This window comes from Acomys minous (genome assembly GCF_964271855.1).
Source record: "Acomys minous genome assembly, chromosome: 20".
NCBI classification, from domain to species: domain Eukaryota; kingdom Metazoa; phylum Chordata; class Mammalia; order Rodentia; family Muridae; genus Acomys; species Acomys minous.
This window is the reverse complement of record NC_140502.1, coordinates 7,833,563-7,977,741: the sequence shown is the minus strand read 5'-3', so window position 1 is coordinate 7,977,741 and position 144,179 is coordinate 7,833,563. Positions and strand designations below refer to the sequence as shown.

The following is a 144,179-nucleotide window of genomic DNA, read 5'->3' as shown; positions in this document are numbered from 1 at the left end:
ACATCACACAGCTTTGTAATCTTACTTGAAGTAAAACAATGATCCTTAGGGCCAGGAGACTCCTCCACAGAATAATTTTTTTGTCTAAATAATGGATTTCTGAACTTCCCATGCTGCTTATGGTACGTCCATTTGAGACTAAAACTATTACAACATCCCCCTTTGATTTCAGAGTTGAGTACAAGTTGCACTTCTCATTTTCAGAAATTTATATGTGTGGTTACTTACATCTATGGATATGTCTGCCTGCGATAAAATATACCTGACTTAAACTCTAACACACAAGATTGTTTCTATTTAGCAGGACAGAAGAAACTCAAACAGACTTGTCTGACACTATGTCTTAATCTTGCACCTTTGCCAATGCCTAGAAACATATTTCAGAGGCACCATAACAATCAATGTGTGTACAAAAACACATTCACGACAATGAGCAGGTCCAGTTGGACACACACACACACACACACACACACACACACACACACACACACACACACTCAGGAAACAGGTAAACATGGTAAGTTACAAGAGAATACAAATACTGAAGGTCAGATAAAATAATCTGAGACAGATGAACATATTTCTAAAGTAGAGAGTAGGCCCCAATTCTTTTTTTTTAATTTTTCAATTTTTTTTGTAGGCTCCAATTCTAATTCTGACATTCCTGCTCCCAAATCATCATCAGAAGAAACAGACATTATTTCTCACCCCAGCTTCGCACAAGGAAACCGCTAGTCACGAATTTCAGTGGCATTATCCATTTTAACAGGAACATAGCTAGACTACTAGAATTCCCTCAAATACTCAACCTTCTATTATATAATCTTTTTGTTTCCTGTAGAGCTAACTTTGAAAACATCCAAATTTTAAAGTGCTACAGGCGTGCCAGAGAATATGGGGGAAAAGAAAAATGAATAAAACCCCAAATTTTTCTCGTCCCTTGAAAGTTCCTGGAGAGTCACTAAGAAGACAGCAGTACACAAAGATCTAGGAATGGAAGAGAGGAAGTAGCTTAATGGGGCATAGAGTTGGAATAATGACCTTTGAAGCTGTACTTTCCCCAGGGCATGTGAATGCCAAACGTTGGAAAGGAGTAAATGGATAAAGGACTTACTCGACCATAAAATCTCTGTTAAATTTAATCATCTTCCAGTCGGTTGTTTTGTTGAGTGGGTAGACAGCAAAAGCGGGGAAAAATCCAGCAACCACCACGTCTCCTTTACCGTTTAAACGGTAATCTATTCTGACTAAGCACTCGCTGCTGCTGTAGTAGCACACGAGAATTGGGAGTTGCAGAACGCAAGAGATAAAAATCCAAGAGAACAGCATGTTAACAAAGTATCTGCCCACCGTGTGAGCACGGTAAGGTGAGCTCTGCGGTGTCCAGCACATATATGCAAGGCTCATGTGTGTGCATGTTTGTTTATGGGTTTATTGGTGAATGAAGTCATCTCTTGAATCACCATCACCAGTTCTTTCTGACATGCTGTTCACCCCCTGTGGAATTGTCCAACACTTTCTTCCCACAGGCTTTGAATCTGAGGCCCTGTATTCAGAATAACAAAATTTATGGATTAAAAATATTTGTTTTTAGGCTCTTCTTCAGCCACCGGCCGTATGATTTCATCCAAGACCACAGAGACCTAATCCCAAGACAGGAAATCCTTAGTGGATTTGGTCACAAATATGAAGCAAGAAAATACTCTTTCAAAAACCATTTATGATGATACAAACACACTACACTGGATGATGCCATTGTAGGGAAAAGGGCCAAAAAAAAAAAAAAAAACCAAACCAAACCAAACCAAACCAAACCAAAACAAAACGGCCCACACCAGGCCTGACCAAGACGCGGTGCAGACACCATGCACTGTAGAAGTGGAGACTATCAATCCTGGTTTTGATGATCTGAGTCTCTGAGTTGTAGAATGTTCCTTCTTTTTCAGATATATGTATGAACGCCAATATTATGTCTATGCCTTACTCTAAACAGTTTGTGCCTCTTTCTGATGAACCCTACGCTTCTGCTGAATTGATTTTCAAATGTTTAACTTCATGTCACTGCAGAAATCAGGCTTCCTGTTTCAACCTGAACTGACTTTCTGTAATATTCTTTTATCCACCATGAATCGCTGAATTGGCATTTTGTCATGATACCCCTTAGTTCTAGGGGTCCACCCACTAATTATTCATATCTGAGAACACAGTGTCATTCAGAAATACAACACTGTAGAAATATATCCAGGTTTCCCTCTCCACTAACACTGAGTAAAGCTGCCTGGGGAGAAGGGCTCTGTTCCTAAAGGCACAGGGATGAGTTAAGTCAGCGACTAACTGTGTGAGCCACTGTAGGCATATGTTAGCACAAAGGTACCCAAGGGTAGAAACTATTGTGTAATAATGGCTTCTTTTTGATAGTAATGAATCAATATTACTGTGCTTGGGTGCAGGGGAATGTCACTATCCTTTCTGCTCTAATCTAGCTTAACAGTCCTGGGTGCAGAACATCCTTCTCTCACCCTAACTCTACTTCTGGGGACTCCATGGGTTGAATAGGATGACACCGCCCTTAACATTTGCTGTCCTGGGTTTTTTGTCTTTCCGTATGAAGTTGAGAATTGATCTTTCAATGTCTTTAGAAAATTGCGTAGGTATTTTGATAGGGTTGCTTTGAATCTGTAAATTGCTTTTGGTAAGATGGCCATTTTTACTATGTAATCTTTTTTTTTTTGTTAATCTTTGCCGTTCTTACTGAGGTAAAAGAAATTATGAAATTTCTTTTTATTTGCATTTCCATACAGCTAAGGATGGTGATCCTGTTGAGAGATTTCTGAGGCATTTCTTTCTTCTTTTGCAACTCTATGGACAGGTCCCTGACCTACTGTTTTTGAGCTGGTCATTTATTATTTTGATTCTTTGAGTTCTCTCAAAAGGATCATCATCCTTAGCTACTCCCCATAAGCTTATGGGCGCCATTTTCTTTCAAACCATCACTGTATCTGTTAAATATATTGACATATGATGTCAATTAAGTCTGATGCTTCTGTTTCTTTCCTGTCCAAGGACGTGTTTATTGGAGAAAGTTGGGGTACTGAAGTGACTCATTCTTAGTGAATTGTTGTTAATCTGTGTCTTTAATTCAAGTAGCAGACTTATTATTGAGTTCCCTTGAGTTTGATGCATATACGTTCCTGATAGTGATGTCTTCCTGGTTGACTCTTCCTTTGGTTAGAATGAGCTGTCCCCATTTTCTCTTCTGATTAGTTATAGCTAGAGGCCCTTTTTATCAGATACTTGTCTGCTGATTCTGACTTGCTTCCTGGTCCCATTTTATTGGAGTTCCTTTGTCTATTCTTTTACTCCATGGCTATGCCTATCTTTAAAACTAAGATGTTTTTCAAACAGAAAAGGGATAGATAAATTTGATTTTTGATTTGTTAAGTCTGTTGATTAGACAACTAAGGCTATTGATATTTATAGTTATTAAAACATTTATGTTAATTGTGGCCATTCTGTGGTTGGTTTTTGGTCTGTGTTTTTGTATGTGTCTCAGTGGTGTTTTGTTTTACTAGTTATGACTGCTCATATATTTCCAGGCTTCTATTCTCCTTGTTTTACACAGTACCAAATAATCCCACCCATATTTTCTTTAGGTTTGTATAATTTTTAAAATGCTTTTTATATTGAGGAAAGTTTTTGTATATTAACATCACAGCAGTTAGTTTTACTGAGTATATTATTGTCACCCGTCTGTTAGTCTTTTAAGACTTGGCATGTACTACTCCAGGCGTTTCTGGCTATCATAGTTTCCATTGAGAAATCAGCTTATTTTGATGACTTTTCCTTGACATATGACTTTAGATTTTTCCCTTACAGATTTTAATATACTTTGTTTGTTATGTATATTTGGTGTTTTAAGTACAATATGCTGCAGACTTTCTCTTTTCTGATCTTGTCTATTTGGTGTTGTCAGTGCTTTGTATGTGTATCAGTTTGTGTTTCCTACTTTGGTGACATTTTATTCTATGACTTTGTAGAAGATTTATTGTATGCCTTTGACTTCAGATTCCTTTCCTTCATGTATGCCTGCAATCTGAATATTTTGTTTTTGGATTTTTCTTTTTATTGTTTGTCTAGGTGTCCCATATTTCCTGTTTGCATAATTTATTTATTTATTTATTTATTTTTTAGATTTCTTTCTTACTTGGTTTCAGTCTTCTGGTTTGTCTTCTGGGAATGATTTTTTTCTCCTGCTTGACTCACTGTATTTGTAACACTTTCTAAACTAGTCCATGTAACAATAACTAGTCCACCGACCAGTCCAGCTGGTCAGTTATTGGGGGGCCAAGGGGGGTCGCAACCTGTATTTAAAGAAATGGGCGAGAGAGACGTAGAGCTCAAGCGAACAGTTGCTTGTCAAGAGCCGTTTATTGAAGGTAATGGCAGGCTTTTTAAAACCTGCTTTAGTGAGGGCGGGGGTACGCAAGGAGAGTAGTGGAAAAGTACAAAATCTTCTGGGTTGAGCCCCGGGAACATTTGCAAGGGGAGGGGTCTTCCAGGTGAGACAAAGCAGGATGTCTCTGTGGTTATCTTAGGATCAGATCGCTGTCTTCTCAGGACTAAGCCGGATGCCTTGCATACCTAATGAGTGGCCCAGCAGGATGTTGGCTGCAAATACTGAATGGGTGGGGGTCGGCCTCAGGCCTTTTGGTCCCTGGCATCTTCACCCCTTTTGTTTATTTTGGCCTGAGGGAGACCTTACAGCCCAGCGAATGACTTTTAGGAGGTCACCAGTCATTGTTACAGGATGGCGGTATATTTAAGAATCACTATTGTCCAAGTGTTTCAGGACAACAGTTATTCTGGACCGGCCAAATTCCCAAGGAAAGGGGGCCTCGCGATGGCCTGAGCCTGCCAGAGGATCGATGCTCAATCTTACCACGCCTATGGTCTGTCCTCCCACCAAGGACCGACCGACGTCTGATAACTGAGACTTATTCGATCGCTCCGTCTCTGACTTACCAGGCACTATCGCGGGTCAGGTCAAGGTGGGCTCAGGCCAAAAGATATAGGGGAGGGCTTGCACAGGTTTACCAAAGGCACTGAGGGCACAACCAGGCTCGCCATCCAGCATTCTGCATCCTCGGGAACTGCAAAGGCCGCCCATAGGAACTGCAAAGGCCGCCCATAGTTAACTGACTGAGGCGTAGGTGAAATCTCCTGGATGGAAATAGAAGTCTCATTTGAGTCCTCAGTCTCCAGGCTGCGGTAGTGAACCTGGATATTCTTGGTGGCAGCTTCAACCTGACTTTTAACAAACCCTGTAAGACGGTTTAAAGTCCATGGGTCAAAGGATAATAGAAGGAGAACACCAACGAGGGGCCCGAGCAGGGTGGGGAGAAGAGTAGTAAGCCAGGGGGAGGCAAGGTTAGGGTTGGGGAAATTCCCCCTTCCAGAAAATTTAAAAATGAGTCGGGGTCATGAATAGTAAAACGGGGAAGAAGAATAACAAGGACACACCAGTCTTTGGAGGAAAGGAAGGTAGGGGCATAGACGATCGAGGTTAAACCAGAGGAACAAGCAAAATGGGTGTTATTTGGCGCGGGAATGTAGGGGAGGGAGAGGTAGGGAATGACAGTCTGGGCGTGAACGCCGCTGAGGGGAAGAGGAGGGAGCATATGGGGACCCAGGAGGCAAGTTCCTATGCCGGAAACGGACTGGAGGGTAATGCGATTGTCGGGAGCTAAGCCGGTGAGGGTGGGGTAACATTAGTAAAGAGCAAGGTGGAAAGAAGAGCAATACCCTCATAAAAGGGCGGGGAGGGGGAGAAACACATCCAACATTCAGGAAATGACAAGGAGGAGTCATTTTTCAAGGCCCATATGGAGGCATTTGCCAACTGGAGAATAACATCAGCCGAACTGGGGGGGGCCCACGGGGAGGGTAGGTCGGAAGGGAGGGGGTGAAATGGACCGAAGGAGGACGTCCGAGGGGGTAGGCGGGGAGGGAGGCATGGGGGTGGCGGGTTTAGGCGGGGGACCAGGAGCAGGAACGGGAACAGGATGATGGAAAATATGATTAGGCCTAACCACTGCAGTGCCCTTATTGGGTACCTTTTTCAGGAGGTGTAACCTGAACGTAAGTCCAAAATCGTACTCTGATTTATAAACACGGAGGCCCCATTTAAATCCACGACCCGTCCAACTGGCACGTTTACCGGGCTCAGTGAAGCGAATGGTCAGGGGGTTGCACCAGCCATTGGTGACTGAATGAGCTGCATTGCAAAGGTCTTTAACGGCCTCACCATAGGGCTGAGGATGAACCCAGGAATCAACAATGATGTAGTCCCAAGAAGAGGATGGCTTCCAGTACGTGTCGCCAGTGGTCTCACACCCCCAAGAGGCACAGTAAAAATCTTGGGCCCCACCACAGCGGTGGTTATCAGGATGGGGCCGATGAGAGGGTCCCGGGCAAACATAGAGTCCTCCGGCCCAAGCAATCCCATCCTGGTGTAAGGTTTTGTGGAGCATGATGCGCTCCAGGTCATTACGGCAGCCGGGGCTGGGACCACCAACCGAGCGAGAGAAAGGGGGCATCTCCTCGGGAGCCTTAGGCCAAAAAATGTCTTCCACGCCCCAAGAAGAGGGGCCTCCCAGGGCCAGGGCACAGAGGTCAACCTGTAAATCGGGCCACTGGGGGTTAATGCCCTGAGAGGAGGAGGAATTAACAATATCTCCCGCTTGGTTAATAATGACCCAGGTAAAATTATAGATTGTATAAGGCTGAGGTTGGCGCAGGAATGCGGCGAGAATCACTTCAGGAAGGCAGAGGCAAAGGAGCGACGCGGTGAGTAGCAACATGATGAATCGGCGGTATCTTTTTTATCCTAAAAAAGAGCACAATTACATCTTTTCCTCAGGGGAGTTCCCTGGGAGAGGGGGGTTAAAAGGTTTGATTAGGCGCTCAGGTAACCAGCGCGCATTTTGTTCTTTTTGATCATAAATGCAGGCATGACCTTTGCCCCAAATAAGGACTGGGTCGGGTCCATGCCATCGGTGGGTCAGTGGATCCTTCCACAGAGCCTTGGCATAGGTGGAGGAGGTGGAAGAGTGCCAAAGGCGATCGGCCGCCGAATGGCCAAGATCATCCTTTTGTAGAAAATTTAGGACGAACAATGTATGATTGAGAAGCAGGCGAGGCCCTGCTGTAGAGGGATATAGGATTCCTTTGGAAAACTGTAATTTATTAAGCATTGTTTTAAGTGTCTGGTGGGCCCTCTCGACAATTCCTTGTCCTTGGGGATTGTAAGGTATCCCCGTAACATGTTTAATCTGTAGTTGGGCACAAAAGGACTTGAAGGCAGAGCTTGTATACCCAGGGCCGTTATCAGTCTTTAAGGTAAAGGGTTTGGGGGCAACAGTAAGGCAATACAAAACATGATCAATAACATCTCTAGTAGCCTCTCCAGCGTGCGGAGAGGCGCAAATAAATCCACTAAAAGTATCTATAGACACATGAATATACTTAAGTTTCTTAAAAGAGGAGAAATGAGTAACATCCATTTGCCAGACCTGTCCAGGCATGAGGCCACAAGGGTTGACTCCCGTATGTGGCTCGGGAAGAAAGGTGACACATGCCTGGCATTCTTTAACAATAGCCTGGGCTTGTTCCCGAGTGATGGAGAACATGTGGCGAAGGCTTTGGGAATTAAGGTGGTGGAGGGCGTGAGCCTCCCTGGCCATAGCAACGGGGTCGCTGGCGGATGGAACGGCCAGCCCTGAAAGCAGGGGGCGCGTGGCTGAGTCCACCTGGGCATTAAGTGTAGTCAGAGGCCCTGGCAGGGTAGAGTGAGCGCGAATATGACCAACGAAAAAAGGCTGAGAGCGCAAAAGAATAAGCTGTTGGATACGGGAGAAGAGAGGGGAGGCATTAGTAGCAGGCTTAATACGAGGAACCGTCTCGAGGAGTGGAACAGAGGACGAGACATAGGCACTATCAGTATATAGATTAAAGGGAGTATGGGGAAGCAATGTAAAGGCGTGTGCGACAGCTTCCAGCTCAACAAGCTGAGCAGAGGTATGGTGGGTTTGTTTTTGCAGGATAGCTCCGTCCACAGAGAGGGCAGCAACCCCGGTAGAGGAGCCATCAGTAAAAACCAGGGAAGCTTGGGGGAGGGGTCTGGAGCGGGTGACTCTCGGGAAGATGACAGGTTGTCGCTGCAGGAATTGAATTAGTTTATCTGGGGGATAATGATTATCTAATAGGCCGCAAAAAGAAATACAGGAGACCGCCCAATCATCTGAATTTTGAAAAAGCCACCTTATTTGTGTGGCCGAGTAAGGCGTGATAATAGAGTGAGGGTCCCTTCCGAAGAGCCTGGTGGCCGCTTCCTGCCCCTGCCGAATGAGAGACGCAACCAGAGTAGGATAAGTAGGAAGGACCTGAGTGGAGGAGGAGGAGAGATGAAGCCAAAAAAGAGGGGCCCGTTGCCAGAGCAGTCCTGTGGGGGCAAAGAGGGAAGGAAAAATTATGAGCGCGAAAGGCTGGGTAGGGTCAGGAGCCGTTCCACCACCTTTCTGTTCTCCCTCCGAACCTGAGGAGTCATGCTCACTATCAGAATCTACAAGGGCCGCGGATGACTGGGAGGGTGTAGGGGCAGGTGGCTCTCCCGAAGCAGCGCCTGAATCAGTGGCCTCAGTTTTCGCCTCAGTTTTCGCCCCGCTCAGGGCGGGATGGCTCTGGGAACGGGTAAAATAAACAGGGCTGTGGAGGAAAGGCGCGTTGTTAAAAGTGAAAGCCGTTGTTGAAGTTGAAGAATCTTCGTCGCATGGGAGATCTGGTGTTGGAGATGGGCCTCCGTCTGGCAAAAGCAGTTTGGGAGGGAACAAGGTGGCGGGAGCCGGGAGGCAGGGTAGGGCTTAGTAAGGGGAGGGGGAAGAGTGAGCAAGGTAGAGGAGGGAAAGGTTGGCGCCGCGCGGAGGAGGCCATCATCGGAATGATATCGAGCAGCCTCCTCCTCAAGGGTGGCAGCAGCATCTGGATCCAAGGGCTCATCTGGGGCCTGAGAAAGGAAAATGGCGGAATGGCGGGAGGCGCGTGAAGGGGCGAACAGGAGAGGTTGGCGGACCGGACCGGACAGAGGGTGTCCTTTTTGGGGGAAAAACAGGGGCACAAAGTGGTGAATACCCGCGTTCCATAGCGGAAATGGGGTCCTCATAGGTGGGAGGAAGCGACGGATAAAGACAGCGGGGGGAAGGGGAAGGCTTGGACGCAGGCGCAGGGGAAAGATTTTTTAAGGGCTCCGAGGATGTAGGAGGAACAGAATCGGGGGGCATGTCAATGAACGTAAGAGAGGAACCCTGCAGAGAGGAACAGGAAGGAACACGAGAAGGAGGGAGAGATTCGCGCAGGCAGAGTTCAGCCACGGAGAGGAGCTGCCTCTGTCCGCTTTCGTTTTCGCTGGACTCAATTATGTCCCGTATAAGGCCCCAATAAGAAAAAATACTGTTCGACACCGCTGTATTACCATCTTTTTTAATAAGTGCATTAAGCTCACGCCCCACCTTTTGCCACTTTTCAGAATGAATAGTAGGTCCATCAATCATGAACCAGGGACAGGTCTGGTCAATAAAAACAAAAAACTCAATCAAATGTTTCTTTTTTACCCTAATACCCCTCTCTCTGAGTACGTCCTTTAAGCCTCTTATGAACTTTGCTTCCTTGGACAGCGAATGGCCCATTCTTGAGATATGCGAACGGATGACTCACCTAATGACGAAGCCGGCCGGGCAAACTCGGCTGGTCATGAAAACTCCTGTGGACCGGTCCCTTAATCCGTTCGGGAAGAAACCCGCACCTCGAGTCCCACGTCGGGCGCCAGATAAACTAGTCCATGTAACGATAACTAGTCCACCGACCAGTCCAGCTGGTCAGTTATTGGGGGGCCGAGGGGGGTCGCAACCTGTATTTAAAGAAATGGGCGAGAGAGACGTAGAGCTCAAGCGAACAGTTGCTTGTCAAGAGCCGTTTATTGAAGGTAATGGCAGGCTTTTTAAAACCTGCTTTAGTGAGGGCGGGGGTACGCAAGGAGAGTAGTGGAAAAGTACAAAATCTTCTGGGTTGAGCCCCGGGAACATTTGCAAGGGGAGGGGTCTTCCAGGTGAGACAAAGCAGGATGTCTCTGTGGTTATCTTAGGATCAGATCGCTGTCTTCTCAGGACTAAGCCGGATGCCTTGCATACCTAATGAGTGGCCCAGCAGGATGTTGGCTGCAAATACTGAATGGGTGGGGGTCGGCCTCAGGCCTTTTGGTCCCTGGCAACTTTCCTTTGAGTATTCTAGTTGGCCTGTCAGCTTTTCAATTCAACCTTCATTACAGACTGAGTCCTCTTCAGTGTTTTTACTTTCTGATTGAAAAGTAAGTATCAAATATAATCCTTCACTTGGAATGATTCACTCATATTTAAATACAATTAGATTTTCATTTGGAAATTGAACCTTTGAGTTATCTTTGTCCATACAAATAGCTCATTTGAAAATACCCTTTATACAGCACAGAAATAAATGCCATTGGAAATTTCAGTAAAACACATTAGAAAGTTGATAATTGAACTTGTGTGACACAAACACTAACTCTTGCATGCTAAACATAAACAGAATCAATTAATTGAGCTACCAGAGTGGCCTAGTAGTATAAAGTGCTTGCTGCGCTTTGAAACAACAGTCAGAAATCCACAAAGTAAAAATGTGTAGAGTATCCACATGGTAAATTATGCAATTATACTTAGTAAAATTACTGAAAGAGAAATGTAAGTAGTAACTGTGATTAAAGTGTAGGAGAAGAAACAGCTTAGACATAAAAAGAAGTCACATATTTCTTAAAGAACTGCACAGATGAGCTACTAGGAAACTTCTCTATTTCTGTTCTCAAGCACTATCAACTATATATGACACAAATGTAACTTAGTCAACTGACAAGGGAAGAAGGAGTCACCACTATTAGTGATACTCTGTCTTCTCAAACATAAAATTACAACCTAAGCATTCTTTCTTTGTGCAAAAACATATTTTGACCAGTTATACTAGCAGAACACTAGCATCTTACTGAGAATGAGGAACATCTAGAAATTGCAGTAAGATTTGTTTGTGCCAATATTACATGTTTGTAAAATAGAACGTAAAGAGTAAACCATACTGGAAATCTTTATGATATCATTTTAATAAAATAGGGAAAATATTAAATTGGAATATATGATTTTTTTGTTTCTCTTTATGGGAAGAATAATTTCTCCTGTCTCCTTTTAGTCACTTCATATGATCTGAAAAACAAACATCAGAAACACTCCTTCATTCTGAATGATTCACTCAGATTTAAATGTAATTAATTTTCCACTTAGAATTTTACCTTTGTGTTATCTTTGTCTACAAAATAGCCCCTTTTAGAATGCCCTTTATTACTACACAGAAAATTGCCATAGAAAATTTCAGTACCACACAATAGGAATTTGAGACTAGAATTTGTGTGACTCAAACACTAACTTATGAATGCTAAACATTAGAAATCCAGTTACTTGAACTCAGAGTAGCCTAGTAGTATAAAGTGATGTTCTTAAAAACAACTATCAGAAATCCATAAAGACAAAATGTATACAGTAACCACATGGTAAAATAAGCAATGATACTTAGTAAAATTACTGAAAGAGAAACATAATTGACAAATGTGATACAAGTATCAGAAAATGAACAACTTAGACTTAAAAATAAAGACAAATAATTCTTTTTTCTTTTTACTATTATTATTATTATCATTATTATTATTATTATTATTATTATTATTATTATTATTATTATTAATTCATTCATTCATATTACATCTCAAATATTATCCCATACCTTGTATCCTCACATTCCTCCCTCGCAATTTCATGCTATTTTCCTCTCCTATAACTATGATTGAGGGGGACCTCCTCCCCCTTTATGTGATCATGGGGTATAAAGGCTAATCAAGGTAGCCTGCTATCCTTCCCCTGAATACCACCGATCATTCCCATCATGAGGAAATGGTCAAATATGAGGCACCAGAGTTCAAGTGAAAGTCAGTCCCCACTCATCACTCATCTGTGAAAAAAAGTCCTGTCCATTGGCAAGAACTGGGTAAGGGTTCGATGGTTACTGCATGTATTTTCCTTGGTTGGCACCATTGTTTGAGCAGAAACCCTGGGCCCAGATCTGTCCATCATAATGTACATAATTCTTAAATAATTGAAGAGATGAGCTACTACAAAACTCCTCTAATCATGTTCTCAAGTACTGTCAACTACCTACACATGCTACAAATGTAACCCAGTCAGATGACAAGGAAATTAAGTGGTCGCCACAATTAGAGATAGCCTCAATTTTCAAACATAAAATTTATAGTCTAAGCATTCCCTCTTTTTGCTAAATAAAAAAGGAAGAAAATGAAGAAATGGGCTTTCTAATACTTAAAAGCCAATAGTTGTGCATGTATACAAGTTAAGATGGAGATATAAGGACATAGTTAACGTTCACATTGGACAGAAATCCTACTTACGTTTATGATGCAGGATCAAAAGTCATATAGAGTGACCACATCCAGATAATTTTAGAGAGTAATTGAACATGTATGTGGAAGCTTTCTGTACCTAGGTGTACTCCAAATAGGAGGTGCACACACACAGGAACTGATAGTTACACACTGACAGAAACACACTCTATGGCCATTTAATTTTACCTTCTCAGGAGGAAACATATTGAAATAACATGGGGTATCATTTGATAATAAAGCACTGGGTACTGTGCAATGGAAACTGTCAAAAACAGGGCTAATCTTTATGATCATGGTACAGATTGTTTGTCCACTCAACTTCTGTCCTTGAAATCAGGAGGCTAACTGGAAGAAACATAATAGTTTATTGACCACTTTAAATTCATAAAATAGCATTGAGTTTATAAAAGAATTTGGTGTTCTTTCTTTGTGTGCACATTGGAGGAAAAAGACAATATTCAAAGCATTGTTCTGTTTCTCATCTTCAGACCTCTCCAGAAATACTTGTGAGGAAATCTATAAGAAAATTTAAAAACCACTTACAGCATATCAGGAGTGTTGCTAATATAGTCTTCCTCCACAGACCATTGCACTACATAAAGGAAGAAAATACACGCGTCCCTTAACTCTCTGTCCTTTTCTTCATTCTTCATTCTCCAAAAGCACATGGAAGGAGTGAAACTCGTCATGAGAACTGGAGTGTTCAGAAGCAAGTAGAAGAAAATCAAAGTGAACATCTTTGTCCTACTATAAGCCTCGGTGTTGTGGATTGTGAAGTGTCATGCATATCAGCCTAACAAATGGACACCCATATATTTATATCTTCTTTTATTTTTCTGGACAAGGAAAAGTTTATTTGCACATTCATGATTCCTTTTTTCCCTTAGGCCCTTCCTCATTCCTGGAGGAATCTTCTCTGGGACTTGTCATCTGAGGTCCATTGTCCATGTGGTAAACACGAGTTGATAAATATATTTGATAATAGTTCTGTCTGTGCTTCCATGACATCATTCAAGTTTATGGATATTAAAATCCCTGAGCAGAGGCTGTTTAGTGAATGTTTGGTTTCAGTACTATCTTATATATCTGTTTATCTGAACACCAAAAGAAACTATGTCAATTGATATTTTTTAGATTATGCACAGTGAAATATAAATTTTGATTCAGATTGGGCATATAAAGTGGTTCATGACTACATGGTGAGCATTGTATCACCAAGTCTATAAGACCCAAAGGTAGCCACTTCTCTGGGCCATCTGAGATCTTCAGAGCATACACACTGTGAAATATGTCACAGCAGTGAAAAATAAAGAATATCTACCCAAAGCCTACTCTTGCAGGTTTAGAGAATCAATAATCAGGTGAAATCCAGAAATTTCTTGAGTCCTGTTGTACCAAAACCATTCAGCTCCTCACAAAATAACAGCTCATGAACACTACAAATGTTGATTTTTAAGACTTCAACTATATCCAAAGAAACTCATTAGCTTTTTGTATCATTTCAAATATTATATGAGACTTACCCCTCAACCAACACTTACATTACAAGTAATAAACTATGTTAAACATTTGAGTTCTAACACATGATCTCCATCCTAGAGCCTCAGTTCCCACAGATCAATAAAATGTGATAGCCCATTTTTGTACTTCACCTTTGCTTTTCACTATTCTTTTATACTCATTTCTATTCAAGTAATATCTGTAAGGAACTCTTGTGCTGAGTATCTTAGAAGCAAATAATAACTGGGAAACACCTGTGGTTTTAATCTGTAAATTCTTCCTACAGAAATTGCAGAGTAATCTATTCTTCATTGCAGTGTAGAATCTGCATTGCCAGTATAAGCACATACTGATATTTTCTTCCCACTAGCTTCACAAGATATTCGATCCCTAATTCATGTAAGCCTTTGCACTTCTCAAATAATGCCTGACCTAATTTTTTGTGTAAAGAGGTGTGTCTGTGTCACACATTCACACAAACACACACACACACAGACATCAACAATTACTCCTACACACATAGATACAAGACATACACTGTTAAACTAGAGTCTATGAAATTTTCTAAGTCTGCATGTTTAGCTTATCATAATGACCTTCTGTTCCATTCGAAATTCCTGCTAATGATATCATTATTTTTTCCAGGTTGAGGTCAAACCATTATTTACGTATAGGCCACCATGTGCTTTGCCTCTGAATTCAAATAGGTCTAAGAGAAGTATGGACTCAGTAATTGTATTTATTTAGTTTCATCTTTGCTCTGTGGTTTCAGTCATTCATGAAGCATATACAAGCTAAACTTAAACATCTGTCTGTTTTATCATTTAGATAAAAATAACATTCTATATATTTAAAATATAAGAGATAATGTATATTTAATTTTATTTAAGTAATTCATTCAGATTACATCTCAGTTGTTATTCCCTCGCTTGTATCTTCCCATTCCTTCCTCCCTCACTCTTTCACCATGTTCTCTTCCACTAGGCATGGGACAGAAGGGAACTTCCTCACCTACCATATGAATATGGCCTATCATGTCTCATCTGGATAGCCTACTTACCTTTCTCCGTGTGCCACCAGGCCTCCCTACCAAGGAGAAATGCTCAAACATGGGGTACCAGAGTTCATGTCAGAGTCATTCCCACTCTCCACTCAACTGTGGAGAATGTGCTGTCAATTGACTATATCTGAATGGGGAGCCTATGTTTATCGCCTACATCCTCTTTGCTTCGTACAGAAGTTTGAGAAGACCACAATACGTCTAAACCTCCCATCCTTGATGGTCTTCTTGTAGGGTTTCTAGACCCTTTGTGTCCTAATATTTCCCCATTCTCCAAGGCCCCTAGCCCCTGGGGTCAAAATAGGAATTCTCAGCATCTGTCCCAATCTCCTGCTGAATGAAGACTCTCAGACGACATCCCTGTGGGGCTAGTGTCCAGTTATGAATGAGTGAGTATATACCATGTGTATCGTTCTGGGTCTGGGTTAACTCACTCAGGAGGATCATTTCAAGTTCCATCCAATTGCAGGCAAATTTCTAGTTTTCCTCATTTTTAATTCCTGAGTAGTATTCCACAGTGTAAATGTACCACAGTCTCTTCATCCATTTTTCGACTGAGGGACATCAAGGTTCTTTCCAGAATCTGGTGTTATGAAGAAGGCTGCTATGAACAAGGTTAAGCAAATATCCTTGTGTGGTGGAGGATATTTTGGGTGTGTTCTGAAGAGTGTACTAGCTAGGTCTTGAGATATCCCTATTCCCAGTTTTCTGAGAAAGTGACAGATTGGTCAGATGGATTTTCAAAAAGGTTGTACAAGTTTGCACTCCTACAGCAATGAAGGACTATTCTCCTTTCTCCACATGCTCAGCAACATGTGCTGTCACTTGAGTTTTTGATCTTAGCCATTCTGATAGATGTAAGATGGAATGTCAGAGTCATTTGAGTTTCATCTCTCTGATGACTAAAGACATTGAGCATTTCTTTAAGTATTTCCTAGGAATTGTATATTCTTCTGGTGAGAATTCTCTGTTTAGCTCTGTACCCCATAACTTAACGGAATTATTTGCTTTGGTGGTATTTAGTTTTTTGAGGCCTTTATATATTTTGGATATTAGATCTTTGTCAGATTTATAGTAGGTGAAGAATTTTTCCCAACCTGTAGGCTGTTGCTTTTTTCTATTGACAGGGTCTTCTGTGTTACAGAAGCTTCTCAACTTCACAAGGTCGTATTTATTAATTGTTGACCTTAAGTTCTGAGCTATAGGGTTTCTATTCAGGAAGTTGTCTCCTGTGCCAATGGGTTCAAGGCTCTTCCCCGCTTTTTCTTCTAAACAATTTAGTGTATCTGGTTTTATGTCGAGGTCTTTATTCCATTTGGACTTGAGTTTTGTACATGATTATAAATATGAGTCCAATTGCATTGTTCTTCATGTAGACATCCAGTTAGACAAGCACCATTTGTTGAAGATACTATCCCTTTTTCATTGAATAGATTTCACTTCTTTGTCAAAAACAAGTGACAATATATGTGTGGATTCATTTATGGGTCTTTGATTCGATTCTGTTGATCAACCAGCCTATAGTTATCCCAACACCATACTGTTTTAATTACTGTTACTATATAGTACTGTTTGAATTTGTTTTTGCCATGGAATATCTTGTTTTCTCCACCAATGCTTATTGAAAGTTTCACTGGGTATAGTACTCTGGCCTGGCATCTGTAGTCTTTTATGGTTTGTAGGATCTCTGCCCAGGCACTTCTGGCTTTTATGGTATTGCCTGAGAAGTCGGCTATAATTCTGATAGGTTTGCCATTTGGCCTTTTTCCTTTGCTGCCAATAAAATCTTTCATTGTTCTATACATTTGTGTTTTGATTATTAAGTGATGGGAATAGTATATTTTTGGTCTATTCTATTTGGTGCTCTGTAGGACTCTTTTATGTTTATATGCATCCCTTCCTTTAACGTGAGAATATTTTCTTGTATGAATTTCCTGAAGTTATTTTCTGGCCTTGAAGCAGGGATTCTTCTTTTTTCCTCAATTCCTAGATACTTAGATTTCATCATTTCATGGTGTCCTTGATTTTTTGGATGGCTTGTGTCAGGAATTTTTGGGACATAATATTTTCTTTGATGGTTGCATCAAATTCTTCTATTGTAACTTCTGCACCTAAGATTCTTTACTCCATCTCTTGAATTTTGTTAGGGAAGCATACCTCTGCATTTTCTGTTTTCTTAAATAATTTCTTTTATTCCCAGCTTTCTTCTGTCTGTACTTTTATCATTTTTTCCATTTACATTTTCAAGTCTTGAACTGTTTTATTGATTTTTATTATCTGATGGTTCATATTTTCCTGAATTTCTTCTACTGATTCGTTCCTTCCACTGTATAGGCTTCTGTCATGGCCTCCCTAAGGTCCTCAATTTGTTTGTCCACATCTTCCTCTATTTCTTTAGGGATTATGTTTGTTTCCTCCATTATCATCTTCATTACTTAGGATTTGATGTCATTTCTTGTGCTTCAGTTGTGTTTGAAGTCCCAGGGTTTAATTATTTGGGATAATTTTGTTCTGGAGATGTCATGTGTTTTTGGTTTTGTTGTTTGTGTTTTTATGCTGGTCTTTAGCTGTCTTGCTGTTTCTGATGTTAGGATGTAGTTTTGATGTCCTTCACTGGTCATTGGGAGTACTTCATTGGGGAGTGTCTATAGAGCTAGATCCTTCAACTGTGGGGATCAAGGTATCCTTCAGTGACTTGTTTTCAGCTCCAGGGGACTTTGCTTCACACACTGGGCTCCTGCCTGGGCCAATAGAGGCTGGTGATGGTGCTCTGCTGCCCAAGGTTCAGTCTGAGATAATGAAGGTAATATCTGCTTTTGGCTGGGTTTGGAGATCTTGTACTTGGCCACAGGGGCTCTAGGATCTCGGATTAGTATGCCACAGAGTGCAGAGCTCTTAGCTGTCTTATGATTTTGCCCGTTCTTTCTTGAGCCTGCCTCTTCTTGCTCCAGCCCTAGCCTTGGGACCTAGGTTCAATCTGCCAGAGAGTGTGGAAGCTGTCCACTGGCATGAACTTCTTCCTGCCCATTCTTTCTCCAGCCATGGGACCTAGATTCAGTTCAGCAGAAAGAGGGGGAGTCATGTCCTAGCAGAGAATCTGTCCGTAGCCATCTGGGCCCCTATGTGTGCTCTGAGTTCCTCTTTGAACTGACAGGGTGATCTAAAATCAGATCTGTCCCATATACTCACTGTGATCCCTTCTGGGCTAGCTGATACTAAGGTTACAGTGTAACCCACAGTTTAGTCAGAGAGAGTGCAGGTACCACCCAGGTGTCTGTGCTGGGCTTTAAAGACACAGGAATGCACATGTGTTGTCTGGGGTCTGATTCACACATTCGACTGGGTTCTCCCTTAGGCCATCAGATCTAAAAGCTGGTGTTTCATCACCCATAGTTCAGTCCTAGATACACAGTCCAAGATGTAGAGCACAGCTACAGCTGAGAGTCTCGTATGCAGCCAGTCTCTGGAGACTGAGCACCCATCCTCCCGGGACTAGTTGGTTGGCCTGAGGCCAGACCCACGTGTGCTTTGCACCATGTCCATATCTCTCACCTAGGAATCTCCAGGTCTTGTGGTCTCTAGCTCCCATCTTATCTCTAGGCTCAATCCTGCCTCTCAAATACAGTGAATAATTGGTACTGCCATATTTGATCTCCCCAGGGGATAATATATTTAATGAAACTTTTAAGATTCTAAAAATGTATTACAAATAACAAATGAATATGCTATGAATATGATATGAAGGTAAAAATCACAAAATGTTGGATGTTATTTTTTATTCATTTTATCATCTGTTGTGATCCATTAAATTTTATTACATGTATTGTTTATTCTGAATAATGCTTAAATAAACACGGCAGACAAGTATTTATGTTCAGTGCTAACATATTAAAATAAAAAATGTTCCATGAGAGGCTTAATGGAGCAGAACTTACTCCTACATTTGCCAAATAAAGTAGCTGTATCCTGCTTACCACACTGGAGTCCTCAGTTTCAATTCATACTAGCAACTCCCCTACTCTCACTAACCTATTTGGTCATTTTTATTTTTTAATAATTTGCTTAGAATATATCCGGAACATTGTGTCTTCCTTTCTACCTTCCTGCTCCCCCTCTCTCTTTTACCCTCTTCCCTTCCCCTAGACCTGTGACAGAAAGATAACTCTTTCACACACCCTAACATCATAGCCTATCAGGTCTCATCAAGATAACCTGCTTCCCCTTATTCTAAGTGCCACCATGCTTCCCCAACAAGAGGAAGTGCTCAAATTAGGGGCACCAGAGTTCATGTCAGAGGCTGTCCCCACTCTCACCACAACCATGGAGAATGAGCTGTCCATTAGATATATCTGATAAGAGTGTCTAGATTTCTTACATGCGTTGACCTTGCTTGGTCCAGCAGTTTGAGCAGCAGCCCACTCCCTGATTGTCTAGACCTGCAAGCATTGCAGTCTTCTTGTGTGGTTCCTAGACTCTCTGGATGCTTCTATCTCTCCATTCTTCCACACCACTCTCACCTGGAGTTCACTAGAAAGTCCCACCATCTAATTCGATCCCCTGTGAATGGGCACTCTCAGAGGATATCCATGTCAGGCTAATATTCATTTATGAGTTAATATATGCTATGCATATCTTTTGAGTCTGAGTTATCTCACTCAAGATAATAATTTGTAGTTTCAGCCGGGCGTGGTGGCACACACCTTTAATCCCAGCACTCGGGAGGCAAAGGCAGGCGGATCACTGTGAGTTCGAGGCCAGCCTGGTCTACAAAGGGAGTCCAGGACAGCTAAGGCTACACAGAGAAACCCTGTCTCAAAAAAATAATTTGTAGTTTCACCTACTTGCTTACTAATTTCTATTTTTCCTTTCTTTTTAATAAGTGACTATTATTACATTTTATAAATGGACCACAGTTTCTTTTTCCATTCTTTAAATGAAGGACATCTAGGGAGTTTCAAGATTCTGGCTATTATGATTAAGGGTGCCATCAACATACTTGACCAAATTTCCTTGTTGTGTGGTGGACCATCTTTTGGATATTTGCCAAGAAATGTCCTAGGTGGGTCTTGAAGTAGCATTACTCCTAACTTTCTGAGAAAGTGCCAGATTGATTTCTAAAGCAGGTGCACAAGTTTGCACTCCCACACACAGTGGAAGTGTATTCCTCCTCTTTCTACACATCCTCACCACCGTGCAATGTCACTTGAATTTTTGAACTTAGCCATTCTGATGAACGTAAGTTGGAATCTCAGAACCATTTTGATTTGCATTTCTATAATGACTAAGGAGGTTGAGCATTTCCTTAAGTGTTTTTCAGCCATTCAATATTCCTCTGTTGAGAATTCTCTTTTAAGATCTGACCCTCATTTCTTAATTATGTTGCTTCTATTGGTGATGTTGAATTTCTTGAGTTCTTTGTAAATCTTGGATATTATTTGTGAGGTGTAGGATTGGTGGCGATCTTTTCCTAGAATGTAGGCTCTTGTTTTGTTCTGTTGACAATGCCTTTTGCCTTACAGAAGATTTTCAAATTCATGATGTCCCATTTATTAATTGTGACCTTAGAGCCTGACCTATTTGTGTCATCTCAGGAAGTTTTCCCCTGTGACAATAGATTAAGGCACTTTCAAAATTTTTCTTCTAACAGATTTAGTGTGTTTGTTTTTAATGTTGAGGTTTTTAATATACTGGGCCTTTGGTTTTCTGCAGGGTGATAAATATGGACCTTTTTGCATTTTAAATGTATAGACATGCAGTTATAGCAGCACCATTTGTTGAAGACCCTATGTATTTTCCATTGCATGGATTTTGCTTCTCTGTAAAAACTCAAGTGTCCATAGGTGTGAGGATTTATTTCAGGGTCTTTGATTTGATTCCATTGATGAACCAGCATATTTCTTTTCCAGTACCATGGTGTTTTTTATTACTGTTGTTGTATAGCACAGCTTGAGATCTGGGGTAGAGATTCCTTCACAAGATATTTTATTGGAAAGGATTGTTTTAGCTACTCTTGGTTTTCTGTTTTTCCATATGAATTTGAGAATTGATCTTTCAAGGTCTGTAAAATATTCTATAGCTGTTTTGATGGGAATTGCATTGAATCTATTGATTTCTTTTGGTAACATGGCCAGTTTTACTATGTTGATTCTTCTCATCCATTGACAAGGACAATCTTTCCATCTTCTAATATCTTCTTCTATTACTTTTAGAGATTTGAAGTTTTAAGGTTGTTTTGCAAGGGTTCACATGTCTTACATGATCCAGCCTTGTTTTAGTAGGATATCTTCATTCTGATGAATCTGTATTTCCCTGGGTTTTGTGGAGTATATTCCTATGCTATTCATTAACCATCTAGTTTGCCCTGGTTGTGGCACACTTGAAGATCCGTGGTAGTCCTTGGTGGCTGATGCTTCTGCAATTGTACGTAGAATTGGGCCCTGGGAATTGGCATGATGTGCTGCTGGTAGTTAATCCCTGTTGGGTACTTCCAAGGAAGTCCCTGATAGCTGCCACCTCTGGGATTGCAGGCAGACCTGGGACCCTGAAGGCAGTACATGGAAGTTGAGAGGTAGATCTCACAGTTGCTGGCAATCTCCTATGAATACTGCTTCTGGAGGTGCAGACATAGCTGCGGCCATGGAAATCATGCAAAGAGGACACAGGGAAGTCCTCATCTCTTCTGATAGACCCCAATGACTGATGTCTCAGCAATTGCAGATAGAGCTGGCGATTGGGGACTGGCATGCAAAGATCAAGGACATGCCTCACTACTGCTGGTAGTCCACAATGGCTGTCACATCTGGAACTGAAGGCAGAGTGGTCATGAGATTGCCTAAGTCGGCCACCTTTGGAATACAAATGTTTGGAACTAGAAAAGATCATTCAGTATGAGGTAACCTAGGCCCAGAAAGACAGATATGGTATAAAGTCATAAGCATAATTAGCCATATAGTTCATGATAACCATACTACAATTCATAGACTGTGGACTGGTGGGGAGATATGAGATCAGATCCACACTCTCACATCCCACTGGTCCCATTGACACTGATGCTATTACTGTGTGACTCACACATCAGTCAGAGAGGGAGGGGGAGGACGCAGGTGAGGCAAACACATTCGGCTGCTTTGGGCTTTGTATTTTGTGCCGGTATGGTTGCCAGCACCTGGAACTTTCTGTGGATTCATGGGTGGGTGTGAGGTCAGATCCACCTGTTTTCCTGAGATTCCTCTAGGGGACCATTTCTGGAGTTCGGCGCTTTAGCATGCACAGTTCAGTCCCACATACCAAGTCCATATTATAGAGCACAGCTGCAGATCGTCAGAGCAGGTGCACACCCAGACTCTAGGGACTGTCTCCTTGCCCTCCGGGGGCCAGTTGGAAGACCAGAGGCCAGACCCACCTGTGCTCCGCACTTTGTGGACCCATTTCACCGAAGACTCTTCAGCACTTATGGGTCTGTGGGCTCCATCTTGCAGTGCTTGGGATCACCATCTTGGATCTTCCTGAAAAGCAGCTTGCTTTCGCAGACTTTTTAAAATATTATCCTACAATGTTTTTAAGACTACATGTTTTCAGTTATATATGTCAATTTGTGTATACATGTTTGTTTGTTTTTGTTTGTGTGTGTTTTCTTTTTTTGTTTTATTTTGGTTTGGTTTCTGAGACAATTTTTCTCTGTGTAGTCTTGGATGTCGTGGACTCACTTTGTAGACCAGGATAGCCTCAACCTCTCAGAGATCCACCTGCCTTTGCCTCCCAACTACTGGGATAAAGGTGTGTGCCACCATTCCTGGCTGTGTGTGAATTTTCATATCTTGTTTTGTACACAGGTGAGCTCATGTAACCATATAAGCCAGAAGAGGACATCTTATTCTTTGGAGCTATTGTAACATAGTGTTGATAACATAATTTTTTCAAGGCTGAGCAATGAATCAGGCCATATTACAGAGCTAGGTATGTTATTAACTGCGAAGGCTAAGACACAAAGCCATCTTCTTTCGTATTCTTTATGTTTGTAAAACCATCACTCTTCTAAGTTTAAATCTTTGACTTCCTTGGATAACATCAATATTCCCTTACCTTCCCCTTATAAGGAATATAATTGGTTTACCTTCATGTGCAAACATGAGTTCACACTCCCACAAACTTCCTCAAATTTTTAATCACCATTCCACTGGCATCAAGGTCATTCACCCAAAGACTATAAAGTTTGATTTGAGTTTGAATGTTTTTACTCTAAAGAAGAAAAGAACATTTGCACTCAGCACTATGCCCCAAGAGTTATAAATTGTGAAATAAGTATCAGGGCAAGATAATATGGAAAATATAACTCTAGTAGCCATCATACTGCTATGCAACATCATTACAGGAAACAGTGAGCATCATAGTAAGTAGAGACAGATCATGTTCTACAGCCCAATATTTAGTGGTTATATACCAAATTTATATTTCTCAGTTAGATTTCATTTACCAGTCAGACTACGCACAGACCAAGAATCAGTCCCTGGACAGATCCAACCCCTGACATTATTAATGATACTCTGCTGTGCTTGTAGACAGAAGCCTAACTGTGTTGTCCTCTGAGAGGCTCTGCTAAACACAGGTTGAAAACAAATGCTGAGACTCACAGCCAAACATTCGGTGATAATGGGGAGTCTTGTGGAACAGTGGTAGGAAGGAGAAATGGACTTGAAGTGACAGGAGCTCCGCAAAAAGACCAAAAGTACCAGCCATCCAGGGCACAGAGAGGCTTGCTGAGACTGAGGAAACAACCAAGGACAATGAATGAACTGGACATGTGCCAACTACATATATGTAGATGATGGACAGATCAGGCTTCATGTGGCTCCTCTAGGAAGAAGTACAGGGACTGTTACTGATATGGATTGTGATGCCAGAGTTTTGATCACTAATCTGAGGCATAACAGAGAGGGGATGGAGAAAGGGAGAAAGGGTAGGACTGGAAGGAGAGTAAGGATAGAATCGATAATCACGATAAAAGTTGGATAAATAAATTAATTTAACACAAAATATTCATGATATACCAACTTATGAATATGATTTCTCCCTGATCTTTTGAAGAGAATTTTTGTCTGGCCTTAATAATATTATGTAGCACTTGGGAAGAAAGATGCATCCCAGCATGCCTGCACTGGAAGACAAGATGGAAAAAATCTCCACAGCCACCATGACCTTGCCCTTGGTGCTGTGGTAGACAGGGAGGAAAGTAATCCAAACAGTGCAAAACACCAGCATGCTGAATGTCAGGAACTTGGCTTCATTGAATGTGTCAGGCAGGTTCCTGGCCAAGAAAGCTACAGTGAAGCTTCCCAGGGCCAAGAAGCCTAAGTATCCTAGGACACAGTAAAATGCTATAACAGAACCCTTGTGACAGACAATAATAATGTGGCCATGCTCAGAGTGTGCATCAGTATTAACAGAGGGAGGAGAAGCTCCTAGCCAGATTGAACAGAGAATAATTTGGATGAGTGTACAGAGAGGAATGATGTAGTTAAGTGTTCCTGAAACCAGAATGAACCTTATCCTTCTTCCACGAGCTGTGACTTTGAAGGCCAGAACCACGGTGACTGTTTTGGCCAACACACTGGAAATAGCCACAGTGAATACAATTCCAAATGTTATTTGCTGCAGGATGCAGGAGACTGAGTTTGGAAGGCCAATGAAGAGCAAGGAACAGAGGAAACAGAACATGAGTGACACGAGTAAGATGTAGCTGAGAGCACGGTTATTGGCCTTCACAATGGCTGTGTCATTGTGCTTCAAAAATACCCCAAGAACCAGAGCTGTGAAGGCAGAGAAGCACAAGGCCATTAAGGCCAGAGCCATCCCCAAGGGGTCTTCATAGCTTAGAAAGATCACAGCTTTGTGGATGCAGTGATTCTGCTCTGTGTTGGCATACTGGTCCTCTGGACACTTCACACACTGATCCATGTCTGAATGAGAAAGGACAGATTCGTTAGTGCAGCTTCAGCAGTTTATGGACAAGACGTTTCAGTAAGTCTCTTGAAGATGATTTGCAATACCTCCATTTTATTGCTGATAATATAATTGAAGGACATTGCTGTATAGCAAAGCTTATATTTATTAATTCTTTTCTTCTCTGACAACAAAACCAAACCGTCATTTGTCTATTTAACTCTGTTGATGAGAACATTTACCATATTTTCATAAAGCATAGATTTCTTACATTATTTGGAATGCTGTCATGAGATGACTTATCTGATAAATTCATAAAATCAAAAATTAACCACAGAATGGTTGAGTGTGTTTTAAAATCACCAACCCCATACATTCATTACCTCATAAGTTCTTTTACTGTTTAATTAATGCTATTTTTAAGGGAGATAGAGACTGGCTTCTACTTGGGCAAGACCTCTCATAGTTTTTCTTGTTCCAAGTTACCAACCTGAAGTTATTGATATAAAAGAAGTAGTAAAAGAAATTATCAGGGTTATGGGTGTGTGTGTGTATATGTGTGTGTTTCCATATGAAAGAAACAGGTGAGCTCATAAATTTGAAAATAATTTGATTTATATGGAAGAAGTAGGAATGTGAGTGTGAAAAGTAAAATTTATATAAATGTAGTATTAGTGATTGAAAAATGTACAAAGTAATTAATATATCCTTATATATGTTGTCATCGACTGTGTAAAGAATTCTTCACTCTAGTTTATGAAAAGCACTAGGTGTCTACTGAAGATCGATACCTCTACAAACTGAGCACTACAAAGCCCTTCATCTTGATCCCATCTTTGTGGGAAATATCCTGCACATTCCTACTTCCCTAATTCCAATCTGTATGACACACTGACTCTGAATATATGCTAGGATAAAATATATATTGATAAACATCATGACCAAAATGAAGTAAGTTCCATTAAGCAAGAGTTGTGGCCCAGATTTTATTTATGTGTAGAACAAAATACCGCATTCACAATATGATTTTCCAAAATGGCATCCTCAGGAAACTTGATAGCAATTGTGTTGATTCAATTGATAATTCAGAGACTTATTGTGTGCTTCCAGATTTAAAAATCTTTTTATGTAAAACAATTGATTTCTGGACAACTATAATTTGTTAATTTGCCCTGAGTTGGCTTAACAATGAAGAGAAAGTTCTGCTCCTTCATTAAACCTGTGTTCACTTCCAGAACCCATTTGAGGTGTTTAACAAATGCTTGAAAGTATAAGTATACCTTTCTTAGTTTCCTCTCATCTGCATCTGCTGTTGAGAACATATACCCTCCCAACTCACACATAACATTAATAAAGAAATAATAAAATTTTGTAGTTATTGATGTAACTACCCCTAATTATTGTTATTTTTATATTTAAGACAATTTTATTACAGTCTGTTTCATACTTTTGCAGTATATTGGAATGCATAAATGTCAGAAGCCATTTTCTAGGAGTCTTTTGACTCATTTTGCTATAAGAGGAGTCCTGGGGATGAAGTACAGTCATCATTCTTAGTGGCAAAAGATTTAAACGTTGAGCCATCTCACTGTCCAGAAGTATGTTTTTAAAACTTACATTTCATTACAGAGTATGAAGGCATAGGGTAAGAGAAACTATTCATTGGCCATTTGCATTTAGCCAAGCATAAATATATAATCATTTGATTAAAGGGGCTCTGTAGGTAGCAATAAAACTTTAATATTTGTGACTAATTGTTTTCAATACAAAACCACTCTACTTTATTCTTTCATGAAATCAATTGGGTGCTGTATATAAAATATTTTTATAAGACCTTTTATATTTTGTAGCTTATGTGTGAACACTTACCCCTACTTTACTAGAAACAAATGACCTCAGACACTTGAAAATGGGCTTCTAGATATTATATGAATTCTCTCTATTACGTATCAGTTTCTGATAATTTTATAGCTACTTTTTTTTTTACCTCTATGTTAATTTTCCTAAGGATACAGATATGGTTTCCCCTCCCCAATACCCAGTCCAGGCAATCTTTTGCCCTATCTGTTCTGCATGGTGCTATGAACATACATGGTGTGCATAGATATATATAGGGAGACATACAGATGTTCAAAAAGAATATGTGCATATTTGAAAGATTAATGACTGGAATGTTTCCTACATGTAGTTTAAGAGATTAATCACTAGGAAAGATCTTGTGTAGAATTGCTCACACTGCAGTTTGATTATGAAAATTGTTTCTTTGAGAAAATGTCATATGACATAAATTTTCAATGGATCAAAACGTAGGTGTAAGCATAAGGTGTTGTTAATCTTTCTACTCCTATAAAGACTAATGGAGGAAATTGTATATTTTATTTTTGCAGTTGCTTTTTAGACTCCCTCAGCATTGTGTGTGTGTGTGTGTGTGTGTGTGTGTGTGTGTGTGTGTGTGTGTGTGTGTGTAGAGGATTACCATTGCGAAGGCTTTACCACAGCAGCACACACTCACTTGTTCCATTAGAAATTTCATTTTCTGGGCAGTGGATACAATTAAAGCAGCAGGCTGACATTCCCTCCTGCCTGAATTGTCTGAATCCAGGACCACAATCAGCACTGCACACAGAGGGTAGCATCTGAGAAAGTAATATACATGCTAATATCAGGAGTTTTTATCTACTTCTGCCATAACTATATTGTATTAGCATGTGAATATATCAATAAGATTATTTTATACACAGAAACTGAGGGACCACATTTCACTTAGCACTTTGTATAATGCCAAACATATGAATCTATTTAAGCAAATGGATGAAAAGTTGAGATTATTACCAAATCTTAGCAATCCAAGAAAAGAGAACTTTTAGTTTACTTTGTGCAAACAGGACAGAAATTGTAACCTGGTTTTCTAGTTAATTTTCATTGAGTTGAAACAAAGAACAGTAAAATGACAGGATTAGGGGAATCTTAATTGAGGAAGGCTCTCTAAAAGACTAGCCTCTTTTCATATTTGTGAGGCATTTTATTAATTGGTATGCATTGGAGGAATGCCTAGTTTACTATTGAAAATACTGTCCCTAGGCAAGTATGCATGAGAAATCAAATAGAGCAAGCCAGTAAGCAATACTCCTTCAGGGTCTATGCTCTAGTTTCAGTCTTCAAATTCCTTCCTTATCTTCCCTTGACTGTAATCAATGAGCCAAATCAATCATTTTTCCTCATTTTGACATGGTTAATGCTTAATCACAGCAATGGTTTAACAAGTTATGAGTAAAGCAAATCTGAAACGGGTGAACTATCTACTCAAATCTCAGACAACAAACATATCCTCCAATAAATTAAGACTGCAAATATGACAAACTGAGTGTAAAGATAGTGAGAATGTGTGAAAATACAGACCCTGATGTATTGCTAGTGACAAAGTGCTGAGTTGATGTGTAGGAAGCTAGAATTTGGATTGTCTCCTGAAATGATAAGAGTTTACAAAGCCTGTGGGTACTGGGAGAACCTGAGTACAACTTAGTTTGTGTAAAGTTAGTGAATGATTTCTTAAGTTAAAAGAAAAACGTATTTGCATTAGACTGAACCTGATGATGGGACTGTATATGCTGCATCAGAAATTTGCAGATTCTTACAGGCTCACTTTGAATCCTTAATTCAGTATTAAGGTCTATGTGAAAACCACACTGTCGCTCATGGACAGTCTAATCTCATTTTCTCCCCAGACACAGTTAACTAAAGCTCTTCCTTTGGAAGAGAAAAGGGTCTTGCTATGTATCACTGGGATACCTCAACTCTCTATGTAGAACAGGGAACATTTCCTTCTCTCTTTTTGCATATATTTTTGTGAGGACCACAATTGAGCCATGCTAAATTCAGCCATGTTAGAAATTCTGTTCTTAGGCTGCAGTCTATGACTTTTGAGTTGTTGACCCTTGCTCAAGGAGGTCTTGTGTTCTAGGCTATCTTTGGATTATCTACCTTTGCAAGAAAGAAGGAAGTCCTTACAGGGAACTACCCAGAGGATTAAGCAAGTTCTTACAGGGAGCTATTCAGGAGATTGTGTTCTTGCCTGGGGGCTAGGGAAAGTGGGATCCTATTGACCTTGCTATATAAAGTCTTACTCCTCAGCATTAAAGAGGGTCTTGATCAGAAATTTCCAGATTTGTCTCAATTTTCTTGCATCTCTCTTCCCATTTTCAATCCCCACTCCCTCTTTCAGGTGAACCCTGGTTCGATTCATTCCATGGGCCAGGACATAGTTTCACATTTATTTTGGTACTTGGTAAGATTCTAATGACAATTTTGAAGAAGAGTGGAGACAGTGCATATTGCTCTTCAAATTCTGTTCAATTTGTTAAGGCTCTTCAATATCTTTTTCAAAGGTTCTCCATAAGTGACAAAATCACTATAAAGTAATAAGAATGGTACCTCAAGATTATTGCTTATTTTATAGAGATAATATTTATGAATCTTCAAACATCATTTTATGTTCATATTAAAAACAAAACAGGTTCTAAAAAATGAAAAACTGTATTCATTGCATGATTAAATTCATTAAGGAATTAATAATAATGTCACATCAAAATAGCAAAAAAAATAATATGGGAGGCTAGAAATAGGTTCCTTATGTCACAGTTTATTTCATATCACTAAGTTACAAGAAGGCATAAATGCAAATTAGTACAGTTATGTCAAACTTACCTGTCTACTTCCTGAGGCCCACTCTAGCATGTCTTCAGAAAAATGGAGCTGTTGTCCATGTGGAAAATAGAGGCTAAACTTTCCTATCTTCACCTTAAGTCCAACACCATTGGGGGAATTCCTAATGTGATAGATGTCACACTCTTTCTGGTTCATATTCAGTTTGTCACCAACAGGATTAGTGAAGTGGCTCTTTCTCAGCAAGGAGTGTATCTGAAAGACAGGAAGAATTCTACACTCAATAAACCCTTCCTTGATGAGAGAAAACATTCTGATTTCATCTGAAAGACAATTTGTTAAAGGTGTCTGGATGGAAATCTTAATGAGAGTGAAATGATATATTAACTTATCATAACATTTGCTGAATTTAATTATCTTAAAGGAACTTAAAAAACAAAAGCTTAGACATACATGTATTCATCAAAGATGTACAACACACAAATACATGCATACAAAGACCTACATCCATACATAGATGCACACTTAATATATCAACACACATTTACTTAGACACACATCAACATAATGACCAAACAGAGATGAACATATGGACACAAACACACACACATACAGAAATGCACAGAACACATACAAAGGCACACACATATATGCACAGACATATAAACACAAAAAGACACGATGGAATACAAACACCTACACAGATATATTGACTCATACACAGATTCATCCTCACAACATTCAAAGACAGACAGACAGACAGACAGACAGACACACACACAGCAACACAGATATACATATGTGCAATCGAGTACACAGAAACATGCAAAACATAGAGTGAGGAACATGCAGACACATGCACTGACATATACCCTCAAAAAATACACAAAGACTAAAATAAACAGGCACTAACATAAAGTCCAATTTATGTTCACTTTTACAGACAATCACAAAGAGCCAGTTGGCCAGAAACACAGACATGCATGCACATACACACACATATATATGTGGGTATATATCTCTGTGTGTGTATACATATATACATATATATACACATATATATGTGTGTATGTATGTTTCTGTATACCAATGTACAGTGACAAACATACATTCAAGCCCAGGAACATACATGTATGTACTGAACTGATTCACAGCAGTATTTTCTGTATAATTACACTCAGTCTGTGAGGAAGGTCCTCAGAGACTAAAGTTTAGACAGAATCAATTTTTAAAACTTGAAAAATGCATCCTAGTACTTATTACCACAAATTTTACAGTTAATGAAAGAAACACTCATCATCTCATCATTTATCACATAAATGAGGAAGTTCGAATTATGTCTACAGCATTAGAAAAGGTTTGATTATATGGATTATTTGTATATCTATTAAAAATGCACTGATTTTCATTAATAGTGTCTCCCACTTCACTGCCTTTATATTGGAGATATATACAAAACTCTAGACTTACTTTGTCAGGATCAAACAGTTTAGAATCATAGTTTTGGGGGGAATATTTCCTAGTCCATTTCCACTCAATTGGGAGTTCTGAGTGATTCCTAAAACTGTATTATTTACACAATAATCATCCAAGAAGAAACACTACCTTCAAGCACTGATAATCTGGTTCTTTCCGCTTGTCAAATAGATGATTGTTTACCAGGTGAGGAAACATATCAGGAATGACATGGGCCACAAAATACACAGCATTGTATATTTCATAATTGCTATCACTAAAGGCCATGTCAAAAGTCTGTGCCATTAGCCATTCCGATGAGGCATTGGATGAGCAGTTCTTCATTGTCTTACAGTTAGTTGCTGAGGCTTCGCAGTGAAAATCCATCCACTCCTGGCTTGCCAGATATTTATCTGAGTATTTGAGAGGGTTCACTGTCTGCACAAAATTTTTAAAACCAGAAATCTTACCATGATAATGTGCAAAAGCAAGAATCCCATGGAAGAAGTCAAGTGTGGAGTCTCCCTTTCCTGTAGTAACGTCCCACTGAGATGTGGTGATCCATATTTTCTGTATCCCTTCAGATTCCCAACTTCTAAAACTCAAAGCTAGAGTACTGTCTGAGTTGCCATAAATGATAACAACATTTGTGGACGATGTCACGATTTGGTTGTAATACACTTCAGCTCTTGACATGTATAACTGCATATTGACAGGGATTACACTCATGAAGGCAAAGCAGATTGTATTTTTTTCCATCTCTCTTCTCAAATATGAGAGAAATTGGATGCCCTGATCATTGTCTGAGATGGCTAGACCGACCCAGTTCCAGCTGTAGTAAAGTAAGAAGGAGACCATGGCCAAGGCAAGTGATGTATCCTCATGGGCCATCTGATGCAGGCAGGGGAATTGTACATGGTCATTCAGGAGAGGATGAAAAGTGCCATAAGTAAGGTAAAGTACCTAGGCCACAGGGAGGAGCATGAGGTAGGATGCCTTCCTAAGAACTTGTAAACATGTTCCTATCTGTAATAGTTCTATAAATCCCCCTTATCTGTTACTTCTCCTCTCATATCTATTTCATACAAATAAATATAGGATCCCCATCAAGTCTCTGAATAAATCCATTTAACTGCATACATTGAAAAAAGGCCAGTAAGACCAGTCTCCTACTTGCACCCTTCTTAACACCTTGTTAATGCGACCACAGAGACATAATTTCATTAATTTTCACCACACAGACATCTCACCTTATCATATTTGAAGCTGGAATAAAACGTGTGAAATATCATAGATGTTTCCCAGTTTGGTCCTGTAAGCACTATTGTAGCTTTTACCTCATGGCCACAGTCATAATTAGGAAAACTGTTATGACTTTCTTGAAAAAACTGAAGGATATTATATAGTTCTGATCTGGTTAGACATTGTAGAGAATTAAATATTAAAGACGTATTTGGTAGAAGACCAGGGTTTCTGTTGACTTCATCCATTGAGAAAGCCAAGGCCAGAGCAAACTTTTGGTTTTCATCTTCTGTTCTATAAAAGGATAAAATATTTATTATAGATAAAGGTCTACACAGGATCATTTGAAATCAATACAATGGCTATGCAGTGCTTGATTAAGTTGTCCCCCACCTCTAAAGTTTGAAGCAGACATTCATTGTAATGAGGATGGGATGACATAAGATGCTGGATTGTTGGAAAAATCTATATATTTTTATGTGAGTTCATTTCACCAAAATAAGCATTTTCCAAAGAAGGCATTATGCACCTGTGGTTGTTGAGTGCTTGTGCAGAAGGTAAAAATAAGGCAACACTTTGTTCAAACTTCAAATCTGATCATGTATTCATTTTTTAATTATTCAGAAATGTCAAAAATACACATGATGTGTGACTCCCTGAGTTTCTCATATTTCCTTATGAAATTAACTGAATTGGCTGGGGTAGTGGATGAATGACTGATGAATGAATGGACAGAGTGTTTCTCCAGCCACATTTGGCTCCTGTACTAAAAATTCATTATAATTAGTGGCCATACGTTAAACATATTTCCACACATCCATCTTCATATTTTTCTTAACACTGTAGATTACTTTTAAAGGCAGAATATTTTTTAATAATTTCACACATCACAAATGCATTTTTAAAAAGATGTATGTTTGACTTTTGAAATCAATCAATCCCCTTCTCAGAAAATTCAACATCCAACAGTAAAATACCTGGGGATAACCCATGGACACTTGCTCAACTATGGTCATATCAGCTTTATTCATAACAGCCAGAATCCAACATATATATATATATATATATATATATATATATATATATATATATATCTCAAACAAAGAATGGATAATAAAACTGTGCTTCATTCACAAAATGATATACTACTTAGATACTAAAACCAAGAAATTCACAAAATTTACAGTTTAGTAGTTGTAACTAGAAAAGATCATCCTGAGTGGTAATCCGACCATGAAAGACATACATGGTATGTACTAATTTAGCCATATAGTACAGGATAAACTTATTAGAGTTCACAGACTCAAAGAAAATAAGTAAGAAGGAGGAGCCAAGAGAGAACGATTAATTCTTAATCAGAAGCAGAAATGGAATAGATAGCCAAAAAAGTTGAAGATAGGGTTCAAGGTAGGAGAGGGAGCATAGAGAGAAATGAAGGTGGATGTCAGACTTGGGGCTGCTGTTGCAGGAGGACAGAGGGCCTCATGGGAAGAAAGAAACTGGATGTAGACATCTGTCTGTCAAGATGGAGAACTAAGACAAGGTAGGTTCTGGGATAACATGGAGGGTGACTCCAGCTGAGATTCCTAGTAGAGGGTCATGGGACTTATTGGACATCCTCTAACTAGATAGAACTCTGAGTTGAGGGAGGAGGACAGCAATCTACACACAATAACTTTGATGCAAATTTTCCCCCCTACAAGACATGCAGTGATAAATATGAAGCAGAGAATGAGGGAATGTCCATCCAATGCCGAGTTAAAACTGAGACACAGCCATCAGTGAATCAAAACTGATGCTGATAATCACAGCTAAATGTTGGCCAAAGTGTTGGGAGTATTGTGGAAAAGCAAGGGAGAGGAAGGATATAAGGACCAAGGAGTGACATGTGCTCCACAAGAAAAATAAGAGTGTCAACTCATGAAAGAAACAAAATGTCTTGTGGAGACTGACTCACCAACCAAGCGCCATGCATAGACTGGACCTAAGACCCATAAACAGATGTAGCAAATGAGCATCTCAGGCTTCATGTACCTCCCCTAGTATGGGTACTCTGGGCTGCATCTAACCTGAACTCTGTTGCCTGTTTTCTAGCTCTTTCCCCTGGTGGAGCTTCGTTGTCCGGCCACAGGGGAAGAGGACACATTCAGTCCTGATGTGATTGATTAGTTGGGATAGGTTGGTAGTGCAGCTCCCCTCTCTGAAGAATAGAAATAGATATAAAGTGCAGGGAGGGAGAATGGTAGCAAGCGTGGAGGAGGTAGGAGGCTATGATTGGAGGTAAAATAAATGAATAGATATATTAATTAAAAGATGTATGTGTGTATGAATCCCTGAGAATTAACATTAGTAATGCTCATTTATGCCATAGTAATGTAACTGATCCCACAATTTTGAATGAGGTTTTGCTCTAGCCTACATCTTCAGTTCCACAGGAATAAACCTTCTCCAGACATGCATGCACAGATTAAGTGTAGACACATATATCCCAGGATCATTCACTTACTTTATTTCTAAAATAAGCATATGTGATTCACATTTGAAAAATAGTGCCTTTTCTCTTATCATAAACATATTTTGACCATACTTCCAGTTACACTATCAGAACACTAGCAACCAACTGAGAATTAGATACATCTGAAAATTACAGAAATATTTCTTTGTGCCAACATTATATGTTTTTAAAATAAAATTTAAAGAGTAAAGAATATGATGAATCTTTCTGCTATCCTTTTAATAAAGTTGGGCAAAAATTAATTTTGAATATAAGATCCTTTTTGTTTCTCTTTATGGGAAGAATAATTTCTCCTGACTTTTCCTAGTAATTTTATATCATCTGAAGAACAAACATCAGACACAACCCCTCATTCTTAATGATTCATTCAGATTTAAATATAATTAGTTTTCCATTATGAAATTGTTCCTTTGTGGTATCATTGTCTACAAAGTAGCCCATTCTAGAATAACCTTTATTACCACACAGAAAATTGATATTGAAATTTTCAATGGCACACAATAAGATTTTGAGACTAGAATTTGTGTGACTCAAATACTAGCTCATGCATGTTAAACATAAGAAACACCAGTTACTGAAGCTGTCAGAGTAGACTAGTAGTATAAAGTTCTGTGCTTGAAAAGAACTGACAGAAACTCATAAATCCACAATGTGTACAGTAACCACATGGCAAAATATGCAACTGTACTTAGTAAACTAATGAAAGAGAAACATAAGTGGCAAGTGTGATAAAACTGTCAGAAAATAAGCAAGTTAGACATGAAAAGAAGACATATAATTTTTAAATAAATAAGAGATGAACTGCTGGGAAACTCCTCTAATCTAATTTTCAGCCACTGTCAACTGGACATGCTACAAATGCAATTCAGTCTAGTGACAAGGAATGTAAATTGTCACAACTAGTAGTGATAGCCTCACTTTTCAAGCATAAAATATACAGGCTAAACATTCCTTCTTAATGTTAAAGAGAGAGTAAAGAACTGGGATTTATAATACATAAAAGTCAGTGGTTCCATATGTATACAAGTTATGATGGTAATATAAGGGCTAGTTTAAGTTCACATTAGACAGAAATGCTAGTTACACTCTTGATGCAGGTTCAGAAGTCATAGTGTTACCACATCCAGAGAATTTCAGAGAGGAACTGAACATCTGTGTGAAAGCTCTCTGTACCTAGGGGGAGTCTAAACATTAGAGGCCCCAGCACATGTACTGGTAGCTATAAACTGACAGAAAAGTTATCTGTACCTTCTCAGAGTGAAATTTATGTAAATAGTATGGGATAATTTTTATAATAAAGCACTGAATATTGTGCTTTGGAAACTGTTAACAGGGGAGTTAATCCTGGAGATCACGGTAAAGATTCCTGTGCTCACTAAGTGTCTAGCCTTGAAATCAGGAAGCTAACTGGAAGAAACATAAAATACTCTATTTACTAATTTAAAGTCATAAAATAGCATCTAGTTTATAACAGATTTCAGAGTTGTTTAATGGTGAACACATTGGAAGAACAAGACAGAGCATTCAAAGCATTGTTCGTGTCTCATCTTTACACCCCCCTGAAATATGTGAGAGGAAATCTACATAAAAAAATACAACAACACTTACAGCATATTCAGAATTTTGCTAAAATAGTCTTCTTTCACAGGCCCTTGCATTGCGTGAAGAGCGATGACACAAGCTGTCATAAAGTTTCCATCCTCTTTTACATTCTGCCTCATTCTCCAAAAGCACCTGGAAGGAATGGAACTGGCCATGAGAACAACAATGTTCAGAAGCAAGGATAACAAAGACAAAGTGAACATCTTTGTCCTACTGTAAACCTGTGTATTATGGATTGTGAAGTGTCATGCATATCAGCCTATCACATGGACACCCATGTGTACCTACCCTCTTTTATATTTCTGGACAGTGGAAAGTCTACTTGCACATTCATGATTCCTTTTCTCCCCAAGGCCCTTTCTTGTTCTGGGAGGAATCTTCCCTGCGGCTTGTCATCTGAGGTCCACAGTCCATGTGATAAACATGAGTTGATAAATACATATCACAATAGTTCTGTCTCTGGTTCCATGACATCATTCATGTTTGCAGCAGTAAGATCCCTAGGCAGAGGCCCTTTTATTAAAATTTGGTATCAGACCTATATTAAAAATATGTTTGTTCTTTCAGTATCTTCAAAATATTTAGTAGGTATTCTGATAGGGATTGCATTGAATCTGTAAATTGCTCTTGGTAAGATGGCCATTTTTACTATGTTGATTCTTCCAATCCACGAACAAGGTAGATCCCGCCATCTTCTGATGTCATTTTCAATCTCTTTCTTCAGAGGTTTAAAGTTTTTTTTTCAAATAAATCCTTCACTTGCTTGGTTAGGGTTATTCCTAGATATTTTATATTGCTTGTGGCTATCGTGAAGGGAGTAATTTTTCTAATTTCTTCCTCTGCCTGTTTGTCATTTGTATATAGGAAAGCTACTGACTTTTTTGAGTTTATTTTGTATCCTGCCAATTTGCTGAAGGTGTTTATCAGCTGTAGGAGTTCTCTGGTGGAATTTTGGGGGTCACTTATATACACTATCATATCATCTGCAAATAGGGATAATTTTACTTCTTCCTTTCCCATTTGGATCCCCTTGATCTCCTTTTGATGTCTTACTGCTCTGGCTAGAACTTCAAGAACTATATTAAAGAGATATGGGGAAAGTGGGCAGCCTTGTCTGGTCCCTGATTTTAGAGGGATTTCCTTGAGTATCTCTCCATTTAATTTAATGTTGGGTATTGGTTTGCTGTATATAGCCTTTATTGTGTTTAGAAAAGTGCCTTGTATTCCCAATCTCTCCAGAACTTTAAACATAAATGGGTGTTGGATTTTGTCAAATGCTTTTTCTGCATCTAAAGAGATGATCATATTGTTTTTCTCTTTCAGTTGTTTCATATGGAGAAACAAAAAGCCCAGAATAGCAAAATCAATCCTATACAATAAAAGATCCGCTGGAGGAATCTCCATACCTGATCTCAAGTTGTACTATAGAGCAACAGTAATTAAAACAGCATGGTACTGGCACAGCAATAGGCTAGTGGATCAATGGAATCGAACTGAAGACCCAGAGATGAATCCACACACATTTGCTCACCTGATTTTCGACAAAGAAGCCAAATCCATTCAGTGGAAAAACGACAGCATCTTCAACAAATGGTGCTGGTCTAACTGGATGTCTACATGTAGAAAAATGAAATTAGACCCATATTTGTCACCATGCACAAAACTCAAGTCCAAGTGGATTAAAGACCTCAACCTAAAACCACAGACATTAACCCAGTTAGAGGAAAAAGTGGGGAAGAGTCTGGAACTCATAGGCACAGGAGACAACTTCCTGAACAGAACACCAACAGCCCAGGCCTTAACATCAACAATTAATAAATGGGACCTCATGAGGCTGAGAAGCTTCTGTAAGGAAGGTGACACTGTCAACAGAACAAAGCGACAGCCTACAGACTGGGAAAAGATCTTCACCGACTCTTCATCTGACAAAGGTCTAATATCCAAAATATATAAAGAACTTAAGAAATTAAACACCACCAAACCAAATAACCGAATTGAGAAATGGGGCGCAGAGCTAAACAGAGAATTCTCAACAGAGGAATATCAAATGGCTGAGAAACACTTAAAGAAATGCTCGACCTCCTTAGTCATCAGAGAAATACAAATCAAAACGACACTGAGATTCCATCTTACACCCATCAGAATGGCTAAGATCAATAACTCAACTGACACCTCATGCTGGCGAGGGTGTGGAGAAAGAGGAACACTCCTGCATTGCTGGTGGGAATGCAAACTAGTACAACCACTTTGGAAAGCTATCTGGTGCTATCTCAGAAAAATGGGAATAGGGCTTCCTCAAGACCCAGCTATTCCACTCCTTGGAATATACCCAGAGGATGTACTACTACACAACAGGGACATATGCTCAACCATGTTCATAGCTGCCTTATTCATAATAGCCAGAACTTGGAAACAACCTACGTGTCCCTCTATAGAAGAATGGATAAAGAAACTGTGGTACATTTACACTATGGAATACTACTCAGCTATTAAAAACAAGGAATTTCCAAAATTTGTGGACAAATGGATTGAACTAGAAATTGTCATAATGAGTGAGTTCACACAGAAGCAAAAAGAGCTAAATGGTATATACTCACTTATATCGAGACACTAGTCCAAGGTGTACGTCCCCATGAAAAACTGTACCTACCAGAATAGTGGGTAAGATGGGAGGACATCCTATTGAAACTTTAGGTGTGAGAAGCCTGGGAGAAAGAGGAAATAGAAGGATCCAGTGGGTCCTGGAAAACTACAGGCGAGTCTGGGCCCTGGGGCCCTCCGCAAACTGTGGCAACAGCCAAGGAAAAAATAGGCAGTAAAAACCTTGAACCCCTACCCGGACTAGCCGATGGACATTCTCCACTGTTGAGTGGAGAAGGAGATCTAACTTTCACACAAACTCTGGTGCCCCATATTTGAACATGTCCCTTGGACGGAGATGCCTGGTGGCACTCAGAGGAAAGATAATAGGTCACCAAGGAGAGACTTGATACCGTATGAGCATATTCAGGGGGAGGAGGTCCCCCTCAGACACAGACTTAGGGGAGGGGAGGGGAGTAGGGGGGAAGTGGGAGGAAGGGAGGAATGGGAGGATACATGGGATGGGCTAACAACTGAGATGTAATATATATAAATTAATAAAAATGTATTAAAAAAAACAATAAAAATATGTTTGTGTGAATACCACTAAAAACTATGTCACTAGATGTTTTTTTATATGATTCACAGTGAAACGTAAGTTATTGATTCAGGAGTGACACACTCTTGAGTCATGCTGTATCCAAAAATCATTCACCGGCTCACAAAATGGCAGATAATTTGCATGTTAAATATTGATCTTTAAATGTTAAACAAGATCTAGAAAGAATTTCAGATGTTTTGTATCATTTCAAGTATTAAATAAGATGTATCACTCCATTAACACCTACAATATTAATGAGAAACTAAGATAAATATTTGAGTTCAAACACATGATCTCCACCCTAGAACCTCAGTTCTCACAGATCAATAACCTTTGGTGACCCATTTCTTGAATTTCATCTTTAATTTTCAACATTGAATTTGGTCTTTTATATTCAAGTAATGTCTGTAAAGAATTCTTATACTGAGTATATTCGAAGTGAATAAGAATTAGCAAACAATCATGAATTTCATTGTAAATTCTTCCTATACCATTTTCCTGTTTATTTGAATAATATTCTTGGTTATACCCAAGAATCTGTATTTCCAGTGTGATGATGTTATTTTCTTCCCATCGACATCACTCGACATTCCATCCTTAATTCCTCTATGTCTTGGCAGTTCTGAAACAATACTTGTCCTACTTTATTTGTGTAAAAATGCATATGTCACACATGCACACCAACAAATACTTATACACATAGACTATTGAAAGTATAGTCGAAGAAACCTCTGAATTTCCCAAGTTTTACTGTGTAGCTTAACATGATGACAACACTTGCTGACAGTGATATTATTTTTCCAGGTTGAGCACAACCCCATCATTTATAGAGAGACCACCATGTACTTTTCATATGAATTCAAATAGGTGTAGAAAATATGGACCCAGTACTTGTATTTGTTCAGTTTTATCTTTGATTTTTTATTTCAGTCTTTTATGAATTAAATAGCAAATTTTTTGCATTTACATTAGTTAATTAAAAATAATGTGTATATTTATATCTTATATAGATATTTAATTAGCCTTTCAAAATTCTAAGAATGCATTGCAAGTAGAAAAATGACTATGTACATATGAAGGTAAAATCACACAAATTTGGATGACATGTCTTATTTATTTGCCCATCAGTTAAAAGGCATTAAATTTGATATCATATCTTGTATATTCTGAAATAAACATCACAGACAAGTGTCTTTCTGCTATGCTTACTTGCATACATACATAATTCATAAGAGGTTTGATATAGCAAAAATTATTCCTACATTTGCCAAATGAAGTAGATGTATCCTGTTTACCGCACTGGAGCCCTCAGTTGCAACTCACACTGCAAACATTTAAGGGAACTTTCACAGTTCCTCTATTTTCATTAACTTATTTGGTCATTATTTGTCTATCCATTCTCATCATGATGAGGGACACCCCTCCTGACTATTGTTTCATATTTTTATATCTAAACTAACATAATTTGAAGTTTTGTCAAATTAGATAAAAGTTAAAAATGTAATTCTGGATATGAGAAAATATGCACTAGGAGGTATGGAGTGATGACCCAGTCATTAAGAGCAGAGACTTCCTTACAGAGATCTAGGATTCTATCCCAAGTATCCATATAGAGCCTATAATCATTTATAAATTCAGTTCTAGAGGATTTGCTTACCTATTCAAAACTCTGTTCACTCAAAAGCAGAAGATAAATAAATTCTTTTTAACACAGAAGTATGTGTTAATATCTATTTAAAGCTATCAAAAGCTTTTATTTATGTTTTCTCACAGAGTCATTTTTAACAAAATTAATATAAAAACACAAAACAAAATATGTCACATCAAAGATGGACAAGGCAAAATAACAGAAGGATAAACACCCAAGAGAAGGCACAAGAATCAGATGTACACCCATTCACACACACACACAAAGACATACACACAGGTATTTTAACCCATATTAACCTGAAAGCTACACTATATGTGCAAATGATCTCGATTCAGACTATGTAGGACCTGTGATTTCAGCTTAAGCCTTTTTGAGTGCCTATGAGATTTGCTCAGTTGATTTAGAGGCCTTATGAAGGATATGGATTTTTGTTGATAGCTCTTTCAAGTTCTATAATTGAATTTTCTAGTCCAAGATTCATTACTCCATCTCCTGAATTCTCTTAGAGAACCTTGCCTCTATGCTACTTGTTTTCTTATCTAAGTTCTCTTGTTCCTGCCTTTCTTCTGTCTGTGCTTTTATGGTTGTTTCCATTATCATCTTCGGATCTTGAACTCATTTATTGGTTTCCTTCATCTGATTGTTTGCACTTTCCTGAACTTCTTCCAGTGCCTCTCAATGGGTTTCTTTAAGGTCTTCAAACTTTTTGGCAGCATCTTCCTGCATTTGTTTATGTGTTTTATTCATTTTCTCCATTATCATCTTCATTACTAAGGATTTGTGGTTATTTTATTGTGTTTCAATTGTATTTGAGATGTCAGGGTTGATTTCTTTGAGATAGCTATTATCTGGAGATGCCATATTGTTTTGGGATTTGTTATTTATATTTTTACACTGGACTTTAGTCATCTTGATGTCTCTGACATTGAGAGGTAGTTTCTTTTTTCCTTCTCTGGATCAGGCAGGTGAGCTGATTGCAGCTCCAGTGGATGTTACTACACCCCAAGATTACCCACTGGTTCGGAAGAGACTGGTGCCGTTGCTCTATACCCTAAGGATCTGTTTGAGGTAGTATAGATAAAGGTAATTAACCTACCTTTGGCTGGGATTTGAAAACTCTGCCCTCAGCCACTGGGTCTTTGGGAACCAAGGCTCAATGTACCTAGAGGTTTGGAACCCCTGCTGGCTTGTAATGGTTGGCTAGGATTTTGCATGATCCATCCAGGCCATGGGGCCTAGGTTGATTCCTGCTTGAGAGAGCATGTACTGCCCTCTGGCTTGTGGTAGTTAGCTGGGCTTCCACCAGATCCCTTCATGCTGGTCCATTCCCATCTGGGTGTGCACAGGCAATCCTGCTATATTGTGGCAGCTGGTCAGGCTCCACCATAGCTTGCAGGAATGGGTCCCTGGGTTGCTGCAGGTGGCTACGTTCAGACCCTTACTAGAGCATGGGAGGCCCTGCTGAACTGTGTTGGCTAGCTAGGCATTTGCAGGATCTCTTCAGGCCAGACAAGTTCTGCCAAACTGAGAAGAAACTGATGGGATGGATGGCTTGACTTTTGCATGCTCCATTCAGACCAGGGCTCCATAGAAGATTCAAGCTGAGTGTGTGGCTATGAAGCTGTAGCTTGGGTGCATGTCCACAGCCACATGGGCCCTCCTGTGGGCCCATTGTCCCTCTGTAGATGGGAAAAGATATCTGAGATCAGGTCTATCCCATATCCACACTCTCAAGTCTCCCTGTGCCCACTGGTTCTGATACTATTGTGTGTTCTAAACATCAGTCATAGAGGGAGAGAAAGGGTACAGATGAGGTAGGCACTCTCAGCTGCTTTTGGGCTTTGGATTTTGTGCCTGTGTGATCACCAGCACCTGGGGCTTTCTGTGAACTTATGGCTAGGTCTGATGTCAGGTGCACCTGTTTTCCTGAGATTTCCCTGGGCAAGCAGATCTGGAGGTCAGCACTTCACCAGCCACCCTTCAGTCTCAGATACCAAGGCCATGCTATAGAGCATGACTGCAGATCACCAGAGTAGGTACAGGTTCAGATTCTGGGGAATGGAATCCTGTCCTCCCTTGGCCTCTTGGAGGAAATGAGGTCAGACACACCTGTGGTCCAGACATTGTGGATCCATTTGACCTAAAGCTCTTCAGTTCTTGTGGTCTGTAGATCCAAGAAGGGTCCCTACTCTCCATCAGGCAGTGTTTGGCACCAACATTTTTGATCTTCCTGAAAAGCAGTATCCTTATGCAGAGTGTCTAAAGTATCCTCCTATAATATTCTTAGAGATTATACATATACATATATACATACATACACACACACACACACACACACACACACATATATATATATATATATATGTCAGTGTGTATGTGCATGTGTGTCTGTGTGTGTTTGTGTGTGTGTATGTTCATGTCTTGTTTTGTGCAGAGGTGAGTCCAGGTAATCATATAAGCCAGAAGAGGACATCTTATGCTTTGGAGCTATTCTATCATAGGGTTAATAACATAATTTTCAGGGTTGAGCAGTGAATCAGGCCTTATGAAAAAGCAGGAGATACAAAAGATTAGACACAAATCCTTATTCTTTAGTATGCTTTATGTTTATCAAACCATCACTCTTCCAAGTTTAAATCATCTACTTCCTTGGATTACATCAAGATTCCCTTACCATCCCCCTTAAGGAGGAAAATTGTTTTACCTTCATGCACAAACATGAGTTCACTCTCCCACAAACTTCCTAAATTTTTTAATCACCATTCCATTGGCATCAAAGTCATTCACCCAGATATTAAAAGAAGTTTGATTTTGTTTTGAACACTTTTTATTCTAAAGAACAAAAGAATATTTACACTGTACACTATGTCCCAATTGTTATAAATTGTGAAATAAGTAGATCAGTGCAAGATTATATGGACAACATAGACAACTCTAATAGGCATGATACTGCTATGCATCATCATTAGAGGAAGCAGTGAGCATCATTCTAAGAAGAGACAGATCATGCACTGTAGCCTAATATTTGGTGGTTATATACTAACTTTGTATTTGTGAGTTAGAATTCATTTACCAGTCAGACTACCTGGCACAAACCAAGACACAGGCCATGGACAGAGCCAACCACTGAGATTATTAATGATACTCTCCTATGCTTGTATACAGAAGCCTAACTGTGTTGTCCTCTGAGAGGCTCTGCCAAACACAGGTTGAAAACAAATGCTGAGACTCATATCCAAACATTGAGTGGTAATAGGACGTCTTGTAGAACAATGGGGAGGAAGGAGAAAGAGACTTTGAAGTGGCACAAGCTCCACAAAAAGACCAAAAGAGCCCGCTAACCAAGGCACTTAGTGGCTTGCTGAGACTGAGGCAGCAACCAAGTACCATGCATTACTGGACCTATGCCTCCTACACAGATGTAGATGATGGGCAGCTCAGGTTTCATGTGTGTCCTCTAGTAAGAAGTATAGGGTGAGTTGCTGACATGTATTGTGATACCAGATTTTTGTCTACTTCCTCCTTGTCGGACTATCTGTCTAGGCCCCAGGGGAAGAGGACATGTTATGTCCTGATGCAACTTGGAGAGGTGGGGTGCATAAGAAGGGGGTCTCCACTAATCTGAGGCATAGGGGAGAGGGGATGGAGAAAGGGAGGGAGGATGGGACTGGAAGGAGAGAAAGGATGGGATCTACAATCAGGATGTAAATTGAGTAAACAAATTAATTGAGCACAAAGTATTCATGAAATATGACTTTAGGGATATGATTTCTCCCTGATCTTTGGAAGAGAATTTTTGTCTGGCCTCAATAAAATGATGTAGCACTTGGGAACAAAGATGCATCCCAGCATCCCTGCACTGGAAGCCATGATGGAAAAAATCTCCACAGCCACCATGACCTTGCTCTTGGTGCTATGGTAGACAGGGAGGAAAGTGATCCACACAGTGCAAAACACCAGCATGCTGAATGTCAGGAACTTGGCTTCATTGAATGTGTCAGGCAGGTTCCTGGCCAAGAAAGCCAAAATGAAGCTTCCCAGGGCCAGGAAGCCTAAGTATCCTAGGACACAGTAAAATGCTATAACAGAACCCTTGTGGCAGACAATAATAATCTGGCCATGCTCAGAGTGTGCATCAGTTTTAACAGAGGGAGGAGAAGCTCCTAGCCAGATTGAACAGAGAATAATTTGGATGAGTGTACAGAGAGGAATGATGTAGTTAAGTGTTCCTGAAATCAGAATGAACCTCATCCTTCTTCCACGAGCTGTGACTTTGAAGGCCAGAACCACTGTGATTGTTTTGGCCAACACACTGGAAATAGCCACAGTGAATACAGTTCCAAATGTGATTTGCTGCAGGATACAGGAGACTGAGTTTGGACGGCCAATGAAGAGCAAGGAACAGAGGGAACAGAACATGAGTGATACGAGTAAGATGTAGCTGAGAGCACGGTTATTGGCATTCACAATGGCCGTGTCATTGTGCTTCAAAAATACCCCAAGAACCAGAGCTGTGAAGGCAGAGAAGCCCAAGGCAAGTAAGGCCAGAGCCATCCCCAAGGGGTCTTCAAAGCTCAGAAAGATCACAGCTTTGTGGATGCAATGATTCTGCTCTGTGTTGGCATACTGGTCCTCTGGGCACTTCACACACTGATCCATGTCTGAATGAGAAAGGAAAGATTTGTTTGTGCAGCTTCAGCAGTTTATTGACAATATATTTCAATAAGTCTGTTGTGAAAGCTTTGCAATGCCCCCATTTTATTGCTGATAATATAATTGAAGGACATTGCTGTACACCAATGATTCTATTTATTAATTCTTATTATTTATATTAGTGTGTCCAAATAAATGTATCAGATGTGCTGAAAAATTTAGTAATCATTTGGAAGAAGTAGGAATGTAAGTATGAGAAGTACAGTTTACCGGTATATAAATGTAATATAAAGGATTTAAAACTGTAGAAAATTGAAAATTATGATTAATATGTCCTTACTTATGTTCTAATCTGGCAGTATTGAGAAAAAATTCCTGAGTCTTGATCATGAGAAGCACTAGCTCTATCACTGAAGGTAGAAACCTCTCTACAGACTGAGCACTACAAAGCCCTTCATCTTGACTCCACCTTCATGGGAAGCATCCAGCACATTCCTACTTCCCTCATTTCAATCTCTTGAGACCCAGACTTTGTGACTATACTCTGAGGTTAATATATATATTGATAAGAAGCATGGGAAAAGTAAAATAAAAACCCACATACAAAAATGACCTAGATTTTTTTTTGTTTTTTGTTTTTTGTTTTGTTTTGTTTTGTTGGTTTTTTTCAGGTCAAGGTTTCTCTGTGTAGCCTTCACTGTCCTGGACTCGCTTTGTAGACCAGGCTGGCCTTGAACTCACAGAGATCCACCTGCCTCTGCCTCCCGAGTGCTGGGATTAAAGGCATGTGCCACCATGCCCAGCAAATGTTCTCACCAAAAAAAATCCTGAGTTCAGTTCCCAGAACCTGTGTGAGGTGTTTCACAACAGCTGCAAATTAATTGTAGAGGTACTAGTTGCCTCTCACCTACATCTGCCCTTATGTACACACACCAACACATCACACACACACACACACACACACACACACCTATAAATAATATTAACATTTTCTGTTTTGATGTAATTACCATTAGTTCTTATTCAGTTTTACATTTAAAACAATTTTATTACAGTTTGTTTAATAATTATGGATGTCATTTGAGCGCATAGATTTCAGAAGCTATTTCTGAGAGTTCTTTGCCTCCTCTTCCTCTATGGGTCCTGAGGATGAACTCCAGCTATCAGTCTTAGAGGCAAATGATTTAAATGTTGAGCCATGCTATTGGCCAGAAATGTCTTTTAAGAACTTAATTTCATTGCATAGTATGACAGGCAAATGTGGAAAAACTATTCATTGTCCATTTCTATCTAGCCAAATAAATATATAATCATTTTACTAAACTGGCTTTGTAGGTTGCAATAAAATGTTACTGTTTGTGACTAATTGTTTTCAGTACAAAAGCATTCTAATCTATTCTTTCATGAAATTATTAATTGGACTCTATTTATAAAATATTTGACATAAGACACCATGAACAATTATCCTCACACTCCTAGAAAAAATTACATCAGACATTTGAAAATGGGTGCGGGAATAACAATTGGGATATAATCAGAATAAATTAAAATAAAGAAGGGGGTAAAATAAAATGGGCCTCTACAAATCACACAAATTCGGTCTCATACTAAGCAGTTTCCGATAATTTTGCAAGTAATTTTTTATCTCTACACTAATTTTTCTAAGCATACAGACTTGCTTACTAACACCTCCATTACACAGTCCGTCAGATCTGGTGACATATTCTGTCCTCTGTTAGATTCTGTGCATATGCAGTGTACATAAACATATGTAGGGACACATATATGCATGCAAAAGAATAAATACACAGATTAAAACTTTGGGACTGGAATCTGTTATACGTTTAGTTATATGAGAAATTAATAACAAGGACAGATCTCACACAGAATGTGTTCACACTACAGTTAGATTTTGTTTCTTAGAGAAAATACGATGTGGCAGAAATTGAATCAAAATATACATCTAGGCAAAACGGTTTTTTTCTTGTTATGACATTGTTAGTGTTTGCATTCCTATGACTGATAACAGAGAAAAAGTTATATTTTATTTTTGAGGTTGCTTTTTAGACTCCTTCAGCATCCTTTTGTTGGTTGAGAGGATTATCAATGTAAAGTTACCACAGCAGCAAACACTCACTTGTTCCATTAGAAATTTCATTTTCCAGGCAGTGGATACAAATAAAACAGCAGGCTGACATTCCCTCCTGCCTGAATTTTCTGAATCCAGGACGACAGTCAGCACTACATACAGAGGTCACCATCTGAGGAAATAAAATTCATATTAAGTTTTACCTACTCCATTCATAGCAATATTATATTAGGATGTTGAGATATCAATAAGCTTATTTTATATACAGAAGCTGAGGTACCACATGTCAGTTAGCACTTTATATAATGCCAAACTTGTGAATATATTAAAACAAGTTGATGAAAAGTGGAGTTCTTTACCAAATTTTAGACACTGTGGAAACAGAATTTTAGTGTACTTTGTGCAGACACTACAGAGCTTGCTACCTGGTCTTCTTGTTGATTTACATCAAGCTGACACAAAGTCCAGTAAATAGATAGGGAACATGGAATGAACCTTTCCTGAGAAATTCTCCCTATCAGAATAGCCTGTCTTTCTAACACTAATGCATTTTACTACTTGGTATTCATTGTAGGCATGCCCAGTCTACTAAAGGGAATGCTCTTGCTAAGCAAGCATGTGTGAGAAATGACACAGGGCTCAAGGGCCTGTGCTTAATTTCAGTGTCCAAGGTCTTTCCTTGTCTTCCCTTGTCTATAACCCATGAGCCAAAGCAACCATTCCTCCTCACTTTGTCCTTGGCCAACGTTTAATCAAAGCAATGACTTAGCAAGATAGGACTAAAACACATCTAAAATGGGAAATATCTCAATTCTAAATTGTTATCCCATCCCTTGCATCCTAACGCTCCTCCATCCCTCTCACTTTCACCCTAGTGTCCTCCCCTATGTCTGTGATTGAGGGGGACCTTCTGCCCCTCTATAAGATCATAGAGTATCAAGTGTCTTTTTGAAATCCTGTTATCCTTCCTCTGAGTACCACCAGGCCTCCCCATCAAAGAAACCAGATTAAATTGGGGCACTAGAGTTCATGTAAAACTTAGTCCCTGCTCTACACTCCACTGTGGAAAATGCCCTGTCGATTCTCTAGATCTAGGATGGGCTTTGATGATTACTGCACATATTGTCCTTGCTTGGTGCCATAGTTTGAGCCGAACCCTGGGGCCCAGATCGGCCCATCATAATGTTTTTCTTGTAGGTTTCTAGGGCCCTCTGGATACTTCTATTTCTCCATTCTCCCATATTTCTCTCACCTAGAGCCCCAAGAGGATGTCTTCACATCTGTCTCATTTTCCTGATAAGTGAAGACTTCCATGAGACACTCCCCTTGGGCTAGTGTCCAATTATATGTGAGTATATATGACTTTAGTCATCAGGGAAATGCAAATCAAAACAACTCAGAGGTTCCATCTCACAACCATCAGAATGGCTAAGATCAAAAATTCAACTGATATCACATGCTGGTGGGGATGTGGAGAGAGGGGAAAACTTCTTTATTGCTGGTGGGCATGCAAACTTGAACAACCACTTTGGAAATCTATCTCAGAAAATTGAGATCCAGCAATTCCACTCATTGGAATATACGTAGAAGATGCTCTAGCACACAAGGGCATATCCTCAACCATGTTCATAGCAGCCTTCTTCATAATAGCCAGAACCTGGGAAAAGTCTAAGTAGTTCTTAGTAGAAACATGAGTAAAGAAAGTGTGATACATCTACACTATAGAATACTTCTCAGCTATTAAAAACAAGGAATTCCCAAAATATGTGGACAAATGGAAGGAACTAGAAATGATCATACTGAGTAAGTTAACCGGAAGCAGAAAGACTCAAATGGTATATACTCACTTATAATTGGACATTTTCTCTGTTTTTAAAATATATTGTCACAGTTATATTGGCACATGGAAATATTACTTTATTGAAGAAATTTATTCAGGTTAAATCTCATTTTTATCCCCTCACTTGTATCTTTCAATTCCCCATCCCTCCCACTTTCATCCTATTCCTCTCTCCCAGGTTTGTGACAGAAAGGGACCTTCCTCTCTACTATAAGATAACAGTCCCAGGCTGGAGAGATGGCTCAATGGTTAAGAGCACTGCCTGCTCTTCTAAAGGACCTAGGTTCAATTCCCAGCACCCACATGGCAGCTCACAACCGTCTGTAACTCCAAGATCTGAAACCAACGCACATAAATTAAGAAAATTAAAAATAAAAATTAAAGAAAATAAAGATCACAGCCTATCAGGTCTTTTCCTGGGAGCCTGCTTACTTTTCTTCTGAGCATGAACAGGTCTCCCCACCAAGAGGAAGTGGTCAAGTAGGGGATACAGAGTTCATGACTGAGTCAGTCCCTGCTATCCACACAGTTGTGGAGGTTGTGGTGTCCATCGGCTAGATCTGGATAGGGGTTCTAGGTTTACTACATGCATTGTCCTTTGTTGGTACAGTATTTTTAGCTGACCCGCCTGGGTCCAGATCTGCCAGCCTTAATTGTCTTCTTGTTGATTTCTAGGACACGCTGGGTCTTTCTATTTCACCATTCATCCTTACCTCTCTCACCTAGAGTACCAATAGGAAGTCCCAGTATCTATCAAAATCTCTGGCTATGCACTTGGTAAGATTTTAATGACCATTTTAAAGAATAGTGGAGACTGGATATTCCTGCCCTATTTCTGTGCAATATGTTAAGGAGTGGTCTCTATGTCTCACTGCCAGCCTTGGATTAGCTATCTAGTCCAAAGTGGTCACATATCAACAGAGAATCTTCTAAATCTGCCAACAAACTGTTTGTTTTAAAACATGGGCCACACATACCTGGCTTCATTCTTAGTTTAATTGAAAATTTTTTTATATTTTCCCCTCCATCTAGTACAAAGCTTTCAGTCAGCTTGCCATAAAATATTTATTCTATCAAGATATTACCTGTTCTTTGTATTCTGACATGTTTCTCTTTTTACTCTGAAGAGATAATGGACTTTATAATAAATTTATGAATATTTTTTATAATCATATAATTCCATCTTAGAGTGTATTTACATGACTTATCTCATTTAACTGTATTTTTTTATTCAGACTTGCATATCTGAGTGAAACACACTTGGGTGTAGAGAACAAACATTTTGGTGTGTTGTTGAACTGTCTTGATAGGTGCTTATGTAAGAATTAATCCATCCATGTCCATAAAAGTGAATGTTTTCATGGATTTTCTTTGTTTGTTTCTTTGTTTCCACTTCATAAGGATGTATCACCCACATTTTTATAGAAGGATTCCATTCAGGTTAAAAATAACATTTTTACCATGGAAGTAACAAAACATTTTTGGGGTGTTGTTGTTGTCTTATTGAACCAATCTTGTTGTCTATGGATTTTTATTAGAGAATGTGATCATTAACAATAAATTATTATTGTAGATTATTTGGCGAATATTGTCTACTTGTTGATAGTGTAGTATTTGATCTTTTTCTAATAGCTGCTTTTTGTCTGGAGCTTAGTGCTTTCTATCTGTTCCTTTGATCCTTGCATTCATCATGTGAAGTGGTTCAACTAGCATCTTTCATGGTAATTTTTCTGTGCTTATAAATTCCTGTGATTGTGTCTATTATTGAATTCTGCTCTGTATCCTTCTATTATGAGGAATAACTTTTCTGTTTTAGTTACTGTGGTTGGCTGTTAAATGTTTGAAATACATCACTCTTACTCTCCTCCTGTAAGAATGTCCATAGTGACATTGACTGATATACAGATGGGAATTTGCTATGACAGAGTCTTCTGTACTTCAGCCTTCAAAGTAATGTCTTTGTTACAAAATAAATTTAAAGTTAAATATGCCAAGGTGTGTTCATTTAGTGATCTTAAATGTTTGCTATATAAATGACTGTTCTATCTCGATGGGCAAACATCTCACTTGAAATTTATGATTACATTATACTGGATATAGTGTTGATGATTTGAGTGGGTCCTTCTTTTCCCCTTGTGACTCTGGACTGTAAATCTATTCTTTTAATCAGGAACCCTCAAGTCTCCTATATTTTGACTCTTATGTTTTGTTTTACTCTTGTTATAGTCTGAATTTTCTAATATTATGCCTAACATTCTAGCTTTGCCATCCTGTCTTTATCTCGAACTATTGTCTTGCTGAGATTTTTTAATTAAGAATTTTATTTCATTTATTTTATTTTTTCTTTACATATTTTCGGTTTGAATATTTTTATTATTTTGTACTTTCATGGAATTCCTTTTTCTCATGCTTTTTCAGTGACTTATTTTATGTTAGGTTTTGTGATCCCTTTTATCATTCCCAAGGTAATTTATGTCACTTCTTCTCACTTTTCATAGAACATTCAAATAATCATTCTTTGAATCATATATTAAGCATATCACTGAACATACTCTCATTTAAGACTATGACTGTCACATTTTGAGCTAGGTAGATTTGATATCATCATTTTTATGTTTGTTAGTTAGCATGTATCATCATATGCATTACTGGGAGCAGAACAATGGGTCTATTTTTTTTAGTATTGAGTATTATTCCGGTGCATGTTTTTGTAATACTCAATCAAGCTGTGTTTAGAACACACGTGATATTTCACTGCTGCCTTTTAATACATATGTATTTCAGTAGCTAAACTTCAGATCCTGTGTTCCTATACATAACAATGATTCCCCGTATCAATCTGAGAAGGACTATTAACTGCAAATGCCAGAGTACATGAGCAACCAGAATTCCTGGACTTAACATCTTTAAATTTTAAACAACTTTGTGCTTGTATAGTTCGAATAGAATACCCTAAAAGAAACCACTTCAGAATTCACACCTATAACATACCCTGAAGATATGATGGAATTTTTTATTCACAAATTTCTGCACAGCAAAAATATATTACTACCAATACCTCCAAACACAGAGAAGGAAACTAGATACTACTTCCTTAGTTTGAATGAACTATACAACAATTAAGAGGACCAAGCAAGGATACTGTAGTGAACTGTTTCTTTACATGTCATAATTTAGAGCTGAGTCATGGAAAAACTGTGAATAACAATTGATTTCTTGCACCCGTTTTGCATATCTAGCTGTCTGACATTACCATGAATATGCATCACCCTTCTAATGTCCATATATACCACATACACCAGTGTTGCATGGGCATATATCCAGACAGAAAACCAATAACATATAAAAAGGAAATAAAATACAAAGTAATAATTCATAGAACATTTAATATGTATCAAAAATTATGAATTTCTGATTAGAAGGGTTGACAATTTAGAGACTCTGTGTCAGAGGTTTAAGCAAACATATAAAATAAAACTGTTGCTTTCTCATTGAACATGTCCCCCTGATGGGGTACCTTATCACCTCACAGAAGAAGAGTATGCAGGCAGTCCTTATGATGCTTGATAGGCTGGGGTCAGTGAGTAGGGGAGAAGGGTTCCCCTCTCTGAGGACTAGAGAAGGGGCATAGGGGGAAGGAGGAGAGAGGATGTGCCTGGAAGGGCACAAGGGATGGGGCTAGGGCTGGAATGTAACATAAATAAAATAAAAAATTAATATAAGAAAATAATTAAAATTAAAAGACATGATGAGTTTGTTTTCTAATGCCTTTGGATTTTTAATTTACTACATCATTACACTTAGCCTCAGTCTCTTTAACTTTTTTTTATCACAAATTCATAATAAGTGAGGAAATCACTATATGGTAATAATAATGGTACCATGAGTCTATTGCTCACTTTTCTGGAAATATTATAATAAGTGGTCAAAAGTTGTTTCATATTCCTATTAAAAAACAAAACCCACAGTTCTTTGATAGTAAAATACAGTGTAACTATTGCATGAACTCCTCAAAGGACTAACAAAAGGTCACATAAGAAATAGGAAAATAAGAAACGTAACATAGGAGACTAGAAGTAGGTTCCTTATGTGACAATTTATTTCATTTCACTAATTTATAAAAAAGCATAAATGGACCAACTAAACACACAGTGTTTACTGGTATGGAATGGAAATCAGTACAGTTCTTTCAACCCACCTGTCGACTTCCTGTGGCCCACTCTAGCATGTCTTCAGATAAATGCAGCTGTTGACCAGTTGGAAAATCTAGGCTAAACTTTCCTATCTTCACCTTAAGTTCAAAATCATGTGGGAGATTCCAAATGTAGAAAATGTCATACTCTTTCTGAACTTTTTCTTTCTTGTTTATGGTCACTTTGTCTCCATTAGGTCTAGTGAAGTGGGTCTTTCTCATCAAGGAGTGCATCTGAAAAACAGACAGTATAATATACTCCATATGCCCTTTATGTTGGAGAAAATGTATAATGATTGTATCTGAAAAGCAAGTTTATTGAAGGGATCAGGTAGAAATTTTCAATGAAATCAATATGATATATTAATTTGTCATAATGTTTGCATAATTTTAGTTTGCTGAAAGGAAACTAAGAAACACAAGATTAGAAAAACACATATACATCAAACATACATGTGCAACACACAAACACACACAAGGATCTGCAAAAGAGAGAGCCACATCTATATAGAGATATTCACATAATATAGCCACATATTTGTTTACACACACCTTAACATACATGTCCAGACACACATCAGAGCATACAGGCACAGACAAACATATACACCCAAAAAGACACACAAGTACAGACATATACCAAACACATACATAGACACACACATGCACAGACAAATACACAAAGGGAGACATAATGAGATACAAACATTCACATAGAGAGACATTGACACCAAAACACATTTATGCTCACAATATCAAGGAGATACAGACAAAAACACACACAGAGCAAGAGATATATACATATGTGCAATCCAATATACAGAAACACAGTACACACAGACACATGCACTGACAAATACAATCAGAAACATTCACATAACCAGAAACAAACACAAAATGTGCATTGAAACACATATAACTTATGCTCACTTCTACAAAAAGACAGATAGTCAGATGGACAGAAACACACAAACACATAAACACATACACACAAGTGCACACACATTTGTGCACACACATAAACAGAGATATATACACAGACACACAGAAACACACATAGAAACACAAATACAGTCAGAAAAATGAGTGTGTGTGTGTAATAAACTGATTCGCAGAACTCTTTCTGTGTAATTACACTAAGCCTTTGGGGAAGGTGAACAGAGACTACATTTGGGGAGAATCAATTGAGAAAACAATCCCCTGAACTTATTACCTCAATTTTCAGAATTAATGAACAAACATTCATCTCTTCATCATGGTAACAATTAATGAGAAGAGACTATCTCTCCAGTATTAGAACAGGAATGATTATATTCAGTTGCTCTGTTACAGAGTCACTTATTTTCACTGATAAATGGTGTCTTTCATTCCAAGACCTATGTATTAAATTCTACACAAAGCTCTAGATTCATTGTGACAGCATAAAAACATTTAGAAACCTAGGTTTTGGGGAAACCATCCTAGTTGGCTCAGTTAATCATCTGAGAGACTCTGAAAAACTATGACATTGATAATATCATGTATAATCCACTAGAAGAAACCCTACCTTTGAGCAGCTATGATCACGTTTTTTCTCATTGTCAATTGGCTGATTTTCTACCTCTTGAAGAAGCATCTCACGAAAGACATGGGCCAAAACATATGCAGCATTGTATATGTCATAAATGCTATCACTGAGGGCCATGTCAAAAGTCTGTGCCATTAGCCATTCTGATATGGCATTGGATGAGCAGTTCTTCATTGTCTTACAGTTAGATCCTAAGGATTCACAGTTAAAGTTCATCCAGCCCTGGCTTGCCAGGTATTTATCTGAGTATTTGAGAGGGTTCAATATCTGGACAAAATTTTTTAAACCTGAAATCTTACCATGGTGGTGTTCAAAAGTAAGAGTCCCATGGAATGGGTCAAGTGTGAGATCTCTCTTACTTGTAGGAACATCCCACTGTGAGGTGGTGATCCATGTTCTTTGTATACCTAGAGATTCCCACATTCTAAAGGCCACAGCAAGAGTACTGTCTGTGTCACCATAAAGGATAACAACATCTGTGGATGATGTCATGATTTGGTTATAATACATGTCAGCTTTTGACATGTATACTTCCATGTTCACTGAGATCATGTTCACAAAGGCAAAGCAGACTATATTCTTTTCCATTTCTCTTTTCAAATCTGAGAGAAGTTGTGTACCCTGTTCATTGTCAGAGATGGCCAGCCCTACCCAGTTGCAGTTTAAATAAAGTAAGAAGGCAACGAGGGCCATGGCAAGAGATGTATCCTCATGGGCCATCTGATAAATATAGAAAAATTGTACAAGGTCATTCAGGAGAGGCTTGAAAGGCCCATAAGTATGATCGAGGACCTAGTACACAAGGAACAGCATGAGGTAGCATGTACTTTTTAGAACTTGTAAACACATTTTATCTGTAAAAAGTTCTAGAAATCCCCCTTACCTGTTACTTCTCCTCTTATCCCCATTTCACTCAGAGAAATTCCAGATCCCCAACAAGTATCTGAATAACACCATTGAACTACCAGTCTGACATAAGGACAGTAAGACCAGTCTCCTCTTTACACCCTTTTGTGCATCTTATCAAAGGCACCAATGGAGACACAATTTCATTACATTTTAACCACACAAAAATCTCACCTGCTGAGGTTCACGGCTGTACATGAAGGTGTGATATAGTACAGATGCTTCCCAGTTTCATCCTGTAAGAAGTACTGTACAACCGACACCTTTGGTACAGTCATAATTAGGATGAGTCAATTTAGTTGGTAGAGAAATATAAATGAGATCTTTTACTAGTGACTCATTTAGACAATTTGGTACTCGAAATATTAAAGACATATTTTGTAGAAGATGAGAGGTTCTATTTATTTTATCCAAGGAAAAAGCCAAAACCAGAGGAAACAAGCTTTCAGCTGGTGCTCTGTAAAATGATACAATATTTATTATGTACAGAAGTATACACATAATCATTGGCAATCAATACAATGACTATCCTGTACTTGAAGATATTGTCTTTATCCCTATGTTTGGGACAAGTATCCCATGTAATAAGGTTTGAAAATATAAAAATATGGAATATTATAACACCTATAAAATTTCATGTGAGTTCATCTACACAAAACATGCATATTCCATGGAAAGCTTTTTCATCTGTGGTTATTGAGTACTTGCTCAGAAGGTAAAGACAAGGCCACAGGTTTTGACCAAGCTGCAAACCTGATCATGCATTCATTTATTACTTATAGAGAAATATGAAAATTACACATGCTGTTTGAGCCTCTGAGTTTCTGGTATTTCCATATGAAATTAACTGAATTGGCTAAGGTAGTGAAAGAGTGACTGATGAGTGCACACGAGTGTTTCTGGGGCAATATTTGGTACCTGTACTAACAATAAATTATAATTAGTTGGAAATATATCATATTCTTCTCTATCCATCTTCATATTGTGGTTTTTCTTTTTAGATTATTTTTCTTAGAGAGCATCTTTTACTGATTTATTTTCAAATACATTCACACACAGGAGATGCATATTTAAATAGATGTATGTCTAACTTTGGAAATAAATCTGTTTCTTTATCAGAAAACTGGTAAAAGTTTAACCTCCAGACATAGCTATACTATACCTGGACATATACCCTATGACACTTGCTCAATTATGTTCATAACAGCATTAATCATATTAGCTAGAATCCAGAAAAAAATGATGTCACTCAAACAATGGAGAATAAACAATGAAATACTACTCCGATATAAAACAAAGAAAATCACAAATTTTTCAGGCAAGTAAACAAGAAAACCTCTGCTGAGTATGAAAACCCAGAATAACAAAAACACACATGGATGTATTTACTTAGCCATATAGTACAGGATTAAAAAATACTAGAATTACAGACCCAAAGATAATGAGTAAGAAGGACGAACCCAGACAAGATACTTTATTCTAACTCAGAAAATGAAATATAATAGATGGCAGAAGAAGTTGAAGATAAGGACAATGTAGGAGAGAGAGCTCAGATAGAAATGAGGGTGGATGTCAGACCTGGGGAGAGCTGATGCAGCAGGTCAGAGGGCCTGAACAGTAAGAATAAGGCAGGGGTGGAGATATCTCTCTGACAAGATGGATAAATGAGACAGTTCTGGGACAATATGGTGGTGACTCAGTTGAGAGGACACCCTCTAACCAGACAGAACTCCTAATGGAGAGAGAGGAATACCAATCAATCCACAAGAATTATGACTCAAAATTTACCTTTCCTATAAGATATGCATGGATAAAAATAGAACAAAGCTTTAGGGAATGTCCAAGCAATGCCTGGCCCAAACTGAGCCTCAGAACACAGGAGAGAGACAACCTCTGACACTATTATTGATACTCTGCTGTGCTTTCAGACAGGAGCCTGGCATAGATGTCCCCTGAGGGTTCCAGACATCAGTGAATCAAAACAGATGCTGAGAATCAAAACAAAATATTAGACAAAAAGTGTTGGGATTCTCATAGAAAAGTAGAGGGAAGTATAGAAGGAAGAAGAACTAACACGAACTGCACAAGAAAATCAACTGTCAATTTATCAGGGCACAGTTGGAGTTGTGGAGACTCAATCACTGACCAAGGATCCTCAAGAGACTGGACCTAGGACCCCTAAACAGCTGTAGGTGATATGTAGTTCAGGCTTAGTGTGGGTCCCCTAGTAAGAGAAACTGGGACTGTCTATGACATGGACTCTGTTGCCTGTCTTTTTACTCTCTTTCCCTTGGTGTTGCTTCTATTTCAGGCCACATTGGAAAAGTACACACTCAGTCCTGATATGATTCATGAGTTGAGGTGACTTAGTCCGGGGCTCCCCTTCTTTGAATAACAGAGAATGCACATGGAGTAGATGGAGAAAGCATGTGACAAGGAGTAGAGGAGGGAGGGGCCATGATCAGTATGTAAAATACATGAATAAATATATTATTTTAAACTGATGTATGCTTGTATGTGTCTGGATGTATGGACCTAAGCAATGCTCTTTTAAATTGAGGTTTTTTTATTCGCTTTATGGGAAAAAATCACTCCTGTCTCTTGCTAGTTATTTCCTACCATCTGAAAAATAAGTATCAAATATAATCCTTCACTTGGAATGATTCACTCATATTTAAATACAATTAGATTTTCATTTGGAAATTGAACCTTTTAGTTATCTTTGTCCATACAAATAGCTCATTTGAAAATACCCTTTATACAGCATAGAAAAAAATGCCTTTGGAAATTTCAGTAAAACACATTAGAAAGTTGATACTTGAACTTGTGTGACACAAACACTAACTCTTGCATGCTAAACATAAACAGCATCAATTACTTGAGCTACCAGAGTGGCATAGTAGTATAAAGTGCTTGCTGTGCTTCGAAACAACAGTCAGAAATCCACAAAGTAAAAATGTGTAGAGTATCCACATGGAAAATTATGCAATTATACTTAGTAAAATTACTGAAAGAGAAATGTAAGTAGTAACTGTGATTAAATTGTAGGAGAATAAACAGCTTAGACATAAAAAGAAGTCACATATTTCTTAACGAACTGTACAGATGAGCTACTAGGAAACTTCTCTATTTCTGTTCTCAAGCACTATCAACTATATACGCCACAAATGTAACTTAGTCAACTGACAAGGGAAGAAGGAGTCACCACTATTAGTGATACTCTGTCTTCTCAAACATAAATTTACAACCTAAGCATTCTTTCTTTGTGCAAAAACATATTTTGACCAGTTATACTAGCAGAACCCTAGCATCTTACTAAGAATGAGGAACATCTAGAAATTGCAGTAAGATTTGTTTGTGCCAATATTATATGTTTGTAAAATAGTAACCCATACTTTAAATCTTTCTGATATCATTTTAAGAAACAGGGAAAATATTAAGTTGGAATATAAGAATTTTTTGTTTCTCTTTATGGGAAGAATAATTTCTCCTGTTTCCTCTTAGTCACTTCATATGATCTGAAAAACAAACATCAGAAACACTCCTTCATTCTGAATGATTCACTCAGATTTAAATGTAATTAATTTTCCACTTAGAATTTTACCTTTGTGTTATCTTTGTCTACAAAATAGCCCCTTTTAGAATGCTCTTTATTACCACACAGAAAATTGCCATCGAAAATTTCAGTACCACACAATAGGAATTTGAGACTAGAATTTGTGTGACTCAAACACTAACTTATGAATGCTAAACATTAGAAACCCAGTTACTTGAACTCAGAGTAGCCTAGTAGTATAAAGTGATGTTCTTAAAAACAACTATCAGAAATCCATAAAGACAAAATGTATACAGTAACCACATGGTAAAATGTGCAATGATGCTTAGTAAAATTACTGAAAGAGAAACATAATTGGCAAATGTGATACAAGTATCAGAAAAAGAACAACTTAGACTTAAAAATAAAGACATAATTCTTTTTTATTTTTATTATTATTATTATTATTATTATTATTAATTCATTCATTCATTCCTATTACATCTCAAATATTATCCCATTCCTTGTATCCTCACATTCCTCCCTCGCACTTTCATGCTATTTTCCTCTCCTATAACTATGACTGAGGGGGACCTCCTCCACCTTTATGTGATCATGGGGTATAAAGGCTAATTAAGGTAGCCTGCTGTCCTTCCCCTGAGTACCACCGAGCCTTCCCATAATGGGGAAATGGTCAAATATGGGGCATCAGAGTTCAAGTGAAAGTTATTCCCCACTCATCACTCGTCTGTGAAAAATGTCCTGTCCATTGGCAAGAACTGGTTAAGGGTTCGATGGTTACTGCATGTATTGTCCTTGGTTGGTGCCATTGTTTGAGCAGAACCCCTGGGCCCAGATCTGCCCTTCATAATGTACATAATTCTTAAATAATTGAAGAGATGAGCTACTAGGAAACTCCTCTAATCATGTTCTCAAGTACTGTCAACTACCTACACATGCTACAAATGTAACCCAGTCAGATGACAAGGAAAGTAAGTGGTCACCACAATTAGAGATAGCCTCAATTTTCAAACATAAACTTTATAGTCTAAGCATTCCTTCTTTTTGCTAAATAGAAGAGGAAGAAAATGAAGAACTGGGCTTTCTAATACTTAAAAGCCAATAGTTGTGTATGTATACAAGTTAAGATGGAGATATAAGGACATAGTTAAAGTTCACATTGGACAGAAATCCTACTTACGTTTATGATGCAGGTTCAAAAGTCATATAGAGTGACCGCATCCAGATAATCTTAGAGAGTAAATGGACATCTATGTGAAAGCCTTCTGTACCTAGGTGTACTCCAAATATGACGTGCACACACACAGGAACTGATAGTTCTGTCAGTGTGTACTGACAGAAACACACTCTATGGCCATTTAATTTTACCTTCTCAGGATGAAACATATTGAAATAACATGGGGTATCATTTGATAATAAAGCACTGGGTACTGTGCAATGGAAACTGTCAAAAAGAGGGCTAATCTTTATGATCATGGTAGAGATTGTTTCTCCACTCAACTTCTGTCTTTGAAATCAGGAGGCTAACTAGAAGAAACATAATAGTTTATTGACCAATTTAAATTCATAAAATAGCATTGAGTTTATAAAAGAATTTGGTGTTCTTTCTTTGTGTGCACACTGGAAGAAAAAGACAACATTCAAAGCATTGTTCTGTTTCCCATCTTCAGACCTCTCCAGAAATACTTGTGAGGAAATCTATAAGAAAATTTAAAAACCACTTACAGCATATCAGGAGTGTTGCTAATATTGTCTTCCTCCACAGACCGTTGCACTGCATAAAGGAAGAAAATACACGCGTCCCTTAACTCTCTATCCTTTTCTTCATTCTTCATTCTCCAAAAGCACATGGAAGGAGTGAAGCTCATCATCAGAACTGGAGTGTTCAGAAGCAAGTAGAACAAAATCAAAGTGAACATCTTTGTCCTACTCTAAGCCTCGGTGTTGTGGATTGTGAAGTGTCATGCATATCAGGCTCAAAAATGGACACCCATGTGTCCCTATCTTCTTTTATGTTTCTGGACAATGGAAAGTTTACTTGCACATTCATGATTCCTTTTTTCCCTTAGGCCCTTCCTCATTCCTGGAGGAATCTTCTCTGGGACTTGTCATCTGAGGACCACTGTCCATTTGGTAAGCATGAGTTGATAAATATATTTGATGATAGTTCTGTCTGTGCTTCCATGACATCATTCAAGTTTATGGATATTAAAATCCCTGAGCAGTGACTGTTTAGTGAAAGTTTTGTTTCAGTACTATCTTATATATCTGTTTATGTGTACACCAATAGAAACTATGTCAGTAGATATTTTTTAGATTATGTACAATGAAATATAAATTTTGATTCAGATTGGGCATATAAAATGGTTCATGACTACATGGTGAGCATTGTCTCACCAAGTATACAAGATGTAAAGGTAGCCACTTGTCTGGACCATCTGAGAACTTCAGAGCATACACACTGTGAAACATGTCACAGCAGTGAAAAATAAAGGATATCTACCCAAAGCCTACACTTGCAGGTTTAGAGAATCAATAATCAGGTGAAATCCAGAAATTTCTTGAGTCCTGTTGTACCAAAACCATCCAGCTCCTCACAAAATCGCAGCTCATGTACACTTCAAATGTTGATTTTTAAAACTTCAACAATATCCAAAGAAAATCAATAGCTTTGTGTATCATTTCAAATATTAAATGAGACTTATCACTCAACCAACACTACATTATAAGTAATAAACTATGTTAAACATTTGAGTTCTAACACACGATCTCCATCCTAGAGCCTCAGTGCCCACAGATCAATAAAATGTGATAGCCCATTTTTGTAATTCACCTTTGCTTTTCACTATTCTTTTATACTCATTTCTATTCAAGTAATATCTGTAAGGAATTCTTGTGCTGAATATCATAGAAGCAAATAATAACTGGGAAACAACTGTGGTTTTAATGTGTAAATTCTTCCTACACTAATTGAAGAGTAATCTATTCTTCATTGCAGTGTAGAATCTGCATTGCCAGTATAAGCTTATACTGATATTTTCTTCCCACTAGCTTCACAAGATATTCGATCCCTAATTCCTGTAGTCATTTGCACTTCTCAAATAATGCCCGACCTAATTTTTTGTGTAAAGAGGTGTGTCTGTGTCACACATCCACACAAACACACACACACCAACAATTACTCTTACACACATAGATACAAGACATATACTGTTAAACTAGAGTCTATGAAAATTCAGAATTTTCTCAGTCTGCATGTTTAGCTTATCATAATGACCTTCTGTCCCATTCGAAATTCCTTCTAATGATATCATTATTTTTTCCAGGTTGAGGTCAAATCCATCATTTACGTATAGGCCACCATGTGCTTTGCCTCTGAATTCAAATAGGTCTAAGAGAAGTATGGACCCAGTAATTGTATTTATTTAGTTTCATCTTTTCTCTGTGGTTTCAGTTATTATGAAGTATGTACAAGCTAATTCAAACATCTGTCTGTTTTATCATTTAGATAAAAATAACATTCTATATATTTAAAATATAAGAGATAATGTATATTTAATTTTATTTAAGTAATTCATTCAGATTACATCTCAGTTGTTATCCCTCACTTGTATCTTCCCATTCCTTCCTCCTTCACTCTTTCACCATGTTCTCTTCCACTAGGCATGGGACAGAAGGGAACTTCCTCACCTACCATATGAATATGGCCTATCAGGTCTCATCTGGATAGCCTACTTACCTTTCTCTGTGTGCCACCAGGCCTCCCCACCAAGGAGAAATGCTCAAACATGGGGTACCAGAGTTCATGTCAGAGTCATTCCCACTCTCCACTCAACTGTGGAGAATGTGCTGTCAATTGACTATATCTGAATGGGGAGCCTATGTTTATCACCTACATTCTCTTTCCTTCGTACACAAGTTTGAGAAGACCCCACTAGGTCTCAATCTCCCATCCTTGATGGTCTTCTTGTATGGTTTCTAGACATTTTGGGTCCTAATATTTCCCCATTCTCCAAGGCCCCTATCACTTGGGGTCAAAATAGGAATTCTCAGCATCTGTCCCAATCTCCTGCTGAATGAAGACTCTCAGAGGACATCCCTGTGGGGATAGTGTCCAGTTATGAGTGAGTATAGACCATGTGTATCTTTCTGCATCTGGAATAACTCACTCAGGACGATCATTTCAAGTTCCATCCATTGCCTGCAAATTTCTAGATTTCCTTGTTTTTAATACTTGAGTAGTATTCCACAGGGTAAATATACCACAGTCTCCTCATCCATTTTTCGACTGAGGGACATCAAGGTTGTTTCCAGAATCTGGTATTATGAAGAAAGCTGCTATGAAGAAGGTTAAGCAAATATCCTTGTGTGGTGGAGGATATGTTGGGTGTGTTCTGAGGAGTGGAATAGCTAGGTCTTGAGGCAGCCCTATTCCCAGTTTTATGAGAAAGTGTCAGATTGGTCAGATGGGTTTTAAAAGTGGTTGTACAAGTTTGCACTCCCACAAGCAATGAAGGAGTATTCTCCTTTTTCCACATGCTCAGCAACATGTGTTGTCACCTGACCTTTTGATCTTAGCCATTCTGATAGATGTAATATGGAATCTCAGAGTCATTTTGAGTTTCATTTCTCTGATGAGTAAAGACATTGAACATTTCTTTAAGCATTTCTTAGGAATTCTATATTCATCTGTTGAGAATTCTCTTTAGCTCTGTACCCTGTAATTCAACTGAATTATTTGCTTTGGTGGTATTTAGTTTCTAGAGGCCTTTATATATTTTGGATACTAGACCTTTGTCAGATGTAGAGTAGGTGAAGAACTTTTCCCCATATGTATGCTGTTTCTTTTTTTCTGTTGACAGTGTCTTCTGCCTTACAGAAGCTTCTCAACTACACAAGGTCCTATATATTAATTGTTGACCTTAAGTCCTGAGCTATAGGGTCTCTGTTCAGGAAGTTGTCTCCTGTGCCAATGGGTTCAAGGCTCTTCCCCAATTTTCTTCTAAGCAATTTAGTGTATATGGTTTAATGTTGAGGTCTTTATTCCATCTGGACTTGAGTTTTGTGCATCGTTATAAATATGGGTCTAATTGCATATTTCTTCATGTAGACATCCAGTTAGACCATCTCCATTTGTTGAAGATACTATGCTTTTTTCATTGAGTAGATTTCATTTTTTTTTGTCAAAAAGCAAGTGACAATAAATGTGTGGATTCATTTCTGGGTCTTTGATTCGATTCCATTGATCAACCAGCCTATTGTTATCCCAAGACCATACTGTTTTAATTATTGTTGCCATATAGTACAGCTTGAGATTGGGTATAGTGATTTCTCTAGAGGATCATTTATTGTACATAATTCTTTTAGGTATTCAGAGGGTTTTTTCTATATGAATTTGAGAATTGTTCTTTCAATGTCTTTAAAAATTGTGTAGGTATTTTGATAGGGATTGCACTGAATCTGTAAATTGTTTTTGGTAAGATGGTCATCTTTACTATGCTTATTCTCCTGATCCTTGAGTTAATTTTGTATCCAACCCCTTTGCTGAAGGTGTTTATTAACTGGAGAAGTTCTCTGGTGAAATTTTGGAGGTCACTTATGTACACTATCATATCACCTGCAAACAGTGATACTTTAGCTACCTCCTATCCAATGTCGATCCCCTTGATCTGCTTTTGTTGTCTTATTGCTCTACTAAAACATCAAGTACTATTTTAAAGAGATGCTGAGAGAGTGGGCAGGTTTGTTTAGACCCTGATTTTAGTGGAATTTCCTTGAAATTCTCACCATTTTATTTTACATTGGCAATTGGCTTGTTGTATGTATCTTTCATGATGTTTATGTATGTGCCTTGTATCCCTGATACTCCAAGTCTTTACATTTTAATGGGTATTGGATTTTGAGAAATGCTTTCTTGGCATCTAAGGAGATGATCATGTTTTTTTTTCATTTTGTTTATGTGGTGGATAACATTGATGGATTTACATATATTGAACCATCCCTGCATGCCTGAGATGAAGCCTACAGGGTCATGGTGAGTGATATCTTTGATGTGGTTGTTCTTAGATTTGGTTTGTGAATATTTTATTGAGTATTTTTATGTCACCGTACTTAAGAAAATTTGGTCTGAAATGTTTTTGCTCTGTTGGATTTTTGGGATTCAGGTATTAATATGACTGTGACACCATAGAACAAGTTTGTAATGTTCTTTACATTTCTATTTTGTAGAGTAATTTGAAGAGTATTGGTAATAAGTCTTCTTTGAAGGTCTGGTAGAATTCTGTACTGAAACCATCTGACCCTGGGAATGTTTGTTTGTTGGTTTGTTTTGTGAGATTTATGATAACTGTTTCTATTTCTGTAGGAGAAATAGGACAGTTTAAATTGTTTATCTTATACTGACTCAACCTTTGATGGTTTCCATCAAGAAAATGCCCATTTCCCTCAGTTTTTCAAATTTTGTGGACTACAAGTTTTTGAAGTAGTACCTATTGACACTTTGTATTTCTTCAGTATCTGTTATTTTATTTCCCCTTTCATTTCTGATTTTGTTGATTTGGATATTGTGTCTCTGCTTCTAATTAGTTTTCCAAACAGGTCACTAATCCTGTTGATGTACTCAAAGAACCAGCTCCAGGTTATGTTGATTCATACGTTGACTGTCTGTTTATAATTTATTGATTTCAGCCATGAGTTTGATGATTTCCAGCCATCTACTCCTCTTGGGTGTGTCTGCTTCTTTTTTTCTAGGGCTTCTAGATATATCTTTAAGTTGCCTATATGAAATGTTTCCAATCTCTTTAGGAAGTCTCTTAGTGTTATGAATTTTCCTCTTAGCACTACTGTCAATCTATCCCACAAATTTGGATATGGTGTATCTTCATTTTTATTGAATTATTTTAATTTTTCTCCTTTATTAATTTATTCTTGTTACATCTCAATCTTTATCCCATCACTTTTATCCTCCCATTTTTCCCTCCCTCCCATTTTCCTCTTATTCCCCTCCCCTATGACTGTTCCTGAGGGGGATTATCTCCCCCTGTATATGTTCATAGGACATCAAGTCTCTTCTTGGTAACCTGCTCTCCTTCCTCTGAGTGACACCAGGTCTCCCCCTCCAGGGGACATGGTCAAAGGTGAGGCACCAAAGTTTGTGTGAAAGTAATATCCCACTCTCCACTCAATTGTGGAGAGTGTTCTGTTCATTGTTTAAACCCCTACCCAGATCTAGACAATGAATTTTTAAAAGTCCATAATTTCTTTCAAAGGTTTTCACTGATCCAGTTGTTGTGTAGAGAGTTTTTCAGTTTCAGTGTGTGTAGACTTTTTGTTACTTCTGTTGTTATTGAAGTCCAGCTTTAGACCACAGTGACTGGATAGGATACAAGGTATTATTTCCATCTTCCCTTATTTGTTGAGGCTCACTTTGTGACCTACTATATGGTCAGTTTTGGAAAAGGTTCTGTGAGGTGCTGAGAGGAAGGTATAATATTTTTGTTCATGGGAAAATTCTGTAGATATCTGTTAGGTCGATTTGATTCAAGACATTGGTTAGCCTTATTATTTCTCAGTTTAGTTTCTGTTTCATTGATCTATCCTTTGGTGAAAGTGGGGTGTTGAAGTCTCCCACTACTAATGTGTTCAGATCAACAGGTGACTTAAGCTTTGTTAATTTTTCTTACAATGGTGGGGAAAAAAGAAGAAGAAAGAAAAAAAACAGATGTGGATGCCCTTGCACTGTGTGTATAGATACTCAAAATTGTGATGCCATCATGGTTGAAGTTTTCCTTAATGAGTATGAAATTTCCTTCCTTATCTCTTTTGATTAATTTCAATTAAAAGTCTATTTTATTGTATATTAAAATGGCTATGCCAGCTTAGAATACGTTTTTCCAGCCTTTGACCCTGAGGTAATGTTTTTCAGTGTGGTTGAGATGTGTTTCTTGAATGCAAAAGAATAGTGCGTCTTGTTTATGCTTCCATTCTGTTAGTCTAAGTCTTTTTATTGAGTAATTGAGACTATTGATGTTGAGAGATATGAATGACCAGTGACTGTTAAGTCTCTTGATTTGGATGTTGGTTGTGGTAGAGTGTTTGTGTGGTTGTTTTGCTACAGTGAAGTTATCTATTTCCTGTGTTATATGGTTGTAGTTTCTCATTTTGTGTTCGAGTGTTCCTTCTAGTAACTTCTGTAGAGCCAGATTTGTGAATCAGGACTCTTTGAATTTGTTTTTGCCATAGAATATCTTGTTTTCGCCACCAATAGTTATTGAAAGTTTCACTGGGTATAGTACTCTGGCCTGGCATCTGTGGTCTTTTAGGGTTTGTAGGACCTCTGCCCAGGCTCTTATGGCTTTTATGGTCTCGGATGAAAAGTCTGGTGTAATCTGATAGGTTTGCCATTTGGCCTTTTTCCTTTGCTGCCAATAAAATTTTTCATTGTTCTGTACATTTGTGTTTTGATTATTAACTGATGGGATTAATATATTTTTTGGTCTATTCTATTTGGTGCTCTGTAGGACTCTTTTATGTTTATATGCATCTCTTTCTTTAAGATGAGAATATTTTCTTCTATGAATTTGGTGAAGTTATTTTCTGGCCTTGAAGCAGGGATTCTTCTTTTTTCCTCAATTCCTATATCCTTAGATTTCATCATTTCATGCTATCCTTTATTTTTTGGATGGTTTCTCTCAGGAATTTTTGGGACATAATATTTTATTTGATGGTTGCATCTAATTCTTCTATTGTAACTTCTGCACCTAAGATTCTTTACTCCATCTCTTGAATTTTGTTAAGAAAGCTTACCTCTGCATTTCCTGTTTTCTTCTATAATTTCTTTTATTCCCAGCTTTCTTCTGTCTGTGCTTTTATCATTTTTTCCATTTTAATTTTCAGGTCTTGAACTGTTTTATTGATTTTCATCATCTGATGGTTCACATCTTCCTGAATTTCTTCTAGTGATTTCTTCATTCCACTGGATAGGCTTCTGTCATGGCCTCTCTAAGGTTCTCAATCTGTTGTCCGCATCTTCCTCTATTTCTTTAGGGATTTTGTTTGTTTTCTCCATTACCATCTTCATTACTTAGGATTTAACGTCATTTCTTGTGCTTCAGTTGTGTTTGAAGTCCCAGGGTTTAATTATTTGGGATAATTGTGTTCTGGAGATGTCATGTTGTTTTTGGTTTTGTTGTTTGTGTTTTTATGCTGGTCTTTAGCTGTCTTGCTCTTTCTGATGTTCGGATGTAGTTTTGGTGTCCCTCACTGGTCATTGAGAGTTGTTCATTGGTGAGTGTCTCTAGGGCTAGACCTCTCACCTGTGGAGATCAGGGTATCTTTCAGCGACTTGGTTTCAGTTCCAAATGACTTTGCCTCACACACTGGGCTCCCCACTGGGCCAATAGAGGCTGGTGTTGGTGCTCTGCAGCTCAAGGTTTAGTCTGAGATAATGTAGGTAATATCTGCTTTTGGCTGGGTTTGGAGATCTTGTACTTGGCCACAGGGGCCCTAGGACCTCAGATTAGTATGCCAGAGAGTGCATAGTTGATAGCATTCTTAGGCTTTTGCCCATTCTTTCTTGGGTCTGCCTCTTTTTGCTCCAGCCCTGGCCATGGGACCTAGGTTCAATCTGAAAGGGAGTGTGGAAGCTGACCACTGGCCTGAACTTATTCCTGCCCACTCGTTCTCCAGCCATTGGACCTAGCCGAGAATCTGTCCGTATCCATCAGGACCCCTATTTGGGTGCTGGGTTCCTCTTTGAACTGACAGGGTGATCTAAAATCAGATCTATTCCATATAAACACTGTGCTCCCCTCTGGGCTAGCTGATACTAAGGTTAGAGTTTAACCCACAGTTTAGTCAGAGAGAGTCTAGGTACCACCCACATGTCTTTGCTGGGCTTTAAAGATACAGGACTGCATGTGTGTGGTCTGGGGTCTGATTCACACATTCAACTGGGTTCTCCCTTGGGCCATCAGATCTAAATGCTGGTGTTTCATCACCCACAGTTAAGTCTCAGATACACAATCCAAGATATATAGCAGAGCTACAGCTGAAAGTCTCATATGCAGCCAGTCTCTGGAGACTGATCACCCATCCTCCTTGGACGAATTGGATGGCCCAAGGCCAGACCCACCTGTGCTCTGCACCACATCCATATCTCTCATCTAGCGCTCGCCAGGTCTTGTGGTCTCTAGGTCCCATTCTATCTCTAGGCTCCATCCTGCTGCTCAGACACAGTGCATAGTTGGCACTGCCATTTTGATCAACCTAAGAGATAATATATCTCATGAAACTTTAAAGATTCTAAAAATGTATTACAAAAAGCAAATGAATATGTAGGTATGAAGGTAAAAATCAAAAAAATGTTGGATGACATTTTTCTTTATTTCTTCATCGGTTGTGAGCCATTAAATTTGATTTCATATATTTTTTATTCTGAATAATGCTGAAATAAACACGGCAGACAAGTGTCTATGTTGAATGCTAACTTATGAAAACACAAAATGTTCCATGAGAGGTTTAATGGAGCAAAACTTATGCCTACATTTGCTTAACAAAGCAGCTGTATCCTGCTTACCACACTGGAGCCCTCAGTTTCAACTCACACTAATAATTTCCTTCCTTTGATTAACCTATTTGTCATTTTTAAAATAATTTATTTAGATTATATCCCGAATGTTGTGTCTTCACTTGTACGTTCCTGCTCCCCATCCCACTTTTACCCTATTCTCTTCCCCTCGACCTGTGACAGAAGGAAACCTCCTTCATACACCCTAAGATCACAGCTTATCAGGTCTCATCAAGATATCCTGCTTCCCCTTCTTCTGAGTGGCACCAGATGGCCCCAACAAGGGGAAGTGCTCAAATTAGGGGCACCAGAGTTCATGTCAGAGGCAGTCCCCACTATCACCACAACCATGGAGAATGAGCTATCAATTGGCCTGACCTGTTTGTGTCATCTCCAGGAAGTTTTCCCCTGTGACAATAGATTAAGATATTTTCACAATTTTTCTTCTGACAAATTTAGTGTGTCTGTTTTTAATGTTGAGGTTATTAATACACTGGGCCTTTAGTTTTGTGCAGGGTGATAAATATGGATCTTTTTGCATTTTTAATGTGTAGCCATGCAGTTAGAACAGCACCATTTGTTGAAGACCCTATGTATTTTCCATGGTATGGGTTTTGCTCCTCTGTTTTGCTCAAGTTTCCACAGGTGTGAGGATTTATTTCAGGGTCTTTGATTTGATTCCATTGATGAACCAGCCTATTTCTATTCCAGCACCATGTTGTTTTTATTACTACTGTTGTACAGTACAGCTTGAGATCTGGAGTAGAGATTCCTTCACAAGATATTTTACTGCAAAGAATTGTTTTAGCTACTCTTGGTTTATTTTTTTTCCATATGAATTTGAGAATTGATCTTTCAAGGTCTGTAAAATATTCTGTAGCTGTTTTGATGGGAATTGCATTGAATCTATTGATTTCTTTTGGTAACGTGGCCAGTTTTACTATGTTGATTCTTCTCATCCATGGACAAGGACAATCTTTCCATCTTCTGATATCTTCTTCTATGATTTTTAGAGATTTGAAGTTTTAAGGTTGTTTTTCAAGGGTTCAAATGTGTTATATGATCCAGTCGTGTTTTAGTAGGATATCTGGGTTCTGATGAATCTGTATTTCCCTGAGTTTGTGGAGTGTGTTCCTATGCTATTCATTAGCCATCTAGTTTTCCCTAGTGGAGGAAACCTTACAGGTCCCTGGTAGCCCTTGGTGGCTGATACCTCTGCAATTGTACTTAGAGTTAGGCCATAGGAATTGGCAAGATGTGCTGCTTGTAGTTAATCCCTGTTGGGTACTGTCAAGGAAATCCCTGATAGCTGCCACCTCTGGGATTGCAGGCCGACCTTGGACCCTGAAGACCGTGCATGGAAGTTGAGAGGTAGATCTCACAGTTGCTTGCAATCTCCTATGAATGCTGCCTCTGGAGGTGCAGATAGAGCTGCGGCAATTGTAATTATGCAGAGAGCACATAGGGAAGTCCACATCTCTTCTGATAGATCCCAATGACTGGTTTCTCAGCAATTGCAGACAGAGGTGGGGACAGGAGACTGGCACTCAAAGATCAAGGACATGCCTCACTACGGCTGGTAGTCCCCAATGGCTGTCACCTCTGGAACTGAAGGCGGAGTGATCCTGAGATTGCCTAAGTCTGCAACCTCAGGAATTCATATGGGTGCAACTAGAAAAGATCATTCAGTATGAGGTAACTTAGACCCAGAAAGAAAGACATGGTATATAGTCATAAGCAGAATTAGCCATATAGTTCATGGTAACCATACTGCAATTCATAGACTGTGGATTGGTGGGGAGATATGATATCAGATCCACATTCTCACATCCCACTGGGCCCACTGACACTGATGCTATTACTCTGTGACTCACACATCAATCAGTGCAGGAGGGGAGGCACAGGTGAGGCAAGCACATTCGGCTGCTTTGGGCTTTGGATTTTGTGCCTGTATGGTTGCCAGCACCTGGGGATTTCTGTGGACTCATGGGTGGTTGTGAGGTCATATCCACCTGTTTTCCTGAGATTTCTCTAGAAGAGCAGCTCTGGACACTGGCGCTTTACCATGCACAGTTGAGTCCCAGATACCAAGTCCATACTATAGAGCACAGCTGCAGATCATCAGAGTGGGTACAGGTCCAGAATCCAAGGACTGGCCCCCTGCCTTCTGTGAGCCAGTTGGAAGATCACAGGTCAGACCCACCTGTGTTCTGCACTTTGTGGACCCATTTCACCTAAGACTCTTCAGGACTTGTGGTCTGTAGTTCCAAGCTGGGTCCACGGTCTCCATCCTGCAGTGCTCGAGATCACCATTTGGATCTTCCTGAAAAGCAGCTTGCTTATGCAGACTCTTTAAAATATTCTCCTACAATCTTTTAAAGACTACTTGTTTTCAGTAATATATGTCAATGTGTGTATACATGTTTGTTTGTTTCTGTTTGTGTGTGTTTTTTTCTTTTTGTTTGTCTTGTTTTGTTTTGTTTTTTGAGACAGGTTTCTCCGTGTAGCCTTGGCTGTCCTGGACTCACTTTGTAGACCAGGATGGCCTCAAACTCCCAGAGATTCACCTGCCTTTGTCTCCCGAGTATTGGGATAAAGGCGTGTGCCACCATGCATGGCTGTGTGTGAAATTTCATGTCTTGTTTTGTACACAGGTGAGCTCAGGTAACTATGTAAGCCAGAAGAGGACATCTTATTCTTTGGAGCTATTGTAAAACAGTGTTGATAACATAATTTTTTAAGGGCTGAGCAATGAATCAGGCCTTATTAAAGAGCTAGGTATGCTAGTAACTCCTAAGGGTAAGACACAAAAACATCTTCTTTAGTATTCTTTATGTTTGTCAAACCATCACTCTTCTAAGTTTAAATCGTCGACTTCCTTGGATAACGTCAATATTCCCTTACCTTCCCCTTGTAAGGAAAAAATTGGTTTACCTTCATGTGAAAACATGAGTTCACACTCCCACAAACTTTCTCAAATTTTAAATCACCATTTCACTGGCATCAAGGTCATTCACGCACATATTATAAAGTTTGATTTGAGTTTGAATGTTTTTATTATAAAGAAGAAAAGAACATTTGCACTCACAACTATGCCCCAAGAGTTATAAATTGTGAAATAAGTGGATCAGGGCAAGATAATATAGAAAACATAGAACTCGAGTAGCCGTCATACTGCTATGCAATTAGAGGAAACAGTGAACACCATCCTAAGAAGAGATAGATCATGCACTGCTGCCCAATATTTGGTGGTTTTGTACCAACTTTATGTATGTCAGTTAGTTTTCATTTACCAGTCGGACTACCCGGCACAAACCAAGAGTCAGTCCCTGGACAGAGCCAACCCCTGACATTATTAATAATTCTCTGCTGTACTTGTAGACAGAAGCCTAACTGTGTTGTTCTCTGAGAGGCTCTGCTAAACACAGGTTGAAAACAAGTGCTGAGAATCACAGCCAAACATTCAGTGATAATAGGGAGTCTTGTGGAACAGTGGGAGGAAGGAGAAACGGACTTGAGGTGACAGGAGCTCCATAAAAGAACCAAAAGTGCCAGCTAACCAGGGCACAGAGAGGCTTGCTGAGACTGAGGAAACAACCAAAGACAATGAATGAACTGGACATATGCCAACTACCCATATGTAGATGATGGACAGATCAGGCTTAATGTGGCTCCTATAGGAAGAAGTACAGGAACTGTTACTGACACTTATTGTGATGCCAGAGTTTTAAACATTTCCTCTTTGTGGGACTATCTTTTGAGGACCCAGAGGAAGAGAACAGGCTCACACATGATGCAGCTTGGTGTGCTCAGTGCATGGGAGGGTGGTCTCCACTAATCTGAGGCATAACGGAGAGGGGATGGAGAATGGGAGGAAGAATAGGACTGGAAGGAGAGTAAGGATGGCATCTTCAATCAGGATAAAAGTTGAATAAATAAATTAATATAACCAAAAATATTCATGGTATATGACCTTACGAATATGATTTCTTCCTGATCTTTTGAAGAGAATTTTTGTCTGGTCTTAATAAAATGATGTAGCACTTGGGAAAAAAGATGCATCCCAGCATGCCTGCACAGGAAGACAAGATGGAAAAAATCTCCACAGCCACCATGACCTTGCCCTTGGTGCTATGGTATACAGGGAGGAAAGTAATCCAAACAGTGCAAAACACCAGCATGCTGAATGTCAGGAACTTGGCTTCATTGAATGTGTCAGGTAGGTTCCTGGCCAAGAAAGCTACAGTGAAGCTTCCCAGGGCCAGGAAGCCTAAGTATCCTAGGACACAGTAAAATGATATAACAGAACCCTTGTGGCAGACAATTATAATCTGGCCATGCTCAGAGTGTGCATCAGTATTAACAGAGGGAGGAGAAGCTCCTAGCCAGATTGAACAGAGAATAATTTGGATGAGTGTACAGAGAGGAATGATGTAGTTAAGTGTTCCTGAAACCAGAATGTACCTCATCCTTCTTGCAGGAGCTGTGACTTTAAAAGCCAGAACCACTGTGATGGTTTTGGCCAACACACTGGAAATAGCCACAGTGAAAACCATTCCAAATGTGATTTGCTGCAGGATGCAGGAGACTGAGTTTGGATGGCCAATGAAGAGCAAGGAGCAGAGGAAACAGAACATGAGTGACACGAGTAAGATGTAGCTGAGAGCACGGTTATTGGCCTTCACAATGGCTGTGTCATTGTACTTCAAAAATATCCCAAGAACCAGAGCTGTGAAGGCAGAGAAACACAAGGCCATTAAGGCCAGAGCCATCCCTAAGGGGTCTTCATAGCTCAAAAACATCACAGCTTTGTGAATGCAGTTATTCTGCTCTGTATTGGCATACTGGTCCTCTGGACACTTCACACACAGATTCATGTCTGAATGAGAAAGGAAAGATTCATTAGTGCAGCTTCAACAGTTTATGGACAAGACGTTTCAGTAAGTCTCTTGAAGATGATTTGCAATACCTACATTTTATTCCTGATAATATAATTGAAGGACATTGCTGTACAGCAAAGCTTATATTTATTAATTCTTATCTTCTCTGAGAAAAAAACCGAACCATCATTTGTCTATTTAACTCTGTTGATGAGAACATTTACCATATTTTAACAAAGCATAGATTTCTTACATTATTTGGAATGCTGTTATGAGACGACTTATCTGGTAAATTCATAAAATCAAAAATTAATCACAGAATGGTTGAGTGTGTTTTAAAATCACCAACCCCATACATTCATTGCCTCATAAGTTCATTGACTGTTTAATTAATGCTATCTTTAAGGGAGATGGAGACTGGCTTCTACTTGGGCAAGACCTATCATAGTTTTTCTTGTTCCAAGTTACCAACCTGAAGTTATTGATATAAAAGGAATAGTAAAAGATATTATCAGGGTTATGGGTGTGTGTGTGTGTGTATGTGTGTGTGTGTTTCCATATGAAAGAAACAGGTGAGCTCATAAATTTGAAAATAATTTGATTTATATGGAAGAAGTAGGAATGTGAGTGTGAGAAGTAAAATTTATATAAATGTAGTACTAATGATTGAAAAATGTAAAAATAATTAATATATCCTTATATATGTTGTCATCGACTTTGTAAAGAATTCTTCACTCTAGTTTATGAAAAGCACTAGGTGTCTACTGAAGATCGATACCTCTACAAACTGAGCACTACAAAGCCCTTCATCTTGATCCCATCTTTGTGGGAAATATCCTGCACATTCCTACTTCCCTAATTCCAATCTGTAGGACACACAGACTCTGAGTATATGCTAGGATAAAATATATATTGATAAACATCATGACTAAAATGAAGTAAGTTCCATTAAGCAAGAGTTGTGGCCCAGATTTTATTTATGTGTAGAACAAAATACCTCATTCACAATATGATTTTCCAAAATGGCATCCTCAGGAAACTTGATAGCAATTGTGTCGACTGAATTGATAATTCAGAGACTTATGCTGTGCTTCCAGACTTAAAATTTTTTTGTGTAAAACAATAGATTTCTGGACAACTATAATTGGTTAATTTGCTTGAAAAGCTAGAAAGTTGGCTTAACAATGAAGAGAATGTTCTACTCCTTCATTAAACCTGTGTTCACTTCCAGAACCCATTTGAGGTGTTTAACAAATGCTTGAAAGTATAAGTATAGCTTTCTTAGTTTCCTCTCATCTGAATCTCCTCTTGAGAACATATATCCTCCCAACTCACACATAACATTAATAAAGAAATAATAAAATTTTGTAGTTATTGATGTAACTACCCCTAATTATTGTTATTTTTATGTTTAAGACAATTTTATTACAGTCTGTTTCATACTTTTGCAGTATATTGGAATGAATAAATGTCAGAAGCCATTTTCTAGGAGTCGTTTGACTCATTTTGCTATAAGAGGGGTCCTGGGGATGAAGTACAGTCATCATTCTTAGTGGCAAAAGAGTTAAATGTTGAGCCATCTCACTGTCCAGAAGTATGTTATTAAAACTTTCATTTCATTACAGAGTATGAAGGCATAGGGTGAGAGAAACTATTCATTGGCCATTTGCATTTAGCCAAGCATAAACATAATCATTTGATTAAAGGGGCTCTGTAGGTAGCAATAAAACTTTAATATTTGTGACTAATTGTTTTCAAAACAAAACCACTCTAATTTATTCTTTCATGAAATCAATTGGGTGCTGTATATAAAATATTTTTATAAGACCCTTTATATTTTGTAGCTTATGTGTGAACACTTACCCCTACTTTACTAGAAACAAATGACCTCAGACACTTGAAAATGGGCTTCTAGATATTATATGAATTCTCTCTCTTACATATCAGTTTCTGATAATTTTATAGGTACTATTTTTTTTACCTCTATGCTAATTTTCCTAAGGATACAGATATGGTTTCCCCACCCCAATACCCAGTCCAGGCAATCTTTTGCCCTATCTGTTCTGCATGATGCTATAAACATACATGGTGTGCATAGATATATATAGGGAGACATACATATGTTCAAAAAGAATATGTGCATATTTGAAAGATTAATGACTGAAATGTTTCCTACATGTAGTTTAAGTGATTAATCACAAGGAAAGATCTTGTGTAGAATTGCTCACACTGCAGTTTGATTATGAAAATTGTTTCTTTGAGAAAATGTCATACGACATAAATTTTCAATGGATCAAAATGTAGGTTTAGGCATAAGGTGCAGTTTATCGCTGTACTCCTATAAAGACTAATGGAGAAAATTGTATATTTTATTTTTGCAGTTGCTTTTTAGACTCCCTCATCATTTATTTTTTTGTGGCGAGGATTACCATTGTGAAGGCTTTATCACAGCAGCACACACTCACTTGTTCCATTAGAAATTTCATTTTCTGGGCAGTGGATACAAATAAAGCAGCAGGCTGACATTCCCTCCTGCCTGAATTGTCTGAATCCAGGACCACAATCAGCACTGCATACAGAGGGTAGCATCTGAGAAAGTAATATACATGCTAATATCAGGAGTTTTATCTACTTCTGCCATAACTAGACTGTATTAGCATGTTAATATATCAATAAGATTATTTTACACATAGAAACTTAGGGACCACATTTCACTTAGCACTTTGTATAATGCCAAATATATGAATCTATTTAAGCAAGTGGATGAAAAATTGAGATTATTACCAAATCTTAGCAATTCAAGAAAAGAGAACTTTTAGTTTACTTTGTGCAAACAGGACAGAAATTGTAACCTGGTTTTCTAGTTAATTTTCATTGAGCTGACACAAAGAACAGTGAAAAGACAGGATTAGGGAATCTTAATTGAGGAATTCTCTCTAACAGACTAGCCTCTTTTCATATCTCAGAGGCATTTTATTAATTGGTATGCATTGGAGGCATGCCTAGTTTACTATTGAAAATACTGTCCCTAGGCAAGTGTGCATGAGAAATCAAATAGAGCAAGCCAGTAAGCAATGCTCCTTCAGGGTCTATGCTCTAGTTTCAGTCTTCAAATTCCTTCCTTATCTTCCCTTGACTGTAATCAATGAACTAAATCAATCATTTTTCCTCATTTTGACATGGTCAATGCTTAATCACAGCAATGGTTTAACAAGTTATGAGTAAAGCAAATCTGAAACGGGTGAACTATCTACTCGAATCTCAGATAACAAACATATGCTCCAATAAATTAAGACTGCAAATATGACAAACTGAGTGTAAAGATAGTGAGAATGTGTGAAAATAAAGACGCTAGTGTATTGCTAGTGACAAAGTGCTGAGTTGATGTGTAGGAAGCTAGAATTTGGATTGTCTCCTGAAATGATAGGAGTTGACAGAGCCTGTGGGTACTGGGAGAACCTGAGTGCAGCTTAGTTTGTGTAAAGTTAGTGAATAATTTCTTAAGTTAAAAGAAAAACGTATTTGCATTAGACTGAACCTGATGATGGGACTGTATATGCTGCATCAGAAATTTGCTGATTCCTACAGGCTCACTTTGAATCCTTAATTCAGTATTAAGGTCTATGTGAAAACCACTCTGTCGCTCATGCACAGTCTAATCTCATATTATCCCCAGACACAGTTAGCTACAACTCTTCCTGTGGAAGAGAAAAGGGTCTCACTATGTAGCACTGGGATACCTCAACTCACTATGTAGAACAGGGAACATTTCCTTCTCTCTTTTTGCATATATTTTTGTGAGGACCACAATTGAGCCATGCTTAATTCAGCCATGTTAGAAATTCTGTGCTTAGGCTGCAGGCTGTGACCTTTGAGTTGCTGACCCTTGCTCAAGGAGGTCTTGTGTTCTAGGCTATCTTTGGATTGTCTAACTTTGCAAGAAATAAGGAAGTCCTTACAGAAAACTACCCAGAGGATTAAGCAAGTTCTTACAGGGAGCTATTCAGGAGATTGTGTTCCTGCCTGGGGGCTAGGGAACGTGGGATCCTGTTGACCTTGCTATATAAAGTCTTACTCCTCGGCATTAAAGAGAGTCTTGATCAGAAATTTTCAGACTTCTCTCAATTTTCTTACATCTCTCTCCTCATTTTCAATCCATACTCCCTCTTTCAAGTGAACCCCGGTTCGATTAGTTCCATGGGCCAGGACATAGTTTCACATTTATTTTGGTACTTGGTAAGATTCTAATGACAATTTTGAAGAAGAGTGGAGACAGTGCATATTGCTCTTAAAATTTTGTTCAATTTGTTAAGGCTCTTCAACATCTTTTTCAAAGGTTCTCTATATGTGAGGAAATCACCATAGAGTAATAAGAATGGTACCTCAAGATTATTGCTTATTTTATAGAGATAATATCTATGAATCCTAAAACATCGTTTTATGAATATTAAAAACAAAACAGGTTCTAATAAAATAAAAAACTGTACACATTGCACGATTAAATTCATTAAGGAATTAATAATAATGTCATATCAAAATAGCAAAAAAAAAAACCCCATGATATAGGAGGCTAAAAATAGGTTCCTTATGTCACAGTTTATTTCATTTCACTAAGTTACAAGAAAGCATAAATGCAAATTAGTACAGTTATGTCAAACTTACCTGTCTACTTCCTGAGGCCCACTCTAGCATGTCTTCAGAAAAATGGAGCTGTTGTCCATGTGGAAAATAGGGGCTAAACTTTCCTATCTTCACCTTAAGTCCAACACCATTGGGGGAATTCCTAATGTGATAGATGTCACACTCTTTCTGGTTCATATTCACTTTGTCACCTACAGGATTAGTGAAGTGGCTCTTTCTCAGCAAGGAGTGCATCTGAAAGACAGAAAGAATTCTACACTCAATATACCCATCCTTGATGTGAGAAAACATTTTCTGATTTCATCTGAAAGACAATTTGTTAAAGGTATCTGGATGGAAATCTCAATGAGAATGAAATGATATATTTACTTCTCATAACATTTGCTGAATTTAATTATCTTAAAGGAACCTAAAAAACAAAAGCTCAGACATACATGTATGCTTCAAAGCTGTACCACACAAATATGTGCATAAAAAGACCTATATCCATACATAGATACACACATAATATAGCAACACACATTTACTTACACACACATCAAAATAATGACCCAACAGAGATATGAACATATGGACACAAACACACACACAAGTACAGAAATGCACAAAACACATATAATAGGCACACACATGCATGCACAGACATATAAACACAAATAGACACAATGGAATACAAACACCTACACAAATATATTTACTCATACACAGATTCATACTCACAACATTCAAAGATGGACACACACACACAGCAACACAGATATACATATGTGCAATCGAGTACACAGAAACACAAAACATAGAGTGAGGAACATGCAGACACATGTACTGAAGTATACCCTCAGAAAATACACAAAGACAAAAACAAACAGGCACTGACATACCGTCCAACTTATGTTAACTTTTCCAAACAGAACACAGAGTCAGTTGGCCAGAAACACAGACATGCATGCACAAACACACACATATATATACATGTGGGTATATACCTGTGTGTGTGTGTATATATATGTGTGTGTGTGTGTATGTTTGTGTGTACAAATGTACAGTGAGAAACATACACTCAAGCACATGAACATACATTTATGTACTGAACTAATTCACAGCAGTATTCTCTGTGTAATTACACTCAGCCTGTGAGGAAGGTCCTCAGAGACTGAAGTTTAGACAGAATCAATTGTTAAAACTTGAGAAATGCATCCTAGTACTTATTACCTCAAATTTTACAGTTAATGAAAAAAACACTCATCTTTTCATCATTTATAGCCTTAATGAGGAAGTTCCAATTATGTCTACAGTATTAAAAAAAAGGTGTGATTATATAGAGGTGCTCTACTACAAAAGCACTGATTTTCATTAATAGTGTCTTCCATTCAGTGCCTTTATGTTGGAGATATATACAAATCTCTAGATTTACTTTGTCAAGATCTAACAGTTTAGAATCATATTTTTTGGGGGAATATTTCCTAATCCATTTCCACTCAATTGGGACATCTGAGAGATTCCTAAAACTGTATTATTTATACAATAATTATCCAAGAAGAAACACTACCTTCAAGCACTGATAATCTGGTTCTTTCCCCTTGTTAATTAGATGATTGTTTACCAGGTGAGGAAACATATCAGGAATGACATGGGCCACAAAATACACAGCATTGTATATTTCATAATTGCTATCACTAAAGGCCATGTCAAAAGTCTGTGCCATTAGCCATTCCGATGAGGCATTGGATGAGCAGTTCTTCATTGTCTTACAGTTAGATGCTGAGGCTTCACAGTGAAAATCCATCCACTCCTGGCTTGCCAGATATTTATCTGAGTATTTGAGAGGGTTCACTGTCTGCACAAATTTTTTAAAACCAGAAATCTTACCATGATAATGTGCAAAAGCAAGAATCCCATGGAAGGGGTCAAGTGTGGAGTCTCCCTTTCCTGTAGTAACATCCCACTGAGACGTGGTGATCCATATTCTCTGTATCCCTTCAGATTCCCAACTTCTAAAACTCAAAGCTAGAGTACTGTCTGAGTTGCCATAAATGATAACAACATTTGTGGACGATGTCACGATTTGCTTGTAATACACTTCAGCTCTTGACATGTATAACTGCATATTGACAGGGATTACACTCATGAAGGCAAAGCAGATTGTATTTTTTTCCATCTCTCTTCTCAAATATGAGAGAAATTGGATGCCCTGATCATTGTCTGAAATGGCTAGACCGACCCAGTTCCAGCTGTAGTAAAGTAAGAAGGAGACCATGGCCAAGGCGAGTGATGTATCCTCATGGGCCATCTGATGCAGGCAGGGGAATTGTACATGGTCATTCAGGAGAGGATGAAAAGTGCCATAAGTAAGCTGAAGTACCTAGGCCACAGGGAGCAGCATGAGGCAGGATGCCTTCCTAAGAACTTGTAAACATATTCCTATCTGTAATAGTTCTATAAATCCCCCTTACCTGTTACTTCTCTCCTTATCTCTATTTCATACAAATGAATATAGGATCCTCATCAAGTCTCTGAATAAAACTATTTAACTGCATACATTGAAAAAAGACCAGTAAGACCAGTCTCGTACTTCCACCCTTCTTAACATCTTGTTAATGCCACCCACTGAGACACTATTTCATTAATTTTCACCACACAAACATCTCACCTTATCATATTTGAAGCTGGAAAAAAATGTGTGAAATATCGCAGATGTTTCCCAGTTAGGTCCTGTAAGCACTATTATACCTTCTACCTCATGGCCACAGTCATAATTAGGAAAACTATTATGAGTTTCTTCAAAAAAATGAAGGACATCATATATTTTTGACCTTCTTATACAATGTGGTAAATTAAATATTAAAGACGTATTTGGTAGAAGATCAGGGTTTCTGTTGATTTCATCCATTGAGAAAGCCAAGGCCATACCAAACTTTTGGTTTTCATCCTCTGTTCTATAAAAGGGTAAAATATTTATTATAGATAAAGGTCTACACAGGATCATTTGAAATCAATACAATGGCTATGCAGTGCATGATTAAATTGTCTGCACCTCTAAGTTTGAAGAAATGTAAGAATCTGGAATATTGGAAAAACTATACATGTTTATTTTAGTTCATCTCACCAATATAAACATTTTCCAGAGAAGGCATTATCCATGTGTGGTTGTTGAGTGCTTGTTCAGAAGGTAAAGATAAGGGAACACTTTGTTCAAGCTTCAAATCTGATCATGTATTCATTTTTTAATTATTCAGAAATGTCAAAAATATACATGATGTGTGACCCCCTGAGTTTCTCATATTTCCTCATGAAATTAACTGAATTGGCTGGGGTAGTGAATGAGTGACTGATGAATGAATGGACAGAGTGTTTCTCCGGCCACATTTGGCTCCTGTACTAAAATTGATAACAATTGGTGGCCATATATTAAACATATTCCTGCACATCCATCTTTATATTTTTCTTAATCCTGTAAATTATTTTTAAAAGTAGAACATTTTTTAATAACTTCACACATCAGAGATACATTTTTAAAAAGATTTATGTTTGACTTTGAAATTAATCAATCCCCTTCTCAGAAAACTCCATATCCAACAGTACAATACCTGGGGATAACCCATGGACACTTGCTCAACTATGGTCATATCAGCTATATTCATAACAGCCAGAATCCAAAAAAACTATATATATATATGATGGATATGTCTGTCCATCAAACAAGGAATGGAGAATAAAACTGTGCTACATTTATACAATGATATACTACTTAGATACAAAAACCAAGAAAATCACAAAATTTACTGTTTAGTAGTTGTAACTAGAAAAGATCATCCTGAGTGGTAATCTGACCAAGAAAGACACACATGGTATGTACTAATTTAGCCATATAGTACAGGATAAACTTATTAGAACTCACAGACCCAAAGAAAATAAGTAAGAAGCAGGCGCCAAGAGAGAATGCTTAATTCTCACTCAGAAGCAGAAATGGAATAGACAGCCAAAAAAGTTGAAGATAGGGTTCAAGGTAGGAGAGGGAGCACATAGAGAAATGAAGGTGGATATCAGGCCTTGGGGCAGCTGTTGCAGGAGGAAAGAGGTCCTCAAGGGAACAGAGAATGTGGATGTAGACATCTCTCTCTCAAGATAGAGAACTAAGACAGGGTACATTCTAGGATACCATGGAGGGTGACTCTAGCTGAGATTTCTAGTTGAGGGTCATGGGACTTAGAGGATATCCTCAAACTAGAAGGAACTCCAAGTTGAGGGAGGAGGACAGTAATCTACACACAAAAACTTTGATGAGAACTTTACCCTCCCTAAAAGACATGTACTGATAAATATGGAGCAGAAATTGAAGGAATGTCCATCCAGTGCCGAGTCAAAACTGAGACACAGCCATCAGTGAATCAAAACAAATGCTAAGAATCACACTAAATGTTGGCCAATGTGTTGGGAGTCTTGAGAAAAAGCAAGGGAGGGTAAGGATAAAAGGACCAAGGAGTGATATGAGCTCCACAAGAAAAACAACAGTGTCAACTCATGAGGGAAACAAAGTGTCTTGTGGAGACTGACTCACCAACCAAGAACAATGCATAGATTAGACCTAGTACCCATAAACAGATGTAGCAAATTGCCAGCTCAGTCTTCAGGTACGTCCCATAGTATGGGTAATCTGGGCTGCATCTGACCTGAACTCTGTACCCTGTTTCCTAACTCTTTCCCCTGATGGAGCTTCATTGTCAGACCACAAGGGAAGAGGACACATTCAGTCATGATGTGATCGATTAGCTGGGATGGGTTGGTAGTGCAGCTTCCTTCTCTGAAGAACAGAGATTGATATAAAGTGGAGGGAGAGAGAATGGGACCAAGAGTAGAGGAGGTAGGAGGCTATGATTGGAGGTAAAATAAATGAATAAATATATTAATTAAAAGGATATATGCGTGTATGAATCCCTGTGAATAAACATTAGCAATGCTCATTTATGCCATAGTAATGTAACTGGTCCCACAATTTTGAATGAGGTTTTGCTCTAGCCTGCATCTTTAAATCCACAGGAATAAATCTTCTCCAGACATGCATGCACAGATTAAGTGTATGCACAAATATCCCAGGATCATTCACTTACTTTATTTCTAAAAAAAAAAACATATGTGATTCACAATTGACAAATAGTGCATTTTCTCTTATCAAAAGCATATTTTGACCATACTTCCAGTTACACTATCAGAACACTAGCATCCGATTGAGAATTAGATATATCAGAAACTTACAGAAAGATTTCTTTGTGCCAACATTACATATTCGTAAAATAGAATATAAAGAATAAAGCACATGATAAATCTTTCTGATATCATTTTAATAAAGTGGGGCAAAAATTAGTTTGGAATACTAGATCTTTTTTGTTTCTCTTTATGGGAAGAATAATCTCTCCTGACTTTTCCTAGTAATTTCATATCATCTGACGAACAAATATCAGACACAACCCCTCATTCTTAATGATTCATTCAGATTTAAATATAATTAGTTTTCCACTTAGAAACTGTTCCTTTGTGGTATCATTGTCTACAAAGTAGCCCATTGTAGAATAACCTTTATTACCACACAGAAAATAGATATTGAATTTTTCAGTGGCACACAATATGATTTTGAGGCTAGAATTTGTGTGACTCAAATACTAAATCATGCATGCTAAACATAAGAAACACCAGTTCCTTAAGCTGTCAGAGAAGACTAGTAGTATAAAGTGCTGTGCTTGAAAAGAACTAGCAGGAATCCTTAAATCGAAAATGTGTACAGTAACCACATGGCAAAATATGCAATTGTACTTAGTAAACTAATGAAAGAGAAAAATAAGTGGCAAGTGTGAAAAAAGTGTCAGAAAATAAGCAACTTAGACATAAAAAAGACATATAATTTTAAATAAATAAGATGAGCTGTGGAAAACTCCTCTAATCCAATTTTCAGCCATTGTCAACTAGACATGCTACAAATGCAATTCAGTCTAGTGACAAGGAAAGTAAATTGTCACAACTAGTAGTGATAGCCTCACTTTTCAAGCATAAAATATACAGTCTAGGAATTCCTTCTTTATGTTAAAGAAAGAGTAAAGAACTGGGACTTATAATACATAAAAGTCAGTGGTTGCATATGTATACAAGTTATGATGGAGATATAAGGGGTAGTTTAAGTTCACATTAGACAGAAATCCTACTTACATTCTTGATGCAGGTTCAGAAATCATAGTGTTACCACATCCAGAGAATTACTGAACATCTGTGTGAAAGCTCTTTGTACCTAGGTGTAGTCAGAACATTAGAGGCCCCAGCACAGGTACTGCTAGCTACACACTGACAGAAATGTTATCTGTACCTTCTCAGATTAAAATTTGTTGAAATAGTATTGGATAATTTTTTTATAATAAAGCACTGAATATTGTGCTTTGGAAACTGTCAACAGGAGGGCTAATCCTGGAGATCACGGAAAAGATTCCTGTGTTCACTCAATGTCTAGCCTTGAAATCAGAAGGCTAACTGGAAGAAACACAAAATACTATGTGGACCAAGTTAAAGTCATAAAATAGCGTTGAGTTTATAACAGAATTCAGAGTTGTTTAATGGTGAACACATTGGAAGAACAAGACAGAGCACTCAAAGCATTGTTCTGTGTCTCACCTTCAAACCTCTCCTGAAATACTTGTGAGGAAATCTACATGAAAAAAATACATAAGCACTTACAGCATATTCAGAATGTTGCTAAAATAGTCCTTTTCCACTTGCCCTTGCACTGCGTCTAGAGAGATGAAACAAGCTGTCATAAAGTTTCCATCCTCTTTTTCATTCTGCCTCAGTCTCCAGAAGCACCTGGAAGAAATTGAACTGGCCACAAGAACAGCAATGTTCAGAAGCAAGTATAACAAAGATAAAGTGAACATCTTTGTCCTACTGTAAACCTCTGTATTATGCATTGTGAAGTGTCACGCATATCAGCCTATCAGATGGGCACACATGTGTACCTACTTTCTTTTATATTTCTGGACAATGGAAAGTCTATGTGCACATTCATGTTTCATTTTCTCCCCAAGGCTCTTCCTCATTCTGGGAGGAATCTTCCCTGGGGCTTGTCATCTGAGGTCCACAGTCCATGTGATAAACATGATTGATAAATATAAATCACAATAGTTCTGTCATGGTTCCATGACATCATTCATGTTTGCTGCAGTAAGATCCTTACGCAGAGGCCCTTTTATTAAAATTTAGTCTCAGAGCTATATTAAAAATATGTTTGTGTGAATACCACTAAAAACTATGTCACTAGATTTTTTTTAGATGATTCACAGTGAAACATAAGTTATTGATTCAGGAGTGACACACTGTTGAGTCTTGCTGTATACAAAAATCATCCACTGACTCACAAAATGGCAGATATTTTGCATGTTAAATATTGACTCTTAAATGTTAAACAAGATCTAGAGAGAATTCCTGATGTTTTTGTATCATTTCAACTATTAAATAAGATGTATCACTCCATTAACACCTACATTACTAATGAGAAACTAAGTTAAATATTTGAGTTCTAACACATGATCTCCATTCTAGATCCTCAGTTCTCACAGATCAATAACTTTGATGACCCATTTCTTGAATTTCATCTTTGATTTTCAACATTCAGTTTGATCTTTTATATTCAAGTAATGTCTGTAAGGAATTCTGATGATGAGTATCTTCAAAGTGAATAAGAATTGGAAAACAATCATGGATTTCATTGTAAACTCTTCCTATACCATTTTCCTGTTTAATTGAATAATATTCTTGGTTATACACTAGAATCTGCATTGCCAGTGTGATGATGGTATTTTCTTTCCATTGGTGTCACTCAGTACTCCATCCTTAATTCCTCTAGGCCTTGGCAGTTCTGAAATAATACTTGTCCTACTTTATTTGTGTAAAAATGCATATGTCACACATGCACACCAGCAGATACTTATACACATAGACTATTGAAACTATAGACTATGAAATCTCTGAATTTCCCAAGTTTTGCTGTGTAGCTTAACATGATCACTACAATTGCTGAGAGTGATATTATTTTTCCAGTTTGAGCACAACCCCATTATTTATAGAGAGACCACCATGTGCTTTTCATCTGAATTCAAATAAGTGTAGAAAATATGGACCCAGTAATTGTATTTGTTTAGTTTTGTCTTTGATTTTTGATTTCCTTCAATTATGAATTAAATAGAAGCAAATTTTATGCATATATATAAGCATTTACATTATTTAATTAAAAATAGCATTGTGCATATTTAAGATATAAGATATTTAATTAGCCTTTCAAAACTCTAAGAATGCATTGCAAATAGCAAAAATTACTACATATATATGAAGGAAAATCACACAAATTTGGATGACATGTCTTATTTATTTACCCATCCGTTAAAAGGCATTAAATTTGATATCATATCTTGTACATTCTGAAATAAACATGGCAGACAAGTGTCTTTGTGCTATGCTTACTTGCATTAATACAAGATTCATAAGAGGTTTGATATAGCAAAAATTGTTCCTACATTTGCCAAATGAAGTAGATGTATCCTGCTTACTGCACTTGAGCCTTCAGTTTCAACTGACACTACAAACATTTAAGGGAACTTTCACAATTCCTCTATTTTCATTAACTCATTTGCTCATTATTTATCTATCCATTCTCATCATGATGAGGGACACTCCTCCTGACTATTGTTTCATATTTTTATATCTAAACTCACATAATTTGAAGTTTTGCCAAATTAGATAAAAGTTAAAAATGTAATTCTTTTTATGAGGAAATATGCACTAGTAGGTATGGAGCGATGACCCAGTCGGTAAGAGCAGAGACTGTCCTTACAGAGATCTAGGGTTCTATTCCAAGTATCCCTATAGAGCTTATAACCATTTATAAATTCAGTTCTAGAGGATTTGCTTACCTATTCTAATCTCTATTCACTCATAAGCATAAGATGAATAAATTCTTTTTAATACAGAATATATGTTACTGTCTATTTAAAGCTATCTAAAGATTTTATTTATATTTTCTCACAGAGTTATTTTTAACAAAATTAATATAAAAACACAAAAAAGAATATTTCACATCAAAGACAGACAAGGCAAAATAACAGAAGGATAAACACCCTAGAAAAGGTACAAGAATCAGATGTACACACACACACACACACACACACACACACACACACACACACACACAGGTATTTTAACCCATATTAACCTGAAAGCTATGCTATATATGCAAATGATCTGATTCAGACTATGTAGGACCTGTGATTTCAGCTTAAGCCTTTTTGAGTGCCTATGAGATTTTCTCAGTTGATTTAGAGGCCTTATGAAGGATATGGATTTTCTTTGATACCTGTTTCAAGTTCTATGATTGAATCTTCTAGTCCAAGATTCATTACTCCATCTCTTGAATTCTCTTAGAGAAGCTTGCCTCTACACTGCTTGTTTTCTTATCTAAGTTCTCTTGTTCCTGCCTTTCTTCTGTCTGTGCTTTTATAATTGTTTCCATTATCATCTTCAGATCTTGAACTGTTTTATTGGTTTCCTTCATCTGATTGTTTGCATTTTCCTGAACTTCTTCCAGTGCCTCTCTATGGACCTCTTTAAGGTCTTCAATTTTTTTTGCTGCATCTTCCTGCATTTGTTTATGTATTTTATTCATTTTCTCTATTATCATCTTCATTATTAAGGATTTGTGGTCATTTCCTTGTGTTTCAATTGTATTTGAGATGTCAGGGTTGATATTTATGAGATAGCTATTATCTGGAGATGCCATATTGTTTTGGGGTTTGTTATTTCTATTTTTACACTGGACTTTAGTCATCTTGATGTCTCTCACATTAAGACTTTGTTTCTCTTCTCCTTCTCTGGATCAGGCAGGTGAGCTGATTGCACCTCCAGGGGATGTTACTCCACCCCAGAATTACCCACTGATTCAGAAGAGACTGGTGCTGTTGCTCTATACCCCAAGTATCTGTTTGAAGTAGTTTAGATAATGCTGATTGTCCTGTCTTTGACTGAGCTTTGAAATTTCTACCCTCAGCCACCGGGTCTTTGGGAGCCAAGGGTCAATGTACTTTAGAGTTCTGGAACCCGTACTCGTTTGTAATGGTTGGCTAGGATTTTGCATGATCCATGCAGGCCATGGGGCCTAGGTTGATTCCTGCTTGAGAGAGCATATATTGCCCTCTGGCTTGTGGTAGTTAGCTGGGCTTCCACCAGATACATTCATGCTGCTTCATTCCCATCTGGGTGTGCACAGGCACTCCTGCTATGTTGTGGCAGCAGGTCAGGCTCCACCATAGCTTGCGGGAATGTGTCCCTGGGTTGGCACAGGAGGCTAGGTTCAGACCTTACTAGAGAATGGGAGGCCACGCTGAACTGTGTTGGCTAGCTAGGCATTTGCAGGATCTGTTCAGGCCATACCAGTTCTGCCCAATTGAGAAGAAACAGTCTGATTGGCTGGCTTGGCTTTTGCCTGCTCCATTCAGACCAGGACTCCATAGAAGATTCAAGCTGAGTGTGTGGCTATGAAGCTGTAGCTGGAGTGCGTGTCCACAGCCACATGGGCCCCCTTTTGGGCACATTGTCCCTCTGTAGATGGGCAGAGATATCTGAGATCAGATCTATCCCATATCCACACTATCAGGTCCCCCTGCGCCCACTGGTTCTGATACTATTGTGTGTTCCACACATCAGTCAGAGAGGGAGAGAAAGGGTAAAGATGAGGTAGGCACTCTCAGGTACTTTGGGCTTTGGATATTGTGCCTGTGTGATCTCCAGCACCTGGGGCTTTCTGTGGACTTATGGCTAGGTCTGAGATCAGATGCACCTGTTTTCCTGAGATTTCACTGCGCAAGAATATCTGGAGGTCAGCATTTTACCACCCACCCTTCAGTCTCAGATACCAAGTCCATGCTATAGAGCATGACTACAGATCACCAGAGTAGGTACAGGTTCAGATTCTGGGGACTGGAAACCTGTCCTCCCTGGGCCTCTTGGAGGAAATGAGGTCGGACACACCTGTGGTCCAGATATTTTGGACCCATTTGACCTAGAGCTCTTCAGGTCTTGTGGTCTGTAGGTTCAAGAAGGGTCCCTACTCTCCATCCAGCACTGTTTGGCACCCCCATTTTTGATCTTCCTGAAAAGCAGTATCCTTATGCTTTAAAATATTCTCCTATAATATTCTTAAAGATTATACATATTCATATATATACATATATACATATACATGTCAGGGTGTGTGCATGTGTGTCTATGTGTGTGTGTGTGTGTGTGTGTGTGTGTGTGTGTGTGTTTTAATGTCTTGTGTTGTGCACAGGTGATTCCAGGTAAACATATAAGCCAGAATCGGACATCTTATGCTTTGGAGCTATTCGATAATGGGGTTAATAACATAATTTTCAGGATTGAGCAGTGAATCAAGCCTTATTAAAAAGCAGGACATTATATGAGATACTAAAGATAAGACACAAATCCATATGCTTTAGTATTCTTCATATTTATCAAACCATCACTCTTCCAAGTTTAAATCATCTACTTCCTTGGATTACATCAAGATTCCCTTACCTGCCCCCTTGTGAGGAGGAAAACTGTTTTACCTTCATGCATAAACATGAGTTCACTCTCCCACAAACTTCCTAAATTTTTAAATCTCCATTCCAATGGAATCAAAGTCATTCACCCAGATATTAAAAGAAGTTTGATTTTTTTAAACGTTTTTTATTCTAAAGAAGAAAAGAATATTTACACTGGACACCATGCCCCAATTGTTATAAATAGTGAAATAAGTAGATCAGGGCAAGATTATATGGACAACATAGACAACTGCTATGCATCATCATTAGAGGAAGCAGTGAGCATCATTCTAAGAGACAGATCATACACTGTAGCCCAATATTTGGTGGTTATATATCAACTTTATATTTGTCAGTTAGAATTCATTTACCAGTCAGACATCCTGGCACAAACCAAGACACAGTCCACGGACAGAGCCAATCCCTGAGATTATTAATGATATTTGACTATGCTAGTAGACAGAAGCCTAACTGTGTTGTCCTCTGAGAGGCTCTGCTAAACACAGGTTTAAAACAAATGCTGAGACTCGCATTCAAACATTGAGTGATAATAGGAAGTCTTGTGGAACAGTGGGAGGAAGGAGAAAGAGACTTTGAGGTGACACAAGCTCCACGAAAAGAAAAAAAGTGCCAACTAAACAAGGCACTTAGTGGCTTGCTGAGACTGAGGCAGCGACTAAGGACCATGCATTACTGGACCTATGCCCCCTACACAGATGTAGATGATAGGCAGCTCAGGTTTCATGTGGGTCCTCTAGTAAGAAGTATGGGGCGAGTTACTGACATGTATTGTGATACCAGATATTTGATCACTTCCTCCTTGTGGGGACTATCTTTCTAGGACCCACGGGAAGAGAACATGGTCTGTCCTGATGCAACTTGGAGAGCTGGCATGCATAGGAAGGGAGTCTCCACTAATCTGAGGCATAGGGGAGAGGGAATGGAGAGAGGAAGGAAGGGTAGGACTGGAAAGAGAGAAAGGATGGGGTCTACAATCAGGATGGAAATGAGTAAATAAATTAATTTAACACAAAGTATTCATGAAATATGACTTTAGAAATATTATTTCTCCCTGATCTTTGGAAGAGAATTTTTGTCAGGCCTTAATAAAATTATGTAGCACTTGGGAACAAAGATTCATCCCTGCATGCCTGCACTGGAAGCCATGATAGAAAAAATCTCCACAGCCACCATGACCTTGCCCTTGGTGCTATGGTAGACAGGGAGGAAAGTGATCCAAACAGTGCAAAACACCAGCATGCTGAAGGTCAAGAACTTGGCTTCATTGAATGTGTCAGGCAGGTTCCTGGCCATGAAAGCTACAGTGAAGCTTCCCAGGACCATGCAGCCTAAGTATCCTAGGACACAGTAAAACGCTATAACAGAACCCTTGTGGCAGACAATGATGATATGGCCATGCTCAGAGTGTGCATCAGTATTTACAGAGGGAGGAGAAGCTCCTAGCCAAATTGAACAGAGAATAATTTGGATGAGTGTACAGAGAGGAATGATGTAGTTAAGAGTTCCTGAAACCAGAATGTACCTCATCCTTCTTCCACAAGCTGTGACTTTGAAAGCCAGAACCACTATGATTGTTTTGGCCAACACACTGGAAATAGCCACAGTGAATACAATTCCAAATGTGATTTGCTGCAGGATGCAGGAGACTGAGTTTGGACGGCCAATGAAGAGCAAGGAGCAGAGGAAACAGAACATGAGTGACACGAGTAAGATGTAGCTGAGAGCACGGTTATTGGCCTTCACGATGGCAGTGTCATTGTGCTTCAAAAATACCCCAAGAACCAGAGCTGTGAAAACAGAGAAGCCCAAGACCATTAAGGCCAGAGCCATCCCTAAGGGGTCTTCATAGCTCAGAGAGATCACAGCTTTGGAATGCAATGATTCTGCTCTGTGTTGGCATACTGGTCCTCTGGGCACTTCACACACTGATCCATATCTGATTGAGAAAGGAAAGACTTGTCAATGCAGCCTCAGCAGTTTATTGACAAGATGTTTCAATAATCTGTTGCAAAAGCTTTGCAATACCTTCATTTTATTGTTGATAATATAATTGAAGGACATTGCTGTACAACAATGCTTCTATTTATTAATTCTTATTATTTATATTAGTGTGTCCAAATAAATGTAGTAACCAAATTCAGTAACCATTTGGAAGAAGTAGGAATGTCAATATGAGGAGTAAATTTTAACGGTATATAAATGTAATATAAACTTTTTAAACTGTAGAAAATTAAAAATTATGATTAATATGTCCATATTTATGTTATAATCTGGCAGTATTGAGAAAGAATCCTTGAGTCTTGATCATGAGAAGCACTAGCTCTATCACTGAAGGTAGAAACTTCTCTACAGACCTGAGTTCAGTTCCCAGAACCTGTGTGAGGTGTTTCACAACTGTCTGCAAATTAATTGCAGAGGTACTAGTTGCCTCTCACCTACATCTGCCCTTTTGTACACATACCTGCGCAACACACACACACCTATAAATAATATTAACATTTTCTTTTTATTGATGTAATTACCATTAATTCTTATTCAGTTTTACATTTAAAACAATTTTATTACAGTATGTTTAAGAATTATGTATGCGATTTGCGTGCATAGATGTCAGAATCCATTTCTGCGAGTTCTTTGACTCCTCTTGCTCTATGGGTCCTTGGGATGAACTCCAGCTATCAGTCTTAGAGGCAAATGATTTAAATGTTGAGCCATCTTATTGGCCAGAAATATCTTCTAAGAACTTGATTTCATTACATACTATGACAGGCAAATGTGGGAAAACTATTCATTGTCCATTTCCTTTTACTCAAACATAAATATATAATCATTTTACTAAACTGGCTTTGTAGGTTGCAATAAAATGTTACTGTTTGTGACTAATTGTTTTCAGTACAAAAGCATTCTAATCTATTCTTTCATGAAATTATTAATTGGGAGCTATTTATAAAACATTTGACATAAGACTCCTTATATTTTGTACACCATGTATGAACAATTATTCTCACCTTCTTAGAAACAAATCACATCAGACATTTGAAAAAGGGTGAGGCAATCACAATTGGGGTATAATCAGAATAAATTACAATAAAGAAGGGGGAAAAATAAAATGGGCCTCTATAAATCACAGAAATTCTGTCTCATACTCAACAGTTTCTGATCATTTTGCAAGTAATTTTTTTTATCTCTACACTAATTTTTGTAAGGATACAGTCTTGGTTTCTAGAACCTCCATTACACAGTCCGTCATCTCTGGTGCCATATTCTGTCCTCTGTTCAAGTCTGTGCATATACAGTGTACATAAACATGTTAAGGGACATATATATACATGCAAAAAGAATAAATACACATATTAAAACTTTGTTCTGGAATCTGCCATTCATTTAGTTATAGGGGAAATTAATAACAAGGACAGATCTCATACAGAATGTGATCACATTGCAGTTTGATTTTGTTTCTTTGAGAAAATATGATGTGACAGAAATGGAATCAAAATGTACATCTAGGAAAAGAGCTTTTTCATGTTGTTATTATGACATTGTTTGTGTTTGCATTCCTATGACTGATAATGGAGAAAAAGGTATATTTTATTTTTGTAGTTGCCTTTTAGATTCCTTCAGCATCCTTTTGTTTATTGAGAGGATTATCAAAGTAAAGTTTATCACAGCAGCAAACACTCACTTGTTCCATTAGAAATTTCATTTTTTGGGCAGTGGATACAAATAAAACAGCAGGCTGACATTCCCTCCTACCTGAATTTTCTGAATCCAGGATGACAGTCAGCACTGCATATAGAGGGTGTCATCTGAGGAAATAAAATTCATATTAAGTTTTACCTACTCCATTCATAACTATATTATATTAGGATGTTGAGATATCAATAAGCTTATTTTATATACAGAACCTGAGATACCACGTGTCAGTTAGCACTTTATATAATGCCAAACGTGTGAATATATTAAAACAAGTGGATGAAAAGTTGAATTCTTTACCAAATTTTAGACATTATAGAAACAGAATTTTAGTGTACTTTATGCAGACACTACAGAGCTTGCTACCTGGTCTTCTTGTTGATTTACATCAAGCTGACACAAAGTCCAGTAAAAAGATAGGGAACATGGAATGAACCTTCCCTGAGAAATTCTCCCTATTAGAATAGCCTGTCTTTCTAACACTAATGCATTTTACTACTTGATGTTCATTGTAGGGATGCTCAGTCTACTAAAGGCAATGCTCTTGCTAAGCAAGCGTGTGTGAGAAATGACACAGGGCAAGCCAGTAAACAGTGTTCTCTCAAGGGCCTGTGCTTTAGTTTCAGTCTCCATGGTACTTCTTTGTCTTCCCTTTTCTATAACCCATGAGCCAAAACAACATTTCTTCCCCACTTTGTCCTTGGCCAAAGTTTAATCAAAGCAATGACTTAGCAAGATAGGACTAAACCACATCTAAAATGGGAAATATCTCAAGTCTAAATTGTTATCCCATTCCTTGTATCCTAACGTTCCTCCATCCCTCCCACTTTAACCCTAGTCTCCTCCCCTATGTCTGTGACTGAAGGGGAACTCCTACCCCTCTTTATGATAATAGGGTATCAAAGCTCTTCTTGATATCCTGTTATCCTTCCTCTGAGTGCCACCAGGCCTCCCAATCAACGGGACGTGGTCAAATATGGGGCACCAGAGTTTGTGTGAAATTTAGTCCCCGCTCTCTGCTCAACTGTGAAAAATGTCCTGTGCATTCTCTAGATCTGGGTTGAGGTTTGATGATTACTGCTCATATTGTCCTTGCTTGATGCCACAGTTTGAGCAGAACCCATGGGCATGCATATCAGCCTAACAAATGGGCACCCATGTGTTCCTCTCTTACTTTATGTTTCTGGACAATGGAAAGTTTACTTGCACATTCATGATTCCTCTTTTCCCTTAGGACCTTCCTCATTCCTGGAGGAATCTTCCCTGGGACTTGTCATCTGAGGTCCACAGTCCATGTGGCAAACATGAGTTGATAAATATATTTGATAATAGTTCTGTCTGTGGCTCCATGACATCATTCAGGTTTATGGATATTAAAATCCCTGAGCAGAGGCTGTTTAGTCAAAGTTTTGTTTCAGTGCTATCTTATATATCTGTTTATGTGTACACCAATAGAAACTATGTCAGTAGATATTTTTTAGATTATGCACAGTGAAATATAAATTATTGATTCAGAAGGGGCATATAAAATGGCTCATGACTACATGGTGAGCACCAAGTCTATATGATGCAGAGGTACCCACTTGTCTGGGCCATCTTAGAACCTCAGAACATACACACTGTGAAATATGTCACACCAGTGACAAATAAAGAATTTCTACCCAAAGTCTATGTTTCTAGTTTTGGAGAACCAATAATCAGGTGAAATCTAGAAATTTCTTGAGTCCTGTTGTACCATAAACCATCCCACTCCTCACCCAATAGCAACTCATGTACACTTTGAATGTTGATTTTTAAAAGTTCAACAATATCTACAATATCCAAAGAAACCCAAGGCCTTTGTGTATCATTTCAAATATTAAATGAGACTTATCCCTCAACCAATACCTACATTATTAGTAATAAACTAGGTTAAATGTTTTAATTTTAACACATGATCTCCATCCTAGAGCTTCAGTTCTCACAGATCAATAAGATGTGATAGCCCATTTCTTGTACTGAATCTCTGCTTTTCAGTATTGTTTTATGCTCATTTCTATTCAAGTAATATCTGTAAGGAATTCTTGTGCTGAGTATCATAGAAGCAAATAATAACAGGGAAACAACTGTGGTTTTAATGTGTAAATTCTTCCTACACTAATTGCAGAGTAATCTATTCTTCGTTGAAATGTAGAATCTGCTTTGCCAGTATGAGCATATACTCATATTTTCTTCCCACTAGTGTCACAAGATATTCCATCTCTAATTCCTGTAGGCCTTTGCACTTCTCAAACAATGCCCGACCTAATTTGTGGTGTAAAGATGTGTGTGTCACATGCACCCACATACACACAGACACACACACACACACCAACCAACACTCCTACACACATAGATACAAGACATACATTGATGAAACTGGAGTCTATGATTATTTAGAATTTCTAAAGTCTGCATGTGTAGCTTAGCGTAATGACCTTCTGTTCCATTCCAAATTCCTGATAATAATATCATTATTTTTTTCATGTTGAGGTCAAATCCGTTATTTACATATAGACTACCTTGTGCTTTTCCTCTGAATTTAAATAGGTCTAAGAAAAGTATGGACCGAATAACTGTATTTCTTTAGTTTCTTCTTTGTTCTGTGGTTTCAATCATTTATGAATTATATACAAGCTAATTTTAAATATCTGTCTGTTTTATAGTTAAAAAACAACACTGTATATATTTAAAATATAAGAGATTATATATTTAATTTTATTTAAGTAATTCATTCAGATTACATCTCAGTTGTTATTTCCTCGCTTGTATCGTCCCATTCCTTTCTCCCTCACTCTTGCACCATGTTCTCTTCCACTAGGCATGGGTCAGAAGGGAACTTCCTCACCTACCATATGAATATGGCCTATCAGGTCTCATCTGCATAGCCTACTTACCCTTCCTCTGTGTGCCACCAGGCCTCTCCAGCAAGGGGAAGTGCTCAAACAGGAAGCACCAGAGTTCATGTCAGAGTCAGTCCCCACTAACCACACAACTGAGGAGAATGTGCTGTCCATTGGCTATATCTGAATTGGGGACCTGTTTTACTTCATGCATTGTCCTTTGTTGGTAGAGCAGTTTGGACAGACCCCATTAAGTCCCAATCCGCCATCTTTGATAGTCTTCGTGAAGAGTTTCTGGACCCTATGTGTCCTAATATTTCCCATTCTCCCACACCAGTATCAAATGGGATCCCAATAGGAATTCTCTACATCTGTCCCAATCTCCTGCTGAATGAAGACTCTCAGAGGACATCACTGTGGGGCTTGTGTCCAGGTATGAGTGAGTATATACCATGTGTTTCTTTCTGGGTCTGCGTTAACTCACTCAGGACGATCATTTCAAGTTCCATCCATGAAGCAATCAGGTAGTTTATTGTGTATCTGTGTAATAATTTAAGTGTATGTGGAAAAAGGAAAGTAATGGTAAAAATTCATTTGTTAAAAAATAAATAAGTAAAAAATAAAAAATAAAAAAGAAATCTGAAGACTCCCAATGCTGCAGTTAGAGTCAGTTGGAATGAGGGGTTTACCATGACCAGAGAACAAGAACTAGTAGACTTTAACTTTTTAAACAATGTTTATGAGCAAATACGAATAAAAATAAATGACATTTTTAAAGGAAAAAAAAAAGTTCCATCCATTTGCCTGAAAATTTCTATATTTCCTTATTTTTAATACCTGAGTAGTATTCCACAGTGTAAATGTACCAAAGTCTCTTCATCCATTTTTCAACTGAGGTACATCAAGGTTGTTTCCAGAATCTAGTATTATGAAGAAGGCTGCTATGAACAAGGTTAAGAAAATATCCTTCTGTGGTGGAGAATATTTTGTGTGTATTATGAGGAGTGGAATAGCTAGGCCTTGAGGTATCCCTATTCCCAGTTTTCTGAGAAAGTGCCAGATTGGTCAGGTGGATCAAAGTGGTTCCACAAGTTTGAATTCCCACAAGCAATGAAGGAGTACTCTCCTTTCTCCACATGCTCAGCAACATGTGCTGAAACCTGAATTTTTGATCTTAGCCATTCTGATAGATGTAAGATGGAAACTCAGAGTCATTTTGAGTTTCATTTCTTTGATGACTAAAGACATTGAGCATTTCTTTAAGTGTTTTTTAGGAATTCTATATTCATCTGTTGAGAATTCTTTGTTTAACTCTCTAACCCATAACTTAATTGAATTATTTGCCTTGGTGGTATTTGGTTTATTGTGGTCTTTATATATTTTGGATATTAGACCTTTGTCAGATGTGGAGTAGGTGAAGAATTTTTCCCAATCTGTAGGCTCTTGCTTTTTTCTATTGACAGCATCTTCTGCCTTACAGAAGCTTCGCAACCTTACAAGGTCCCATTTATTAATTGTTGACCTTAAGCCCTGAGCTATATGGTCTCTGTTCAGGAAGTTGTCTCCTATGCCAGTAGGTTCAAGGCTCTTCACCAATTTTCTTCTAAGCAATTTAGTGTATCTGGTTTTATGTTGAGGTCTTTATTCCATCTGGACTTGAGTTTTGTGCATGGTTATAAATATGGGTCTCATTGCATTTTTTTTCATGTAGACATCCAGTTAGACCAGCACCATTTGTTGAAGATACTATCCTTTTATTATTGAATAGATTTCATTTCTTTGTCAAAAGGAAGGGACAATATGTGTGTGGATTCATTTCTGGGTCTTTGATTCGATTCCATTGATGAACTAGCCTATAGTTATCCCAAGACAATACTGTTTTAATTACTATTGCTATATAGTACAGCTTGAGCTTGGGTATTCAGATTGCTTTGGAGGATCTTTTATTGTACACAATTCTTTTAGCTGTTTGGGGGGTGGGTTATGTATGAATTTGAGAATTGTTCTTTAAATGTCTTTAAATTTTGTGTAGGTATTTTGATAAGGATTGCACTGAATCTGTAAATTGCTTTTGGTTGGATGGTCATCTTTACTAGGTTTATTCTCCCGATCCTTGAGTTAATTTTGTATCCAACCACTTTGCTGAAGGTGTTTATTAGCTGGAGGAGTTCTCTGATGGAATTTTGGAGTTCACTTATGTACACTATAATCTGCAAACAATGATAATTTGGCTTCCCCCTGTCCAATGTAGATCCCCTTAATCTCCTTTTGTTGTCTTATTGCTCTACTAAAACATCAAGTACTATTTTGAAGAGAAGATGAGAGAGTGGGCAGCTTTGTCTAGACTCTGATTTTAGTGAAATATCCTTGAGTTTCTCTCCATTTTATTTTACACTGGCTATTGGCTTGTTGTATGTATCTTTTATGATGTTTGTGCATGTGCCTTGTATCCCTGATACTCCAAGTCTTTACATTTTAATGGGTGTTGGATTTTGAGAATTACTTTCTTGGCATCTAAGGAGATGATCATGTTGGGTTTTTTTTTCATTTTGTTTATGTGGTGGATAACATTGATGGATTTCCATATATTGAACCGTCCCTGCATGCCTGGGATGAAGCCTACGAGGTCATGGTGAGTGATATCTTTGATGTGTTTGTTCTTGGATTGGTTTGTGAATATTTTATTGAGTATTTTTATGTCACTGTTCTTAAGAAAATTTGGTCTGAAATGTTTTTTATCTCCTGGGTTTTTCTGAGATTCAGGTCTTAATATGACTGTGACATCATAGCATAAGTTTGGTAATGTTCCATACATTTCTATTTTGTAGAGTAATTTGAAGAGTATTAGTAAGAAGTCTTCTTTGAAGGTCTGGTAGAATTCTACACTGAAACCATCTGACCCTGAGCATGTTTGTTTGTTGTTTTGTTTTCTGAGATTTATGATAACTGTTTCTATTTCTGTAGGAGAAATAGGACTATTTAATTTGTTTATCTTATACTGACTCAAACTTTGATGGTTTCCATCAAGAAAATGCCCATTACCCTCAGTTTTTCAAATTTTGTGGACTATAAGCTTTTGAAGTAGGACCTAATGACTCTTTGTATTTCTTCAGTGTCTGTTATTTTATTTCCCCTTTCATTTCTGATTTTGTTGATTTGGATATCGTATCTCTGCTTCTAATTAGTTTGCCAAGCAGGTCATTAATCCTGTTGATGTACTCAAAGAACCAGCTCCAGGTTATGTTGATTCTTAACTTGTTCTGTCTGTTTATAATTTATTGATTTCAGCCATGAGTTTGATTATTTCCAGCCATTTACTCCTCTTGGGTGTTTCTGCTTCTTTTTTTCTAGGGCTACTATAAATATCTTTAAGTTGCCTATATGAAATTTTTCTAATCTCTTTATGAAGTCTCTTAGTGTTATGAATTTTCCTCTTAGCACTGCTTTCAATGTATCCCACAAATTTGGATATGGTGTACCTTCATTTTTATTGAATTTTAAAAAGTCCTTAATTTCTTTCTTTATTTTTTCACTGATCCAGTTGTTGTGTAGAGAGTTTTTCAGTTTCCGTGTGTGTAGACATTTGCTACTTCTGTTGTTATTGAAGTCCAGCTTTAGACCACAGTGATAGGATAGGATACAAGGTATTATTTCAATCTTCTTGCATCTGTTCAGTCTCACTTTGTGACCTAGGATATGGTAAGTTTTGGAGAAGGTTCTGTGAGGTGCTGAGAGGAAGGTATAATTTTTTTGTTTGGGTGAAAATTCTGTAGATATCTCTTAGGTCGATTTGATTCAAGACATTGGTTAGCCTTATTATTTCACAGTTTAGTTTCTGTTTCATTGACATATCCTTTGGTGAAAATGCGGTGTTGAAGTCTCCCACTACTAATGTGTTCAGATCAATGTGTGACTTCAGCATTGTTAATATTTCTTACAATGGTGGGGAAAAAAGAAGAAGAAAGAAAAAAACAAATTTGGATGCCCTTGCATTGTGTGTACAGATGCTATGAATTGTGATGTCATCATGGTTGAATTTTTTCTTAATGAGCATGAAATTTCCTTCCTTATCTCTTCTCTTTAATTTCAATTGAAAGTCTATTTTATTATATATTAAAATGGCTACACCAGCTTGATTCTTGTGTCTGTTGGCCAAGAATACCTTTTTCCAGCCTTTGACCCTGAGGTAATGTTTTTCAGTGTGGCTGAGATGTGTTTCTTGAATGCAAAAGAATAGTGCGTCTTGTTTATGCTTCCATTCTGTTAGTCTATGTCTTTTCATTGGAGAATTGAGACTATTGATGTTGAGAGATGTGAATGACCAGTGACTGTTAAGTCCCGTGACTTGGATGTTGGTTGTGGTAGAGTGTTTGTGTGGTTGTTTTGCTACAGTGAAGTTATCTATTTCCTCTGTTATATGGTTGTAGTTTCTAATTTTGTGTTGGAGTGTTCCCTCTAGTAACTTCTGTAAGGCCAGATTGGTGAATCGGTACTGTTTGAATTTGTTTTTGCCATGGAATATCTTGTTTTCTCCACCAATAGTTATTGAAAGTTTCACTGGGTGTCGTACTTTGGCCTGGCATCTGTGGTCTTATAGGGTTTATAGGACCTCTGCCCAGGCTCTTCTGGCTTTTATGGTCTCGGCTGAGAAGTCTGGTGTAATTCAGATAGGTTTGCCATTTGGCCTTTTTCCTTTGCTGCCAATAAAAATTTTCATTGTTCTATACATTTGTGTTTTGATTATTAAGTGATGGGATTAGTATATTTTTGGTCTATTCCATTTGGTACTCTGTAAGACTTTTTTATGTTAATATCCATCTCTTTCTTTAAGATGAGAATATTTTTTTCTATGAATTTGCTGAAGTTATTTTCTGGCCTTGAAGCAGGGATTCTTCTTTTTTCCTCAATTCCAATATCTTTAGATTTCATCATTTCATGGTGTCCTTGATTTTTTGGATGGTTTGTGTCAGGAATTTTTGGGACATTATAATTTCTTTGATGATTGCATCAAATTCTTCTATTGTAACTTCTGCATCTAATATTCTTTATTCCATCTCTTGAATTTTGTTAGGGAAGCTTACCTCTGCATTTCCTGTTTTCTACTATAATTTCTTTTATTCCCAGCTTTCTTCTGTCTGTGCTTTTATCATTGTTTCCATTTTCCTTTTCAGGTCTTGAACTGTTTTTATTGATTTTCAGCATCTGATTGTTCACATTTCCTGAATTTCTTCTACTAATTTCTTCATTCCACTGTATAGGCTTCTGTCGTGGGCTCTCTAGGGTTCTCAATGTGTTTGTCCACATCTTCCTCTATTTCTTTAGGGATTTTGTTTGTTTCCTCCATTATCATCTTCATTACTTAGGATTTGACGTCATTTCTTGTGCTTCAGTTGTGTTTGAAGTCCCAGGGTTTAATTATTTGCGATAACTGTGTTCTGGAGATGTAGTATTGTTTTTGGTTTTGTTGTTTGCATTTTTATGCTGGTCTTTAGCTGTCTTGCTTTTTCTGATGTTAGGATGTAGTTTTTGGTGTCCTTCACTGGTCATTGAGAGTAGTTCTTTTGTGAATGTCTATAGGGCTAGATTCCTCACCTATGTGGATCAGGGTGTTGGCTTAGTTTATTAACAATTAAACTTTATTATACAACCCAACTAGCATATACAAGAAGGAAAAAAAAGGTTAAAGGGACAGAAGATTAAAACCTCCTGGAATCCGTTCGGCAGGACAGGTCCTTAGGTGTCTCAGTCCCACGAGCTGGTCCAGTCCTTTCCTCTCTCTCCGCGCCTTCTTCCTCTCTCCTTCTACCTCTTCCCAGTCATATGTAAAGGGCGGTCCCTTCTCCCTTCGAGGGTCAATTAGGAAAACAATAGCCACGGTGGGGTTCCTAGGTAGGCTTCCTGAATTCCAAGCCCAGGAAGGCTCCAAACAGTCTCTCACAAGGTATTCATGGTGTGCCCTAAGGGTAAAGCCCGCCAAGACTGCTTCCACCTGCGACAAAGCTTAATCTATCCTACACCTCACCCTTCTCTCTAAAAAATTAAGAACTATATACACATATATACATATATACATATATACATACTCATCAGGAATCAAGAACATAACAAAGTCTTTTTTATACTTGTTAACCTAAGGGAAAGTATACCACTATCCTACCAAAGAGAGTCCTTTTCTTTCATGAGAAATTGTAATCATTAATCTACTTAAGCTTTTAGTAACACTGTGGCTATCTAGTCTTTAATCCCATCAGAGACCCAAGAAGGAAAATCTATCTAATAAAGGAAGTGCTGGCAGGCAACTTCCAAGTTGCAGGGTACAGAGAGAGCAGACTGCCTGGATAGTCACTGAATTCTTTCCTTCATTAGGGCAATCAATCTTCAGCCTTATCGGCCCAAAACATCTAACGAACTGCTTTTGCTGGCAGGCAACTTCCAAGTTGCAGAGTACAGAGAGAGCAGACTGCCTGGATAGTCACCGAATTTTCTCCTTCATTGGGGCAATTAGTCTTCAGCCTTTCGGCCCAAAACATCCAACGAACTGCTTTTTGAAGCAGGAAATCCGACGGTCTGGTCCATCTATTCTCTTTAAAGCTGGACAGTCATCTTTCCAGCATCATTGTTGATCGTTGCAGACAGTCAGCCTGTCATCAGCCGTAGAGATAAGAGCAGTAGCAGAGCAGTTTTTCCGTCTAGTGACCATTTTGTCACCAGCGTCTTTTGAAGCCCCCATCTTCAATGATGCAAATGGAGAGGCGGCCAGGAGCGGATGTCTCTCTCTGTCAGGAAAGCCCTCATCATTAAATGCCATATTTTGTGGATCTCTGAAGAGTTTGAAGAGCAAATCTATCTATTCTTACAGTTATCAATCTATTCCTTTGCAGACATAGACAAGCTATTAAACAAACCTGCTCTATAACAAAGTGAGTATCTAATAGGATTTTTACGTAACTAAATACCAACTTTTATCCCCGATGATTTTAAACAGTTTTTTATAAGACATTAGTGGTACATGAATAATACATCAAATAAACATTGAACAAAAAGAACGTAAATTTCTGACATACAATATACAATATTTTGTCAACATATAACATACAATACATAAGGCAAAAATGAATGGAGTATACAATTTAAGTTCATATCAATGTGAAGCAAAAGTTGAAGTTTTAAATTTCCATCAATCAAAAGTCTTAAATTTCCATCAATCTACAATACCAATGTAGAAATTTTTAAGTTAGTAGATTTAATAATCTACCTTTTATTCTACAATCCTGTATCCTCCCTTCCTTCCCCCCTTTTTTTTAATATTAAAAGGGATAGAAAGTAAGAGAGAAAGAAAGATAGAAGAAAGAAATCCCCAAATGAACTTTTATTAATTGTAAATAACCCCGTTAGGCAAAGATGAGCATTGGTAACCCATCAAAAACACATATCCCACCTACTGGGAATGGGGGCGTCGTGTTTTTAAAATTACTTGATGCTGTTTAAGAAAAAAATATTTTTCGGGTACCCAAGAAAAATAATATATTGGCCAAGTGCTGGAAAAGCTAGCTGTTTTTTGTCCAGTCCTTTTGGGATCGATCTTTTTAGCTAGCCGATTTATTGTTAATATGCATGCAATTTTTGGAAGAAGTAGTAGTGTCAGAGACAGAAGTTCGATCTTCATAATTGTCCTGTTTTTTGCTCTGAAAGTAAGCAGACTTTATAAATCATTAGTATAGGTATGTTAGTACATATATAATTTTTAAGGGAACATCATTTGAGGCATCTTGCTCGAGGTGCCAGAGGCATGTTTTTGGGGTTAAATTACCCATGCTGCCTGCTGTCTTTAGCATTGTCCTGCTTTTTGTAAATACAGGGCTCTACCTGCATATACACCAATAGGACAGAAGAGGGCATTAGTTCTCCAAGCTGTAAGGAACAATGTCAAGTTGTTAAGAACCAGGTAGCTCTTAAGATTCACTTGTTATATGGTCAGATCTAATCTTTATAAGTTTAGTTGGTAGCCATATATTTTCACTCCCTGTGGAAACATACGCATACCCACGACCCCATCTTAAAACTACTGTAGGTTTTCATTTTATACTTTTCAAGTCCTTGAAGAATATTGGTTGTCCCAATTTTTTAGTTTTTTCTATTATCCAATGTCTCTCCACAGCTGACGTCTCTTTATCATTTACATTAAGAAAATTTAGAGTTAACAAAGCATTATTTAATCGATCTCTGGGTGTCTTTACCCTTCCCTTTTGTTTAATAAGCATTTCTTTTAAGGTACGATTAGCTCTTTCCACAACTGTTTGTCCTGTGGGATTGTGAGGTATACCAGTAACATGTTTTATATTATAATACATAAAGAAGTTTTTTATCTTAAGGGACACATATGTAGGAGCATTGTCAGTCTTAATTTGTGTAGGTATTCCCATAAATGCCATTATTTTTAGTAAATGAGTAATCACACAGTCAGCCCTTTCAGAACTTAAGGCAGTTGCCCATTGAAAACCTGAATAGGTATCAATGGTATGATGCACATATCTCATTTTTCCAAATTTTGTAAAATGAAACACATCCATCTGCCAAATTTCATTTCTTTTGTTACTTCTAGGGTTAATTTCAGCAGGTAATGGTAGTTGACTATATAAGGAACAAGTAGGACATTTATTAATTATTTTTTTAGCTTGTTGTCAAGTGATAGAAAATCTTTTTTTCAACCCCTTACCATTGACATGATGTTTTTCGTGAAATTTGGAGGCTTCGAATACATTACCTATCAATAATTTGTCGATCTCTTTATTTTTTTGTGTCAATGGACCTGGTAAACCTGTATGGGATCGAATATGAGTAATATACAAGGGATAATTTCTGCTTCTGATGACTTGTTGTAGCTTTATAAATAAAGTAGTCAATTTTGTGTTATCAGGAGTAAATTCAGCAGTTTCTATATGTAAAACAACCTTTTCAGCATATTGAGAGTCAGTAATTATATTAAGAGGTTCAGGAAAATCTAACAAAACCATAAGGATAGCATATAATTCTGATTTTTGAACTGATGTAAATGGGCTTTTAATCACCTTGGTCATTTTCTCAGACTTATAACCAGCCATACCTGATTTATTTGTATCAGTGAAAAAGGTGGGTGCCCCTGAGATTGGTGACCTCTTTACAATACTTGGAAGGATCCAATTAGTTTTTTTTATAAACTGTATACGTTTGCTTTTTGGGTATCTATTGTTAATGTCTCCCAAATAATTACTACAAGCTTTTTGTCAATCTTCATTAATTATCCATAGTGACATAATCTCAGAATCAGTAAGAGGCACTACAATTTCCGCCGGGTCCATCCCTGACAGTTGACGCAACCTTATTCTTCCCTTTGTAATCAATTCAGAAATTTTTTCTATATATGTTTTTAATTTTTTGCTTTGTTTATTTGGCAGGAATATCTATTTTATAATCCGGTCTTCCCTTTGCATGAGAAGCCCAGTAGGAGAATGTTTTGAAGGCAAAATAACCAAAATGCAACCAAGTTCAGGATCAATTCTATCCACATATGCCTTTTGAAGTTTTTGTTCCACCAGAATTAACTTCTTTTCTGCTTCAGCAGTTAAACACCTAGGACTGTTTAAATCTGAATCCCCTTGTAAAATCTGAAACAAGTTACTTAACTCATAGGTAGCTAACCCGATTGTAGGCCTTAACCAGGTAATATTGCCCAATAATCTCTGAAAGTCATTAAGAGTTTGTAATTGATTTCTACGGATCTGTACCTTTTGTGGTCGAATTTTTTGTTCAGTTATTTTATAGCCTAAATAGGTAATTGAATCTCCTCTTTGTATTTTTTCCACCGCAATCTGTAATCCCCAGCATGGCAGAATTCTTTGTGCTTCCTGAAACATTTTTTCTACCATACTAGGATCAGAATCAGCTAGCAGAATATCATCCATGTAATGGTATATGATAGATTGAGGAAACAGCTTACGAAGTATTTCTAACGGTTGTTGTACAAAATACTGGCATAAAGTTGGGCTATTTAACATTCCCTGTGGAAGTACCTTCCAATGATATCTCTTCATTGGAGAATTACTGTTCAGAGTAGGTACTGAGAAAGCAAACCTTTCCCTGTCTTTCTCGTGTAGAGGTATGGTAAAAAAACAATCTTTTAAATCAATTGTAATTATATGCCAAGACCGAGGTAATAAGGAAGGCAAAGGAATTCCAGGTTGAAGCGAACCCATGGGTTGAATCACCTTGTTTATGGCCCTCAAATCTGTTATCATTCTCCAACCACCTGATTTCTTTCTTACCACAAACACAGGGGAATTTCAGGGGCTGGAAGATTTTTTGATGTGTTGAGCCTCCAGCTGCTCTTGCACTAAACCGTGAAGTGCCTGTAACTTTTCTTTTGTTAAGGGCCACTGCTCCTGCCATACAGGTCTGTTTGAAATCCATTTTAGGGGCAAGGCGGTTGGTATCTCAGCAGTGGCCCCTCTTATAAATTTTGACACTCTAAATCTGAAGAATTCTGAGGTTGGACAATGGGCATAGCTGGTGGTCGCCTCTGATCACTTACATTAATCTCTTCCCTAGAAGCGCATACCAATTCACCCATTGTTTCAACCTTCTTTATCTCAGTATTTGCAGGAATAGTAATCTGAGTACCCCATTGCTGTAAAAGGTCTCTTCCCCAGAGATTTATAGGGATGTTAGCCACATAGGGTTTCAGCCTCCCTATTTGTCTATCTGGTCCCACACACTTAAGCCACTGTACACTTTGTTTTATTTGAGATAACTTGCCAATTCCTACAATTTCTGTATAAACCTTCTTAAGTGGCCAAGTTTGGTTCCAAGACTTTTGGCAAATGATGGAGACGTCAGCTCCACTGTCTACCAAGCCTTTTATTTTAATACCATTCAATTGTATAATTAACTTAGGTCTCTGATCATTAATTACTGTTTGCCAGAACACACGGGTCCCTGTGCTCCCGAACGCACCAGTCCTTTCCACTGGAGCGGCTTTGCCCTTAATGTAAGGAAACAGTAGGAGTTGAGCAATCCTATCCCCGGCATCAATTTTTATCTCCTTTTTCACACATACCAAGATTTTTATTTCCCCTTTAGAATCTCCATCTATAATACCAGGATGCACAATAAAACCTTGAGAAGTCAGTCCGCTTCTTCCCAGAACCAATCCTACTGTGCCTGAAGGCAAAGGTCCAAAAACACCAGTATTTAATTTGTAACATTCAACCTGAGGAGTTAGGGTAAGAGACATATTTGAAGCCAGATCCAAGGCTGCACTGCCTTCAGTAGCATGTATTAGATCGCTAACACTCAGTTCCCGTTTTCCTGCGGGTTTGTCACTTCCTGACTGGCCAAAGGAATTCGGCTGGCATTGTTTACGGGGGCCCGAGCCGATGGCCCCCTCCTGCCGTTTCCCGTCGGCAAGATATTGCCTTGCACATCTCGCTTAGATTGACAATCCCGAGCCCAGTGTTTCCCTTTTCCACAGCGACTACAGTACCCTGGGAGTCTTGGTACCTCATTACCATCATAACCAGAACCCCCCTGTTCTCTTCTATGAGTTACGTTTTCTCCTGGGTTAGTGCGCCTTCTATTTTTACAGTTTCTTTGCACATGACCGATTTGACCGCAATTAAAGCACCGAGTATTATGATATCTGGGCTCTCTGACTAAAGCTTGTCCCACAATATTATTTTGATATTCCTGAGAGTTGATATTAACTGTCTCCTTTACCCAGTCATCTAATGGAGCGCCTCTTTCCTTTAACGGTCTAAGCACCTTCTTACATTCAGCATTTGCATTTTCATAAGCCATGATAAGTTTTAATGCCTTTTTGTTATCCGAATCTGGCATCGCCTTATCCATAGCAGATCCTAATCTCTGCAAAAATTTTGTAAAGGGCTCCAGAGGTCCTTGGAACACCTTAGTAAAAGAAATAGTTGTTTTTCCAGGTTCCTCTACCAGCTCCCAAGCTCTCAAGGCTGCCTTACGACATTGTTCAATCACTCTATCGTCAGCTTGAATTTGCTCTCTCATGTTAGTATATGGTCCATCACCAAGTAACTGATCTCTATTAATATTTATTCCCTGTGCGATATTTTCTTGTTCTATTTTTATAGCCTCTGTTCGCCACCATGATAACCACTGTAACTGTTGTGCTGCTTCCAATACCACTGAAACTAAATTTTTCCAATCTTGGGGAACAAGTCTATTCTGATAGGCCCAGCTGTTTAACATTTGTTTAACGAAGTTAGAATGTATACCATATCTGATGATGGATTCCTTAAAATGTTTTAAATCCATCATGTCTACAGGACACCAGGCTATTTCGTCATGACCCTCAGCACCATTTGGCTCGATTACATGTCTTACAGTGACTGGAAAAGCTGAAGGTGCCTGGGTGACTGTGGAAGTATCCTCCACTGGTACATTTACTTCCAAAGACCTTTTGGTCGGTCTGGCTTCCTTTGCCTCTGGTTTCTGACCTTTTCCACCCTTTTTAACCAAAGGTGCCTTCTGCTTTTCCAGCCCTTCCACTTTTCTCTGTATTTTGCCTATTTGTTCAGTCAAGTCAGTAATTCTTTCCAAAAGGATAGAGCTTATTGACTCTTCCTGATTTTTCTGGCTTTCCGGTCTCTCTATTTTCTGTCCTTCATCACTACCAAATGCCAAAAATTCTATCCGTTTTCCCATCCCTTCATTTTCATACCTTAGCCTTTCTATCTGTCCAGTCAAATCTGCAATCGTTTCCAAAAGGATAGAACTTACTGACCCTTCTGGCTTTTCTATGCCATTAGCCTGTCTTCTAATCCTTCTAAGCATGAAAAATTGTAATAAAAGGACAATGAGAAAACAAAGAATTCCCTCTAAGTATAATGTAGGAAAGAGTTTTGTAACAGTAGTTGCAATTTTGTCAATACCCTGAAACAACATTTCTATCCCGTGGAATACTGAATCTTCCCTCATATCATTAGGGATTGTGGAACCCATCGGGCCCCACGTTGGGCGCCAGATGTTGGCTCAGTTTATTAACAATTAAACTTTATTATACAACCCAACTAGCATATACAAGAAGGAAAAAAGGTTAAAGGGACAGAAGATTAAAACCTCCTGGAATCCGTTCGGAAGGACGGGTCCTTAGGTGTCTCAGTCCCACGAGCTGGTCCGGTCCTTTCCTCCCTCTCCGCGCCTTCTTCCTCTCTCCTTCTACCTCTTCCCAGTCATATGTAAAGGGCGGTCCCTTCTCCCTTCGAGGGTCAATTAGGAAAACAATAGCCACGGTGGGGTTCCTAGGTAGGCTTCCTGAATTCCAAGCCCAGGAAGGCTCCAAACAGTCTCTCACAAGGTATTCATGGTGTGCCCTAAGGGTAAAGCCCGCCAAGACTGCTTCCACCTGCGACAAAGCTTAATCTATCCTACATCAGGGTATCCTTCAGTGATTTGGTTTCAGCTCCAACGGACTTTGCCTCACACCCTGGACTCCCCACTGGGTCAACTGAGGCTGGTGATGGTGCTTTGCAGCCCAAGGTTCAGTCTGAAAAAATGAAGGTAATATCTGCCTTCGACTGCGTTTGGAGATCTTGCTCTTGGCCACAGGGGCCCTAGGATCTCGGATTAGTATGCCCGAGAGTGCAGAGCTGATAGCATTCTTAGGCTTTTGCCCATTCTTTCTTGGGCCTGCCTCTTCTTGATCTAGCTCTGGCCATGGGACTTTGGTTCAATCTGCCAGAGAGTGTGGAAGCTGTCCACTGGCCTGAACTACTTCCTGTCCATTCTTTCTCCAGCCATGGGACCTAGATTCGGTTCAACAGAGAGTGGGAGCCATGCCCTAGCAGAGAATCTGTCTGCAGCCATCTGTGCCCCTATGTGGGCTCTGGGTTCCTCTTTGAACTGACAGGGTGATCTGAAGCCAGAGCTCTCCCATATACACATTGTGATCCCCTCTTGGCTAGCTGATACTAAGGTTACAGTGTAAGCCACAATTTAGTCAGAGAGAGTGCAGGTACCACCCAGGTGTCTCTGCTGGACTTTAAAGACACAGGACTGCACGTGTGTTGTCTGGGGTCTAATTCACACATTCGACTGCATTCTCCCTTGGGCCATAAAATCTGAATGCTGGTGTTTCATCACCCACAGTTAAGTCCCAGATTCACAGTCCAAGATGTAGAGCAGAGCTACAACTGAGAGTCTTGTATGCAGCCAGTCTCTGGAGACTGAGCATCCATCCTCTCTGGACCAGTTGGATGTCCCGAGGCCAGACCCACCTGTGCTCAGCACCTTGTCCACATCTCTTACCTAGGGCTCTCCAGGTCTTGTGGTCTCTAGCTCCCATCCTATCTCTAGGCTCCATCCTGCTGCTCAGACACAGTGCATAGTTGGTACTGCCATCTTTGATCAACCCAACAGTTAATATATTTAATAAAACTTTTAAGATTCTAAAAATGTATTACAAATAGCAAATGAATATGTAGATATGAAGATAAAAATTAAAAAATGTTGGATGTTATTTCTCCTTTATTTCATCATCTGTTGTGAGCCATTAAATTTGACTTCATATATTGTTTATTCTGAGTAATGCTGAAATAACCAAGGCAGACAAATGTCTATGGTCAGTGCTAATTTATGAAAACACAAAATGATCCATGAGAGGTTTAATGGAGCAAACCTTACTCCTACATTTGCTAAATAAAGTAGCTGTATCCTGCTTACCACACTGGAGCCCTCAGTTTCAACTCACACTAATAATTTCTTTCCGCTCATTAACCTATTTGTCATTGTTTTTAAAAAATAATTTATTTATATTAAATCCCAAATGCTGTGTCTTCACTTGTACCTTCCTGCTCCCCATCCTGTTTTTACCCTATTCCCTTCCCCTAGACCTGTGACACAAGGATACCTCCTTCACACACCCTAAGATCACAGCTTATCAGGTCTCATCAAGATATCCTGCTTCTCTTTCTTTTGAGTGGCACCAGGCCTCCCCAACAAGGGGAAGTACTCAAATTAGGAGCACCGGAGTTCATGTCAGAGGCAGTCCCCACTACCACCACAACCATGGAGAATGAGCTGTCCATTGGCTATATCTGAAAAGATGGACTAGATTTCCTACATGCATTGACCTTGGTTGGTACAGCAGTTTCTGCAGCACCACACTCCCTCATCTGCAAGCCTTGACAGTCTTCTTGTGGGGTCCTAGACTCTCTGGATCCTCTATCTCTACATTCTTCCATACCACTCTCACCTGAAGTTCAGTACAGGGTCCCAGCATCTATACCAATCTCCTGTGAGTGGGCACTCTAAGAGGAAATTCATGTTGGACTAATATCCACTTATAAGTGAATATATACCGTGCATATCTTCTGAGTCTGGGTAACCTCACTCAAGATAATAATTTGTAGTTCCACCCACTTGCTTGCAAATTTGAATCTTTCCTTTCTTTTTTAATAACTGAGTACTATTCCGTTTTACAAATGTACCACAGATTCTTTTTATATTCTTTGAATGAAGGACATCTAGGGAGTTTCAAGATTCTGGCTATTATGATTAAGGCTGCCATCAACATAGCTGAGCAAATTTCTTTCTTGTGTGGTGGACCATCTTTTGGATATTTGCCAAGAAGTGTCATAGGTTGGCCTTGAGGTAGCATTACTCCTGATTTTCTGAGAAAGTGCCAGATTAATTTCTAAAGTGGATGCCCAAGTATGCACTCCCACACGCAGTGGAAGAGTGTTCTTCCTCTTTCTACATATCCTCAGCACCATGTACTGTCACTTGAATTTTTGAACTTAGCCATTCTAATGATTGTAAGATGGAATCCCAAAGCCATTTTGATTTGCATTTCTCTCATGACTAATGAAGATGAGGATTTCTATAAGTGTTTCTCAGCCATTCAATATTCCTCTGTTGAGAATCTCTTTTTAGATCTGAACCTCATTTCTTAATTATGTTGCCCTTATTGGTGTTAAATTTTTTGAGTCCTTTACAAATCTTGGATAACATTTTTCAGATGTAGGATTGGTGACGGTCTTTTCATAGGATGGAGGCTCTTATTTTGTACTGTTGACAATTCCCTTTGCCTTACAGAAGATTTGGAAATTCATGCTGTCACATTTATTGATTCTGACCTTAGAGCCTGACTTGTTCATGTAATCTCCAGGAAGTTTTCCCCTGTAAAAATAGAATAAGGCACTTTCACAATTTTTCTTCTAACAGATTTAGTGTGTCTGTTTTTAAAATTGGGGGTTTTAATACACTGTGCCTTTAGTTTTGTGCAGGGTCATAAATATGGATCTTTTGTCATTTTTTAATATGTAGACATGCAGTTAGAGCAGCACCATTTGTTGAAGACCCTATGTATTTTCCATGGTATGGGTTTTGCTTCTCTGTAAAAACTCAAGAATCCATAGGTGTGAGGATTTATTTCAGGGTCTTTTATTTGATTTCAGTGATGAACCAGCATATTTCTATTCCAGTACCATGGTGTTTTTATTACTGTTGTTGTATAGCACAGCTTGAAATCTGGGGTAGAGATTCCTTTACAAGATGTTTTATTGCAAAGAAATATTTTAGCTACTCTTGGTTTTCTGTTTTTCCATATGAACTTGAGAATTGATCTTTGAAGGTCTGTAAATTATTCTGTAGCTGTTTTGATGGGAATTGCATTGAATCTATTGATTTCTTTTGGTAACGTGGCCAGTTATACTATGTTGATTCTTCTCATCCATGGACAAAGACAATCTTTCCACCTTCAGATATCTTGTTCTATTACTTTTAGAGATTTGAAGTTTTAAGGTTGTTTTGCAAAGGTTCACATATCTTACATGATGTAGCCTTGTTTTAGTAGGATAATCTGGATTCTGATGAATCTGTATTTCCCTGGGTTTTGTGGAGTGTGTTCCTATGCTATACGTTAGCCATCTAGTTTTCCCTGGTGGAGACACAATTGAAGATCCCTGGTAGTCCTAGGTGGCTAATGTTTCTGCAACTGTACGTAGAGATTGGTCTTGGGAATTGGCATGATGTGTTGCTGGTAGTTAATCCCTGTTGGATACTGTCAAGGAAGTCCCTGATAGCTGCCACCTCTGGGATTGCAGGCCGACCTGGGACCCTGAAGACAGTGCATGGAAGTTGAGAGGTAGATCTCACAGTTGCTGGCAATCTCCTATGAATGCAGCCTCTGGAGCTGTGACAGAGCTGGGGCCATTGTAACCATACGGAGAGGACACAGGGCAGTCCTCATCTCTGTTGATAGACCCCAGTGACGAGTTTCTCAGCAATTCCCGATAGAGATGGGGACTGGGGACTGGCATGGGAAGATCAAAGACATGCCTCACTACTGCTGGTAGTCCCCAATGCCTTTCACCTCTGGAACTGAAGGCAGAGTGATCCTGAGATTGCCTAAGTCTGCCACCTCTGGGATTCAAATGGGTGGAACTATAAAAGATCATTCAGTATGAGGTAAGCTAGGCCCATAAAGAAAGACATGGTATATAGTCATAAGCAGAATTAGCCATATAGTTCATGATAACCAGACTACAATTCGTAGACTGTGGACTGGTGGGGAGATATGAGATCAGATCCACACTCTCACATCCCACTGGGCCCACTGGCTCTGATGCTATTACTCTGTGACCAACACATCAGTCAGAGAGATAGGGAGGGGGAAGCGCAGGTGAGGCAAGCATATTCGGCTGCTTTGGGCATTGAATTTTGTGCCGGTATCATTGCCAGCACCTGGGACTTTCTGTGGACTCATGGGTGGGTGTGAAGTCGGTTTCCTGAGATTTCTTTAGGGAAGCAACTCTGGAGTCCAGTGCATTACCACACACAGTTCAGTCCCAGATACCTAGTCCATACTATAGAGCACAGTTGCAGATCATCAGAGCAGGTACACGTCCAGAATCTGGGAACTGGCCACTTGCCCTCTGTGGTCCAGTTGGAAGAACACAGGCCAGAACCACTTGTGCTGTGCACTTTGGGGACCCATTTCACTTAAGACTCGTCAGGACTAGTGGTCTGTAGTTCCAAGCCAGGTTCACGGTTTCCATCCTGCAGTGCTCGGGATCACCATTTGGATCTTCCTGAGAAGCAGCTTGCTTATGCAGACTCTTTAAAATATTATCCTACAATATTTTAAAGACTTCTTGTTTTCAGTTATATATGTCACTGTGTGTATACATGTTTGTTTGTTTTTGTTTGTGTGTTGTTTTCATTTTTGTTTTGTTTTGTTTTTTTTTTTTATATAGATTTTCTCTGTGTAGCCTTGGCTGTGCTGGACTCACTTTGTAGACCAGGATGGCATCGAACTCTCAGGGATCCACTTACCTTTGCCTCCCGAGTACTGAGATTAAAGGTGTGTGCCCCCATGCCCGGCAGTGTGTGAATTTTCATGTCTTCCTTTGTACATAGGTGAGCTCATGTAACCATGTAATCCAGAAGAGGACATCTTATTCTTTGGAGCTATAGTAATATAGTTTTGATAACATAATTTTTTCAGGGCTGAGCAATGAATTAGGCCTTATTAAAGAGCTAGGTATGTTTTTAACTGCCTAAGGCTAGGACACAAACCCATCTTCTTTATTATTCTTTATGTTTGTCAAACCATCACTCTTCTAAGTTTAAATCTTCGACTTCCTTGGATAACGTCAATATTCCCTTACCTTCCCTTGTAAGGACGAAAATTGTTTTACCTCCATGTGCAAACATGAGTTCACACTCCCACAAACTTCCTCAAATTTTTAATCACCATTCCACTGGCATCAAGGTCATTCACCCACATATTATAAAGTTTGATTTTAGCTTGAATGTTTTTATTCTAAAGAAGAAAAGAACATTTACACTCAGCACTATGCCCCAGGAGTTATAAATTGTGAAATAAGTAGATCAGGGCAAGATGATATGGAAAACATAGAACTCCAGTAGCCATCATACTGCTAAGCAACATTATTAGAGGAAACAGTGAGCATCATCCTAAGAAGAGACAGATCATGCACTGCAGCCAAATATTTGGTGGTTTTGTACCAACTTTATATTTTTCAGTTAGATTTCATTTACCAGTCAGACTACCTGGCACAAGCCAAGAATCAGTCCCTGGACAGAGCCAACTCCTGACATTATTAATGAGACTATGCTGTGCTTGTAGACAGAAGTTTAACTGTTTTGTCCTCTGAGAGGCTCTGCTAAACACAGGTTGAAAACAAATGCTGAGACTCTCAGCCAAACATTTGGTGATAATAGGGAGTCTTGTGGAACAGTGGGAGGAAGGAGAAATGGACTTGAAGTGACAGGAGCTCCACAAAAAGACCAAAAGTGCCAGCCATCCAGAGCACAGAGAGGCTTGCTGAGACTGAGGGGACAACCAAGGACAATGAATGAACTGGACATATGACAACTACACAGATGGACAGATCAGGCTTCATGTGGTTCCTCTAGGAGGAAGTACAGGAGCTGTTACTGACATAGATTATGATGCCAGAGTTTTGATCACTAATCTGAGGCATAATGAAGAGGGGATGGAGAAAAGCAGGAAGGGTAGTACTGGAAGGAGAGCAAGGATAGAATCTACAATCAGGAAAAAAGTTGGATAAATGAATTAATTTAACACAAAATATTCATGATATATGACCTTACGAATATGATTTCTCCCTGATCTTTTGAAGAGAATTTTTGTCTGGTCTTAATAAAATGATGTAGCACTTGGGAAAAAAGATGCATCCCAGCATGCCTGCACTAGAAGACAAGATGGAAAATATCTCCACAGCCACCATGACCTTGCCCTTGGTGCTATGGTATACAGGGAGGAAAGTGATCCAAACAGTGCAAAACACCAGCATGCTGAATGTCAAGAACTTGGCTTCATTGAATGTGTCAGGCAGATTCCTGGCCAAGAAAGCCACAGTGAAGCTTCCCAGAGCCAGGAAGCCTAAGTATCCGAGGGCACAGTAAAATGCTATAACAGAACCCTTGTGGCAGACAATAATAATCTGGCCATGCTCAGAGTGTGCATCAGTATTAACAGAGGGAGGAGAAGCTCCTAGCCAGATGGAACAGACAATAATTTGGATGAGTGTACAGAGAGGAATGATATAGTTAAGTGTTCCTGAAACCAGAATGTACCTCATCATTCTTGCAGGAGCTGTGACTTTGAAAGCCAGAACCACTGTGATTGTTTTGGCCAACACAGTGGAAATAGCCACAGTGAAAACAATTCCAAATGTGATTTGCTGCAGGATGCAGGAGACTGAGTTTGGAAGGCCAATGAAGAGCAAGGAGCAGAGGAAACAGAACATGAGTGACATGAGTAAGATGTAGCTGAGAGCACGGTTATTGGCCTTCACGATGGCAGTGTCATTGTGCTTCAAATATACCCCAAGAACCAGAGCTGTGAGGGCAGAGAAGCCCAAGGCCATTAAGGCCAGAGCCATGCCCAAGGAGTCTTCGTAGCTCAGAAAGATCACAGCTTTGTGGATGCAGTGATTCTGCTTTGTGTTGGCAAACTGGTCCTCTGGACACTTCAAACATTGATCCATGTCTGAATGATAAAGGACAGATTCATTAGTACAGCTTCAGCAGTTTATTGACAAGACATTTCAATAACTCTATTGGAAAAGCTTTGCAATACCTTCATTTTATTGCTGATAATATAATTAAAGGAAATTGTTATATAACAATGCTTCTATTTAGTAATTCTTATTATTTTTATAGATAAAAACATTCCAAAGTTTGTCTATTTAACAGTGTTGATGATTTACCATGTCTGCAGAAAGCAGATTTCTTACATCATTCTGGATGCTATCATGAAATGGCTGAATCTGGTAAATTCACAAAATCTAAATGCACTAACCACAGTGTAACTGAGTGTCTTTTAAAATCTCCGTTACCATGCACTCAGCGCCTCCTGAGCTCACTGACTGTTCTTTTAATGCTTTATGAGAGATGGAGACTGAGTTCTGCTTGGGGAAGAAAAGTGACAACTTTTCTATTTCACAGCCCAAACATAATGATATCTAAGGAACAGTAAAAGAAATCATTAGTGGTGTGTGTGTGTGTGTGGGCGCGCGCATGCTTGTTTGTGTATTTATATTTGAGTGTCCAAATAAATGTAAAAGATATGCTCATACATTTGGTAATCATTTGTTAGAAATAGGAATGTGAGTGAGAGAAGTAAATTTTCCTGGTATATAAGTGAAATTTAAATGTTTGAAATTTGTAAGAAATAAAAAATAATGATTAATGTGTCCTTTTTTATGTTCTAACCTGGTGGTATGGACAAAGAGTCCCTGAGCCTTGATCATGAGAAGCACTAAATCTATCACTGAAGATAGAATCCTCTCTACAGACTGAGCACCACAGAGCCCTTCATCTTGACTCCACCTTCATGGGAAGCATTCAGCATCTTCCTGCTTCCCTCATTTCAATCTCTATGGGACTCAAACTCTGTGAATAGACTCTGAGGTAAATTTTACATTGATAATCAACATGGAAGAAATAAAACAAAACCCACATACAAAAGTGGCCCAGATTTTTTCAAGACAGGATTTCTCTGTGTAGCCTTTGCTGTTCTGGAAGCACTTTATAGACCAGGCTGGTCTCAAACTCACCATGATCCACCTGCCTCTGCCTCCCAAGTGCTGGGATTAAAGGCATGTGCCACCACACCCAGATTTTTTTATGTGGAACACACTACCTCACTCATAATATGCTCTTTTGAAATGGCAATGGTAGGCAATTTCATTGGAATTGTGCTGATTCATTAGATAGTTGCACAGAGTTAAGATGTGCTTCCTGGTTTTTAAGTCTTTTTATGTAGAACAATTGATTGATGGGCAGTTGCAACTAGCTATTTTGCGTGAAGTGTTGGAAAGTTAGCTGAACTATGAAAAGAATGTCCTGTTCTTACAGAAAACCTGAGTTCAGTTCCCAGGACTCATGTGTGGTGTTTCACAATTGCCTGCAAATTAACTTTAGAGGTATTAGTTGTCTCTCACCTTCATCTGCCCTTAGGTACACATACACTCACAAAGCACATGAACACCTATAAAGAGTATTAATCTTTTTCTCTTTATTGATTTAATTACCTTAGTTCTTATTCATTTTAACATTTAAAACAATTTTATTACAGTTTGTTTAATCATTCTGGATGTTATTTGAGTGCATAGATCTCAGAAGGCATTTCTAAGAGTTCTTTGCCTCCTCTCACTATATGAGTCCTGGGGGTGATCTCCAGCTGTCAGTCTTATTGCCAAATGATTTAAATGTAGAGCCATATTATTGGCCAAAAATGTATTTTAAGAACTTAAATTTTATTGCATAGTATCACAGGCAAATGTTGGAAAAACCATTCATTGTCCATTTGCATTTAGCCAAGCATAAATAGATAATCATTTTACTAAACGGGCTCTGTAGCTTGCATTAAATTTTAATGTTTGCATAAATTACCTTCATTACAAAACTGTTCTAATCTATTATTTCATGAAATTATTAATTGAGTGTCATTTATAAAATGTTTGATATATAAGACTTGTTATATTTTGTACACCATGTGTAAACAATTATCTTCACCTTCCTAGAAACAATTCACATCAGACATTTGAAAATGGGTAAGAGAATAACAATTGAGATGAAATCAGAATAAATTATGATTAAGAAGGGGGAAAGAAAATGAGCCTCTATGAATCACACAAATTTTTTCTTACACTCAGCTGTTTCTGATTATTTTACAAGTAATTATTTTATCACTACTCTAATTTATCTACGGATAAAGACTTGTTTTCTAGCACCTACATTACACAGTCCATCAGATCTGGTGCGATATTCTGTCCTCTGTTGGATCCTATACATATAAGTGTACATAAACATATGTAGGGACACATACATACATGGAAAAAGAATAAATTCACATTTTGAACATTCACGACTGGAATCTTTTATGCATGTAGTTATAGGGGAAATTAATAAACAGAACAGATCTCATGCACTATGTGCTCACACTGCACTTTGATTTTATTTCTTTGAGAAAATATGATGTGACAGAAAATGAATCAAAATGTAAAACTAGGCAAAAGGGTTTTTGTTGTGGTCGTGGTGGTGGTTAAGACATTGTTAATGTTGGTATTCCTGTGACTGCTAATGGAGAAAATGGTATATTATATTTTTGTAGTTGCGTTTTAGACTCCTTCAGCATGCCTTTGTTGATGGAGAGGATTATCAATGTAAAGTTTATCACAGCAGTAAACACTCACTTGTTCCATTAGAAATTTCATCTTCTGGGCAGTGGATACAAATAAAACAGCAAACAGACATTCCCTCCCGCCTGAATTTTCTGAATCCAGGACCACAATCAGCACTGCATACAGAGGGCACCATCTGAGGAAATAGGATACATATTGAGTTTTACCTACTTCAGCCATAACTATATTACATTAGCATGTTGAGATATCGATAAGCTTATTTTATATACAGAAGCTGAGGAACCACATGTCACTGGGTACTTTGTATAATGGCAAGTGTGTGAATATATTAAAACAAGTTGATGAAAAGTTGAGCTCTTTACAAAATCTTAGACATTATGGAAACGGAAGTTTAAAGTACATTGTGCAAACACTACAGAGATGCCACCTGGTCTTCTTGTTGATTTTCACCAAGCTGACCCAAAGTACAGTAAAAACATAAAGAACATGGAATGAACCTTACCTGAGAAATTTTCTCTATCAGAATAACCTTCTTTCTAATGCTAATACATTTTATTATTCGGTATTCATTGTACGCATGCCCAGTCTACTAAAGACAATGCTGTTGCTAGGCAAGCATGTGTGAGAAATGACACAGAGCAAACCAGTAAGCAGTGTTCTCTCAAAGGCCTGTGCTTTAATTTCAGTCTCCAAGTTCCGTCCTTGTCTTCCCTTGCTTATAACACATGATCCAAAACAACCTTTCTTCCTCACTATGCTCATGGCCAAAATTTAAACAAAGCAACGACTTTGCAAGAAATGATGAAAGCACATCTAAAACAGGGGAAATATCTCCTCAAGTCTTAAATAACAAACACATCCTCCAATAAATTAAGACTGCAAATCTTCACAAACTTAATTTAAAGAAAAACACGTTTGAAAGGACAATCCTAGTGACAAAGTGCTGAGTTGATATATAAGAAGCTGTAATGTGATGTGTTTCCTGAAGTGAGAAGACCTTAAGGAGCCTATAAATACTGTGGGAATCAGAGTAAAAGATAGTTTGTTTGATGTTAATTGAAGGTTTTCTTAGGATAAAGAAAGGTATGTTTTTATTACACTGAACGTTATGATGGGGCTCTGTAAGAAGCATTAGAAATCTGCTGATAGGGATACCAAGAAGACACTTGATACCCTATGAGCATGGTCCCTCTCACTTACAGTCATAAGGGAGAGGTGGAGGAGGGAGAAAGGAGGGAAGGAGGAACAGGAGGATACAAGGGATGGGATAACAATTGAGATGTAATATGAATAAATTAACAAATATGTTTTTAAAAGGAAATTTGCTGAGTGTTGCATGCTCTTTTGAATCCTTCATTAAGTATTAAGGTGTATGTGAAAACCACATTGTCACTGGTACACAGATTCATCTCATGTTCTCCACATACACACTTAACTAGAATGCTTCCCTTTGCTGTGGTGGTTGTGAAACAGGGTCTCACTCTGTAGCATTGGGATACCTCAATTCCCTATCTAAAACAGGGAACATTACTTTCTCTCTTTTTTTACTTGTTCTATTAATTTATTCATATTACATCTAAATTGTTATCCCATCCCTTGTATCCTCCCAATCCTCCATCCCTTCCACTTTCACTCTAGTCCCTTTCCCTATGCCTGTGAGTGAGGGGGACCTACTCTCCCTATATATGATCATAGGGTATCAAGTCTCTTCTTGATATCCTGGTATCTTTCCCTGAGTGCCACCAGGCCTCCCCATCAAAGGGATGTGGTCAAATATGGGGCACCAGAGTTCATGTGAAAGTCAGTCCTTGCTCCTCACTCAACTGTGGAGAATGTGCTGTCCATTGTCTAGATCTGGGTAGGGGTTTGATGATTACTGCACATATTGTCCTTGCTTGGTGCCATAGTTTGGACAGAACCCCTGGGCCCAGATCCATCCATCATAATGTTCTTCTTGTAGGTTTCTAGGACCCTCTGGATCCTTCTATTTCCCCATTCTCCAATAATTCTCTTACCTAGAGTCCCAAGAGGATGTCTTCACATCTATCCCGTTTTCCTGGTAAGTGAAGACTTTCATGGGACATGCACCTTGGGTTAGTGTCCAGTTATAAGTGAGTGTATATGCCTTAAGTCGTCAGGGAAATGCAAATCAAAACACCTCTGAGATTCCATCTTACACCCATCAGAATGGCTAAAATCAAAAATTCTAGTGATATCACATTCTAGTGAGGATGTGGAGAAACAGAAACACTTCTTTATTGCTGGTGGGAATGCAAACTTAAACAACCTCTTTGGAAATCTATCTCAGGAAACTGGGAATAGGGCTTCTTTAAGCTCCAGCAATTCCACTCATTGGAATATACCTAGAAGATGCTCTAGCACACAACAAGGGCATATGCTCAACCATGTTCACAGCAGCCTTCTTCATAATAGCCAGAACCTGGAAAAAGCCTAAGGGTTTCTACGTAGAAGAATGGATAAAGAAACTGTGGTACATCTACACTATGGAATACTACTCAGCTATTAAAAAGAAGGAATTCTTGAAATTTGTGGACGAATGGATGGAACTAGAAACTATCATAGTGAATGGCTTAACCCAGAAGCAGAAAGACTCAAATGGTACATACTCACTTATAATTGGACACATTCTCTCTTTTTAAAATATATTTTCACAGTTTTTTTGGTACATGGTAAAAATTTCCTTATTTAAGTAATTCATTCAGATTAAATCTCATTTTTATCCCCTCATTTGTATCTTCCAATTCCCCATTCCTCCCACTTTCATCCCATTCCCCTCCCTGAGGTTTGTGACAGAAAGGGACCCTCTCCTCCACTATAAGATCACAGCCTCTCAGGTCTCTTCCTGGGAGCCTGTTAACTTTTCCTCTGAACATTAACAAGTCTTCCCACCAAGAGGAAGTGGTTAAGTAGGGGTCACCAGAGTTCATGTCTGAGTCAGTCCCTGCTATCCTCACAATTGTGGAGAAATTGGTATCCATTGGCTAGATCTGGATAGGGGTTCTATGCTTACTACATGCATTGTCCTTTGTTGGTACATTACTTTTAGCTGACCCACGTGGGTCCAGATCTGCCAGCCTTAACTGTCTCCTTGTAGGTTTCTAGGATCCTCTGGGTCCTTCTATTTCCCCATTCATCCTTACCTTTCTCACATAGGGTACCAGTAGGAAGTCCCAGTATCCATCCCAATCTCCAGCTAGGCACTTGGTAATATTTTAATGACCATCTTGAAAAAGAGTGGAGACAGTGCATATTGCTGCCAAATTTCTATTCAATATTTTAAGCCATGGTCTCTGTGTCACACTGCCAGGCTTGGATTAGCTATCTAGGCCAAACTGGTCACCTATCAACAGAGAATTTTCTAAATCGGCCTACAAACTGTTTGGATTAACACATGCACCACATATACCTGGCTTCATTCTTATTTTAATTGAATTTTTATGTTTTTCTCTGTATCTAGTACAATGCTTTCAGTCTGCAATAAAAATCCTATTCTATCAAGATATTACCTGTTCTTTGTATTCCAACATGGTTTTTTTACTCTGAATAGATGATGGATTTCTTTATAATCCATTGATGAATATTTTTGTATAATCATATAATTCCATCTTAGAGTGTATTTACATGATTTATCTCATTTAACTTATCTGCATTTTGGAATCATGATTGCATTTATTGAATGAAATACACTTGGGTATAGCGAACAAACATTCTGGTGTGTTGTTGAATTGCCTTGATATGTGTATACGTCAGAATTTTTCCATCCATGTCCATCAAAGTGAATGTTTTCATGGATTTTATTTGTTTGTTTGTTTGTTTGTTTGTTTCACTTCATAATGATGTATCACCCACATTTTTATAGAAGGATTCCATTCAGGTTAAAAATATCATTTTTCCCATGGAAGTAACAAAAAAAGTTTTGGGGTGTTTTTGTTGTTTTACTGAACCAATCTTGTTGTCTATGGATTTTTATTAGAGAATGTGAACATTAACAATAAATTATTACTGTAGATTATTTTGTGAATATTATCTAGTTGTTGATATTGTAGTACTTGATAGTTTTGTAATAGTTGCTTTTCTCAGGAGCTTAGTGCTTTCTATGTGTTCCTTTGATCCTTGCATTCATCATGTGAAGTGGTTCAACTAGCATCTTTCATGGTAATTGTTCAGTGCTTCTAAATTCCTGTGATTGTGTCTATTATTGAACTCTGTTCTGTATCCTTCTATTATGAGGAGTAACTTTTCTGTTTATAGTTACTGTGGCTGGCTGTTAAATATTTGAAATACATCACTCTTACCCTCCTCCTGTAAGAATGTCCATAGTGACATTGACTGATATACAGATGGGAACTTGCTATGACACAGTATTCTGTACTGCAGCCTTCAAGTGTATGTCTTTCTTACAATATAATTTTTATGTTAAATATGCCAAGGGTTGTTCATTTACTGATTTTCAATATTTGCTATGTAAATAACTGTTGTATCTCGATGGGGACACATCTCACTTGAAATTTATGATTACATTATACTGGATGTAGTGTTGATGAGTTGAGTGTTTTCATCTTTTCCTCTTGTGATCTGGACTGAAATTCTGATCTTCTGATCAGAAATCCTCAAGTCTCCTATATTTTGAATCTTAGTTTTGTTTTATTTTTTATAGTCTGATTTTTCTAATACTTATGCATAATATTCAAGCTTTGCCATCCTGTCTTTATCTTGAACTATTGTCTTGCTGAAACTATTTACTTAGATTTTTATTTCATTTATTTGATTTTCCTTTACATATTTTCTGTTTGAGTATTTTTATTATTTTGTACTTTCCTGGAATTTCTGTTTCTCAAGCTTTTTCAGTGACTTATTTTATGGTAGTTCTTGTGATCCCTCTTATCCTTCCTGAGGATATCTTCACTTATCATAGAGTATTCTAATAATCATTCTTTGAATTATGTATTTAGCATATCATTGAACATACTCTCATTTAAGACTATGACTGTAACATTTTGAGCTAGGTAGATTTAATATCATCATTTTTATGTTTGTTTGCTTCTGCATGTGTCCTGAAATGCATATCTGGAAGCAGAGCAATGGTTCTATATTTTTTTAGCATTGTGTTATTATTCTGGTGTATGTTTTAGTAATGCCCAATCAAGCTGTGTTTGGAACACACATGAGAAATCACTGCTGCCATCGAGTGTGTGTGTATCTCAGTAGCTAAACTTCAGATCCTGTGTTCCTCTGCATAACAATGATTCCCCTCATCACTCTGAGAAGGACTATTAACTGCAAATGCCAGACTACATGAGCAACCTGAATTCCTAGACTTAACATCTTTAAAATTTAAACAACTTGGTAGTTCCATAGTTCAAATAGAATACTTCAAAACCTACCACATCAGAATTCATACCTATAACATGCCCTGGAACTATGATGGAAATTTTTTTCACAAATTTCTGAACGGCAAAAATGTATTACTACCAAATACCTCCAAATACAGAAAGGGAAAGCAGATACTGCTTCATTAGTTTGAATGAACTACACAACAATTAAGAGGACCAAGCAAGGATACTGTAGTGAACAGTTTCTTTACATGGTATAATTTAGAGCTGAGGCATGGACAAACAGTGAATAACAATTGATTTCTTGCACCTATTTTGCATATCTAAGCTGGCTCACATTTCCATAAATATGCATCACCCTTCTTATGTCGATATATACCACATACGCCAGGGTGCATGGGCATGTATCCAGACAGAAAACCCATAACATATAAAAAGGAAAGAAAATACAAAGTAATAATTAATAGAATATTTAATATTTATCAAAAATTATTAATTTATGATTAGAAGGGTTGACAATTTAGAGACTCTGTGTCAGAGGCTTGAGCAAACATATAAAATAAAACTGTTACCTTCTCTTCGATCACTTCCCCCGATGGGGTACCTTATCATCTCACAGAAGAAGAGTATGCAGGCAGTCCTTATGATACTTGATAGGCTGGGGTCAGTGAGTAGGGGAGAAGGGTCCCACTCTCTGAGGACTAGAGAACGAGCATAGGGGGAAGGAGGAGAGAGGGTTGCCTGGAAGGACATGAGGGAGGGGGCTAAGGCTGGAATCCAAAATGAATTAAATAAAAAATTTAAATTAAAACTAAAAGAAATGGTGAGTTTCATTTCTAATGCCTTTGGATTTTTAATTTACTGCATCATTACACTTAGCCTCAGTTACTTTAATTTTTTTATCACAGATTCATAATAACTGAGGAAATCACTATATGGCAATAAGAATGGTACCATGAGTCCATTGCTCACTTTACTGGAAATATTATAAATGAGTGGTCAAAAGTTGTTTCACATTCATATTAAAAAACAAAAACCACAGTTCTTTGATAGTAAAATACAGTGTAACTATTGCATGAACTCCTCAAAGGACTAACAAAAGGTCACATAAGAAATAGTGGAAATAAGAAACGTAACATAGGAGACTAGAAGTAGGTTCCTTATGTGACAATTTATTTCATTTCACTAATGTTTAAAAAAGCATAAATGGGCCAACTAAACACACAGTGTTTACTGGTATGGAATGGAAATCAGTACAGTTCTGTCAACCCACCTGTCGACTTCCTGTGGCCCACTCTAGCATGTCTTCAGATAAATGCAGCTGTTGACCAGTTGGAAAATCTAGGCTAAACTTTCCTATCTTCACCTTAAGTTCAAAATCATGTGGGAGATTCCAAATGTAGAAAATGTCATACTCTTTCTGAACTTTTTCTTTCTTGTTCATGGTCACTTTGTCTCCATTAGGGCTAGTGAAGTGGGTCTTTTTCATCAAGGAGTGCATCTGAAAAACAGACAGTATAATATACTCCATATGCCCTTCCTTGTTGGAGAAAATGTCTAATGATTGTATCTGAAAAGCAATTTTATTGAAGGGATCTGGTAGAAATTTTCAATGAAATCAATATGATATATTAATTTGTCATAATGTTTGCATAATTTTAGTTCTCTGAAAGGAAATTAAGAAACAAAACATTAGAAAAGCACATATACATCAAACATACATGTGCAACACACACACACACACACACACATGCATCTGCACAAAGAGAGACCCACATCTACATAGAGATACTCACATAATATAGCCACATATTTGTTTACACACACAATAATATACATGTCCAGACACAGATCAGAGCATACAGGCACAGACAGACATATACACCCAAACAGACACACAACTACAGACATATACCAAACACATACATAGACACACACATGCACAGACAAATACACAAAGGGAGACATAATGAGATACAAACATTCACACAGAGAGACATTGACACCAAAACACATTTATGCTCACAATATCAAGGAGATACAGACAAAAACACACACAGAGCAAGAGATATATACATATGTGCAATCCAATATACAGAAACACAGTACACACAGACACATGCACTGACAAATACAATCAGAAACATTCACATAACCAGAAACAAACACAAAATGGGCATTGAAACACATACAACTTATGCTCACTTCTACAAAAAGACAGATAGTCAGATGGACAGAAACACACAAACACATAAACACATACACACAAGTGAACACACATTTGTGCACACACATAAACAGAGATATATACACAGACACACAGAAACACACATAGAAACACAAATACAGTCAGAAAAATGAGTGTGTGTGTGTAATAAACTGATTCGCAGAACTCTTTCTGTGTAATTACACTAAGCCTTTGAGGAAGGTGAACAGAGACTACATTTTGGGAGAATCAATTGAGAAAACAATCCCCTGAACTTATTACCTCAATTTTCAGAATTAATGAACAAACAGTCATCTCTTCATCATGGTAACAATTAATGAGAAGAGACTATCTCTCCAGGATTAGAACAGGAATGATTATATTCAGTTGCTCTGTTACAGAGTCACTTATTTTCACTGATAAATGGTGTCTTTCATTCCAAGACCTATGTATTAAATTCTACACAAAGCTCTAGATTCATTGTGACAGCATAAAAACATTTAGAAACCTATGTTTTGGGGAAACCGTCCTAGTTGGCTCAGTTAATCATCTGAGAGACTCTGAAAAACTATGACATTGATAATATCATGTATAATCCACTAGAAGAAACCCTACCTTTGAGCAGCTATGATCACGTTTTTTCTCATTGTCAATTGGCTGATTTTCTACCTGTTGAAGAAGCATCTTACGAAAGACATGGGCCAAAACATATGCAGCATTGTATATGTTGTAAATGCTATCACTGAGGGCCATGTCAAAAGTCTGTGCCATTAGCCATTCAGATGAGGCATTGGATGAGCAGTTCTTCATTGTCTTACAGTCAGATTCTGAGGCTTCACAGTTAAAGTTCATCCAGCCCTGGCTTGCCAGATATTTATCTGAGTATTTGAGAGGGTTCAATGTCTGGACAAAATTTTTTAAACCTGAAATCATACCATGGTGGTGTCCAAAAGTAAGAGTCCCATGGAATGGGTCAAGTGTGAGATCTCTCTTACTTGTAGGAACATCCCACTGTGAGGTGGTGATCCATGTTCTTTGTATACCTAGAGATTCCCACATAGTAAAGGCCACAGCAAGAGTACTGTCTGTGTCACCATAAAGGATAACAACATCTGTGGATGATGTCATGATTTGGTTATAATACATGTCAGCTTTTGACATGTATACTTCCATGTTCTCTGAGATCATGTTCACAAAGGCAAAGCAGACTATATTCTTTTCCATTTCTTTTTTCAAATCTGAGAGAAATTGTGTACCCTGTTCATTGTCAGAGATGGCCAGCCCTACCCAGTTGCAGTTTAAATAAAGTAAGAAGGCAACGAGGGCCATGGCAAGAGATGTATCCTCATGGGCCATCTGATAAATGTAGGAAAATTGTACATGGTCATTCAGGAGAGGATGGAAAGGCCCATAAGTAAGATGGAGGACCTAGGACACAAGGAACAGCATGAGGTAGCATGTACTTTTAAGAACTTGTAAACACATTTTATCTGTAAAAAGTTCTAGAAATCCCCCTTACCTGTTACTTCTCCTCTTCTCCCCATTTCACGCAGAGAAATTCCAGATCCCCAACAAGTATCTGAATAACACCATTGAACTACCAGACTGACATAAGGACAGTAAGACCAGTCTTCTCTTTACACCCTTTTGTGCATCTTATCAAAGGCACCAATGGAGACACAATTTCATTATATTTTAACCACACAAAAATCTCACCTGCTGAGGTTCACGGCTGTACATGAAGGTGTGATATAGTACAGATGCTTCCCAGTTTGGTCCTGTAAGAAGTACTGTACAACCGACACCTTTGGTACAGTCATAATTAGGATGAGTCATGTCAGTTTGTACAAAAATATCAATGAGATATTCTACTAGTGACTCATTTAGAAAATTTGGTACTTGAAATACTAAAGACATATTTGGTAGAAGATGAGAGTTTCTATTTATTTCATCCAAGGAAAAAGCCAAAACCAGAGGAAATAGGCTTTCAGCTGATGCTCTGTAAAATGATACAATATTTATTATGTACAGAAGTATACACATAATCATTGGCATTCAATACAATGACTATCCTGTACTTGAAGATATTGTCTTTATCCCTATGTTTGGGACAAGCATCCCATGTGATAAGGTTTACAAATATAAAAATATGGAATATTATAACACCTATAAAATTTCATGTGAGTTCATCTACACAAAACATGCATATTCCATGGAAAGCTTTTTCATCTGTGGTTGTTGAGTACTTGCTCAGAAGGTAAAGATGAGGCCACAGGTTTTGACCAAGCTGTAAACCTGATCATGCATTCATTTATTAATTATACAGAAATGTGAAAATTACACATGATGTTTGAGCCTCTGAGTTTCTGGTATTTCCATATGAAATGAACTGAATTGGCTAATGTAGTGAAAGAGTGACTGATGAGTGCACACGAGTGTTTCTGGGGCAATATTTGGTACCTGTACTAACAATAAATTATAATTAGTTGGAAATATATCATATTCTTCTCTATCCATCTTCATATTGTTGTTTTTCTTTTTAGATTATTTTTCAGAGAGAGCATCTTTTTACTGGTTTATTTTCAAACACATTCACACACAGGAGATGCATATTTAAATAGATGTATGTCTAACTTTGGAAATCAATCTGTTTCTTTATCAGAAAACTGGTAAAAGCTTAACCTCCGGACATAGCTATATTATACCTGGACATATACCTTATGACACTTGCTCAATTATGTTCATAACAGCATTAATCATAATAGCTTGAATCCAGAAAAAAATGATGTCACGCAAACAATGGAGAATAAACAATGAAATACTACTCCAATATAAAACAAAGAAAATCACAAATTTTTCAGGCAAGTAAACTAGAAAACATCTGCTGAGTATGAAAACCCAGAATAACAAAAACACACATGGATGTATTTACTTAGCCATATAGTACAGGATAAAAATTACTAGAATTACAGACCCAAAGATAATGAGTAAGAAGGACGAGCCCAGACAAGATACTTTATTCTAACTCAGAAAATGAAATATAATAGACGGCAGAAGAAGTTGAAGATAAGGACAATGTAGGAGAGAGAGCTCAGATAGAAATGAGGGTGGATGTCAGACCTGGGGAGAGCTGATGCAGCAGGTCAGAGGGCCTGAACAGTAAGAATAAGGCAGGGGTGGAGATATCTCTCTGACAAGATGGATAAATGAGACAGTTCTGGGATAATATGGTGGTGACTCAGTTCAGAGGACACCCTCTAACCAGACAGAACTCCTAATGGAGAGAGGGGAATACCAATCAATCCACAAGAATTATGACTCAAAATTTACCTTTCCTATAAGATATGCAGGGATAAAAATAGAACAGAGCTATAGGGAATGTCCAAGCAATGCCTGGCCCAAACTGAGCCTCAGAACACAGGAGAGAGACAACCTCTGACACTATTATTGATACTCTGCTGTGCTTTCAGACAGGAGCCTGGCATAGATGTCCCCTGAGGGTTCCAGACATCAGTGAATCAAAACAGATGCTGAGAATCACAACCAAATATTAGACAAAGAGTGTTGGGAGTCTTATAGAAAAGTAGAGGGAAGTATAGAAGGATGAAGACCTAACACAAACTGCACAAGATTCAACAGTCAATTGATCAGGGCACAGTAGGAGTTGTGGAGACTCAATCACTGACCAAGGATCCTCAAGAGACCGGAGCTAGGACCCCTAAACAGCTGTAGGTGATATGTAGTTCAGGCTTAGTGTGGATCCCCTAGTAAGAGGAACTGGGATTGTCTCTGACATGGACTCTGTTGCCTGTCTTTTTACTCTCTTTCCTTGGTGTTGCTTCTATTTCAGGCCACATGGGAAAAGTACACACTCAGTCATGATGTGATTCATGATTTGAGGTGACTTAGTCCGGGGCTCCCCTTCTTTGAATAACAGAGAATGCACATGGAGTAGATGGAGAGAGCATGTGACAAGGAGTAGAGGAGGGAGGGGCCATGATCAGTATGTAAAATACATGAATAAATATATTATTTTAAACTGATGTATGCCTGTATGTTGTCTGGATGTATGGACCTAAGCAATGCTCTTTTAAATTGAGGTTTTTTTATTCTCTTTATTGGAAAAAATCAGTCCTGTCTGTTGCTAGTTATTTCCTACCATCTGAAAAATAAGTATCAAATATAATCCTTCACTTGGAATGATTCACTCATATTTAAATACCATTAGATTTTCATTTGGAAATTGAACCTTTGAGTTATCTTTGTCCATACAAATAGCTCATTTGAAAATACCCTTTATACAGCACAGAAAAAAATGCCATTGGAAATTTCAGTAAAACACATTAGAAAGTTGATACTTGAACTTGTGTGACACAAACACTAACTCTTGCATATTAAATATAAACAACATCAATAACTTGAGCTACCAGAGGTGCCTAGTAGTCTAAAGTGCTTGCTGTGCTTGGAAACAACAGTCAGATATTCACAAAATAAAAGTCTGTAGAGTATCCACATGGTAAAATATGCAATTATAGTTAGTAAAATTACTGAAAGAGAAATGAAGGTAGTAACTGTGATAAAAGTGTAAGAGAATAAACACTTAGACATAAAACAGTTTAAAAAGAAAAAGAAGTCACATATTTCTTAAGGAACTGCACAGATGAGCTACTAGAAATACTTGTGAGGAAATCTATAAGAAAATTTAAAAAGCACTTACAGCTTATCCGGAATGTTGCTTAAATAGTCTTTCTCCACAGACCTTTGCACTGCATAAAGGAAGAAAATAAACGCTTCCCTTAACTCTCTGTACTTTTCTTCATTCTTCATTTTCCAAAAGCACCCAGAAGGAGTGAAACTCGACATGAGAAGTGGAGTGTTCAGAAGCAAGTAGAACAAAATCAAAGTGAACATCTTTGTCCTACTATAAGCCTTGGTGTTGTGGATTGTGAAGTGTCATGCATATCAGCCTAACAAATGGGCACTCATGTGTTCATATCCTCTTTTATGTTTCTGGACAATGAAAAGTTTCCTTGCACATTCATGATTCCTTTTTTCCCTTAGGCCCTTCCTCATTCCTGGAGGAATCTTCCCTGGGACTTGTCATCTGAGGTCCACAGTCCATTTGGTAAACATGAGTTGATAAATATATTTGATAATAGTTCTGTCTGTGGTTTCATGACATCATTCAGGTTTATGGATATTAAAATCCCTGAGCAGATGCTGTTTAGTTAAAGTATTGTTTCAGAACTATCTTATATATCTGTTTATGTGTACACCAATAGAAACTATGTCAGTAGATATTTTTAGATTATGCTTAGTGAAATATAAATTATTGATTCAGATTGGGCGTATAAAATGGCTAATGACTGCATGGTGAGCATTGTATCACCAAGTCTATATGATGTAAAGGTGGCCAATTGTCCCGGCCATCTGAGAACCTCAGAACATACACACTGTGAAATATGTCACACCAATGGCAAATAAAGAATATCTACCCATAGCCTATGTTTGCAGGTTTAGAGAAGCAATAATCAGGTGAAATCCAGAAATTTCTTGAGTCCTGTTATACCAAAAACCATCCAGCTACTCACAAAATAACAGCTCATGTACACTTCAAATGTTGATTTTTAAAACTTCAACAATATCGAAAGAAACTCATGACCTTTGTGTATCATTTCAAATATTATATGAGACTTATCCCTCAACCAACACTTACATTATTAGTAATAAACTATGTTAAATAGTTGAGTTCTAACACATGATCTCCATCCTAGAGCCTCAGTTCCCACAGATCAATTAAATGTGATAGACCATTTCTTGTACTTCATCTTTGCTTTTCACTATTCTTTTATACTCATTTCTATTCAAGTAATATCTGTAAGGAATTCTTGTGCTGAGGATCTTAGAAGCAAATAATAACTGGGAAACGACTGTGGTTTTAATGTGTAAATTCTTGCTACACAAATTGGAGAGTAATCTATACTTCGTGGCAGTGTAGAATCTGCATTGCCAGTATAAGCATATACTGATATTTTCTTCCCACTAGCTTCACAAGATGTTCCATCCCTAATTCCTGTAGACCTTTGCACTTCTCAAATAATGCCTGACCTAATTTTTTTGTGTAAAGTGGTGTGTCTGTGTCACACACACACACACACACACACACATATGTACACACACACACACACACCAACAATCACTCCTACACACATAGATACAAGACATACACTGTTAAACTAGAGTCTATGAAAATTCAGAATTTCCTAAGTCTGCATGTTTAGCTTATCATAATGACCCTCTGTTCCATTCGAAATTCCTGCTAATGATATCGTTATTTTTTACAGGTTGCAGACATATCCATTATTTAGGTATAGGCCACCATGTGCTTTGCCTCTGAATTCAAATAGGTCTAAGAGAAGTATGGACCCAGTAATTGAATTTATTTAGTTTCATCTTTGCTCTGTGGTTTCAGTCATTTATGAAGTATATACAAGTTAATTTTAAACATCTTTCTGTTTTATCATTTAGTTAAAAATAACATTCGATATATTTAAAATATAGGAAATAATATATTTTCCAGAGGGTCCTAGAAACCTACAAGTAGAACATTATGATAGGCAGATTTGGACACAGGGGTCCTGCTCAAACTAAGGCACCAGCCAAGGACAATACAGGCGGTAAACCTTAAACCCCTACCCAGATCTAGCCAATGCACAGAACATTCTCCACAGTAGAGTGGAGAGTGGGATATTACTTTCTCACATACTTTGGTGCCTCACCTTTGACCATGTCCCCTGGAGGGGGAGACCTGGTGGCACTCAGAGGAAGGACAGCAGGTTACCAAGAAGAGACTTGATACCCTATGAGCATATACAGGGGGAGGTAATCCCCCTCAGGAACAGTCATAGGGGAGGGGAATAAGGGGAAAATGGGAGGGAGGGAAGAATGGGAGGATACAAGGGATGGGATAACCATTGAGATGTAACAAGAATAAATTAATAAAGGAAAAAAAGAATGTTGGGATAAAAAAATAATATATTTAATTTTATTTAAGTAATTCATTCAGATTACATCTCAGTTGTTATTCTATCCTTTGTATCTTCCCATTCCTTCCTCCCTCACTCTTTCACCATGTTCTTTCCCACTAGGCATGGGACAGAAGGGAACTTCCTCACCTACCATTTCAATATGGCCTATCAGGTCTCATCTGGATAGCCTACTTACCTTTCCTCTGTGTGCCACCAGGCCTCCCCACCAAGAAGTGCTCAAACAGAGGGCACCAGAGTTCATGTCAGAGTCCGTTCCTCTCTCCACACAACTGGGGAGAATGTGCCTTCCATTGGCTAGATCTGAATAGGGAGCCTATGTTTATCGCCTGCATTCTCTTTGCTTGGTACAGCACTTTGAGAAGACCCCACTAGGTCTCAATCTCCCATCCTTGATGGTCTCCTTGTAAGGTTTCTAGACCCTTTGGGTCCTAATATTTCCCTATTCTCTGAGGCCCCTATCACCTGGGGTCAAAATAGGAATTCTCAGCATCTGTCCCAATCTCCTGCTGATTGAAGACTCTCAGAGGACATCCCTGTGGGGATAGTGTCCAGTTACGAGTGAGTATAGACCATGTGTATCTTTCTGGGTCTGGGTTAACTCACTCAGGATGAGCATTTCAAGTTCCATGCACTTACAGGCAAATTTCTAGATTTCCTAGTTTTTAATACCTGAGTAGTATTCCACAGTGTAAATGTATCACAGTCTCTTCATCCATTTTTCAACTGAGGGACATCAAGGGTGTTTCCAGAATTTGGTATTATGAAGAAGACTTCTACGAACAAGGTTAAGCAAATATCCTTGTGTGGTGGAGGATATTTCGGGTGTGTTCTGAGGAGTGGAATAGCTAGGTCTTGAGGCAGCCCTATTCCCAGTTTTATGAGAACGTGAAAGATTGGTCAGATGGATTTTCAAAGAGGTTGTACAAGTTTGCACTCCCACAAGCAATTAAGGAATATTCTCCTTTCTCCACATGCTCAGCAACATGTGCTGTCACCTGAGTTTTTGATCTTAGCCATTCTGATAGATGTAACATGGAATGTCAGAGTCATTTTGAGTTTCATTTCTCTGATGACTAAAGACACTGAGCATTTCTTTAACTGTTTCTTAGAATTCTATATTCATCTTTTGAGAATTCTCTTTAGCTCTGTACCCCATGACTGGACTCAATTATTTGGTTTGGTGGTATTTAGTTTCTTGAGGCCTTTATATATTTTAGATATTAGACCTTTGTCAGATGTAGAGTAGGTGAAGAATGTTTCCCAATCTGTAGACTCTTGCTTTTTTCTATTGACAGCATCTTCTGCCTTACAGAAGCTTCTCAACTTCACAAGGTCCCATTTATTAATTGTTGACCTTAAGTCCTGAGCTATAGGGTCTCTGTTCAGGAAGTTATCTCCTGTGCCAATGGGTTCAAGGCTCTTCACCAATTTTCTTCTAAACAATTTAGTGTATCTGGTTTTATGTTGAGGTCTTTATTCCCTCTGGACTTGAGTATTGTGCATGATTGTAAATATGAGTCTAATTGCATATTTCTTCATATAGACATCCAGTTAGAACAGCTCCATTTGTTGAAGATACTATCCTTTTTTCATTGAATAGATTTCACTTCCTTGTCAAAAAGCAAGTGACAATATGTGTGTGGATTCATTTCTGAGTCTTTGATTCTATTCTATTGATCAACCAGCTTATAGTTATCCTAAGACTATACTGTTTTAATTGTTGTTGCTATATAGTACAGCTTGAGATCAGGTATACAGAATCCTCCGGAGGATCTTTTATTGTACAGAATTCTTTTAGCTATTCTGGGTTTTCTTAATATGAATTTGAGAATTGTTCTTTACATGTCTTTAAATTTTGTGTAGGTATTTTGATAGGGATTGCACTTAATCTGTAAATTGCTTTTGGTAAGATGGTCATGTTTAGTATGTTTATTCTCCCCATCCTTGAGTTAATTTTATATCCAACCACTTTGCTGAAGGTGTTTATTAGCTGGAGGAGTTCTCTGATGGAATTTTGGAGGTCACTTATGTACACTATCATATCATCTGCAAACAGTGATAATTTGGCTTCCTCCTGTCCAATGTAGGTTCCCCTTGATCTCCTTGTGTTGTCTTATTGCTCTACTAAAACATCAAGTACTATTTTGAAGAGATGCTGAGAGAGTGGGCAGCTTTGTCTAGACCCTGATTTTAGTGGAATTTCCTTGAGTTTCTCACTATTTTAATTTACACTGGCTATTGGCTTGTTGTATGTATCTTATATGATGTTTATGTATGTGTCTTGTATCCCTGATACTCCAGGTCTTTACATTTTAATGGATGTTGAATTTTGAGAAATGCTTTCTTGGCATAAGGAGATGATCATGTGTTTTTTTTTTTTTAAATTTTGTTTATGTGGTGCATAACATTGAGGGATTACCATATATTGAACCGTTTCTGCATGTCTGGGATGAAGCCTACAGGGTCATGGTGAGTGATACCTTTCATGTGTTTGTTCTTGGATTTGGTTTGTGAATATTTTATTGAGTACTTTTATGTCACTGTTCTTCAGAAAATTTGGTCTGAAATGTTTTTTCATTGTTGGGTGTTTCTGAGATTCAGGTCTTAGTATGACTGTGACATCATAGAATAAGTTTGGTAATGTTTCTATTTTGTGGAGTAATTTGAAGAGTATTGGTAATAAGTCTTCTTTAAAGGTCTGTAGAATTCTGCACTGAAACCATCTGATCCTGGGCAAGTTTGTTTGTTGGTTTGTTTTGGGAGATTTATGATAACTGCTTCTATTTCTGTAGGAGAAATAGGACTATTTAATTTGTTTATCTTATACTGACTCAAACTTTGATGGTTTCCATCAAGAAAATGCCCATTTCCCTCAGTTTTTCAAATTTTGTGGACTATAAGCTTTTGAAATAGGACCTAATAACTCTTTGTATTTCTTCATTGTCTGTTATTTTATTTTCCCTTTCATTTCTGATTTTGTTGATTTGGATATTGTGTCTCTGCTTCTAATTAGTTTGCCAAACAGTTCATTAATCCAGTTGATGGACTCAAAGAACCAGCTCCTGCTTAGGTTGATTCTTGAATTGTTCTGTCTGTTTGTAATTTATTGATTTCAGCCATGAGTTTACTTATTACCAGCCATCTACTCCTCTTGGGTGTTTCTGCTTCTTTTTTCATAGGGCTTCTAGATATATCTTTAAGTTGCCTATATGAAATGTTTCTAGTCTCTTTATGAAGTCTCTTAGTGTTATGAATTTTCCTTTTAGCACTGCTTTCAATGTATCCCACAAATTTGGATATGCTGTACCTTCATTTTTATTGAGTTTTAAAAAGTCCTTAATTTCTTTTTTTTTTCACTGCTCCAGTTGTTGTGTAGGGAGTTTTTCCATTTCCGTGTGTGTAGACTTTTTGCTTTTCTGTTGTCATTGTAGTCCAGCTTTAGGTCACAGTGATTGGATATGATACAAGGTATTATTTCAATCTTCCTGTATCTGTTGAGGCTCACTTTGTGATCTACTATATGGTCAATTTTGGAGAAGGTTCTGTGAGGTGCTGAGAGGAAGGTATAATTTTTTGGTTTGGGTGAAAATTCTGTAGATATCTGTTAGGTAGATTTGATTCAAGACATTGGTTAGCGTTATTATTTCTCAGTTTAGTTTCTGTTTCATTGACCTATCCTTTGGTGAAAATGTGTAGTTGAAGACTCCCACTACTAATGTGTTCAGATCAATGTGTGACTTAAGCATTGTTAATATTTCTTACAATGTTGGGAATAAAAAGAAGAAAGAAAAAACACCAAATGCGGATGCCCTTGAACTGTGTGTATAGATGCTCAGAACTGTGATGTCATCATGGTTGAATTTTTCCTTAATGAGTATGAAATTTTATTCCTTATCTCTTTTGATTAATTTCAATTGAAAGTCTATTTTATTATATATTAAAATGGCTACACCAGCTTGATTCTTGTGTCTGTTGGCTTAGAATACTTTTTTCTAGTATTCTAGGTAATGTTTGACCCTGAGGTAATGTTTTTCAGTGTGGGTGAGATGTGTTTCTTGAATGCAAAAGAATAGTGTGTCTTGTTTATGCTTCCATTCTGTTAGTCTATGTCTTTTCATTGGACAATTGAGACTATTGATGTTGAGAGATATGAATGACCAGTGACTGTTAAGTCCCGTGACTTGGATGTTGGTTGTGGTAGAGTGTTTGGGTGGTTGTTTTGCTACAGTGAAGTTATCTATTTCCTGTGTTATCTTGGTTGTAGTTTCTCATTTTGTGTTGGAGTGTTCCTTCTGGTAACTTCTGTAGAGCCAGATTTGTGAATCGGTACTGTTTGAATTTGTTTTTGCCATGGAATATCTTGTTTTCTCCACCAATAGTTATTGAAAGTTTCTGGCCTGGCATCTGTGGTCTTATAGGGTTTGTAGGACCTCTGCCCAGGCTCTTCTGGCTTTTATGGTCTCGGCTGAAACGTCTGGTGTAATCTGATTGGTTTGCCATTTGGAATTTTTCCTTTGCTTCCAATAAAATTTTTCGTTGTTCTATGATTTGTGTTTTGATTATTAAGTGATGTGATTAATGTATTTTTTGGTCTGTTCTATTTGGTGCTCTGTACGACTCTTTTATGTTTATATGCATCTCTTTCTTTAAGATGAGAATATTTTCTTCTATGAATTTGCTGAAGTTATTTTCTGGCCTTGAAGCAGGGATTCTTCTTTTTTTCCTCAACTCCTATATCCTTAGATTTCATCATTTCATGGTATCCTTTATTTTTTTGGTTGGTTTCTGTCTGGAATTTTTAGGACATAATAGTTTCTTTGATGGTTGCATCAAATTCTTCTATTGTAACTTCTGCACCTAAGATTCTTTACTCCATCTCTTGTATTTAGTTATGGAAGCTTACCTCTGCATTTCCTGTTTTCTTCTTTAATTTCTTTTATTCTCAGCTTTCTTCTGTCTGTGCTTTTATCATTTTTTCCATTTTCATTTTCAGGTCTTGAACCATTTTATTGATTTTCATCATCTGATGGTTCACATTTTTCTGAATTTCTTCTAGTGATTTCTTCATTCCACTGTCTAGGCTTCTGTCGTGGCCTCTCTAAGGTCCTCAATCTGTTTGTCCACATCTTCCTCTATTTTTTTAGGGATTTTGTTTGTTTCCTCCATTATCATCTTCGTTACTTAGGATTTGACATCATTTCTTGTGCTTCAGTTCTGTTTGAAGTCCTAGGGTCGTATTATTTGGGATAATTGTGTTCTGGAGATGTCATATTGGTTTTGGTTTTGTTGTTTGTGTTTTTATGCTGGTCTTTAGCTGTCTTGCTCTTTCTGATGTTAGGATGTAGTTTTGGTGTCCTTCACTGGTCATTGAGAGTAGTTCGTTGGTAAATGTCTATAGGGCTAGAACCCTCACCTGTGGGGATCATGGTATCCTTCAGTTACTTGGTTTCAGCTCCAAGAGACTTTGCCTCACACCTTGGGATCCCCACTCGGCCAACAGAGGCTGATGATGGTGCTCTGCTGCCCAAGGTTCAGTCTGAGATAATAAAGTTAATATCTGCTTTTGGCTGGGTTTGGAGATAATCCACTTGGCCACAGGGGACCTAGGACTTTGGATTAGTATGCCACAGAGTGCAGAGCTGCTAGCTGTCTTAGGCTTTTGCCCATTCTTTCTTCGGCCTGCCTCTTCTTGCTCCAGCCCTGGCCATGGGACCTATGTTCATTCTGACAGAGAGTGTGGAAGCTGTCCACTGGCCTGAACTTCTTCCTGCCCATTCTTACTCCTGCCATGGGACATAGCCAAGAATCTGTCTGTATCCATCCGGGCCCCTATGTGGGCCCTGGGTTCCTCTTTGAACTGGCAGGGTGATCTAAAGTCAGTTCTGTCCCATATACACACAGTGCTCCCTTCTGGGCTAGCTGATACTAAGGTTAGAGTGTAACCCACAGTTCAGCCAGAGAGTGTGTAGGTACCACCCACGTGTCTTTGCTGGGCTTTAAAGACACAGGACTGCGTGTGTGTTGTCTGGGGTCTGATCCACACATTCTACTGGGTTCTCCCTTGGGCCATCACATCTAAAAGCTGGTGTTTCATCACCCACAGTTCAGTCCCAGATACACAATCCAAGATATAGAGCAGAGCTACAGCTGAAAATCTCATATGCAGCCAGTCTCTGGAGACTGAGCACACATCACCCCGGGACCAGTTGGTTGGTCTGAGGCCAGACCCACGTGTGCTCTGCACCACGTCCATATCTCTCACCTAAGGATCTCCAGGTCTTGTGGTCCCTAGCTCCCATCCTGTCTCTAGGATCCATCCTGCCTCTCAAATACAGTGAATAATTGGTACTGCCATCTTTGATCTCCCCAGGAGATAATCATTTAATGAAACTTTTAAGATTCTAAAAATGTATTACAAATAACAAAAGAATATGCTGTGAATATGATATGAAGGTAAAAATCACAAAATGTGGATGTTATTTTTTATTCATTTTGTCATCTGTTGTGATCCATTAAATTTTATTACATATATTGTTTATTCTGAATAATGCTTAAATAAACATGGCAGATAAGTTTCTATGTTCAGGGCTAACTTATGAAAACATAAAATGTTCCATGATGAAGACCCAAAGATGAATCCACACACATTTGCTCACTTGATTTTCGACCAAGAAGCCAAATCCATTCAATGGAAAAACGACAGTATCTTCAAGAAATGGTGCTAGTCTAACTGGATGTCTACATGTAGAAAAATGAGATTAGACCCCTATTTGTCACCATGCACAAAACTCAAGTCCAAGTGGATTAAAGACCTCAACCTAAAACCACAGACATTAACCCAATTAGAGGAAAAAGTGGGGAAGAGTCTGGAACTCATAGGCACAGGAGACAACTTCCTGAACAGAACACCAACAGCCCAGGCCTTAACATCAACAATTAATAAATGGGACCTCATGAGGCTGAGAAGCTTCTGTAAGGCAGGTGACACTGTCAAGACAACAAAGCAACAGCCTACAGACTGGGAAAAGATCTTCACCAACTCTTCATCTGACAAAGGTCTAATATCCAAAATATATAAAGAACTCAAGAAATTAAACACCACCAAACCAAATAACCCAATAGAGAAATGGGGCGCAGAGCTAAACAGAGAATTCTCAACAGAGGAATATCAAATGGCTGAGAAACACTTAAAGAAATGCTCGACCTCCTTAGTCATCAGAGAAATGCAAATCAAAACGACACTGAGATTCCATCTTACACCCATCAGGATGGCTAAGATCAATAACTCAAGTGACACCACATGCTGGCGAGGGTGTGGAGAAAGAGGAACACTCCTGCATTGCTGGTGGGAATGCAAACTAGTACAACCACTTTGGAAAGCTATCTGGTGCTTCCTCAGAAAAATGGGAATAGGGCTTCCTCAAGACCCAGCTATTCCACTCCTTGGAATATACCCAGAGGATGCACTACCACACAACAGGGACATGTGCTCAACCATGTTCATAGCTGCCTTATTCATAATAGCCAGAACTTGGAAACAACCTACGTGTCCCTCAATAGAAGAATGGACAAAGAAACTGTGGTACATTTACACTATGGAATACTACTCAGCTATTAAAAACAAGGAATTTCCAAAATTTGTGGACAAATGGATTGAACTAGAAATTGTCATAATGAGTGAGTTCACACAGAAGCAAAAAGAGCTAAATGGTATATATTCACTTATATCAAGACACTAGTCCAAAGTGTACGTCCCCATGAAAAACTGTACCTACCAGGATAGTGGGTAAGAGGGGAGGACATCCTATTGAAACTTTAGGTGTGAGAAGCCTGGGAGAAAGAGGAAATAGAAGGATCCAGCGTGTCCTGGAATACTACAGGCGAGTCTGGGCCCTGGGGTCCTCCGCAAACTGTGG

The 144,179-nt window shown here is 38.3% G+C and overlaps 5 protein-coding genes across 5 annotated transcripts; all 5 read right to left on the bottom strand.

Annotated features, from left to right (window-relative positions):
• Positions 1-24,176: 24,176 nt before the first annotated feature.
• Positions 24,177-29,924, bottom strand: LOC311590884 (vomeronasal type-2 receptor 116-like; the record flags this gene model as incomplete). Its single annotated transcript, XM_084770184.1, has 3 exons — positions 24,177-25,081; positions 27,577-27,700; positions 29,769-29,924. The coding sequence occupies 3 exons, from the start codon at positions 29,922-29,924 to the stop codon at positions 24,177-24,179; spliced, it is 1,185 nt and encodes a 394-aa protein (XP_084626310.1).
• A 1,386-nt stretch (positions 29,925-31,310) lies between these two features.
• Positions 31,311-33,439, bottom strand: LOC311590883 (vomeronasal type-2 receptor 116-like; the record flags this gene model as incomplete). Its single annotated transcript, XM_084770183.1, has 2 exons — positions 31,311-32,144; positions 33,401-33,439. 2 exons carry the CDS (start codon positions 33,437-33,439, stop codon positions 31,311-31,313), a joined length of 873 nt encoding a protein of 290 aa, XP_084626309.1.
• An 11,689-nt stretch (positions 33,440-45,128) lies between these two features.
• Positions 45,129-55,830, bottom strand: LOC311590882 (vomeronasal type-2 receptor 116-like; the record flags this gene model as incomplete). Its single annotated transcript, XM_084770182.1, has 3 exons — positions 45,129-46,033; positions 48,163-48,286; positions 55,693-55,830. The coding sequence occupies 3 exons, from the start codon at positions 55,828-55,830 to the stop codon at positions 45,129-45,131; spliced, it is 1,167 nt and encodes a 388-aa protein (XP_084626308.1).
• An 18,886-nt stretch (positions 55,831-74,716) lies between these two features.
• Positions 74,717-80,497, bottom strand: LOC311590881 (vomeronasal type-2 receptor 116-like; the record flags this gene model as incomplete). Its single annotated transcript, XM_084770181.1, has 3 exons — positions 74,717-75,621; positions 78,088-78,211; positions 80,285-80,497. The coding sequence occupies 3 exons, from the start codon at positions 80,495-80,497 to the stop codon at positions 74,717-74,719; spliced, it is 1,242 nt and encodes a 413-aa protein (XP_084626307.1).
• Positions 80,498-81,791: 1,294 nt separating this feature from the next.
• Positions 81,792-131,050, bottom strand: LOC311590880 (vomeronasal type-2 receptor 116-like; the record flags this gene model as incomplete). The annotated part of the gene is made up of 5 exons (XM_084770180.1): positions 81,792-82,625; positions 118,832-118,995; positions 119,308-119,413; positions 128,282-128,374; positions 130,931-131,050. The coding sequence occupies 5 exons, from the start codon at positions 131,048-131,050 to the stop codon at positions 81,792-81,794; spliced, it is 1,317 nt and encodes a 438-aa protein (XP_084626306.1).
• Between the last annotated feature and the right edge of the window lie 13,129 nt (positions 131,051-144,179).